Source organism: Coccinella septempunctata, chromosome 2, assembly GCF_907165205.1.
Source record: "Coccinella septempunctata chromosome 2, icCocSept1.1, whole genome shotgun sequence".
Classification (NCBI taxonomy): Eukaryota; Metazoa; Arthropoda; class Insecta; order Coleoptera; family Coccinellidae; genus Coccinella; species Coccinella septempunctata.
In genome coordinates, this window is record NC_058190.1 from 3545972 (window position 1) to 3660522 (window position 114551).

The 114551-nt window shown below is 37.2% G+C and overlaps 6 protein-coding genes and 2 long non-coding RNA genes across 10 annotated transcripts; 1 reads left to right on the top strand and 7 right to left on the bottom strand.

Moving 5' to 3' along the window:
- Positions 1 to 3781: 3781 nt before the first annotated feature.
- Positions 3782 to 14508, bottom strand: LOC123308726 (protein FAM161A-like). The gene is made up of 5 exons (XM_044891516.1): positions 14304 to 14508; positions 11704 to 11983; positions 8453 to 8571; positions 6831 to 7086; positions 3782 to 4018 (listed from the first exon to the last, which is right to left on the bottom strand). The coding sequence occupies exons 1-5, from the start codon at positions 14489 to 14491 to the stop codon at positions 3782 to 3784; spliced, it is 1080 nt and encodes a 359-aa protein (XP_044747451.1). The 5' UTR covers positions 14492 to 14508.
- An 87-nt stretch (positions 14509 to 14595) lies between these two features.
- LOC123308727 lies at positions 14596 to 21864 on the bottom strand. The gene is made up of 3 exons (XM_044891517.1): positions 21468 to 21864; positions 16589 to 16985; positions 14596 to 14749 (listed from the first exon to the last, which is right to left on the bottom strand). The coding sequence occupies exons 1-3, from the start codon at positions 21862 to 21864 to the stop codon at positions 14596 to 14598; spliced, it is 948 nt and encodes a 315-aa protein (XP_044747452.1).
- Positions 21865 to 26952: 5088 nt separating this feature from the next.
- LOC123307189 (ubiquinone biosynthesis monooxygenase COQ6, mitochondrial) lies at positions 26953 to 70214 on the bottom strand. Its single transcript, XM_044889407.1, has 10 exons — positions 69972 to 70214; positions 69725 to 69915; positions 69092 to 69325; positions 32445 to 32552; positions 29255 to 29317; positions 29062 to 29169; positions 28402 to 28604; positions 27784 to 27899; positions 27558 to 27724; positions 26953 to 27415 (listed from the first exon to the last, which is right to left on the bottom strand). Exons 1-10 carry the CDS (start codon positions 70132 to 70134, stop codon positions 27386 to 27388), a joined length of 1383 nt encoding a protein of 460 aa, XP_044745342.1. The 5' UTR covers positions 70135 to 70214; the 3' UTR covers positions 26953 to 27385.
- LOC123307188 (transient receptor potential channel pyrexia-like) lies at positions 33774 to 63161 on the top strand. Its single transcript, XM_044889406.1, has 5 exons — positions 33774 to 34091; positions 42871 to 43132; positions 43648 to 43826; positions 46794 to 47082; positions 61092 to 63161. Exons 2-5 carry the CDS (start codon positions 42941 to 42943, stop codon positions 63153 to 63155), a joined length of 2724 nt encoding a protein of 907 aa, XP_044745341.1. The 5' UTR covers positions 33774 to 34091; positions 42871 to 42940; the 3' UTR covers positions 63156 to 63161.
- Positions 70215 to 71092: 878 nt separating the features above from the next.
- LOC123308481 lies at positions 71093 to 80518 on the bottom strand. Of its 3 annotated transcripts, none has more exons than XR_006537132.1 (7): positions 79254 to 80518; positions 77192 to 79147; positions 74814 to 77091; positions 72557 to 73825; positions 71832 to 72014; positions 71478 to 71773; positions 71093 to 71276 (listed from the first exon to the last, which is right to left on the bottom strand). It is a non-coding gene; the product is annotated as an uncharacterized LOC123308481 (long non-coding RNA). The 3 variants fall into 3 exon arrangements; XR_006537133.1 differs by having other exon boundaries at positions 71828 to 72014; XR_006537134.1 differs by having other exon boundaries at positions 74814 to 77108.
- Positions 80519 to 80787: 269 nt separating this feature from the next.
- Positions 80788 to 84272, bottom strand: LOC123308480. Its single transcript, XM_044891141.1, has 3 exons — positions 83564 to 84272; positions 82341 to 83502; positions 80788 to 82283 (listed from the first exon to the last, which is right to left on the bottom strand). Exon 3 carries the CDS (start codon positions 81738 to 81740, stop codon positions 80937 to 80939), a length of 804 nt encoding a protein of 267 aa, XP_044747076.1. The 5' UTR covers positions 81741 to 82283; positions 82341 to 83502; positions 83564 to 84272; the 3' UTR covers positions 80788 to 80936.
- Positions 84273 to 90129: 5857 nt separating this feature from the next.
- LOC123308209 lies at positions 90130 to 91818 on the bottom strand. The gene is made up of 3 exons (XM_044890785.1): positions 91561 to 91818; positions 91275 to 91502; positions 90130 to 91218 (listed from the first exon to the last, which is right to left on the bottom strand). The coding sequence occupies exon 3, from the start codon at positions 91124 to 91126 to the stop codon at positions 90590 to 90592; it is 537 nt and encodes a 178-aa protein (XP_044746720.1). The 5' UTR covers positions 91127 to 91218; positions 91275 to 91502; positions 91561 to 91818; the 3' UTR covers positions 90130 to 90589.
- Positions 91819 to 103565: 11747 nt separating this feature from the next.
- On the bottom strand, positions 103566 to 109905 carry LOC123308799. Its single transcript, XR_006537167.1, has 5 exons — positions 109735 to 109905; positions 108502 to 109275; positions 107955 to 108230; positions 105669 to 106563; positions 103566 to 105596 (listed from the first exon to the last, which is right to left on the bottom strand). It is a non-coding gene; the product is annotated as an uncharacterized LOC123308799 (long non-coding RNA).
- Between the last annotated feature and the right edge of the window lie 4646 nt (positions 109906 to 114551).

A 114551-nucleotide genomic window follows, 5' to 3' on the forward strand; every position in this document is an offset into this window, starting at 1 on the left:
TGAAATTTCGTGTAATTTAGAGTACTAGCTCGACTCTTTCAACGACTGCGTTCAACAAACGCGGCGCATCTGACTCATGTGAGCTGATCTCAAGGATCATAGGGTATCCCAAATTCAATGTCCAGTGAGGGGATCTCGTAAACTAGAATAGCTAGAGATAAACCGATGACACTTTTCCTAGCTCTTTTTCAGAGGAACAAAGAATGGTGGAAACCGTAGCCTCCTACGATCCTTCGTTTTTGAGATATTGACCAAAAAGTGGGACGATTTCGAAAAGTTCTCATAACTTTGGAGGTCTTTGGAGGTGCAGATCCGAAACTTGAACCTTTTACAGGCACTTTTTTTACGTAGAATCCACTGATGAGCTGTAACATTTTTTCTTCTGTTCTAGATTTCTAAATATCAAGCTTACTTTTGGTTTTTTGTCTTTTTGAATGCGCACTATTATTGAATTTGTTATTTTTGAATTGGAAAAAATCGTTTATCAGTAGATTCTACGAATTGAAGTGCTTGTAGAAGGTTCAAGTTCCAGATCTGTAACTTCAAATATAAAAAAGTTATGACAACTTTTCGAAATCGACAAAAGCTCAATTTTCACTCAAAAACGAAAAATCGAAAGAAACAAAGAATTTTCGCCATTCTTTGAATGATACAATTATAGAATTGATGAATGAAGTGTTGACGACGAGGGTAGATGACAGGTAATCAATCCTTCTCCGTCAGAACCACCCGGTATTGTCGAAATACTCGACAAGGCTTGCCTGTGTGTGCGTCACTGAAGCTATGAGGACGTACCCAACCAGAGCACTTGAGGTTATCACAGATCTTACTACTCTTTATCTAGAATTAGATAAGGTAGCCCCATGAGGCTATGATAAGAATATCTAGAGAATGTACAGGTAATGAGAGAATTAAGTGAGAGAGCCTGGTCCTCTCTGAACAAGTAAGTCTCATCAGATAATCTACCTAGTGATGTTATGATTAAAGAAGTAAGCATTGAGAAGAACTTTAACACGATGGTTTGTAAAAAGGGAGGAATGGGAAAAGGAACAGACTAAAAAGAATTTCACAGTTAATACCATTAGATGGTATACTGCTTGTTTAAAAAACCACCACAGAGGCTGGCGCTGGAATATACGGGGCAAGCACCAAGTAAACAATATCGTTAGGCTCCTGTTCGAGTGTTTTTCAGGCAGAAATACTAGCAATCGAAAGATGCGTGGATATAAACCTGGAAAGAAACTATCTAGAATGTAACATAGTAATCCATTCTGATTGTCAAGCCGCTATGACGCATTGAACTACTATGCCATCGACTCCAGAGACAACAAAGTGACTCTACTATGGGTACCAGGGCACTGTGTGGTGTTGAAGGAAACGAGAAAGCCGATAAACTTGCAAAAAGAGCATCAATGTTAATACAAATATCATTTGCACCGTATGGGTATGTCAGCAGATGAGATTTGTAGGCTCTGTGGATCATAAGCAGAAACAGCTGAACACATGGTACGCAAGTGTCCAGAGCTGGCGGATCTAAGAACCACTCATATGGGGAAACCGGTCCTGGATACTCATGAGGTAACAGCTGAAGCCTCTAAGGATGTTGTCAGTTTTATCAACACCATTGACAACCTCCTTGGGATCCTATGAATGAGTAGGGTAGAGAACAAAAGATCTATATGCTCGCAGTTCCCAAAAGGCAAATAGTGCCGACCCCGGTTAAAATAGTAATAATAATAATAATGAAACATTAAAGGAAGGCAACACATACAGTATCTAGGCATAAAACAGGCAAGAAAAATCAATCAGACCCAGATGAAGAAAGAATTAACGGGGGAGTTCACCCGAAGATTGAGAAGGATAATGAGAACTATTCTTAACAGCACGAATCTGATAAAATCTATTAATACCTACGCTTGCTCGGCGCTGAGCTATTCATTCGGTATCATATCTAGGACCACCACCGATTCAGCAGCCTTACAGAGAAAAATAAGGACGATGCTGACTAAACACAATAAACATCACCCCAAAAGCTCAATAGAACGAACAGAGCTGCCACGATATCTTGGGGTAGAGGAATTGTTGATTTGTCCAACCGCATGCCCAGGAAATTGAAGGACCTTGAAAATATTTCCTGAGCAAGGCTGCTTCGTCAGAACTCCATCGAGTAGTTTGTGTTGCTGATAGTTCTACTCCATTGAAGCTACAACAGGACCACTTGGAAACTGTCAAACAATTGATTGGCAAGCCTTTGGGAGGAAGGCACCAGAACGAGGTCAATCATGATTACGTCGACATGTCTGCGTCAAACTACTGGTTGACTTCCGGAAGGCTGTTTTCGGAGATAGAGGGCTTCATCCCCGCCATCCAGGACCAGGTGATTGCAACAAGAAATTACATGAAATACATCGCCAAGGATGCCTCAGTGCAAAGAACGATAGCTGTCGTTATTGCTGTGCGACACATGAAACATCCAGCACATCACCGGGGGATGTCAGAAGTTCGCGGGCACGGAGTACAAGAGTAGACCTGATGGTGTTGCCAAGACTCTTCACCAAGAATTGGCATTGAAACACCGACTTCTAAGTTCGAAAAAGGTTCCTTATTACAATTACCATACGGATGCTGTATTGGAAAATGAAAATCACAAGCTCTACTGGGATCGCACGGTTCTCACAGACCGGGAAATAACCCACAATAGAACAGACCTCATATTGCTCAATAAGGATGAGGAGAGAGCACTATTCATCGACGTGGCTATTCCAAAAAATAACAGTCTTCTAGATAGAGATCTAGAGGAGCAAACCAGGAGACAGTGGAAGCTGACAGATATAAAGACTGTCATTTCATCTACAGGCCTGTTACTGACCGACAGGAAGTGCGGGTGAGTCAGAAATCCAACCTACAGCAAAAAGCCGAGGAGCGGCCTGGAAAGGGCTCCAACAGAGCTTAATCCTTTTGATATCTGAGATATCTGGGATAAGTGAATGTTCCTCTGGAGAGGAGTGTGAAAGCCGCAAGTCTAAAATTATAATAATACTGTCATCGACTCAAAACTGACATGGGAGTGCCAAAGGAAACTCAATGAAATATGCAAGAACACGTCTGGGTTCCAGGTCACTCTGGAATCAAAAGAAACGAGGAGGCTAACACACTCACCAGAAGAGGTGCACAAACGCTACTTACTGTCTCAGAGCCTTTCTGTCTGTATTATTGGAAAATTCACCTATAAGAGTTTTTGGAGAAGGAAGAAACCAAAAACGAAGCAATCAGAACTGAATAAGTTACTCCTCCTTTAGGACACAGGACATTATCGCCTTAGAGGACAAAATAATATGATAAAAATAGGCTCATCAGAAACTAACGAGTGTAGATTCTGTGGGGAAGAGTGATGTGTGTCAGTTGGGCTGAATATTAACCTAACCCAACACCAAGATTATAGTGATTCTCTATGAAATGAGCATGTTGATATTACTGGTATTGGTGAAATAAGGGCTCTGATGGCATACAGAAATTTCCCACTCATATTCTGAACCAAATCATATGTAGTGTATGCTGTCATCACAAGCTGAAGCGTTCCTATCCGTCGTGTCTTTAGTCAATAACCTCTTCGACCTTGTCATCGTGAAGATTTTGTATACCTACTGCTTAGGTGATTTTGGGTGGAACTGTTTATTTTAACCATTTAATAATTCTGTTAGAAAAAGAGGCTCACCTTAAAAAAACCCCTGTATATAAAGGTGTGTTCGGATAAAAATCTTCAACGTACAATGTGAACATTTTAACCGCGTTCGTCGAATTGTGCTGTCACAGATTTATCTTTGTCATCATCCTGAATATCTCCTTTTCCTGATACGATTTCATTTAGTTCACTTCGATCGACTTTGCTGCCTTCTTCTTTGATTTCGTTGTTGTAATAACAACCGGATAGATCACTTACGCTTCTACGTGGCTTGATGAAACTATTCTCCTTGTAGAATTCTTCCAAAATGTCTTCTTTGGTTTTCGGATATTTTGACTGAAAAAACAGACGAAGATGGATAATCTGAAATATACTAACTGACAAAGAAACTGCAACATCCAGAAGGAGGTGTTTAAATTAAAATTTTTTTTTGGCAAAACAAAGATGGTATACCAATCAGTAAATGATTTATATTTGAAGATAAGAACGAAGGGTTTACAAATTTTTTTTATTAAATTTGTTGAAAATGTGTTTGTCCAGAGCAGTTATATCTATACATTCCCCAACACGTCTTGGCATTGACGCAAGAAGATGGTTTATTTCTTCTTGAGGGATACTATCCCAAGCTACCTGTACTTCAAGTCTCAGAGCCGTCAAAGTCCGTGGGGGCTGGGGTAAATTTCCAAGCCGTCTACCCATGATGTCCCAAACATGCTCTATGGGAGTAAGATCGTGGGATCTGGGCGGTCATGGCAAAAGATTCACATGAGTCGCTTCAAAAAAGCTTAAACTAACTCTGGCAACATGATGTCGAGCATTATCTTGCTGAAATATTGGATTCTCAAGCCGGTTAAGGTAAGGGAGAACATATGGCTCCACAATTTCTTGAAGGTAACGCAGGGCTGTCAAGTTACCTCGAATAAAGACTAAAGGTGACCCACTTCCATATGCAATAGCACCCCATATCATAACGCCTACTGTCCGGTGTACATGACGCTTAACATCAAAATGAGGATCACGTCTTTCTCCTCGAATCGATATTCATCAGAAAAGACCACCTGATGCCATTCCACGTTTCAATGTTGTCGCTCTCTGCATCAGTGTACCTAATCGTTGTCGGCGATGCTCAACCGTAAGAGGTAACACAAGATGGGGTCGATAATGCTGCAGTCCTAAAGACCTTATACGGCGGTAAGCCGTTCAAACAGTAACAGGATGGCCTTGTTCTCCTAACCACTCCTCAGCCAAAGATTGAGTTGTCGCAAATCGGTCTCTAATGGCCATAAGTCTCAGACGCCGATCTTGAACTTCATTTGTGCCCCTTCGACGTCTGGTGCCTACTCTTCTTCGATTTTAGGCATTATCAAACCACGCTTGACAACATCTTATAACAGTAGTTGGATTTCTGTTCGTAGACCAATAATTCGACCTCTTTCAAATTCACTTAGCTGGCGATAAATTCAGCTTACACGTACTCTAGGCATTTCAACAACAACTGAACATCGAAATTGGATCTACCCGAAGAGCTGGTTCGTTGTAAAATTCAAAAAATTTGCAAAAAACGACTACAATATTTAAGTAACAAAAAATGTTTATTTTAAAAAAACCTTCACGATTTTTTTTCCAAATTTTAATCATTTACTCCTTGGCATACTATCTATGACATTATAATGTCAATTATTTTTTTTTGTTCTTTCTTTGAGGTTTAAAAAATATATAGCAATTGTAAATTGGCTTTGTCGTTTATATTCAATAAATAAATAAATAAATTACCAAGTGAAAATATTGTGAGCAATATCTTAATTAATTTTCACGATTGAACAAAAGACTGTCAGAACACAAAAATTTGCATGTTGAATTAATCTTCTTAACCCTTTCATCTATGTTATTACCAAAAGGGTTGACAAGAAACCCATCAATGACCAAATCATCCTGAGTAACAAATTAAAAGGTCTAAGTTTCTGTCACTTGTACAAAAGTTGGCTGGAGGATGGATGTTTTTTTATTTTGGTGAAATTCTCCTATGGACGTACTGTATATAAAAGTTGTCTAACGTGGTAGACAAACTATAAATACTGATAGCAAATTCTTCCGTTAATTGTATCGATTCTTCATTGTTTCCATTAAGTGATGGAAGTTGAGCAGACTCACCCTTCTATCAATTCACACTATATTTTCTGGATAATTGATATTTGTTCAGTGTGAAGAGAAGCAACAATCGGCTGATGGAAAAAAGTGTTGGGAGGTGAGTCGATAATCCTTTGATGTCGTGTGAGTATGAATTTAAATGTTGATTCAGTGATTGTCTTCGAGAAGAGGTGAGTTGAAATTCATTGTTGAATCAATCAAAACAGATAAGAAAATATAAAATTCTATAAAGAGTAATAAGGTAGTCTTTATACAATGACTATATTGTACCAAAAAAAGCAGAGCTGCAAAAAGATAATTACTTGTTGAAAAGTAGGGTGAAATAATAAAAATAAACTTTTTTTTTTGTGCTCCCTGATGAAAATTCTGATTTCATGTTGAAACCTAGAAAATTGATGTGCAAGAAAAGAAATGACATTATATTGGGACATGAAGGCAATCAAAAAACAATTTCGGTGGTGTTCCCTTTTAATATCAGCAGTATCAGCGTGATATCCGCCTATACTTACTAAGTTTCAAGTTAAAGGATAATTCCAGCCTAAAAGCTCTGTAAGTTGATAAACTATTTTTCCTGAAAGATTTCATATGTTCAAAAAAAATCAGACTATCAAAAATCGATTTGCCATGGTACGATATGAATAAGGAAAAAAGTTTCTATAAAAAAAAATTTTAGGGGTGTCTTCTTCTGTTCCAAGTAAACATAACCGTTTTTTTTGGATTCCTTTCTCGCAATCATAGAATTTCTGCTCGATTTCATTTCTGCCAGTTTTCTGGTAAAATGAATTGAACTTCTCAGATGTCACATTTAGGGAGCTGTATATGCAGGCGTGGCTTAAAAGAAATTCAAGCGATAGATCCACACTATTTTGAAGACATGATATCGCTCTCAATTTTCATCGCAACTATTCATTCACAGTACCCCGCTCAAATTTAAAGAAATTGAAATGGTTGCTGCGCTCCAAAGCTATAAAAAATTAAGAATAAATCGATTCGTATATACCTGCGATTGTCTTTCGAAAAGTGTTGGTTGCTGATTAACTCTGCCAAACATCAATTCCATTCGTAATCGATGCTCTTCGTTCCTGAGGCGTTCTTCTTCTTTTCGCATACGTAATCTCATCTGAAGATCTTCTTCATGACTGTAAGCCAAAGATTGCCACACTGGCTTTTTTCTCATTATTTTTTCCCTCCATCTGGCTTCTTCCTTGACTCTAGCTTCTTCCAATTTCTGATCCATGTGATTCTGCAGCCGTTTCCTTTAAAATATTGTACATAGAGTACCTGCTAAGGGTTGAATTATTATTCGATAGATGAAAAGTTCATAACTAGATTAGGTATAGATATCACTTATGACCTATAACTTTTAAGCAAAATCATTTAATTCATGCTACTCATACACTTCTTCGCGGAATGTTATTAGATCAGATATTTGCGGAAAGTTACACAAACAAAGCGTGAAAATATCTGTTATATAGCTTTTATTTATTCCGAAAAAAGTAACGACTGTACCGAAATTTTGCAAGAGACTTATTTTCCCCAGAATTTAATGGGAAACCATTAGAGAATTTTATTTTTCGAAAATCTATCCGACGAAAAAAGTTTTTGAAGGTAGGTCATAAGGCGCTGTTATTTTCAACACCTAATAAGTAATGAAGTTATGGAATCTAAAAAAATTGGGTAAGTAGCATTTACTTAGTGCTTCATATTATGTATATTTTTATGACCCAGTGTTTTTCAGAACCCGTAAAAAAAATTGAAAACTGTCAATTCGTCATCGCCTTCCAAAGGCTGTATCTAGGAAGGGAGGTAGATTTCGAAAAAAATTTATAGGAACTACCCCTGCTTATTTTCATCGAGGAATCATCTCCCTAAGTCCTTCGCATTTGTCTACAGACACCCTGTATAATTTTCACTATCATGAGCTGTTTAAGCACGAGACTTCTTTCGCTATCACAAAAGCATCATATTCAGTTTAGCTTCACTCACCTTACGATGCCATTGTGATAGCGAAACATCTTGGAAACAACTCATGTTAGTGAAAAACTTGAAAAAATATCCTCTATTTATTTTCTGAATAGAACATTTATGTAACCTCCTGTCACTTCTCTGTGCAATGATTTAATTGTTAAAATTCACTTTTAAATGTTTCACTCCGATGTAGCAAAAATAAGAAGATCACAAAGTCGGACAACAAACAATATTGATCGAAATGATCAACATTGTTACATTTTTTGGTGAATTCTTGGACCTATTTTCAGTTCTTTTCAAAGTGGCGTCCCAAGTCTTTTTCTGCTAGTCTGCATCTACTCTTCCTCGGTGGAACGTTCTCAATTTAGTTGTCCTGACGATGGCAAATAGGTTAGTTCAATTTAACACTTGTTGATATTCATATCAGCGGGTGGTATGCATTTGAATTAATTCTTAGTAAATCGTATTATTGCAAGAATTGATAAAATTTGCATTACATAGTGCAAATCGTTCAAATCTTCTCAATGAAAACGATTTTGTTGTACCTTCAGTATTCATTAGTTGATGGAGATGGAATATCGACATGCTGTAATATCCTAATTGCAAACATGAGAGCGAGTACCTATATGTTTTCATTACAACTATAATTCTTACCTGGCCGATTCGATCCTTAAAACCGCAGCTAAATTTGATCTGCTCACCGCCCTCAAACCTGACGCTGAATTGGTTCTACTCGAACTGCTTGAGGATATTGTTTTGTTATCCTTTTTACACTGGAACATCAGCGTTTTCAATTGGATTCACTTCTACAATTCGGGTCAATACACATCAGTATACATATACATAATCATTTTTCATTTCCCTTTATACAAGGTGATTCAATGGTAAATGGGCGAAAGATAAGGGTAAATGAAGGACACAGAGGTGAGTGGGAACAACCAGTATTTTAAGGATCTATTTCTCTTTATAATCAAGACACAGAGTGATTTATTGATTCTCTCAACTTCTTCAATTACCAATAACATTCGAAACACCGTATAGTTCACATAAGTTGTGTTACTAGTGTGACACTAATATATAGTAACTGAATTTTTTTTCAGTACCGGCCTAGAAAAAATTGATAAATAAGGATCAACCCATAAAATATCAAAATTCCTTAAATTTAATAGGATATTCGAAAAGAGCAGAAAAACAGCAGACAACAAGGTATTTCTCGTATTTCCGAATTCGGTTTCAATACTGAATCAATCTAGTCAAATCTGAATATTCAGACAACACAGCGAACAAAATTTTAAAAAAATAAAATTTCATTCCATATTTATTAATTTTACCGATTTTATTGATTTTCTTTGAGTTCATTCATTCATTGCTGTATCCCGTTACCGAGAATAAATCTACAAAAAGACTCAAAAACAAATCTATCGGTGCGATCAAATTTCTTAGGGCTAATTGCGACTGTGTGCCCTCCTGTGACTGAAGAAACCTAACCGTGACCTACAGATCCTTCCACACTCCGGGCATCGATAGACACCAACCAGATCTGTCGATGTATTCTTCTCGAGTCTGCATTATAAATATGGACTTAAGACCTCCACTGTTATCTGTCTAACGCTAGATGTTCCCAGTTATGATTGGCATTAACTGATTTTAGGGATTGATATAAGGCTTCTTCGTAGAGTGGTTCACAACGATTGTGAACTGTACAGAGCAAGCGTAATTGGATTTTCGCTACCATAAAATGGAATTGCACTTGCTCTGTACAGTTCACAACCGTTGCAAACCACTATACGAACAAACCTATAGTGTATCCTTAAACCGCCTATACAGAGCTATTTTGGGGAGTCTTGTGTCTTGCATCCTCAGAATGTGGCCGCTCCATCTGAGTGGGCCCACGTTACTTGAGTCTCAATTGTTGTACAACTCGAGCGCTGCAAGAGTTCTACATTTTAGGCTTTGTGGAACCATCTGATGCGCATTATTTGTCTTAGATGACGTTGTTGTGTTGGTCCAAGCTGTTTAATATTTCGCCTGTAGGGCGCCAACTTTCGCTTCCGTAAAGAAGCGTTGGGAGGATGACTGCTTTGTAAAAAGCTGTCTTGGTCTTCAGATTGAGGTCGTGATTCTGAAACACTTTGTCCTTTAGCTTCCAGAATGCCCGTGATGCCGAATTGATATGATTGTAAATATTTCCGTGTCCAGGTTAGCTCTAGTATTTATGCAGCTTCCCAAGTATTTGAACTGCTCGACCTGTTCTAGAGTTTCATCCTGTAGGCTGATATCTGTTTGAAGGCTTTCTGGCGGACTTACCAGGATTTTGGTTTTGTCGATATTGAGTCTAAGGCCTAAAGCTTCGTTTATATGTTTATAGTCAAATATTATCTGTAGATCATCTGAGCTGCTAGCGATAAGTGCGCTACGAAATCAGAGGTTTGATATCTAATAAATAAATGTTATCGTTTTCAGTGGTAAAATTACTAGCAATTATCCCAGATTAATTCGAATATAAATCTCTTAATTCCTTGAGTTTGAAGTTTGTGACCAAAAAAATTGAGGACCTGATGAGTTCTCAATTCAATTTAATCAGGAAAATTACTGATTACCGAATAAAATTGTGTTTTATAAAATTTTGGTCACTGTCTGAAAATTCAGATTTGACTTGTTTTATTGAGTATTATAATCGCATGCGGAAGTACGAGAAATATCTTGTTTCCTTCAGTTTTTTCTGCTTTTCTAGAATATCAAATATATAGACTTTTTATATAAATCTTTCATATGAATGTTTTTTTTTAGTTCAATCTTATTTATCAGTTTTTCCTATTTCAGACCTGAACAAAAAATCAGTCATTATGTCATTGAAAACTAGTTTTTCCGGAGAATAAAATTAATATCAAGTTAAGGGTAATTGAAGATATTGAAGAAATTGGTAAAACACTCTGTATCTTGATTCTAAAGAGAGATAGACCCTTCAAATATAAGATATTCTGACTCACCGCTGCATTTACCATGCATGATCAGAATAAAAAAATTCATAAGTGAATAGCCACGATGAATAAAACCAACTTCAATTATCAAAATATTCGCACAACCTTCCTGAAAAATAACTCTACAATTCGCTGATACCGATATTCATCTACAGCTTACAGCCTTAATCATATATCGATGGTGTTCTTTTCATAACCTCGCCTCGAATGAGTCGTTACGTGACACTGCGATCCCAGGTAGATTTAATTTCTTGCCTAAATTCGTAATTCTTCAACCTGTCATATCAAGCGAAACATCCATTAAATATTCGTATGAATTGAGAATAATAATTATTGTCTTCGTTTCAAAAGCATTCAAATGATCGTCTATGCAATGAAATGAATTCAATACAAAATAGGGTTACATCCATTTTTATATTTATTCATTATATTATGCCAGTCGAAAGCCTTCTTCAAATGGAACATCGTTTTTGATCGAATTGAAAATGTCGATTAATGACAATTAGTTATCGCGGGTTATCCTCGAAAGTTAGATATATACCATCGCAGAATTTTTTACAGAAGTTATGAGCTCTACATAATTGTTCTTGTTCACATTCCTCTATCTCTTATAGTGTACCCAGCATCGGCCAAAAAAGCCGAAATTCTTTGTCGTCTCATATCATATGATGTAATTATTTCGGATTACATAATATCTTCATGGATTGTATCCTATTATGATGTATAAGCTGTAGTAGTGTAAAGTTTCATTGAAATTCATCAAGTACCTAGTTTCGGCGTGAAATTCTAACAAACATTATTTGCTCAAAAATGATACACTTCAATATTGGAGCAATGTATATTGTATATTAATTAAACTGTTCACTATGACTTGATGACTTCCAATGGGAAAGAATGTGGAAGAAAAACGAGGCAAAAAAGTACCTTAGATTTGGACCTCCTGAATTTGAAAGGTCTAGGACTCGTACTAATGAATTCATTCTTCAATTCTTCCAGTTCCTTCTCATAATGATCATGAAATTTCTTGAAGTCGGGTATCTTCTTACTCCTCATAAATTCTGGGAATTCCTCATCGTATGTCATGGTTTTGTAGGATTTCGGACAAACGTCATAAATTTTTCTATTTTGCTCCCTTTTTGCCATTGATGGTGGAAGTGAAGCAGCTTTCAGCATCTCCGTTGCTCTTATTTTCTTCTGAAGTGACCTGAAAATTAAAAAATAATAAGGGATGAATTTCTGAGAAAATTCACGAAAAATTTCAAAAGATTCGCAACACAATTGTTCCCGAACTGAATACAGAAGAGACCATCACACAATTTTGCAGGACATTCATAATAATAGGTATTAAGGCTTATGAGTCGATGATCCGCTGTGTGTGCTCTGGCCCCATCTTGGTGGAAATAACAATTGAACATATCGTGAAACATTACTTTAGAAAGACTGAACATTTGGAAACTCGATCCTGAAGTCGCTGAGACATTTATCCATAGAATATTTCCACTCGTGTTAAAAATTGCATCCGACCATGATCTTCTCTACGCTACTGACTAGTTTCGTAGAACCACGTAACTCTAATTCTTAGTACTTTGGATAACCTCTAATTGAACCACTTAGAAGCCCAACTCTGGAGCTGTCAGAACTTCCCGTTTCAGCCGAAGAGGAAATCACTTTCGTTGATGTTCACATCACTCTTCATTTGAATATTGTGAATTTTCTATCATTTAAGTAATTCTTTTTAAAGTCTTCTCGTTCAATTCTGATGAATGGTAATGTACTTTCTGTCGTCTCGGAATTATTAATTACTTCATTTTCATGTTCTTTTCATGCTTTCATTATGTATGAAATTTGTCCACGTGGGAGATTATGAAGAATCTTCAAACAGATTTGTAATCCTCACTAGTACTGCTCAATTGATATGTTCACTTGAGTCAACTCATTTATGTGCCTCCTCATTAATTAAATATTTTATTATATTCTACGACTCAAAAAGATTTTCAGACCTCTCTCTATTTTTCACATGGATATGGGTATTTTGCACCAGAATTGAACTTTCTCATGTCTTTCTCTTCGATAATGAATGCTGATTTATGGTCTTCTCATGCTCATCTCATTAATTTGAATCAGTTTTCTTCATTTATCAAGTCAACTTCGTTTTTAACCTCTCAATTTACTGACTAATTACTATTGTTGAGGTTCAGATGAATGAATACTGATGTTCTCCAGGGTGGACACTGGATTTAGTTGATTTCCTTTAGAACACCATGTGAACTTCTCTAATATAGTTCAACGGTCTTAGATTATTAGAGGTGAGCCATGACACTGGTTGACTTTCTCCTCCTGGTTCCACCCTGGAAGGTCTGCTTTGGTAATCGTGTACTCTCTCAGTAGGAATGATTATAGTATAATCTCAGTAGGAAGGATTATAATTTTGTATTCCCATAGATATATTCTCAAATTCATTCATCTTGCTCGATATACAGATTAGATCTCGAGCCTTCTGCTCTTCTCGAAACCAACGATTAGTGGTTTCCTTCATTTAGTACTCTCATTTTGTAACTCTCATCTCCTATTTTTCTGATGGGTGTTCTAATCGTGCTCACTTGTGAGCAGTCTGTTTGTGTAAATGTTGTATCATTTGATGAATCTTGCACTCCTCAAGATTAACGTTGTTTATATTAATTATAATATCATTGCTCTACTCATATTTAATGTAGATACTTATTGATCTCATTGATGACCAGACTAGGACAATTTATCTTTAACCTCCTGGCCTGCATCATTATTATAACTCAACTTGTCATTAAAATTCATTATTCTAACCTTCTGTTTTTCTGGAGAAACAAAGAGGCTCTTGCAATCAATTTTCAGTGATTGCTCTGTCACGGTAAACGTTGTGTTAATATTGAATTTGTTGAACTCTCTCATTGTCTAAGTATGACTTCAAGTGACTTCTTATTTGAACTACTCTTGATTACCTCTGTTTTTAGTTGAATAATGTCACTCTCAATTTATAGATTTGTTGGTATTTGTATTTATTACTGTATTAGCTTAATGCGGGTGACTTATTCATTTTATGATTGTGAACGATATACAAAAATATTTTTACAATTCCATCTTCATCTTCAACTCACATCTCACATGTGGTAACATTCCACTGCATTAATATTACAAAATCTGAACTCGCCTATTCTATTTTTTCTCCCCCATCTCTGAAGTAGTTCTTCATGGAACATGGTTTTGGCACACTTCGGTTAAAGCCATAATTTATAATTTACTGATAATTTTAATTCAACAGAAATCTAGAACGCTAATTTAACTTTTGTTAAGATTATCGTCATACAAAATTCAATATCCTACTTGATGACGAACTTTTTTGAACGCACGTTATCTGTGAGATCTTTCGACTCGTCAATGACAACAGACTCAATTCTCTTTTCGACAAAAAAATGGAAAAAAAGTATAACATTATTATTACCATGGAAAATATAGTGTCTGGGAAAATACAGAAAATTGTCGAAACTCACCTATAAAACTCATCTTCGTACATCTTGTGGTAAATATAGTTGCTGAATAAATGTTTTGGCACTGGTTTCGCCCTAAATTGCTTCACCTCTTCTTTTTCTTCGGGGAATATGCAGGGAGAAGATTTGGATAATCGTTTGGATAAAATTTGTATTTCTTCATCACGCTTCGTGAACGAAAATGGTTTCATTTGTGAGAGGAGATCAGCCTTACGTCTTTCTCGGACTAAATGATTCCTGTAAGATCATTCAATAGATGGAAGGAAGAAAAGGAAATACAATAAAAGTGTTTCACTTACTTATATTCCTGATCCGCCATTATTTTCTCGAAAAGAGGAATTTGGGACTCGATGGGAACTGGATGTGCTCTGAACATTTCTGGTTTTTCTTTGCCCTTATTCGTGTTCATTTCGAGCATACACTTCTCCACAATCTGATTTTCTTCATCTCTAAAATGGAGAAAGTGTCAGAGAACTAAGCTGTGTGTCCTGTCCAGCTAGAGATTAAACATGGCTGTACGAGTAGGAGTCAAAGACTGACCCTGTATACAAAGTGTTCTGTGAGTGAGTGTACAAACTTATAAGACAAGTATAACTCAATAAGGTGAATCCGACTAACAAATATTGGATAAGTGTATTCATTACAGAGATACAGGGTGATTTAATTTTGTGTATTGAAATTTATATTGTTCATTACTTCGATGATTTTCCATATATTTTATTCAAATTTAGTGCACCTATAGATAACACCCTGTATGAATTCATCTGTTACAGTTGATAATTTATCTGAAGCACCATGAAATTATCTATCGAAGGAGCTACTTGGCACTCAGATCCTATATAGTTTTATCATTGAACTCAATAAAGAATTTATTATACACTGCGCAAAAAAATTAACGCACTCCAAAGGTTTGGAGTTTCCCTTGCAAGTGTGTCCAGAATGTTGTAGCGATTCAGGGAGACAGGTATGAATGTCCGAAGACCAGGACAGGGTAGACCACGGGTAACAACAGCCATTCAAGAACGTTACTTTAGAGTTTCTTCGTTGGGACAACGGTTTGCAACCGCTCCCCTCCTTCAAATTCAGCTTGAGCAAACTCATGAGGTGCAAATTAGCACTCAGACAATAAGCAATCGCCTCAGAGAATATGATTTAAGGCCTCGTGTCGCGGCAAGAGGCCCAGCTCTTACCCCAGCCCTTCGAAGGTCACGTTTGGATTTTGCGAGAGAGCATATCCATTGGGAAGAGGCCGATTGGGAAAGAGTTCTCTTCACAGATGAGTCTAGATTCTGCCTCTACCATTGTGATCAACGTTCCCTTGTATACAGACGTCTACATGAAAGATATGCTCAGTGCAATTTCCTGAATACTACTGGTTTCGGGGGAGGATCGATTATGGTATGGGGTGGAATATCTTTGACTCTTCGCACAGACCTAGTGGTCGTTGATAATGGAGCTATGAATGCTGATAAGTATATAAGGAACATTCTTGAAGAGCATGTAGTGCCATTTGCCCCATACATTGGTGAAAATTTCATTTTTATGGAAGATAATGCCAGACCCCATCGTGCGCGCATCGTTCAGGAGTACCTTGAAGAGGTTGAAGTCTCTCGAATGGAATGGCCAGCAAGATGTCCAGATCGCAATCCGATTGAGCAGGTTTGGGCCAACCTCAATAGAAGGCTGAGAAGTTCAGAAAATCATCCAGCTACTCTTAATGACTTAGGAATCCAACTCGGAGAAATCTGGGAAGGATTAGATCAGAACATTTTAAGATCACTCATTTTGAGTATGAACCGTCGTTGCCGAGCTGTAATTAACGCAAGGGGTGGAAATACCAAGTATTAAATCACTTATCAGCATTTCAGTATTTTAAAAATTGTTCATTTCTCTTCTTTCACATAAGATTCGGTGAAATCCTGAATTTTTCTTCCATTTAATGTGTCTTGTTTCGTTCAAAAGCTTCCCGAGAGAACATAAAAAATAAGTTATAAAGTCAATGTAGAGTTAACTTTCATTAAAATTGAGATTTTCAGAATGTGCGTTAATTATTTTGCGCAGTGTATTATATTATATCTTTATTGCGTTTTATAAGACAATTAAGTGCGCACATTCAGGTTTTTTAGGTTAAACAATTTTCCGTTCCGATAATGCACATCTCACACGATGAATGTTTGACTTCAACAACTTCGTCATCTTGAAAGTCTTCTATAAATTTATTTTTACTACAGTTTGTGATAAAAGAAATACTCTGCATTTCACAAGCAATTGAGTGATACACTACTCACCTCACAGTCATCTGGAATGGCTTTGGTATAGTTATTCCACAATTCGGAGATTCGCCAGTTCTCTCTTTTTTATTCGATTCTACCTCGAATTCATCGTCCAATTTTTCTGATTCGGTATGCCCTTTGGTACTACTCATCGGGGACAAAGGAACCGTTGACTTCGGTCTTTTCAGTGATTCAGAACTACTGTTTGATGAAGATTTATCGCTTTTGAAGCTGTAAGGTGTCTCTATTCTTACAGATCTTCTAGACGGTGGTTTCGTTTCTCTGTCCGAAAGTGAAAGTAGTTCTAGATCTTCATAATTTTTCATATTTTTGCATCTCTTGCTCAGAATTGGTGTCATACAGAACGGTTTGGGGTTGGTTGATGTAGGTTTAGCATCGCTTATTTGAGGTCCTGCAAATCACTTTGTCAAGATCGCAGAGGTACCATAGAATGGAAATTTTTGGGAGCTTTCGAACAGTAAATAAACCACCACGGTATTTTGCATTCCTCAAAGAGAACTAAATATTAACCCTTCTTTACACTCCACAAAATTCCATTATTCCCTTGTATTAATGCACATCAAATCAAATTCATTCATCCCGAAAAAAAACGAAACTGGTACACGAAAATAATCATAAGAGCTACCGTCCAAAAGAGTTGATATAAACTACATGAAAGTAAATATATAGTTTTTCAATGGACGGATTCCTTTTCATTTGTTTCATATATGTTTGTTTCGTTTCTGTTCAATCTTCTCTCAACAATAAAAATAAAAGTCTATATGTACCTACAGAGTATTACAAATTGCTTGATTTTGGCCATCTTCATTTGTCATATTGACCTCTACTATTATACCTAATGTACCTATTGAAGTATAATGTCCACTTCATTCATGGAATAATGTATGAGAGACTCGACAGTAGAAAGTTTTTAACGTTTTTAGATATTTCAGATAATAAAGAATATTTTCGAAATCTATAAATATCAAAATTTGGTTATTTCTTCATGAAAAATGAAGATATCGTGAAACGGTTTTCAGTTAAGGACTTTTCACGAAAATCGAAGACAGGACTCCTTTCAACATTTTTACCTATCTAGTATAGAAAGTACCAGAAATTGCCAAAATCAAATAATTTGGTATACCCTGTACAGTCACCATAGTGTCTTGGGAAATTAGTTATCTTGTTCTTTGAATACATGTAAATATCTCATTGTCCCTCATAGAATATTTCATGAAATAAGGATGGTTGAACAATTTAATAAAACAGTAAAAATACACGTCCGTCTACGCGCCAATAGAGATTTATTTTTGTTATTCATTCTAGTATTTTCTCAAGAGGTTCCACTAGTGAGATTCTACTTTTTTATAAACTGAGAAAAAGCAACTCCTCGATTGTCTATAAGAAATTCCATGAATAAAAACAAGTACCTCTATACACAGGGTGTATTCGAAGGTGGGGCTTATTTTTTTAACAGAACGTAGAAACTGGTCAAAATGAAACGTTTCACCAAAAATCACCTATACAAAACTCCCAAAATGACAAAGTTGAAAAAAAAATTGAAAATGATTACTGAAATAGTAGGACCCTAGAACGTTTGTTAGCTGAAGTATCGCAAAGCAGTGAAAGAAAACTTATCTCCTGATCCTGATTCGACCATGTGGTTTCGTTTAGGATATTGGCTCGTTCGATATTTACGTGGTAATGAAAATAGAAACTTAGGATTGCCGAATTGAAGGGTCTGATGCAATAACCGGCTATGTGCAAAATCTTAAATATTCAGTATTCACAAAAAACCTTTCACACGGATATTTCACGGAAAATTGTTGAAAAAAATATGTCAGATCATCTTTGAAAAGCCAATCAACATGTTTAAATTTATTTTTTTTTGGAATACTGAATTCTGAATAGAAATAAGGAAAAATAAATGTTACACATAGCCGGTTATTGTACCCAAAAAAAATTTTATTTTTTTGAAGCTTAAAAAAATCACATCAGATGTAAGGAAAAAATTATTAAATTATAGGGAAAAATTTCATTTTTTTCGAAATTAAGTATTTCTCACCACGTAAACTTTTTTACGATCTACATTCTGAGCATTCAAATACATAAATATTTGAGATAAAAATGCAATATTTTCCACATGGTCGTTTAAAGCTGAGAAAATTATTCGATACGCTGCTTCTAAAGATTGCTGCTTTTGTGCTTTTGACACCAAAGTATTTATTTTTTCTTCAAGACATTGAGATACACAGACACTGCTCTTGCACCAATCGGAAGAGCTGATTTTTTTACATATGATAGCATATAAAATTCATTTTTGACCAATTTGGCGTATAGCCGGTTTTTGCAGCAACCCCTTCAATTGTTCTCATTATTTTTTAGTAAACTTACACTATTTTAAAAAATAGCGTATTTCGATATCAACTAAAAGAAGAGACTTGCGACACAAGTGTTAAATATAGAATAATACTTCTAAAACTCACCGATGAAATTCCGAAATTCGTCTAAATTATTCACGAATTTTTTCACAATGGGCATCACAATCTTCTTGTTCGAACATTCCAACAATCGTCGTGAGATTGGGATAAAATGGAGAAATATATCATAGCATTTTTTCAACATAATTAACATAAGCACTTTCAAGAAACTGCCTCGATTTTCTGCATTTTTTTCCACCCTAAATTTGCACGATACAACAATTATGATTTTCTCAAAAGTGACCTGATGCATTGTAACGTGGTTACCTCGGAGAAAACTTATCTCGAGCGCCAGCTATTCTTTTCACGAGGAAGAATAGCAAACCTACCAGAGTAGCTGCTAGTCGGAGACAGAGTTCGCTATGTAGCGATAACGAAGTAGTCAAAATCGAATTATGTACTAGTTTATTCACACCTTCGGAAACTAATTATATGTACAAGGGAGATATGTGTAGGTATGAAATATGAGCGAATCTATCAGCAAACATACATTCGGGTAATTCTATCCGGTCACGGGCACTTTATAAAGTTTATACCGGGTACAGTGAAAAAAAAATCAAAAGTTGTTCAATAAAATGCGCCAACCAGAACTGACGAAATGAATACTAAGGATGACCTCGCGAAGTGAAATGACTTGCTATACGGTATCGGGATGTAATTGTAAATATTTCTCCAGAATGAAAAGAAACACAACCAGGGCGGATCTATTCGAGACTTTTACTCGCTACCCCAAGGGCTATAACGCTCCATGACTGATAGCGAAGCAAAGGTCTACTTTTAGCGCAACTACGGGATTTCACTGACGACGAGAAGATGATAGAAAAGAATAGATTTCGGATTCAACACGGAACGAGGACAGGGGGGTTGACGGGACTTTCCCTTCAGTACCCCAAGGGCTTACGCGCCATGACTGATAGCAAAGGGAAAAGTCAAACTCGCGAAACAGGGTAAAGATAAAATATAACAGAAAGCGATACAGTACGGCAGTGTCAAAGTCAAAGAAGTAACCGGTGTAGGTCTAACAAAGAAACTGAACGATAAAGACGGGGACCTACCTCCTTTGTTTCAGGCACTCGCGAAAATCCAAGGAAAAAAAAAACCAAAAACTAATTCTTAATATCACTGATGCTATCAACACAAAATTATTCTTAAACGTCGAATCGCAGAAAGTATGGAGCATAAACTAACTGAAGTAAAAGAGCAGTAACAGCGACTGAAGTAAGAGAATCAAAAGTCAAAAGTAGAAGTAGAAGTCACCAAGTGAAAGACTGAAGTAAAAAGAGAGCGTCGCGGGGGAAAAATCTGCTTTTATAGGCAAATCCCCCCACACGTTAAAAATCTGGAAATTCCAGAATGCGACAAGAATGAAAAACGTCGTCAGCTCCGGTTTATCGCATATCAACATCAGAAAAACGTCGAAATCTTCAACGGCATGCAAGAAAAACAACGTTAAACACAGATAAACGGTTTTTCACATTTACCTGCCTATCGGAATGAACGTACTGAATATTTGAGAATTAAATATTTTCAAAGGCGGAAATATGAAAACGAAAGGAATGCACTAAAATGAACTCCAATTTTCCTCAGAAAAGTGGGATTCATTACAGCATCTAATACGATGAACTTGGTACTGTCCAGCCATATGTATATATTTTGTTTCGTTTTTGCGATGCTGAGTCACCTATTCCACAGTCCCGTACTTGAAATTCAATGAAATTTTGTCGAACTTCTAGGGGTTGTACCTCAGCCATCTTGGATATTTTATATACCTAGACAATTTTTGATTAAACGACTTATTTTGATGAGCCCTACATTTCTGTCAAAAAAAAAGGTTCACATTTGAAAAGATCCTGTATAGGTTCTACTACTTTAATGAAAATTGTATGCTTAAACGTGGTTTAAAAATTTAATCTTCGATTGAAAAAACGGTGCATACGGCCAGAAAACTCATGAAATCATGATAATCCTGAAAGATTTCATAGAAGACCTAATCAGCACATTGAAAAAAATACAAAATTGGAATTTCCATTACTTGATTTTTATCAGAAGGGTTTTATGTTTTATTTGTTTTATTGAAATTTCAATTGCATTAATTCTTGTAGGTACATATGAGATATAATTTTATTAATTTTGATATCGAAGCCATTTCAATGAATACGGCAAAAGCATTGAATCGTTCGATTTCTTTGATAGTTAATTGTGTTAACATCCTCTGGTAAAATTACACCAGGAGCTTGATCGTTTAAAAAATATTTAGACATAGAAAATTTTTCCCAACAGTATTGAAAATTTTTGTGTGAATATTTGGTGCTTAGCCAAGAAGCACTTTTTGTGGATGCTTAGTGCTCTGCATGCATTGTAAGGTATTGCAAAATACCCAACCAAGTTTATCTACTGCCTAATGGGTAATTTACCTAATTTGAGCATCTGATAATCATCAACCCAATCTGTGTCCCTATCTGCCAGTTTGAGCTCAGTTCGTAAATATTCATTATACTGCCTCTGTTTCTCCTTCAAATTCTCCAACTTTTTATAGAAATCCCTATTGGATAAATGATTGACGTCGTCGTATTCGGGAATGCTCCCAAAAAAATCCAGGAACGTCTTGGTAACATTTTGTTGCGTGCCAACGTTCTGATTCTGTTTTTTCTTCAATTTGATTTCGTTCGATTCGATGCTCAACTTCCTGGCTTCGTTCTCCAATTCGTTCAAGTATTTCTGCTCGTAGAATCGGGATAGTCTTCGACATTTGGTCTTCGATGATTTTGAGCGTGAGGAAGCATTTGAAGCGGAACTATTCCTTAAGGACATTTCAAACGGACTCTTGGTATGTTACTGATTTTACAGTATAACAGAGGTATTCGATCTCCATGCCAACTGAAATATTGATTCTGAGGTGCCAGTTGATCAATAATTTTCTACCCGAGGCTGTTTTCAAGAATACGAGAGGCAGTTCAAAAGGAATGCTTGTCTTCAATCCACCTCATTTCTCTTATACGAGATTTTCAGATTTTCAGATTTTGAGATAGGCAAAGAAAAACAAATATTCATGTTCGAAAATGGCTTAATAATTGTCTTCGCAAATGTCCTCCATTCAAAATATACTTCCGCTTGTATTTGAACGAATTTTCGAAGCGAAAAGGGTTTTCAAACCACGACACGTGTTTCGCTGTCACAATAGCATCTTCAGGTGGGTGAAGGTAAACTATTGTGATTGCAAAACACGTGTCGTGGTTTAAAAACACATTTGGTGAAAATCGTATACTCTGTTTTAAGCTCAATTATGGATTTTAATAAGTTTTCAAGAATCGGCCAAATCAATTCAAATTTATTTTCATTGATATTCAACAAGAATTTCGAATATTGAACTGATATGGCTCAAACTTGAAGAAAGTCAGACGGAATAACATGTGTCATTAAACTACGACACGAGTTTCGTTGCCACACAGTAGCATCTTCTGGCGGATGCAGGTAAACTGAATTATTCACTACCGAACGAAAAGATATAAAGAATGTCAATTGACGTTCAAAACAATGAAATTGTCACATGTCACAAAATTTTATTTCATTGCATCGAAAATTTAGATTTCAACAATAATGTGTCTTCAACTTCTACAAATATTTTTGATGTCGTCACTCGTCAAAAGAAACACTTTTTTCCTATGCCATTTTTCCGTCTCGGTCCTGTTAAAAAGATATAGCCATTTTAAGATTTTATGATGGGCTGTGCCCTTCAGATTAACTACAGTGACTCTAACGAGTGCCGACAATTGTGGTCTCGTTTTTCATCGTCTTAGCAAGAATATGGCGGATTTGGTCACGTGACGTGACGTGAGCCAATACGCATTACGAATTAGAGTTCATAGCATTGAAATCTGTGCTTCTAAGCCGCCATATTCTTGCTTAATTTCCAATTGTCGCCACTGTCTCGTTAGAGTCACTGTAAGATTAGTTATAGCTGAATCTGTGACATTCAACATCTGTGGATCTTTCGAGAAGAGTTGTGTTCAGCCACAAAGTACCCGATTGTTCAAATTTCACAGATACTTTTTAATTTTCGAACATCTAAATACTCGGAAACAGCGCATTATACGAGAAAGTATGAAGAATAGTTTTATTTTACAAAACGTTCAAATATTCATCAGATAGCGTCCAACTTAGTTTCAAGAGTTGGGTTCTTTGAATTTTTGGTATTTTTATGATATGTAATGGTCATAATGAGAAAACTGAAAGACGGGAGTTGAGTTATATCTTGTGTTCGAAAAAGATCCATTAAATCAGGCATGGGCAAACTTTTTGAGGGCAGGGCCAGATAAAATGAAAAAATACCTAGGCGGGCCAAAAAAAAATGAAAAATACACATTTTTACAAGTGATCAACTTTATTTCGATTTTTACATCAAACATGACTTACATCCTAGAAAAGTAAAAAAAAAATTACGAAAATTAATTATTTTTCGGTAGGATACGAAGGATTATGTGAAAAATAAAACTGTGATTGAGCTTCTAAGAATTCTGGTAGAAATTGGCAGTGATGATGCTAAAAGCTGGTCACTAAAGGTGCCAACAGATTACTCTGACGTGACGTGGGCCCAAGTCATAATGCGCATGATTCAAAAATCTAACATAGGATTTTGGGCGGAAGCGTTAAATTAGTCAGACGTGACGTTGACACGTGTATTTCCACATTCCCACATTGAACGCTTTCGCGCAAAATCCTATGTTAGATTTTTGAATTATGCGCATTATGACATGGGCCCACGTCACGTTACAGTAATCTGTTGGCACCTTTATAGTCGGTTGCTTACGCTGCTATTCATAGTTTCCATAGTGGGAAACACCTGTTCACATAACAATATGCAGTTGTTTCCGAGATATTATGATTATTCATTAAATATGCCTACGATACCAGATTCCGCCCGTCATATTTGGTGCTCCTCCCTCCAGTAGTAATGTTGTAAATATTGGTCAAAGGTACTTTGAAGGACGTGATTGTTTGTTCCTTGAAATTTTTAAAAAATGTGTGATATTTGTATTGCTCTCATCAATGAAAATCAAAAGGTCAAAAATACTTCGAATTACACAGACGTTGACAACCAACCAAACGAAAATTTAAATGCTTGATTCGTTACTAAACACCGCGAGCATAATATCATCATCCGAGTAACCGTGCTGTTGACTGCTATAACTCGAGGTCCCAAGACTCCCAAGCAAATCCAAAATAATTTAGTTTAGAATTGAGAGAACTAGAACACTACACCTATGCTAAGTTGCGCGCAAGTTTTGCTAAACTAAAATTAATGGAAATCCAATAATTAGTTCTTAAAGCTCAATAATTTTCATTTAAAAGGAAACCGTTACTTAATCGATTCAAACTACGAAGAATCGAATAATTGAATAAATTTTCGTGTATTAATCACACTTGAATACTGCCTTCATGTTTGGATCTCAGCAATAAGAGCCGATCGTTGCAACTTTTGGATTCCATGCATCATTACTTGTGTTCTCTGATGCAGTCGTTGGAACATCGAAGGAGATTTGGCGATTTTTGCTTTTTCTGTGGATACTATCAAAGTCGATTATCTGCGCAGTTTCAAGAAATAATGCCAGCCGCCGCCAGATGCACACGCACTACTAAGGCTGAAGTTCGAGCACAACTCTATGCAATTTGAATAACAAATTGGTGGTCGTCTTCGATGTATAATCTTCATTATTTTAAGATGGTTATAAATAGGACGCAACTTACGCTTTGAGACAACTATAGGTATTAGTTGACATTGGTTTCCCTTATCTCAGGCGGTCAAACTTAGAAAACAAAAATACTGGTGATTATTTCAAAATCTTGACGCGGGCCGGATTAGACTCTCACGTGGGCCGGACCTAGCCCGTTCGTGGTTAGTGTGAAGTTATCCACACTTTCACAGCCACGGTTGATGACGTGTAGAGTGTCTAAGTTGGAATACGGACAAATCTAGGTGCGCTGTTGCTAGATCTCCAGTAGTAGTTGTGATATGAATTTCATCGAGCATATTATGTCTGAGCAGAGATGTGCTAGAGAACTGTCCTCTCTAGAAGAACCGATTAACAATCTTTAGCTGATTTCTGAAGCTTCACTGGATACTTGGACCAATTTGTTTCAAAATTTCATGAAAGTTTGCCTCGAACAGTAGAATGCTGGGACCAACCAAGTAGGTACTAACTTTATCGAGACTTAACTGAAGACTAAACATACTCTGGTATCTGATCATCTGATCAAAATACACATCTGGAAGCGAATATTCTTGAAACGAATTGATGGATGGACAGAGTGATCCATATCAACTGTTCAGCAGATTCAGTAATTGAAATTTAGCATCTGACTGGCGGGACGATAAATCCGCCATCTTAATAATAATAATAATACTCTTTATACGTTCAATAACTTATTAATAATAATATTATTAGCATTAAAGGAAGGAGACACATACAAGTATCTAGGCATAAAACAGGCAAGAAAAATCAATTAGAGCCAGACGAAGAAAGAATTAACGGAGGAGTTCACCCGAAGATTGAGAAGGATAATGAGAACTGGCAATCTGATAAAAGCGATTCATACCTACGCTTGCTTTGAGCTGAGCTACTCATACGGTATAATCTCTTGGACCACCACCGATTTAGCAGCCTTACAGAGAAAAATAATGACGATGCTGACTAAACACAATAAACATCACCCCAAAAGCTCAATAGAACGGACCGAGCTGCCACGACATCTTGGGGGTAGAGGAATTGTTGATTTGTCCAACCGTATGACCCAGGAAATTGAAGGACTACATCAAGTAGTTTGTGTTGCTGATAGTTCTACACCGTTAAAGCTACTACAGGACCACTTGGAAACCGTCGAACACTCTGCAGAAAGTAAAATTCAGAAACTGATTGGCAAACCTTTGCATGGAAGGCACCAGAACGAGGTCAACCATGGTTACGTCGACATATCTGCGTCGAACTACTGGTTGACCTCCGGAAGGTTGTTTCCTGAGACAGAGGGCTTCATGCTCGCCATCCAGGATCAGGTGATTCCAACAAGAAATTACATGAAATATATCGCCAAGGATGCCTCAGTGGCGGACGATAGCTGTCGTTATGGCTGTGCAACACATGAAACTATCCAGCACATCACTAGGGGATGTCAGAAGTTCGCGGGCACGGAGTACAAAAATAGACATGATGCTTGTTTCCAAGATTCTTCACCAAGAATTGGCACTAAAACACCAACTTCTAAGCTCGAAAAAGGCTCCTTATTACAATTACCATCGGGATGCTGTGTTGGAAAATGAACATCACAAGCTCTACTGGGATCGCACAGTTCTCACAGACCGGAAAATAACCCACAATAGACCAGACCTCATATTGCTCAATAAGGATGAGGACATCGATGTGGCGATTCCAAATAATAACAATCTTCTAGATAGGCACACTGAAAAAATTTCAAAGTACAGAGATCTCGAGGAGCAAACCAGGAGACAGTGGAAGCTGAAAGATATAAAGACCATCCCTATTGTCATATCATCTACAGGACTAATACCGAAGAAACTACTAGAGAACTTGAGGAAACTTCAGCTGGACGAAAATATCTATAGGGTCATGCAGAAGGCGGTACTGCTGGGAACGGCGAGAACTGTACGCAAGTACATGGGAAATTCAGAGGAACGCCGTCTGCTCCGACAGGAAGTGCGGGTGCAGCAGGAATCCAACCGACGGCAGGGAGCCGAGGAGCGACCCGGACCCGACCACCACCACGAGCCCGAAAACCTGGAAAGGGCTGCAACAGAGCTTAATCCTCTTGATATCTGGGATAAGTGAATTTTCTTCTGGAGAGGAGTGTGAAAGCCGCAAGTCTAAAGTCATAATAATAACAACTATAATAATCAAATTAATAACGAGTTTCACTTTATTTCAAAATCAAGGCACAATATAGAACTTTGAAGTAGTTACATTAAATAATGGAAAAACACACTCTTCCAAGACTGTTCTCATTGGGACTTCACAGATTCAATTCTTGTATCGAATAAACAGCTTCCTGATGGAGAGTTCGAGCACTTAGATGAAACATTGTTTCCCTATCAATTATAAAGTGATAAAATTCTTGTTCCGCAATATTCCACTGAACCACACATAAAATAAAAATAATACTTTGGCTCCTCTTCATACTCAAAACCTCCATTTGTCATTGTGGTTGATGATTTCATATGGATTCAAATAGATAGGTTAACAGAAAAAATAAAAAGAAAGGATCAACATCCATAACCAGTTGGAAACACTTGAGTAACGATTTCATTTTCATTATCCCGGAGACATTATGAAGCAGCATGATTCTTCAATAAACCCTGAAACAAAAAACGCAAATTGATATCAAGATTTGAAAAACAAATACTCGAAATAATTTCAATAAAAGATATTGAAGGTAGTACTTTTTTCAAATTGACACAGTGAAAGCATTCTAATGTAATTCTGATATGAATAAATTACCTTCAGCGGCGACAGGGCGTTTACAGCTTGTAGACCCAAACTTCGCAATAAAACTACAGGTGGAAAATCTGTTCCATAAAGTCGATATAGTCCATCAATGGCCAACATAGTTGGTACATTATGGCGTTGTCGTTCGGTTTCGTATTCTTTCAAATATAATAGGTCTCCTGAAAAAATGTTTTATTTTAGAGCTAGTCGTATAATAAAAATCTATTGGAGAGCTCACCAAGTTCGCTTCCAGCGTAAACTGCCTCACCCAAAACTCCATTCAAACAGGATATATCTCCAAAACCTAGATTCACACCTTGACCAGCCAATGGATGTACCCTATGTGCGGCATCTCTGGAAAATTTCGATATTTTAGAAGATTCTTATGTTTCACGTACAAGTTATTCCATTGGCCACAGAAAATAAGGCCATACAGCCAACTATAGGAAGACGAGTCGTTTTTTAAAATTTTTCCTTGGATATCTTTGGAGACAATAAGACCTAAAAAATTTCTCTGATAGGCCTCAGCGACCTGGATATTCAAATGAAGAAGAATGCAGCGCGAAGGTGGGCAGTGGTAGAACTCTAGATATTGTAGTATTGTAGTTTTGTGTTGCACTGGTTGTGTTTTTGTGTTGTTAAAATTTGCTTTTACAATACAGATTTTTCAGATTTCTACTATCTAGTATATGTTGACACTTTTACCGTGTATCATGTCAATGTAGCCATGCACATTAAAAGTAATACGAAGTAGTAATTTGGATCAATATTCACATAGAAATTGAAGCCGAAATTCACCGAAATTCCTTGTGAACCATCGGTTCACTCAAAAATAAAAAACATATTTTCATCTTACCCCACCAGAGCCACCCCTTTTTGCACATAATTGGTTGCGTGACCAAATCCCAAGGGAAATGAAGCTCTGCTACGTTCCTGACATCTGGCGATTTTTGGTGGTAGTTGACTATCCTTGGTTGAAGGGCAGTTCAAGGCATGAAGTAATTGGTCGAAAACCCTCGAACTCTTTTCTACTATGACATTACTTTTTGGACTATTATACTGGAAGAAAAAATCTTATTCGAATCTAACTTTTCAACATTTGCTACCTGGGGTCAATTGTTCATAATAACAGAAAGTTTCATATTGAAGTCCCTCCAATTTCAAGGCCCAATTAACTGTATTCAGATAATAAAAAATCATCAATAAGCAGCCTGATAATTCAAGAAAATATTTCCGAAGATCCTCATTTCATTGTCTGATGAAGGAATCTGATCAGAGCTACGAAACGCACTATTTCTTAGTCAGAACAGTTTCAAAAGATTCCTTCTGATAGACATTCTATAATATCTGACGCAGGAGAAATTTTTTCTGTTCTTTTTGTCTCAAATGTTGGGAAGAAAAACCAACACATCATCAAAGTGGAAATATTGGACTTGATGGGCTTTTTGGTACGTCCATGATATAACGTATGTTATAAGGATCTTAAAGTTGATTGCAAATCATTTAACTGACTCACCAGGTGATAATTGAGTTCGTCTGTAAAATCTTGATCCGTTAGGGCCAGCAACTTTTTTGCGTGTTGTGGCGTGGTGGTCCAAACTAAAGAGCTAAATTTATCATTGAGCTGAAAACAATAATATTAATCAAATCCATTCACAAAAGGCTTGAATCTGTGTCGAAAAGAAAATATCAATGTTTAAAAATCTTACCGGAAGTAGAGCTAATGGTCCTGTTGGTAGAAATTTTTGCCACGCTGTTGTGTTGTCGCATTGCTGAAATTTTTGTTTTTATAATTCAGTTATGTATTATTGGTATGGAAAACCGAATAAAATTTTTGGCGTATTAGAATCTTTATTGCAATAGAATTGATAAGGCTTCAACACTTTTTCATTATACGTAGTCAAAATTTCTTTTATAATTAATGTTACTTACAGAAAAACAGATTTTCTATGAAAATATTCGCTATGCAAGATGAGAAACGATCAGTTTTTCAAGTCAAGTAAATTTTTTGCCTTGGCGCTCTAGATCACCGGATCATTCAGATACAGAATACGTCTGGGACTTCATGGGAAGAAGAATACTCCGTTTGCCCCATACTCCACAGACTCTAGTGGCACTTCGACATGAATTACAAGTTGCCTGAGATGAGATACCTCAAGAGGAAATCGACCATTTTATTAGGAGTATACCCCGACATGTTTCTGAGTAGATCATCATCATTGATGTATCCCGTTACCGAGAATAAATCTACAAAGACTCGAAAACAAATATCGGTGCGATCAAACTTATAATTTCTTACTGCCAATTCACAATTATGTTAATGGTTATGGTAATGTTAATGGTGAGCTATGATGTAAACGCTTAAATAATAATAAATAATGAAGCTACTACGATACTGTTCACATCAATGCTAATGTCAAGCGTAATGTTAATGATAATATTTCTTGAATTTATTATTATTTAAGCGTGAACATCGTGGCTCACTGTTAATATTACCATCACCATTAACATCATTGTGAATTGGCAGTTAGGGCTACTCGCAACTGTGTGCCTTCCTGTGACGAAGAGTCCCAACCGTGACCTACAGATCCTTTCACACACCGGGCATGGATAGTAACCAACCAGATCTGGCCGCCGCTGCATTCTTCTCGAGTCTCCATTATAACTGTGGACCAAAGACCTCCATTGTGATCTGTCTAACGCTAGTTGTTTCCAATTATGCTTAGCATTAACTGATTTTATGGATTGATGCAGTATATCCTTAACCCACTTATACTGGCCTCCTGGTTTCCGAGATCCCTCCGTGAATTCGCTATAAAGAGCTATTTTGGGGAGTTTTGTGTCTTGCATCCTCAGAATGTGATCGCTCCATTTGAGTCGGGCCTTCGTTACTTGAGCGCGTTGCAAGACTTCTGCATTTGAAACTTTGTAGAGCCGTCTGATATTCCTTATTTATCTTAGATGACGTTGTTGCGTTTGTTCAAGCTGTTTAATATGTCGCCTGTAGGGCGTCCAGCTTTAGCTCCCGTAAAGAAGCGTTGGGAGGACTACTGCTTTGTAAACAGCTGTCTCGGTCTTCAGATTTCAGACGGTTGTGCATTTCAATGTCTAGGGTTAGCTCTAGTATTTATGAAGTTTCCAAAGTATTCGAACTGCTCGACCTGTTCTAGAGTTTCATCCTCCAGGATGATATCTGTTTGAAGGCTTTCTGACTGACTTGCCAGGATTTTAGTTTTATCGATATTTAGTCTAAGTCTTCGTATATATGTTTATAGGTGTCGAACATTATCTGTAGATCCTCTGGGCTGCTAGCGATACGTGTGCAGTCGTCTGCATATTGAAGTTTCGTGATAAACTTTGTACAGGTTTTTGCTCTGAGGCGTTTCAGGTTAAACAGGCCCCCATCAAATCTGAATCTTATTCCAACACCTCTTTCAGGCATACTCATGTCAGCAATTATCGAGACAGCTATGGCGAAAATATCGAACAGTAAAGGCGCTAACACGCAGCCTTGTTTTATTCCAAAGTTGGTTAAGAAAATGTCGGTTGTAGAGCCATTATAGTGTATTCTAGCAGTGTTGTTGGTATGGAGGCTTTTACACACTGCTAAGAATTTTTCGGGTACTCCAAGGCGTCTCATGATTTTCCATAGCCCTCACCGATTCATCGAGTCGAAAGCCTTACTCAAATCGATGTAGGCTGTATAGATCCTCAATTGCTGTTCACGGGTCTGAGTACATAAGACATCGTAGAGTTTCAACAAATCATTAATTCTTTCCCTGTTTTCTAAGGTTGGATTTTCCTCAAATTACTGTTAATGGGGTACAGAATTGGTTCAAAATGGAAAAAACAATTCATATTCAGAAAGTAGTTATGTTCTTTGTTTGAGGCGGACATAAGAACATAGCTGCTCTGTAATGTGGTCACCTGGGTAGCTGCATGATATCTCTCTGGTAAGGGTCTTTGTCTCTATTGGCGAAAAACTCTGGTCATCGATTTTCACAATCTTCACAATCTTCACTTGGTGCCAATTTTTTTTTTCGCAAAGTAAGTTTTGGAATTCAAGTAAAACAAGGTAATCGCTTGTTGCAAGGTCTGGACTATATGGTGGATGCATCAAAACTTTCCATCCAAGTTCCATGAGTTTCTGGGAGTCACTATTAACAAGTGTGGTCTGGAATTGTACTTACAGAAAAAACACTTCCCTTGCTGTCCGTTTCTGGTCAATCGCTAGCTTCAAAAGGTCAAATCGTTGACAGTAGAGATCTGAAGTCAGTGTTTGGCTATATGGAAGCAACTGATAAGGAATAAATTATTCCTTTCCGCCAAATGAGCACCACCACCAGCTGTTTTGGCCATTATTTGAGCTACTTTAACGTGCTTTGACCAAAATGGTTATCGTATACCACCCATGTCTCATCTCCAAGGCACCATCAATTTATGCAATAGCTCATTTTCGGTCCACTTGGACAAGGCTTCGCAAATACAAATTCGTACCATGTGTCATGGCAGCCAAACATCTATCTCCTTTTTGAATTCAGCTTTGTGCAAATTTTACAGTATCGGTACGATAAATACCAATTTCAGACATTTCAGTCGCTTTGCTCTCATTTTCGCCTTTATCGAAGAAAAACTGGATTTTCTATTTGTTAACTTCCCTGTAACTAACCTAAAACTAAACGGACTTAACAAACAGCAAGAGAATTATTCTAGTGGGAAATATTACCCTTCCAACGAGCATAGATTTAAAAAAATTACGGTATTGTACTAATTTACTACAGCTACATATACCTAAAAAATAATGGATTTCTTGTTCCCCAACCTATTACAAGATAAAGATTCAGTATACGTTATGAATGGTCGCATTTATCAGTAAAATGAACAAAAAGCGTAACTCACCTCTTCTAATTCCAAAGTTGCTACAACTCCCATTTGTCCATAGCTATGAGAAACATAATGTACTCCGATCTTTTGACGAACTTGCGAAGAGTACCCATCACAACCCACCTAGAAATAAAATTTAATGATGTGAAATCTCGACTACAAAGTTTTAGAATTGCGTTTCGATGATTCGTGAAAAATTTAGAACACCTTCTGGCGAATATTCCATAGTAAAGTCCGTTTGCAACAGCCGAGAATTCTCTAGAGAATTAACTCGAAAATTCATGCGCCGTGAATTATTTACCGTTGCATACGCACTTTCCGTAGAATTCTCTGTTCACTTGCATACAAAATAATCTCTGCCGTTTTCTTGCGAGAATTCTCGGCTGTTGCAAACGGACTTATAGTTAAGATATAATTGGAATAATTCAAGAAAGAGAATGAGCAAAAAATCAACAAACAACCCTACGAAAATATAAATCGAAAACAAATAATAATCAATAATCACCAACAATAATCAACATAAAAAAATTTATAAGCGTGTAACGAAAACCCTCAATATAAAGTATATTTTATATTTTTAGTATTTTTTTTGTTTTGTTTTTTTTTTGTCTTTTTGTAGATTTATTCCCGGTAACGGGATGCAGCAATGAATGAATGAATTACGTATGCATTAATGCATTTTGTGAAAACTGTATAATCTGTTTCAAGTTATATTATGGATTTTCATCAAGTATCAGCCACATCAACTGAAATAATCAGGTCATTTTCATTCAGTTCCTGAATAAATGGTATATCTTATCTTAGGATAAGGATGTTAAATGATTCTCCTGATTGTTGTGCGTGAAACACCTAGTACTATGATGCATAGGATGCATTGCTACATGACCTAAGACAGCCACATCCCTCCCTTCGTCTCTTTCATACGAATTGGAGTTAGTAAATGGTTGTGGCAACGTCGTTTTGACATTAACGATATTTCATGTGTGCCAACATCACTCCGTTTCAGTTACAAAAAGTGCAATTTTATTCCCTGGCCAAACGACTGTTTTTCTAGACTGAATAGAGTATACTAGTTTTTAACTTGATCGTATTTTCATTTGCGAAAATATCAGGAAAATAAAACCGACTTAAGCATGTTGGGATACTGCTCTGGTTTTGAATTCGAGCAGCAAGTTCCTGAGTTCACGTCAATACGAGCCCCATTTTTCACTGAATTGAACTAAATAATTTAACAGGGAATTCCTTGGAAGATTGATGACACTCACAACATTCAAGATTAACTACTGTTTTATTTTCGAAGACGTATAATCCTCTCTTCCCAGATTCTTCAACAAGTGATGCATCAAGAAGAAGTTCCCGCTAAGCTCCACCGCTTCATCTGAATATTTCCAATCAAATAATAAGCAGCGATTAAAAATGTTGCATCTAGAAACTCCCGCGCTTATGGAAATCTAAAAACAGAAACGGCTGCGGTCTAAACACAATCTTGAAATCGACAGAAACCGTTGAACATTTCGCGAAAGTCAGACATGCCTGAGTGATTTTGTGAATAAGTTGGTGCGGTTTGTTTTCGTGAATCCGAAAGAGTGATTGCTGCTGCTTCTTCGAATTGGATGTTTCGCGTTAATTGAAATTCTATTTTTCGCATCTGATGGTCGTATGGTAGGTGATAACTTTGTGGGAAAAAAGTTTGGCTTTTCGAATGAAAATTTTTCATTTTTTCTCTTTCTTGAAAAGAAATTAGTATAGAGAATACAGGGTGAGTCTTGAGTCGTACGAATATTTCAACAATAGATTCTTGAGGTCAAGAGAAACACTTTTCTCAAATGCATCATATTTTTCGATTCGGCCCTAATAATGAGCTGTGCCACCCCTGGAAAAGAATCTACTGTTAGGATATTTGTACGAATCAAAGACTCACCCTGTATATTCGAGGTTAGGAGAGAAAGAGCTAGCCAACAATAAAAAAATATACAGGTGTCCCATGTGAAAAAACATCATATCATCATATCATGGGATATAAAAAAATATGGGTTTCAATCTCAATTTCTTGATTTTTCGTGTATAAAAAACACGAATATGTAGAAATTGAGTAACTTGTCATGTACCATTGTTTTCAAATACCTATACAGGTTGGGCAAAATTCGTTGTCTACTGAAGGGATCTCGAGCAGCTAGAAGAAAACTGATAACACATTCTATAGCTCATTTTTCTTGACTAATCCAAAACTGAAAACAGATCTAGCCTAACGTTCATAGATTTTGAGTTATGAACGAAAATTGAGAAATTGTGATTTTCAATGAAGCTGAATAACTCGCTTATTTGAACTCGTATTCGAAATCTGTTGTTACATTCTACAGGCACTTTTTTATGAGAACGTTGACAACGTTTTCACATACTTTTTCATAGCATTCTGCATATGGAATGCAGGTTGTCTAAGAAGGAATGGAGGAAATGAGCTTAAGCTGATTTTCTAATAAAGCAGCTTATTGCAAAGGTTAAAATGGTATATTTGATACTTGGAAAATTTCAGTGCTATGTTTCTAGGGTGGCCTAACTCATATCAGGAAAACTCAAAAAGGTTATAAGTACCTTTTTATACAATAGGTCGATCGGAAAAAATTTCAGCATCTACTTTTGAAATATATGGACAAGTCAAAGATTCACTCTGTATTTCTCCAAGATACTTCTAGCTAAATAAACTTTTAAGCTCGTTTCACTTACTAATAACTTCACTTAAACCCGAGTGCACCGACTTATTTAAAACAGGATTAACGTTAATTCGGTGATTGCTATGGTAACTGCTATAAAAATCAGAGAAATAATCGAGTATTAACGTTAATCTCGCCTTAAATAAGTCGGTGCACACGGACCTTACTGAACACAAAACATTGAAATCGAAATTTTATTGAAGATTTGTTTTACTTCTATGGTGTAGATTTATTTCTTCTAGAGCTATGAATAAATATCTTGAAGGAAACATCATAACAAATCCGAACTTAGGACGTTGAATACATAGACATAGAGACAATGTCCACATGAAATTGGCTTTTTTATAGAAAGAGAGAAAAAAATTCCTTGTATAATGATGGCCCAAATTCAATAATTCTATGGCAATTTCATCTTATGGAAGATCTGATTTCAGTTATAATTATGCTAACAATTATGAATTACCTCAAACGTAATTTTTTCCCAAAACTCCCAATAAATCTTATATACATGTACAGGGTGGGCAAATCTCGATGTTTTAGCACTACAGTTTTTAAACCAGAGGAGATACACAAAATCTGATACCCCATTCTCGTTCTCTTTTCCTGAGAAACTAACAATAGTAGTAGTTATTTTTGGCCACTTTCTTTTGTTTTCGAGTTATAAGCAAAAATTGGAAAAGTGGCGATATCGAAATTAATTTATATCTCCGCTAATACTGATGATAGAGCTCTAAAATTGAAACATTATACAGGCACTTTTTTACGTAGAATCCAGTGGCGTACACGCCTTTTTAACAGGATTTTTAATTACGAAGCTATGACCCAAAGTTATGTTTTTTTAAAGGGGAACACTACTTTTCTGTGCAAGTTTTTGAAAGCTTAATTTTTACTGATTTCAAAAATATATAACATCATATGGTTTGTATCCACATAAATAATAGAAAATGGTCAAAAACCTTTTTTCTCAATATTTCTATGGTTTCAACTTTTGATGAGCATAAAAAAATATAGCATCGAACGATGATGATTTTCATTATTATGAAAATTTATGAAATATATCTTGATTCAAATTTTGTGAATATTGGTAACTTTGCACCAATATTCATAGAAAGAATGACATTGCCGGAAGAAGACTGCTTTTGTTATAGGAAACTCTATTTTTCTATGCTCGTCAAAAGTTGAAACCATAGAAATATTGGGAAAAAGTGGATTTGACCATTTTCTATTATTTATATTGATACAAAACATATGATGTCATATATTTTTGAAATCAGTAAAATTTAAGTATTCAAAAAATTGTACAGAAATCTAATGTTCCCATTCAAAAAAACACAACTTTGGGTCATAGCTTCGTAATTAAAAATCCTGCTAAAAAGGCGAGCACGCCACTGGATTCTACGTAAAAAAGTGCCTGTATAATGTTTCAATTTCAGAGCTCTATCATCAGTATTAGCGGAGATATAAATTCATTTCGATATCGCCATTTTTCCAATTTTTGCTTATAAATCGAAAACAAAAGAAAGTGGCCAAAAATCACTACTACTATTGTAAGATTCTCGAAAAAAGAGAACGAGAATGGGGTATCAGATTTTGTCTATCTCCTCTGGTTTAAAAGCTGTAGTGTTAAAACATCGAAATTTGCCCACCCTGTACACATGTGTAGCTTGCCTGAACCCTTTAAGAATAGTTATGATAAAATTGGGATGGAAATTTGAAAAAATTATGATGACGTCATATCATTGAGTTATGACTTAATGCATAACAGTTAGTTCTTACCTTTAGGTAAGAAAATCAATCTTTGATTTGTTCGAGCATATTTGCGAAAAAGATGTGTTCGATTTACTGATTGTACCTTTTCCAAGATAAAGACGCGCACTGTATTGAAACAATAAACCAAGTACATGATGGTTTTTTCATCAGCACCTGAAGATGTTCATCAGCACCTGAAGAAGTTCTGTAATAACGGAACACTTGTAGTTTGTTATGATATTTAGACTTTGTGCCTTGAATAATTGATTTTCAGTCACAGGGTATTCGAGAAGACTATGAAAAATAAGGCATATACTGAATTAAAAGTTTTTGGTTGTGAAGAGTTTCATGAACATGTTTTCTGTTGCTACATTAAACAATTTATAAGGTGATGAAGAAGCTAAAACTCTGATATTTTCACTAAATTAGTCAGATATGAAAAGGTTCCTGCAATTAACTTGGATTAACGGAAATTCAAAATTTCTCGTCATGTGGCTAAGCAGCTATAGAGCAAGTAAAGCATTGCTGGAAGTGCCAAAAAACAGAATTAAAGAGAAGAGAAGAACTTTTCAAAACACGAAATTCTCAAAATATCGTGGTGTTATTGGTTTTCGGCAATAGTCCTGTCATGAAAAATGGACATCAAAGTCCATGCGCCAAAAGAGTGGCGTGTTTTTTGAATTTCACTTATCTTATATTTTCATCACATAATAGATGTACTAAATTTAAACTAATGAACATGTTATAAAGTCTTATAAAATACGAGCATATTTCTAAGATTTGGCACTGAATTCAAATTAGTTTTAAAACATTCATATTATGATAACGCAAATCATCACTTTTCATATCTTCACTTCTTTTATAGTTATTACCTATTATTAATATTTATCAGTAACTTTCCGAGTTCTACCCACTTTCTTATATCTAGTATGGGAAACATCATTGGAATTTTATTAGCTATAACACTCTGGTTTATATGTGGCATCATTTAAGTTATTGATTCCATTAAATCTCAATGAAAGCGGTTGATATTTGGTCAAGATTTTTTTTGACTTTCGGTTTCACCGGAAATTATACTAGCTTTAGTTTTTCAAATGTAACACCAAGATATTTTATTCATAATCAGATTACTCATTGAATTCTACATTGCTTCAATGAATCATTTGCATATTTTCCGCAGAAAATTTGTCTGAAATCTGAAAAATATCTTAATTTTTTTTTCAAATGGGGCTTCCAATAAATTCCAACCTTGAGTTTTCTAGCTTCTATCAGAAGACATACCAATATTCTCCTCCGTTAATTAAATATTCAATTGAACATACAGGATGTTTCGATTTCAATGTCAAAGTCAGCGATGACAAAAAGCTCAAAACTCTTCTAGTAGAATCTACGTGATAAAATAAAATAGTGAATAAGTTAGTACACTTATTGCTCCGTCAAATTTTTTATAGTTTTTTATACGTAGGTTCCACCTGAGCAATGAAAAAATGGGTCTCCTCCGAAAAAAAATTAGTTATAAGGTTTTCGTCATGGCTGACTTTGATATTGAAATATCGAAACACCGTGTATGTTCAAATGATTTTTTTTTCAACGGAGGAAAAGATTCGGTATGTCTTATATAAGCTAGCAAATTAGAAATTTTCATTCAAAAATCTCAAAATTATTATCAGTATCCATTTGAAAGATGAATAATGGCCAAAACCATTTTACGGCTCTTTGAATTGGTGCCTAGACACTTTCTTATGTAGAATGCAATGGTGTATTCAGAGATTTTTCTCACTCCGCCACTTTTTTGTGAATTTAAACTGTTTTTTCCTTACATATTCCAGTCCCATTTTTTCTGATTGAGAATATTTTGCTGTTCTCGTTAGCTACTCAATGTTCGGCATAAAATTCCATTTTGTATACTCCGCATGGTGTAGTCGCTTCAAGAAATACTCACTTTAAAATTTAGAGTAATTTAGAGATCGAAAACGTGCTTTTCCTTCAGCAGAAATGCTGATCATTAGAAATGTCGCCAACTATTACAGTTTTATTCATGTTCCAAGATTTTGTACTGCTCCCTAGACATCATTAGTTGGCAAATTATACCTACATAAAAATTTGTTAGAGAAAATTTCACCGAAAAATAATCATTCCGAACCTGACATTTTCTAAGAATGTTGAACATCAACAACATCAGATGTGCTCACAAATTAGCCACCAAAGTTGAATGTTTACAACGGATCAAAGACTACGAAAGCCCATAATGCATTCAGCGGAATTTTCTCCCAAACAAATTGCGGAAGTTTCCAAATATCCGGTCTTCCAGTTTCACAGTAATGTTTTCTTCTTATAGAATTATTAGAGTATTTTTAGGGAGTACGCTCTTATTTCTTATTTGTTTTGAAATTGAAGGCATATCATCTGGTTGGTTTTCTCATAGAAATCACAAACTATTGTTTTGGCACGATTCCTGACCAAGATTTGTCTTCGAATATTTGGGTCAAGAGTTATAAAATTCCCTTTATATTAATCGAACATTTCTTCATAGCAGGAATTTTCGTTGGAAACCGTTCATCGTGGAAAAAGTCAAGAGTCCTCTTCACTGAAAAAACGAGTCGCTATTGCAAAACTGAATATTATTTAGAAAAATCAGTTTCGTAACATTTCTTTTTTATCGATTCAAACATTGAAAATCATGCCTACGTAAAAAATTGTGCTTATTCAGGAAACAATGCATGCTGGAGATTTATCGAATGTAAAAAAATATTGAGCAGTCTCGATGTAAATGAAGAACAATAAGGGGAACGAATTCAATAACAATTTTAACACGCATGAAAATCGTGAAAATTTCGTGCCAAAATGCCAAATTAGAACGAATGGAGATTTCAATAATAATATTTCAAACATGAACAAAAAAAATCTACGCCAAAAAATGGCAACTTATGAAAAAAGGCGATTTTTTGGTCATCCTGTAGCTGAGAAGTTGAGAGGTTCGGGATATAGGTTTATTTAAACTTTTCTTCTCAATTTCTCATAAGGATTCCAACACTATACATATATTTACTAACTTTGAGGAAAGCCGGTTTGTACAAAGTACTGGTAGATTCGGGTGACTTGGGACAGTCCTGTAAATTGGGACAATTACCCCCTTGCAGATTTCTTTGTTTCTTACCATTTATGAGTGAAGGGACAAACTTATAAGATTGTGTAGCGTCTTTTCGGTTAGTTCAACAATTAATTCCTGTTGAGTTTGCCGTGACCAGAGCGTTTGAATTGACAGGAAAAATTGACGAATTCAGAAGCATGGTATACCTATATCCTAATCAATAATGAGTCATTAAGCATATTCGAATCTCTTTCTCAGATAAAAATAGGTCACTGTTTTGAAAATATGACAAGTTGAATTCAACAATCGTCCCAAGTCACCCGAATCTACATCTACCAAATTGTTTATTTTGGCTGTTTCTGGTACTAGACTAGATAGGTAAAAACGTTGAAAGGAGTCCTGGGCTCGATTTTTGTGAAAAGTCCATTAGCGGTTATATCTTGAAGATATAACCAGAATTTGATATTTTGTTTCTTATTTTTTTCGACAATATAAAAAGCGATAAAAAATTTCTACAGGCACTTTTTCACTGGAAATACTACACCATATTCAACTTTTTTATCTCGTACCAAGGGTGGAAAAAAAAGTAAAATTTATAAAATCAGCTTCATATCAATAAACTATGGTCATAGAAGATAAATTATCCAATAATTCACAAATTACAGATGTGACAATCTTATCTTAAATTTTGTGGTTCTTTTTCTGTATTTTGCGTTTTTTTTTCTCAAATAAATGAATTCGGAGAACGTATATTTCACTTGTGGATTATTGGAAACATTCATCTTTTCTGACCATAAATTATTGATATGAAACAGATTTTATGAATTGTACTCTACGTACGACATGAATTTTCCCAATAATCCACAACTGACGTATCGCTTTTCTGAATTCATTTAATTAAAAAAATGCAAAATACAGAATTTGATGGATTATTGATATGAAACAGATTTTATTTATTTGACTCTATGTAAGACATAATTTCAGAAAATCCTAAATGAATTAGGAATAATTAATTTTAGGAGCATTTACGTGTTAAAACATGCACTATCATTATTTTTCTCCGCAGAATCCAACGCAATCATAAAAATTTCGGTTCTAATTTGATAAACGAAAGTTATGGGCAAATCTTGATCCTAATTTTTGACACAACATTTGGAACACTCTGTGACAAGTTTTTCAAAATTCAGAAAATGTACAGTATTTCCACATTTTTCGATTTCCAAAATGTAAAAACAATTTGTGATTAAGATATTTAGAATAGAAATAACAAACATACGTAATACTGAATACGCATTTCTCCTTTTTTTCAGTTATTTTCGATATTTTGAAAACTATTTGGGATAATACACTGGTTTCAACAGGATTGTATTTAGCATTGAATACTCCATTATATCAGAAACGAAAAAATCAAAAATAAAGTTAGAACGAATTAATTATCATAACCGGAGGTGCTCAAGCTCCAAAAATATTTTAGCTCAGTAGAGAATTTCGAACAATATCATAATACCCATTTTCAGATTTCAAATAAGTCCAGTTCTCCGTATAACGGAGCACTCGAACTTGGGACACCCAGTATATGTAGAGATATTACTTCCTTACTCAAGAAAAAAATCAAAAACTGGTGTTCGGGCGACATCATTAGGGGGCTGTAACTAAGCAGGGGGGGCTCAAAAAGAAAGAGTATATGAAAAACCCTATCATTTGACGAGGAAACGCTCCCTAATTGATGTCGCAACTATTCATATACATCCTGTATAGACATCTAAATTAAAACATCAGTAGATACATATACAAAATAGTTTTTCATTTCCCCTCATATTGCATGTACATAAATTAGGTGTTATCATTGAATTGTCCTATACTGTATTGTCTAACAGGATCAATAAATAAAATTATTATTATTATCCACTTCAATTTATGTGTATTGTATTTGTCAAGCATAGTTCCAAAAATGCCACATGATAAACACCTCCACGGATTTGGCCGGCAATGATTAATAGCAATACATTGCTATTGATTGATATTCAACATGAGTTGAAAAATTAGAAGGCAATTAAATTGTAATTGATGAACTTATTAAGTATCAGTTGATATTGACTTCCTCCAATGAAACAACTTGTACAACCTGTATTATTTTATAAAATGATTCCCATCCTTTCAGAAATCAATTTAAAAGGATTACTATTATTAATCGATGCCACTATGTTCCAACAGGAATTTTATACAAGATCTATTACCGTCAGGAAACCAATTCTGTATCTAAATGAGGTATACTTACAATAAGAGGATTTTAATAAATGGTTTGGCGTCTTTCTAGGAACAATAGATTCAATTATAAGTCAAGCATCTCCGATTTTTCTATTCAAATCTTAACAAAATTATTGGCTAGCGTGTAAATTTTTCCGATCAAGCAGAGCCTATACCATTTTAGCTAGTACGAAGAGATAAATTTGATTCCCATTGTCAATTCCATGAAAATTTCAGTCGTGAAAAGATTTACCGAAAATATCTACCTGTATACCAGTGAAGTTCATCCAATACTTCGTAGTAAAAATTATCTCGCATTGTATGAAATGGAGCTTTTAAAATAGCCTTGTATGTTTATACAATATTGACGAACACCACTCATGTGATCAATAAAGGAATTTATTTATTAAATCCAACCTAATGATTTGTATTTTCAACTTATTTACTTCTTGATCGCTTCGAATTAGACTGACTTCATAGGCACTTTCCAGTTTTTCACAAAAACACTCATAGTTGAAATTTTGTGCTCGCAAGAAATTAAGGCATACCGTTAACAAAAAATCGAATTGAAGAAATAAGTTCCCATTGGACACTTTTAATGTCACTGAATATATGTCTAATGATGAACTGTTTTTTTTTTCAGATATCATGACGACGATCTGAAAATCGAGAAAAGAAAAAAGAAGATATCCCACTCATGTTTTTCCTGCAGAATGATACGCCTCGATAAAGTACGTAAAAAATCCCATGCAGGTCAGAGGAAGAAATGGCAAGACGAAGAAATTGGAGGAACGTCTGATACCATTTCTAGCGAGGATGCATCTGATTATGAAATAAGCGAACCAGGAAGGGAAAGGCCAACGCAAGAGATATGGAATGATGAGCAGATTTGGAATGATTTACAAGTATATTTCATTTATTTTTTAGTCCCATCCACCGTTGCGTTAACATTATTATTATTGTCACATTCTTACATAACTACTGGATACCTTTGAAATGTGTCAGATACGAATAATATTCTCGAATTCTCGAGATAAATTCCACATTGCGTCTTTCATTATTTTCGCTGTTATTTCATTATCAATGGATATTTTGAAGCGAAATTTTATGTTCAGTTAGTTCTCGATAAGATCTTCAAAATTAGTTATCGCAACACCACTTCCTTTTCAAGTCGGAAAATCGAGGTGTTGAGTTTTCGTTGGACCATCCTGTATATTATATTATTCCACAAGAAACTGTTACCTGCGTTAATTTCAATCAAGATACCATCTATTGCGATGTACGAGTTGAGAGTACATGCTGTATGCCAGCATTTCTGCATACAGGATCATGTAGATGAAATTCTGGGAATATCGATATTCCAACAAGTGCTGGATCTGGACAAAATACCATAAAAATCATGGAAGAAAATTGTTTTCAGAACCTTGACGAGGCGGAACGGTGCATTCAGCTATTGAACTACGAAGACAATGATGTCCTTCTAGAAGATGTTAATAATGAAACGGTACTATTGCTGGCCTTATGGCTGGAAAAGAATGATGTAGTTGAAAAGGTGCTGAACAAGTACAAGAATATCGAAGCGAAAGATACATGCGGAAGGTAGGTGCAAGAGGGTGAGACATTCACTTGATATAACAAAATGAGAACAAAAATATGATATTTGATTTATTCACCGAAATATTTTAGACGTAAATTTTAAACTTCTTCCTCTTTTTTTTTTTTTTTTTTCTTAATGGGACCCCCTACATGAAATAACAGCTTCAGGAAGCAAGTGGTTGATACACATATATCATAGGCATAAATCCAGGTTTTCGTTTATTTGGAGATATTTGAAAAATGTCCAGTTTTATTCATTTAAAATTTTATTTTTCTTTAATTTAAAATTTTGAATTCAGTTTTCAGATTTTTCTATTTCATCGTAAAAAGAAGTATAATCATAAACAAAATCCGCAAATGAAACCTGTATTTGGATTGAATAAGGCTGAATAGTCTGGAAACTTTCTATAAAATCATCAAAGATCATCGAATCATCGAAGAAAGCCATATTTATGTCCTTGATCGTATACAGGCTGTCTCGAAACTATGGAGGGTAGAGACTACCCTAGACACTACCTAGACTCTACCCTCCATACCCGAAACTAAGCGTCAAGCGGGTACGAGGTTATAGGTTCTACCAGTTCTAGGAAAAATAAGAAAAAAACAAGTAATACTTGTGAGAATATTGAAAATTTACATCCTAGACAACATCTTTAGGTACTGCAATTACAAATTTCCCCATTTTGAAGTGATCATTTTTGAATGCAACCTTGAATAACAATTTTATCAATTGTACACACAAATCCAATAACTAACAGAGTTGGTTTCTTGAAAAAATGTTTTATTGGGTCATGGGTAGAAAACCTTTCATCAGATAACTTCGAATAACAATCTTTCAAAAAAATATATATGTATAAGGGCAAGTTATAAAAATGGCCATTTAGGTAATGAAGATTTCAAAATAGTTGTATACTTGCTACTTATAATTTCATAAGGAAATATTATCAACAATCAAAACTTTTGCAGATTTATAACTCGAATAATAAGTTCCAATGTATGATAATATGATACCCATTAGCTTGTAGTCATGTTGTATTAGGTATTGAAAAAGTAAATAAAAACCAAACAAATGTAAACATAGGTATAAATTTATTTTTTATTTGCAACTATAGTAAATCTTCAAATTGTTTGCCTTCGCAGGAGTAGAAATACTTTTGAAAATGTTGGAAATTTATAGCCCAGATTATATCTTTAGGTACAGGGTGGGCAAAATTGGTGATATCTGAACTACAACTTTTTAAACCGACGAGATACAGGAAAATGCATGCCACATTACGGTCGCCTTTTTTCGAGAAACTAATAATGCCATCAACTGCATTCCTCTATCTTTTTTTGTTTTTAAGTTATAGGTCACAAAATTAAAATTTCAACTTTGGTCGTTATATCTGTTTCTGTTTGTGCTAGGATGTTGAAATGAAAACATTAAACAAATGCTTTTTTATAGCAATCCAGTGGAGTACTATGGTTTTTTCCAATAGGTATATTTGCGGAGCTATTAGATAAATATGTGCTTTTTCTTATGAAAACAGAAGTTTAAAATGACTTAGAAAGACTGACTGCAATGTATGATATATTTCTGAAACGGTAAAATAATGGCGATTCTTCCGAAGTCATTTCAAATTACTGTTTTCATAAAAGAAAACACAACTTTATGTTATAGCTGAGCAAATGAACCTGTAGGAAAAATCATAGTACGCCACTGGATTGCTAGGAAAATAGTGTCTGTATGATGTCTTCATTTCAACAACCTAGCACAAACAGAAAAGGAAATAATGACCAGAATTGAAATCGCCCAAATTTGAATTTTGGCTTATAACTCAAAAACAAAAGAAGATAGAGGAATGCAGTTGATGGCATTATTAGTTTCTCGAAAAAAGAGGACATAAATGGCACATTCATTCTCCTCTATCTTGTTGGGTTAAAAAGTTGTAGTTCAGGTATTACCAATTTTGCCCAGCCTGTACAGTGATCACAAATTTCCCAATTTTGTAGTGAGACTTCTCTATTCTAATTTTGACACTGCATCTTCCAAGAAAAAAAAATACACAATACTACCGCATGGCCAATTGAATGAAGATTTCAAAATAATAAAACACTTGTCACTTACCCTTTCATAAAGAAATATTTTCAAAAACTGAGGCCCAGTTGTACAGTTGAGTTTGAGTTGGAACCCAGCTCAACATTGAACTCTGCCCGAATTCGAACTGTACTTTTACAGGGTTTGGGTACAACTGACATGGATGTTTTTCCTTAATATTCACAGAACTGGTATAACCTAACCCATCGCCAAGTACCCGCATGACGTTAAGTTTCGGGACATCCTGTATATGGTCGGATTCGGCATTCGAAGGGCCATAACTCACTAGTGAGTTATGAGTGGATTATAACACACTAGTGGCTTATTTGATAGTTTACTTGTCTAAAATGACATTAATAATGACAGTCATAACTATCATGTGTTGGATAAAAATCATTTCTCTAATAACATAGAAGCCGTCTCAAAAACTAAACAGTCGGTGAAGGGTCAGTATATGAGTCAGAGTCACAGGCTGACTGGGATAGTTATTTATGAGCAGAATGCGGCATCTTTGATTGTTTTCCATCTGGCGGTATTTCCCTTGTTCCTGACTGAATTGAATTTTTATTCGGTACTTTATTAAGTAGCTACCTACACACACGAATTGTTTGACCAAGCTAAACAAGCCGCCCCAAAATAGTTGCTTCTTTTCGATACCACTTCAATAACAGGCATCTGTTGTATTTTGAAAAAAAAATTTTAGTGTCAACAAGTTTGTATTGGGTTGAACCGATTTGCCTCTCCGGCAGGGTGTCCGGTTTGCCGGCCCTGTATACAAATGAGTAAGCCATAGTGTATTATTAAATGATTGATGTATTTTTTAGGAAAATCCCCTTTTGGGATTAATCAACTGTGTTTATTTCACACAGACCATAAACGGCAAGAAATTTCAGATATGCTGTACACCTGGCAGCCTACATCGGAAACGCAGAAGGATTGAAGCTCCTCATACACCATGGTGCCAAAGTTGATACATGGGACACCAAATACAAAGTAACCCCCTTACATTGCGCGGCTAGCAAGGGAAATCTCGAGTGTATTAAAATACTGATAAGGCATGGTGCAGATGTCAATTCAGGCATAAAAACAAGCAAAAGCCCTCTGCATTTCGCCGTATACTCTATGGCAACGGAAGCTGTTGCAGAATTATTGGATAACGGAGCCACTCCAAACACCACACAGGTAATATATACTCAGTATTAAAATTGAGTATGGATAAAATCACCTCAAATCATTAATATCCAGTGAAAAAGACATATTCGGAAACTCAGCAGTATCTGAGATAGTGAGTACTCAAAACATCAAAAGATTATGTACAGGATATTCACTTATCTTGGTAACTGTAATATACTCAATATAAACTAATTTGATTAACAAGATCTTTATTTAATCGCTCGAAAATTACAACTAATGAGATTTGCACATGTTACCCCCTTTCAGACTGTTTAACGGTAGTGGGGCAGTCATATTGCGCACATCTAAGAATCATTACACATAATTCAATACATTACAGTAACAAAACGGGCAAATATTTTTTCATACTGTGAACGGCGTTTTGTACAAGTTAATGTAAAAATCTGCAAAACACACCTTTTCCATTAGGCTTTTTTTGTATTGTGACAGTGTGCCTTGATTTGGAGACATAGATATGATTTTGTTTCTTAAAATCAAGGAGGCTTTTTTCGTAGTGGGAACCACGAACACTCGGCAGTTTCTGATGAGCCCATTCTCATCATATGCTTCCTAAGGGAAGTCCTGTGAGGAAGCCAGTGAAGAGATATAACTTATTCTTACTGAGATCTAAATACTTGCATCTTGCTTCTTACAATTTCAAAATTCCGTAGGAACTTTTTGGAAGAGTCAACGTGTAGCATCTGCCGCGGACGGTTGTTCTTGCGACGCTCTGCATAATCGGTATTTTATATCAATAAAGTGCTCCAACAATTAACAGTCGTCACCATGGATTCGACAAGCGACGGCGATTACACGGAAATGGAGATAGACGACAATGGTACATGGAAGAAGGTACGCCATAAAAGGAGAAAAAACAGGAATCCTAACTCTCCAACATTGCGTAGCCCTAAGAAAAAAACAATTCCATCTGCACCTGAGTCAGCATCGGCGACACCAGCGACAGTTTATCGCATAGACTATCAAAAAACACCCGATGGGAATTCCGAAGATGGCACATGTGTGCGTACGAATCTCCCACATACACAACAAACAGAAAAAACAAATAAACAAAACAGGCAAGCTCGAAACATGAACACTGACAATGATATAAGAGGCAATCAAACCTAATACAATGCACAAAACATTCAAAAATTTATTCCATATGAATACACTACCCAACACAACTAGAATACAAATTGCGAACGCTTGGATAAAAATACTACCCGACAACACAGATATAATAACACCAACAAGGCAAGGATTCCTAATCAAATCTGACAATACAAGAGTCAATTTAATTAAAGCTCTGGAACACCTCAAAAAGGATGGAATCATAACGAATTTTACAGAAACAATGGGAAATACAACACATAATCCAATAAGATCCTCTGAATCGTACTCTGCTGTAATTTCACATGTAGAGATAGAAATTGAAGAACAAGAAATTGCTACGTTATTGACCAAAAACCAAATAAAATATCGTTACTGCAAGAGGATCATCTCAAAAAAAACAAACCGGCCCTCACTGTTCATTAGAATGATAACAGGAGATATTGCATCTTACGAGAGACTCATTAATGAAGGGATTTATTACAAATGCAGGCACTATGTAGTAAAACCCAGTTATCCACCAGACCCTATTCCCATACCCTGCACTAGATGCTCACAGTTCACACATAGAACCGAGGACTGTAAGGAACCAATTAAATGCAACAAATGTGGAGGGAATCATAGAGACAACCAATGCGAAACGAACTTACCACGAAAATGTAATGCTTGCAATTCAACAGACCACGTTCCATGGTCAACAAAATGTCCCAAACGACCAATAAAACCTATAGATGGGATACCTAACGTGAAAATAAGGTCAATCAACGAAAAAAGCTCAGAAATGGACAAAGACAAAACCGAAACGAGTAGAATTCACAAAAGCATCACAATACACGATTACATAATTGAAACATACATAAACAAAATTAACAAACCTAAGAATTCCGATAGACAAGCACTCATTCAGAAACTGCAGAAGCGATTCATGGAAACATATAGAATAAATACTATCCCAACCTTCGTGGGGAACCGTCTCTATGTGCTTATGTTCGACATGAATAAAGAGCCCAGATCAATTGACACTGAACCCTCAGAAGGGGTACAACTCCATCAAGCTATCAATGATTAAGGCAGTCTATTGTAATATAAACAGTATCAATAACAAAAAAGAGTTGATACGCCATTATATAGAAAACAACAACATAAACTGTGCAATGTTTGTAGAAACCAAGACAAGAGAAAACAGCAACTTTCACTACAGAGATTGGAGAACGATATTTAAACACGGAAGTGTTTTGAATCAAAACATCCGGGGAGGAGCACTAGTAATGGCTGAAAAAATGGTTCAAATAGGAAAAAGCAACCCACCACATCTGAATAATGCTTGGAACGATGTTTTACATTTCACCATCCCCTTCAAAGACGATAAAATTCACATATTCTTGATTTACATGCACCACTCTAGTCGGCTGATCGAAGAGAACCTGCTCATTAAAGCATCTCAGTACAAACATTGCATCATTTTGGGAGACTTCAATATAAATACTCGAAGAAAGGTACAGCTAAACAACTTTCTCAGAAACTCTGACTTCACCATACTGGAGACCCCTCCAACATTCTTAATGCAAAACAACCCAGACTCTACACCTGACATGATATTGTGCACAAGAAATATTAAGCATAACATCCTAAGAATTAAGCTCACTCCTGACTTAGGCTCGAATCATCTGGCGATTGAGTTCACAATAGATACTAAAAAAAATCCCTTGAAATACCCTCAAGAAACCAAATTTTTATTTGAAAAATGCAACACAGAGGAAGTCAACAAACAAGTAATGGAAGAAATAAACCTAGAAGCAGAAGTCACACCAGCATATATTACACTGTTTCATAGTACACTGGCAAGAATAATAAAACACCAAACCCCAATTTTGAAGAAGAAGTATTATAGTCAAACACTTCCTCCATACATTATTAAACTAATCAGGGTTAAAAAACAACTATATCGGGAGTACAGTATCAATAAGGATTCAAACCTGAAAACAAAGTTCAACAATCTCAATAAAGACATCCAAAAGCTAATCAACAACTACAGATCCCACAAATACCTACAAGCATGTAAGGAAATTGAAGATCAGAAAGGACGAACATACTGGAGAACAATTAAGCAATTATCTAAATACACAACCCACAACTTAAGTAACCCTATACAAGCTAACGGAAAAACTACGACAAACGACAGAGAGATTACAGAAGCCTTTGCAAAACACTTCCAAAATATCTACAGGAAAACTATTAACAGAGATTTCGATGAAGACCACAAAAAACAGTAGAGTACTGGTACCAACCCAGCTTTCCTTGCACAGAAACAGAAGCTAACATAGAACCTATAACAGAAGAAGAATATTATAAAGCTCTAAACCACGGAAAAAACACAGCCCCCGGTTACGATAACTTGCCCAGGAGAATATTGAGGAAATTGGACCCTAGTATTCACAATACAATAATAAAAATATACAACTTCTGCATCCAAAACTCTTACTTTCCCAACGAATGGAAGAAAGGCATTATAAATACCATTCCAAAGGCTAAAACGGACCACTCTAAGCTAGAGAATTATCGACCCATCACATTGCTATCTGTACTGGGAAAAACGTTTGAGAAAATTCTATCAGAGAGGATTCGTACTAAGCTAGGAGAAGCTGTTCCACCATACCAGTTTGGATTCAAAACCAAAAATTCAACCACTCACCCTTTACTAATCCTAACATCAAACATACAGGGTAACAAGAAAAGAACTATTCAGGTTCGTGTAAAAAACGAAATTTCAGAGCAGTTCACACCACAACAAGGTCTCCCATAAGGCTCAACTCTCTCTCCATTGCTATACAACTTATACTGTCATGACATGTACAATCACAACAACCTAAGAGAACATCGAATCAACGAACAAGCTTACATATTACAATTTGCCGATGATACAGCTTCAATTACTCATGATAAAACAATTGACAAATGCATGGATAAATTACAAGAACTCACAGACGTCACTGTAGCATGGATGAGGCGTTGTAGAATACAGCCAAATCCAAATCAAAATTAATAATTTTCAACCATAAAATCAATGCAAACTCCAAAAATATCCAACTCGGAAATCACATGGTCATACCCACAAACCTGTGCAAGTACCTTGGCATTCAAATAGATAGCAAACTGAGATTCAAAACACATATTAAAACACAAAAAAAAGCAGCCATCACCAGAGCCGGACACTTTAGATCGCTTACCTACAAAAACTCAGGAATCAGCATCAAAACAACAATTTATAAGATGATCTGCAGGCCTTTATTGGAGTATGGCTCTTCGACATTACTGAATACCCCGAAAACAACACTTAAAAACATCGAAGTAGCAGAAAGAACTTGCCTAAGAAAAATAACTAAACTGAGAAACCCTAACAATCCAATGCATAATCCGTCAAACCAACTCTTATATGACACAACGAATATAGAACCTATACTGGATAGAATAAACCAACTTGGCAAAAAGTTCATCTCAAATCATACGAACAGATATATTGTGGACCCATTGATACATCATTACCATGGAGAAACTAAAGCTAAATTACCTCTGCTACCAGCTTTCGAATATTTGAAATCGTTATAATAACTTTTTTAATATAATATACTATTTTTGTTTAATATAAGCAAATGTAACTGGCTGGAAGACCTAGGTCGATAGCCGTTTGACTGACTGGTCAATAAAGTTTTTTTCCCTCTCTCTCTTTTTGGAAGATTCCTCCAGAGTGTTTATCTTTTTGTTTCTCAGTTCCACAAAAACGCCTTATTATACGTGCATTTTCCTATACTACAGAAAACCTCTGAGCAAGTAAGTGGCATTCATGCTCCCTTACTGGAGAGTGTGTTAGCTTCCTCGTTTCCTTTGATTCCTGAGTTACCTGGAACCCAGACAAAAGAAATCTTTTTGTTCTTGCCTATTTCATTGAATTTTCTTCGGCTCTCAGACTTTTAATTCCCTCATTAACTGTACCTTCCCTAGATTGATTGCTACACGCATTCAAAGCGCAGCAAAGCTACACGCAGGTTAGTGAGGTGACGCAGCGTGAGTTTTTGTAAAACATAGACCGCGCAAATAAGGCCCGGCGCAAATAGAAACGCAGGTTAGTGAGGTGACGCAGATTGAGTTTTTGTAAAACATAGAAAAGATCAAGACTGCGCAAATAAAGCGTGACAGTGACTTGTCAGATAGTACGTGCATCGCAGGAAAAAACTGCGTCACCTCACCAACCTGCGATTCTATTTGCGCCGGGCCTAAAGCGTGACAGTGACTTGTCAGATAGTACGTGCAGCGCAGGAAAAAGCTGCGTCACCCTGCGTCACCTCACCAACCTGCTCTTCTATTTGTGCCTGGACTTAAGACTATATCATCGGCATAGCCTAAACATTCGAAGCCTTCTCCGTTAGATAGATAGATAGATAGATAGATAGATAGATAGATAGATAGATAGATAGATAGATAGATACTTTATTGTGTCAAATACATTTAGAAAAAATGTTTACACTCGTCACAAAATCATTAAAAATGGTAAAAAAATATCACAATGCATTAAAAACATACTAAGCTAACTAGAGGGCCAAACTCCCGCGAAATCGAAACTTAAATACTCATCCATGTTATAAAAGGCACACTTCAATAACAGCGCCTTTACGGCATTTTTGAAAACGTTTGGATTAAAGGCCCTCACGGTGGGTGGAAGTTTGTTATAAAGCTTCATTGACATATAAAATGGCCCATTTTGCGTTTTAGTGAGACGACAGAAATCACTGCGGAGTAGATGCCTGCCTCTCGTAGGGTAATCGTGAAAATCTGCATTCAACGCAAAATGGCCAACATTGTTGTGCGCAAAAATTAAGGCTTCCAGAATAAACAAACAGGGGAAGGTGAGAAAACCACCCTGAACATACGAAAGTCTGCAATCAGCTCGATAATTAAGGCCAGAGACGACTCTTACGGCTCTCCTCTGAAGACCAAATATTCTATCGCGTGAAGAAGAATTCCCCCAGGCAAGAATTCCATACCTGAGAAGAGATTCTATTAAAGCGAAATAAGCTGTTCTAAGAATACTAGGAGATAGGCGGTTTGACAGACTCTTGAGAAGAAATATATTCCTACACAATCTCCCTTCGAGCAGGTCAGCATGGACACCCCACTTGAGAGTACTATCCAGTGTTAGGCCCAGAAACTTCGTACTACCATTTAGGTCAGGAGAATCAATCTCTCTCAAAGAAAAAATTAGCCTGATGGTCTTCTGCTCATTTATCACCAACCTGTTGGAGGTAAACCAGTCGAGAGCCCTCGACTGAGCAGCCACAACTCGCTCGAGCAAGGCAGCCAGAGAATCAGATGCCAGGGAGACAGTTGTGTCATCAGCAAAAAGAATTGTTAAATAGTTGCCCATAAACAATGGCAGATCGTTGATAAAAATCAAAAAATAATAGAGGTCCAAGAATAGAACCCTGGGGCACCCCGTAGTTAATTTTTTCTCGATTTGACCAAGTATTATCGCTGAATACATATTGGAATCTGTTTATCAAGTAAGAGCCGATAAGCTCACAACCGCTCTCCGAGCATCCATAAGCCCTCAACTTACCAAGCAGAACACGGTGATCCACACAGTCGAAGGCTCTCGCTACGTCCAAAAATAAGGAGATGGAGTACTTACCCTCCTCAAAACAATGAAATACGTTCTCAATAAATTTCAGTATTGCATCAAGAGTATTTCTACCCTTTCTGAAACCAAACTGATGACCGCTGAACAAGTCATTAACCTCAAAATAAGCAAGTAACTGAGAGCATAGGAGCTTTTCAAAGATTTTTGAGAAAACTGGGACTAATGAAATTGGTCTATAGTTTTTGATATCACCAACTTCACCCTTCTTAAACAAGGGTATGACCTTCGATATCTTGAGGCAGTCGGGATAAGTACCTTCCTTAATACATAAGTTGAATAGTTTGGTAAGGGGTTCCACAAAACCATTGATATTTCTTTCAATCAACGTTGGAGAAAGTCCATAGAAATCTCTGCTCCTACTAGGTTTCAAGGAATTAATCGCATCCTTGACATCATTAAATGTAACCTCCGAGAAGGAAAAAGCAGTATTCTCCACCACAGGAATTATACCTACAGGGTCGAAAACCTGATCACCCAGATCTTTCAAAGTTTCATGGGCAGCGGATGCGAAAAAGTTATTGAACTCACCTGAAGAAAAGTTCAGACCGTTTCCATTTCGCGAATCATTTCTACTCCCTATCAGCGACCACATAGTCCTAGCAACATTATTAGAATTTTTGATAATATTATCATTAGCCTCAATCCTGACCTGTTTCACTCTTCGCTTATATTTTAACCTAAAATTATTACGAGCTCTTTTTAACTCATCAGTTCGAAAGTGGGAATACATATCATTTAGCAAATGAAGGTCATCGCGCATACTCTTTAGTTCACGTGTGAACCAGCGTACACCCCCATCCTTGCCCCTAGATTTCATCATCCTGAAAGGAAAACACAATTGGAATGCATCGGTAATGACATCAACGAACACACCAAAACGGTCATTAACGGTACCACCGCCATCATACAAAAAACTCCACGAGAGAGAAGACAACACATTATGGAAAGAAAACATACCCTGTTCAGTCAAAGGCCGAAAAGACTTTACCAAAGTATCATCCACCATCCCCGCCGGAATGTTCACCTCCAGCAACTGGGCACGATGATCGGAAAACTCGAACTCCACCACCCTGGAAAAATGACCACCAGAGTCCCCACCAAAATTTATAAATATGTTATCAATACAGTTCGGCCCCCTAGTTGGCTCAAAAATAGTACGAACAAAACCGTTACAATTCATGATATCACAAAAAGAGTTACAATTCTTGTCAGGAGAGTTAAAAAGTAGATTGAAATCCCCAAGGAATGCAACTCTGCACTGAGTAGTACTAAGTATTCTAAAAATCTTTTCAAAGTTATCAAAAAACATATGAAAATCACTCTTAGGTGCTCTATAAATTGAAATCAATATCAAATCATACTGTAATAGCTTTATTGCAGAAATTTCACAATGTGAATCTAGAGATAAATTATTTACCTCATCTAGACAAACAAAAGGTGAATGGGAACGACACAACGTTAAAACACCACCCCTCTTAAAATGTTTACGGTTGTAGCTGTGAGCCAGCTGCCATCCTTCCAGCGAAAAAACTTCAGCTTCTTCCTGACTTAGCCAGTGCTTGGTTATTGACATAACTTGAGTATTTTCGTAAATATGAAGTAGCATTTCAAAAAAAGGATTCTTTTCCAGCAACACCCCTAGCATTTAAATGACACAGAGTTATTTTCTCGTTCTTGAGTAGTGATTGAGTTTTCTCTCGTGCTTTTGGGTCGAAAAAATTGCTTAAGTAAAACTCCACTAGGCCATTTAGTCTCATCCAACACGCTCTGTCTATGTGATAAGTCAAAACTTATTCTGAAGCTACTGTTTTTACCCTTATTGGCTAATTTGGAACACTTTATAATGATATCAGGCCAAGTAGACATGAGAAATTCCTCCATATCCTCCTCACTAACATCTCCAAGAATTCTACCAACGTAGATATTGATAAACTTTGGAGCTCCTTTTATTTTAGAGTTTGAAACTGAGGCTTTACCAGTAAAAAGTTTATTATTGTTTACTTTTGTTCTTGTTTTTAACCCTGAAATGTCAGAGTGTGTCATATCAGGTTCCACCCTGACATAAGTCGTATTCGGGTTCGGCTTTCGGACAGTCCGAGAATGGTTCTAGAACTGCGCAGAGGATTTAATACTAGGGCGCAAGAGTTTTGCGCAGTCCTAGAACAATTCTCGGACTGTCAGAAAGCCGAACCCGAATACGACTATACTTGTCAGAATTTGACATCAGTTTAATCGGTACATCAGGACTACGCCGATTAGATCCCCTAGATTCAAATTTGTTTATATTCATGCGAATGGCCACATTTCCAGATAAACTACTCATCTCAGGGTCAAGGCCATCACGGATATTTATTACTTGAGGAGGAATATCCACAGTAGGAATGTTGTTTATGTTTTTTGTAGGAGGTGGACCAACATTGTTATCAGAATTTGGACTTAGGTTAGAATTACCTTTCAAATCACTGTTTTGTAAGAGTTTAATTATAAGCTCTTGATCCTTGATTCTTTTATTCAACTCATGATTTAGTTGCTGGCACAATACAAATTGTTTCGTCAGATGCTCATTTTCCATAATCATCCGCCACTTATTTGTTAGAACAGGCACGTCACCAACCGGGCGAGAGGAGGTTTCGTGTTTGCTCGTTTCCTCGAAGAACTTTTCGAAAAATTTTTTAACTACTTTATTGGTAACACTATCCGGCACTGATCGCTGCACCAAAATGTCGATCAATATACTTTTATTAATTTTATTCAGCTCCGTTGTGAGAGCTTCACTTTTGTCAACCGTACTAGTCGGCGCCATTATCATTATGTAGCTTATATAGCTTCAGCACTAGTTCATCCACTACCAAGCTTTATAGGAGGGGAGATATTACTCCTCCTTGCAATCAACTGCACTCAAACGTCTTGGCAAAACCGTGGGAAGTTATGCCAATCATCTTAAATTTCGAAAAGCCTTTGAAACGGTCATAGCTGACCGTCCTAGTGCAATAAGTTTCGTAAATCGTTTGGACAAAAAGTCCTCCACGTGGTTTTCTGACGGATCAAAATCAAAAAGGGACACCGGCATTGGCGCATATGGATCTAAACCATAGAGAAAGAAGGAAAAGAGTGCCGACTCAGTGGTAAAATAAATTACGCGTGATTGAAGCGCCCTTATCGGCAGTAGACGCGAACTAACATGTTCCGAAAATTGGCACCAGGTTGCGCATTGATCGTTTTGAATTCGCATTTTGGCGCCTCAAATCATACAATCAAACAATTTGAATTAATACTCCACTGAAAATTGATAATAAACTGTAACTTCCAGTTTATTATCAATCTTCAGTGAGGTTGTCTTCTTGTAATACTTGTTTTTAGAAATGATAATCGACAAATATCAAAATACTTTTTATTAAACATTATATTAATTAATACACATTGAGTTTTCTCAAACAAAAAGTAATGAAATAATTTAGTAATGTCAGATTATATATTATTTTGTATAACCAAATTATTGAAGAAAAGAACATCCAGATTGAAGACTACACATAATTAATTGAATTCTTCTGACTTTCTAAAATTGCAACGATTACATCATGCATATGAGCAACGTATATACAAAATTGCTCACAAACATAACGTAAACACCTCTTGTCATCACCATATTCCTTAAAACATTGTAAACATATGAAACTCTCAAACTTGAGTTCTTAAAAGACATTCTTTGCATTGATGACACAATATACCAAAAGTTTTTTTTATAAAATACCCACTTACATAAACAAGAGCTTCGTCATCAATTTCAGCAATATTATTGGGAGGTTTTATATTTTGAAATTTTGAAAAGTCAACTGAATTGGTGGGATAATTTCGATTTTCGTCACATTTAAAATCCAAAAATTTTTTCAAATCTTCAAGAATATCTATGCCATCGTCTTCACAATTTTTCCATGGCTCCTAGGTGTAACAAGGCGATTCAAAAAGCAGGTCTCAAGTGCTGATATAAATTGATATGGAGTGGGATTTGTATTTACATGGCCATGTTGCCTGATCACAATGAAGAGATTCTCAACAGGATCTTGGTTCATCAATCTAGTTAGCAAGTATTTGAAACCAGCTTTACGACATTCATCCCACACCATAATTATACTTTCAAGTGTGGTAATCCAACCTTCCTTACATCTGGGAGGTCCTCAAATTTGATATTATAAGACTTTAAGGCATTACATGTGTTTTTCAATAAATGTGGAGGATCATGTAACACAACAACTTTTTGATCATTTACAATGAAGTGAGGTCCTGGAGAATTAGTATGGCATTCATCGATGAACTGTTTAATAGCAGCTGCGTTGGTAGTGCCTTGATCACAAACTGTACAAATCACCCGAAGACTTATTTCCTGCAGAGCAACTATGACTTCTTCAATAAGAATTTTGAGATGAGTTGTCTTTATCTGATCTTCAGTAGAATAGTAGGATATTGGCTGTTTCCAAGTAGAATCGTAGTCGTTGATATTCTTGAGGTCCTGGAGAATTAGTATGGCATTCATCGATCAACTGTTTAATAGCAGCTGCGTTGGTAGTGCCTTGATCACAAACTGTACAAATCACCCGAAGACTTATTTCCTGCAGAGCAACTATGACTTCTCCAATAAAAATTTTGAGATGAGTTGTCTTTATCTGATCTTCAGTAGAGAATAGTAGGATATTGGCTGTTTTCAAGTAGAATCGTAGTCGTTGATATACTTGAGGTCCCGAGGAGGTGCAGGAATCTTAGGGGAACCGATCCCCAAGAATAGTACAAGTAAATCGTAACAATCGTACAGGAACAAAACACTTTTACTACACTGACAGTAATATAAATCTTCGTCGTTAATTATTCAATAATATTTTCATATTATATTCAATTTTGGGACGCGTGGAAAAGTACACATGACGCCGTAACAATCATTTTGGAACTTCAAATTTAGGTTATGTTATTCCGAAACGAAAACATATTTCATCCTTTTCTACTATACAGCTATTTCAAACAATTAGTTCCATCTACTGCCCAACGGGGCGCCACCAGCAACGTTTTAAACGGCCAATGAGAGTTGTCTGTCTTTCCTTCCTTTGTCTATGATCTAAACTGAATGTTTCTAAGTGGGAAGTGAACCCTCTATTTCACAGACCGAGACACTGGCTGTTTGCGTATGCGCTCAGGAATGTATTAAAATGAGCCTCAAAGGTGCTCATATCTATATCACCACGGACAGCTACGCCACGCTGAGGTCCCTGGAATCATACTGCCAGGGATCTCTGCTGACATGGGAGTGCCGTAATACCATAAATCAACTAGCCTTAGGCAATAAAGTGCCTCTACTATGGGTACCAGGGCATTGTGGTGTTGAAGGAAATGAAAAAGTCGATGAACTTCCAAAAAGAGCATCAAGGTTAACCCCTTCTGGACCTGAGCGCATCTGTGCTCAGTGGGCTTGGAAAATAGCAATATATGGCAGCGGTCCAACAATGGGAGTTGATCAACAGAATAACCCTCTGGAGAAACACTTCTGGACCTACAACAGAAAACTGCTAAAGCTGCCACGAGTTGAGATTTGGGTGATGGTGGGACTACTGACAGGCTATGGGGGAGTCAGCAGATGAGATTTGTAGGCTCTGTGGATCAGAAGCAGAAACAGCTGAACAAAAAGTATGAAGGTGTGCAGAGCTGGCTGGCTTAAGAAACATCAGTATGGGAAAACCGGTCCTGGATACTCACGAGGTAACGGCCAAGGCCCCTGAGCATGTTGTCGGTTTTATCAACACCATTGCCGGTCTCCTTGGGTTTCTATGAATGAATAGCATAGAGAACAAAAGATCTACATGGTCGCACTTCCCGAAAGGCTAATCGAGCCACAACGACCCCGGTTCAGATACGAGGATGTATTGATATCTAGTTAGCTTAGACCAGTTCCATGCATAAAAAAAAATATTGCGTTACCGTAGCAACGAACAATAACTCATTAGAAGCGTCAGTGTGAAGTTTGAGATCAAAAAACGAAACCAGAGTAACGCAATAAATTGAAAGATGTCTAACGAAATTGCAAAAATTGAAAAATTGGAGTATCGAGCCTTTATCAAGTACCTCTATTTGAAAGAATTAAGAGGTAAGCAGATTTACAAAGATATGCTTGATACCCTTGGTGATCAATCTCCTTCGTGAAAAATTGGACTGCAAGCTTCAAAAGAGGTAAATGTTCCATTGAAGATGATGACTGATCGGAAAGTCCAGTTTCTGTGTTAGTCCCCGAAAATATCGATGCAGTTCATGACATGACTTTATCAGACCGTCGAATTGGGCTAAAACGGATCTGGAGCACTGAATATTTCATACGAACAAGTTCATCATATAGTTCACATCAATTTGGACATGAAAAAATTGCTGCAAAATGGATCCCCAAATGTTAGAATGTTAACCAAAAACGTGCAAGGGTAGAAGCTTCGCGTTCGATCTGTGCTCGATTTAAAAAAGATGTAGACTTCTTAAACCGAATTGTTACTATGGATGAGAGTTGGGTACATTTATACGATCCAGAAACAAAGCAACAATCGATGCAATGGCGGCACTCTGGTTCTCCAAGACCTAAGAAGTTTCGTGTCCAAAAATCTGCTGGAAAAATTCTTGCTTCAGTTTTTTTGCACAATTTGTCGGGATTTAGGTTTTGATTCACTAGAACACCCCCCTTATGCAACAGATTTGGCTCCATCCGACTATCATCTCTTTACTCACTGAAAAAAAGTTTAAAAGGTCGTAAATTTTCTTCCAACGAGGAGGTAATAAAAGCTGTGGAGGTCTGGTTTGCAGAGCAAGAAGAAACATTTTTTTGAAAGGTCTAGAGACGCTGCAGGTTCGATTTAATAAAGGTATCCAATTAAGAGGAGAATATGTTGAGTATTAAAATATTTTGACAAATTTTGTTTGGTTCTACAGTAGGCTAAGAATTTTTCAATATACCCTCGTAATAATAATAATAATAATTATACTCTTCTTTGTGATGTTCCGCGAATGGTTTTGACAGAGATAGTTTGATTACCCACCAATATCGTCAACACTACATACACACATTTTATAATGTTATCATCATTCCTCGCCTTACAAGATTCCCTTACTTTCTCGCCTGGAGTTTTGAATCCCCCTGTATATAAGTCACATAACCTACATATTTTATACTTAAAGATTAAAATTCACATTTCAGGTGTTCAGCGAAACGCCCCTACACGTAGCAGCAGCCCTGGGATCCTCGGAGATCATCAACCTCCTGCTCAAACACGGAGCCGCCGTGGACATACAGTGCGGCTTCGACAAAGTGACCCCCCTACACCTGGCAGCCAGCGAGGGCGACCCAGAATGCTGCCGCCTCCTGCTCAGGGCCAAGGCGCCCACCAACGCCCGGAACCACAAACTCCAAACGCCGCTCCACCTAGCCGCCCTATCGCAATGCGCGGAAACCCTGGAGGTCCTGCTGAGGGCGGGCGCCGATCCCAACGCCACTGACATCGACGGCCGCACCCCCCTGCACAGCTCCATCGTCAAGGTGACCAGATCCTGCGAGTGCGTCCGGTTGCTGCTGAAACACGGTACGGAGATCAACAAACCGGACGCCTTCGGTTACACCGCGCTCCATCTAGCGGCCTTGAACGAATTCTCGCACTGCGTCATGTTCCTGATAAACAACGGAGGCGACGTGACTGCCAGGACCAACGGAGGGATATCGGTCTTGAATTTCATAACCAGGAAAACGCCCGACGTCATCCCCAAGTATCTGCTGAAATTCGACGAGTCGATCAGGTTGAACGACCACGAGATCGGAGACGTGGACTGCGAATTGAAACTGGATTTCAGGGCGTTGGTGCCCAGTATGGGTCACAAGGAAACCGAGCTGTTGCTCAATTTCATCGAGGTCGGACACAAGGACATCCTGAAACATCCCTTATGCGAAACCTTCTTATTCTTAAAATGGCGAAGGATAAGGAAATTCTTCCTATTCAGCTTATTCTACCATTCACTCTTCGTTTCCTTATTCTCATTTTACATCCTCGGTGTCTTCCTGAAAGACTGCACCCCCTCCAATTCACTGGGTAGCACATTTTGCGATGTGAACGAAATCACGAAGATCATCGGCTACACGCTGATCTCCCTCAACGTCCTGATGTTGGGGAAGGAGTTGTTCCAGATAGCGCACAGTTGGCGCACCTACATCAAGCAGTGGGAGAACTGGTTGCAATGGATGATCATAATTTGCGTTTTCGCTTGCGTGAACCCGCACAGCTCCAGGATGAACATACGGACCAACATCCAGATGTGGCAACACCACGTCGCGGCCGTCGGTATATTCCTCACGTGGTTGGAACTCATGATGATCGTTGGTCGTTTTCCGACCTTCGGTCTGTACATCCAGATGTTCACGACGGTTTCGGTAAATTTCGTTAAATTCATGGCGGCTTATTTCTGCCTCCTGCTGGCGTTCGCCCTGTGTTTCGGAGTCATCTTCGCCAACTACAATTCGTTCAAGAGACTCCCCCTAGTGCTGATCAAAGTTATAGTGATGATGTCTGGCGAGCTGGAATACGAGGATATATTTTTCGATGAGACCCAACCGATCAAGTTCCCCTGGACCGCCCAAGTGATGTTCCTGGCGTTTGTCGTGTTGGTGACGATAATCCTGACGAATCTTATGGTCGGATTGGCTGTCAGCGACATACAAGGCTTACAACAGAGCGCCGGTTTGGATCGTTTGGTGCGCCAAGCGGAGCTGGTCGCGCATCTGGAGAGCATGCTATTCTCCAAACTCCTCATATGTATCCCGAACAAATTGATGAAATTCCTCCATCGGCAATCGTTGCTGCTGAAATCCGAGTACCACTGGGCGTTGTATATACGTCCTAACGATCCGAGGGAGACCAGAATCCCAAAATATATAATAACCAACATTTACAATTTGGTGGTGGAAAAAAGGGAGAAGTTGAGAAAGAGATTCAAGAAAAGGATAACGGAGCAATATAGTGGTAATACGAATTCTTTCGTGTCGCCCGGTCTATCCAGAATCAATTCTTACATGAGTTACGTAGCTGCGGAAAATCCCAAGGGCAAATCGGTCAGATCGCAGGTGGATGACCTTGGCAACGAATTTATTGAATTTACGCGTAGTTTTAAGACTCGATTAGAAAAGATGTATCGACAATTATCATCGGATAAAAACGAGAAGGGGGCTAAAGTTAACAAACAATCTTCCTTGGAGAAAGACTATCAAATTATTTGAAAAGTATAAAGAATTTTTTTTGAAATTATTATTCCACAATAGGTTATAAAATGTATATCCTGAGTAAATGAATAAAAAAACAAATGCAATTACAACCTAACCTGCCTTCATTGATTGTAAACATATGAAGTCATTCTTTCTCAACCTCTCCAAAATACAGATATTTAACGAGAAAAGCTTTTATCGCGAGAATTATTTTCGGTGTGTGTGCGTTTGGAAAAAATGTCGTCTTCTCAATAGAGGCAAAACAGAAAACGGTATATTCGAAATCAAAGAAGGTGGAGAAATCGAAGCATTAAGAGAAGGAGATGCGGGTAAGTATATAGGAATAAAACATGCTAGACAGAATAATCAGAGCCAGATGAAAAAAGAATTGACGGAGGAGTTTGCTGGAAGATTAAGAAGATTGATGAAAACTAGTCCAAATAGCAAGAACCTACGCTTGCTCAGAACTGAGCTACTCGTTCGGTATCATATCTTGGATCAGCACCGATTTAGCAGCCTTACAGAGAAAAATAATGACTATGCAGACAAAACATCATGAACATCACCACAAAAACAGACAGAGCTGCCACTACACCTTGGGGTAGAGGAATTGTTGATTTGTCCAACCGGTGGTCTCGGGAGATTGAAGGTCGTCGAGAATATTTCCTGAACAAGGCTGCTTCATCAGAACTTCATCGAGTTGTCTGTGATACTGATAGTTCTACTCCGTTAAGACTGCAGCAATATCACACAGAAATCGTCGAACACTCTGCAGAAAGCAAAATGCAGAAACTGATTAGAAAAGCTTTGCATGGGAGACACCAAAACGACTACGTTGACATTTCTGAGTCTAACTAGTGAATGACTTCCGGAATATTGTTTCGCGATACAGGGGGCTTCATCATTGCCATCCAGAATCAAATGATTCCAACAAGGAACTATATGAAATAATATATAGGATGGTCCAACGAAAATTTTACACCAATTTTCCAACTTTAAAATGAAAATGTGGAAAATCGCTCGTAACCTTCAATAACTGATTCGAGGGATAACAACTTTTCCATTTTTTTCATCCCTGTAACATCAACCCATTAGCGGGAGTGAGCACAACCCCTTGATTTCGAATAGGGATAAGGGGTATTGAGATTACTAATTTTGAAGATCCTATCATTCAGTCATTGCTGAATCTCGTTAACGAGAATAAATCTACAAAAAGACTCGAAAACGAAACTACCGGTGCGATCAACTTAATAATTTCTTAGGACTACTTGCGACTGTGTGCCTTCCTGTGACTAAAAAGACCCAACCGTGACCTACAAATCCTTCATCCACACTCTGGGCATGGATAGTCACCAACCAGATCTGGCCGCCGCTGTATCCTTCTCGAGTCTCCATTATAACTATGGACCAAAGACCTCCACTGTGTTCTTTCTAAAGCTAGTTGTTCCCAGTTATGATTGACATTAACTGATTTCAAAGATTGATGCAGTATATCCTTAAACCGCTTATACCGGCCTTTCCTGGTTTCCGGGCTCCCTCTGTATACATGCAGACCTACTTTTCGAAATCTTGTGTGTTGCATCCTCAGAATGTGGCCGCTCCATCTGAGTCGGGCCCTCGTTACTTGAGTCTCAATTGTTGTACAACTCGCGCGTTGCAAGACTTCTGCATTCGAAACTTTGTGGAACCATATGATGTGCATTATCTGTCTTAGATGACGTTGTTGCGTTGGTTCAAGCTGTTTAATATGTCGCCTGTAGGGCGTCCAGCTTTCGCTTCCGTAAAGAAGCGTTGGGAGGACCACTGCTTTGTAAACAGCTGTCTTGGTCTTCAGATTGAGGTCGTGATTTTGAAACACTCTGTCCTTTAGCGTCCAGAGTGCCCGTGATGCCGAATTGATACGGTTGTGTATTTCCATGTCAAGGTTAGCCCTAGTATTTATTTATTTATTTATTTATCTTAACGGACATGCCAATTTACGAATTATTATCATTATTATTATTAATTACAAACAGCAAAGCCAATTTTCCAATAAGATATACAATATTCCAAAAATTAACAAGAAAACAAACAAAAATGTTGAAATCTACAAAAAAAAAAGAAACATCATAGGAAAAACAACAAGAACAGTTGACAAGTTCAAATAGCTTCAAAATATCTTTTAAGACTAAAAATAGATATCTGAAAAAGATCAATCTCCGATGCATTTGCCCCTTTTATCGCTCGTGCAATCGGATTATTCATGGCATAATTAGTGGGGTTATATTCGATGTATAAGAGATCTCTATGTCTAAGGAATACATTTTTCGCATTAAGTTTTATCTTAGATACTAAGTATTCACAATCAATGTAATTATTGATTAGTTTATATACAAACATTACATCAAAATTATTCCTTCTTATAGATAGTGGTTTCATTGATAAAGACACGTGTAGGTGGTCGTAGTTTATTGAGGCCTTGGGAATACTCATTTTGTAAGCAACTCAATATTATTTTTGTGTACTTCATAATAAGGAGACCAAACTACAGTTGAATATTCCAATATACTTCGGACATTCGCAAAATAAACACTTTTTAAGGCAGAGATATTATTAAAATCTTTGAGTTTTCTCTTAATAAATCCAAGCATCCTCATAGCTTTCTGAGTTATGATGAAAATATGCTGAATCAAATTCAGTTGGTGGTCGAGGTGTATTCCTAGATCTTTAACAATTAGGCTTGAGCTCAGTTTGACATTGTTCAACTTATAATCGTACTGGATAGGTGATTTAATTTTGTAAAATCTCATTACACTACATTTACCGATATTGAATTGCATTTCATTGTCAACACACCACCTTTCAACATTGATAAGATCTTCTTGTAGTTAAAGACAATCTTGAATACTCCGTATGACCCTAAACAATTTAAGATCGTCAGCGAACAGTAGAAATAGACTTCCTCTAATATATTTTCCTATATCATTTATGAAACATAGGAAGAGTAGCGTAGAAAGGGGTGAACCCTGACCAACCCCAGAAAGAACGAGAAACTGCTCGGAGATAATATTATCTCTAAGCTTAACCCATCACGCAGACGATCAGACAACCAGTCCAATAACGGAGGGCCGACACCGATCCCTTCAAGTTTTTCAACAAGTAACGAATGTGGAACCGTGTCAAAAGCTTTTTGAAAGTCGGTGTAAATGCTATCAACCTGAAATTTTTCTTTCATTGCATTTGAAATGATGTCTATGTACGAAACAAGATTAGTTGTTACCGATCTCTTGCTAATGAATCCGTGTTGTTCTGATAGAAAAACATGTGAAAGGCATGAAGCTTTCCAAGTATTTGAACTGCTCGACCTGTTCTAGAGTTCCATCCTCCAGGCTGATATAGTTTCGAGTACTATCTGACTTTAAAATTACCCTTCAAAATAACAATCGATAATGGAATAACATCGAGAATAGTGAAAGAGACAATGTGGAATTTATGTCGAGAATATTATTCGTATCCGACACATTTCAAAGGTATTCAGTAGTTATGTTGTTAATTTTTTGTCCAAAAAAAAATTATTAATTTTTTGTCCAATAAAGTGGTCTATCGTAAATTTTTGAGAAAGTTACAAGTGTGTCAAAGCGATTGTAAATTTGTAGTAGAATTAAATGGTGTATTCCGTAGAAGAAAGGGCGGAAATGAATTATTTTTAAGAAATAACGACTATGCGCGAACAAAAGCGGCTTTATTCAACGAATGATATCCTAGAAAAAATGTATCAGCTGCTTATGTTGTGCAACTGCGATTTGACGATTCTAGTTCAATAGAAAACATAAAAAAGGGTGCATGAAAGAGAAGAAGCACGGGACTGCCACTGTCTTAGGTCATGTAGCAATGAATCCGACCTTTAGTACTAGGAAATTGTCCGATGTATCCGGTGCTTCGCGCAAAACAATCATGAGAATCCTCTAAAGCATAAAACCCATGCTTATAATATACGATTGGTCCAGAAACTGAATGGGGATGACTCCGGTTCTGTGAAATGGTCATTGAAATGATTAAGAGTAATCAAAACTACATGTTCGATATCTGTTTTTCCGACGAGTGTTCTTTTTACCTTAACGGCATTGTATGTAAAGCGGCATAACTATTGGTATTGGTCAGATGAAAATCCAAGATTATTTCGTGAGGTGCATACTCAGGTTCTTCAAAAATTGAATGTTTGGGAGTTCTTAGATGAAAATTTTATTCACGCCGAGATTGGAAGAAGGGTGAGTGGCCACCCAGATCTCCTGATCTGGCTCCACTGGACTTCTTTCTATGGGGTCACCTGAAATCCAAGATTCACGCTACCCAGTCGGAGTCACTGGTTGATAGTGAACTCGGATCATTAATGAAATTACACCAGAAATCTTGAGTGATGTAACTATATGAACATATAATCATATGTCTGGATTTCCCATCAAATTTTGATGTCATTTCGATCGATATTGATATTGCGAAGCTTTTCAGAGATTTCAGAGCTCCAGGTCAATTTAATTTCTTGCCTAAATTATCCTTTCATCAACTTTTCAATTTCTCACGAAATATTAATTGAAAAACTATGCCGTAAAGAGCATTTCATCAGGAATGAATGGCGAAGAAACGAAACATATTAATTTTCATATTAATTCCTTCCTTTTTCAAATGGAATATTGGATTGAATTGGAAAAAGTCAGAATTGGTTATTGTTGGTCAAATGTAGTTATGCCAGTTCGTCCAACAGAAAGTACTTCTTCTAGAAGAAACAAGGTAGGTGCTTGAAAAAAGTTGGGAGAGGTTTGAGGTCTTTATAAGCCAAGTGATTTAATTGATGAGCAAAATCCGCTCCATGATTTGTTGAGTAGAAGAATTTTTTTTCTGTATTGAAACAGTAGGTAACCAGCCAACTATAGTTGAGGTAGCTAGCATAGAATATAAAATACTCAAAAGTAGTTAGGCAGGAGGCCTACATTGCTTATAATCGTTTCTCATTCAATTACATAGAGATCATAGAGAAAGGGAAACTTTTCTCTTGTCTCTGCTGATAGAGATAGAGTTCACAACAATAAATAATTCATTTAATTTTTTATTGATTGATGTAGTAATAAATATAAAATGCGCCAGATTTCAAAAAGTTGCTATAGACTAGGCAGTTTAGAGCGAAATACTAGTTTTCAACTTGACCAGATCTGTATACTTACAAGTTTGTAGTGGTAAAATAGTTTTTTTTTAGGACCAATATGGCAATTTCACGAAAGTAAAGTGCCCTTCGTTTATTTTAGACAGTATTTGTGTATTTATTATATGTTTGTCCAGTTCAAAGTCTTATATTATTCCACTTCAATCTACCAATTCGGGTGAAAATATTTGTTGTTGAAATCCTGTAGCATACCTAAGCTTTCTAAGCATTACATTATTATCATCTTTCATGTAATACTAAATGTACAGCACGCTTTGCGTGACGAATTATTAAATATTTTGGTTCAGAAAAAAATATGGGTCTGAAATATGTAAAAATAACTAAGGCTTTATATTTAAAAAAATGAAAGTTACCACTATATCACTGAAGTGGCGGACTGAAAAAACCTTCGCGTAAGCCACTGCATTCTACATGAAAAAGGGTCTGTAGTCTGTAACGTTTGTTTTTCAATATCACTGAAACTTTATGAAATAGAGGCACCAATTCAAAGAGCTGAATAATGAGTTTTTCACGTAAAAACAAAAGAAGATAGAAAAATGCGGTTTTGGTCATTATCCATATTTTGAATCTCGAGGTCGGAAATGTGCCATCTATTTTTCCCTAGGCAACTTTCTTTTATTTAATAAGATATGCATCCATTAACTCTCTCAACCCTCAATGAAATATTCTAAATAATTATGATAGAAGTATTCAAATACTAGTACAACGGTTACAGTGAAAATATCCAAACTCCTCTGTTCATAGAAAAACTTACCAATAATTTAGCACCGAACACAGAACCATCTTTCAATGTTAACTGATGACTTTCAGTACCCTTTGATAATTTCAAATCTTGGAGAGAAGCTTCATTGAGTACACTAACATTCGAATTCTCAAGTTCTTTATATACGCTGTGCAGTGTGAGATCATTCTCTACTATGTAGGCCAGATTCTCATCTGAATAGTCCCCTTTGAAATTAATGACAGCTTCGGAATTCGCTTCCCAAATCTAGAAATGATATCGATATCACTTTCTGATGAATATTTTTCATTTCAAGACTTTGTAAACATTAAACTCATTGATGTACTCTTTAACGAGTGATTAATAATGGTATAAGATGGCATTAATATGTTCTAAGGAAATTGAACAACGGAAGTGAAACAATCTAACTTCTTTGAACACACAGAAGAATAGTAGATCATTCTTCTCATTAACCAAATGATGTGTGAATTATCAATAATAAATCATATTCCCTGTATTATTATTGAATCAATTGTGTAGTTCACAGTTAGCTCTAACGATTAGCTTAGGCTACAGTGTTATGTGGACAAAATCTCACCCTCCTAGTAACTGTCAATATATCTAGCTGTAACGATTCAAGCCCAAGATTTCGATTAAAAAATCTACCTGCATTCTTTTTACTGTGCCATATCTTGAAGACTGTATGTGCCTCCAAACTCCTATTTCATTTAATAGATTATAAGTAGCTTGATTCAATGATGAGACACGGTTACTATATAGTTCTGGCAGCTTCCAGTCCCTTTTTTTCGAACCTTCTAATAACAATATACTTTTATCAGACAAGCGACTGTTCTTTCCTAGAGAAAACTTTCATTGAAATTACTTTAGTGATTTTAAATATATCGTTTTTCACCTAAGACACATGCAAGAGTTGCTCCAACTAGTCCCCCACCAACAATAACAATATCATAATTTGTTTGAGAAGAAATGAATCGACTACAGTTTTTCATAGAATTTTTCATCAGCATCTTTCGAGGGAACGCCACACAGCTCATTGTTGTTGGTAAGCGTATCATACTTTGAAAAAATGAAGATATTACAGGCTCTTCAGTCCTTTTCTTGCCGAAATTGAGTGTTAAAGTGAGGTTATGTCTATGTCAGTGTGACACTTTGGTTATGTTATGACAGTGGACAGATCAGAGACAACATAATTAGTTCATTGCGGTTGAGCAAGATCTCAACTTTATGGCCCTTATGCCTCTAGTAGGCTATGCTTTTCCAGAGACAGTGAAGAAAGATCTAAGGCTGAAGTGATACCTTACCTTTTATTATTGAGAAATATTTATTTTTGAAAATTATATTCAATAGAAAAAAAATTTCTTCATTTAATTCACTGACCATCATAGGTGGTGCAGATGTCCACGGTGCCCCCCTGTGTTTGGCAAACTAACTACCTTTGAAGCAAGGTTAGGTTAGTAGATTCCAATGGGGAATTCTCCTCAATTTGAGTTATCAAAGCATATGCAAGTAGAAACTGAATAATTATGAGTATCATACATGAATTCTTCAAATGCACCGCGAAAACTATTCAAAATCAATCTTCAAATATGAGGTTTTAAAATTTAAATCGCTTCGTTTCTACTTTACGATTTGGCAACAGCGCCTGCTAGAAAACAAAAGGAACAATGGTTCCCATAAAATTTTACGACCTTACTGGTTCGTCGCAGATTTCATAGACAGCCATGTTTGTCTATCTCATCAAGATAGGGTATTTGTTGTCCTTTATTATCAACGCATATTTCAGTCGATGTTGCCAACTTGTGCAATAGAAAGGCAACACGATTTAAATTTTGAATACCCATTTTTATTGTTTAATTTTTTTGGGAAACGGTTAAAATGGTCATTTCAAAATGTGACGTTTCCCAGATATTTCATAAAAATACATCCTTTTCGTCAGAAGGAGTATTCCCTATTCACTCTGAACTAAATTTTCTGGATAGGATTGGTGGAAGATAATCGGAAATAAAACTCGAATTTCCTGAAACCATTTATTAATATATTCCTTATTATTTCAACTGAGAAATTATCTACTTATTATGACAATGCGCACTGACAATTATTATGAAAGATTTAATTCAAGTGCAACTTCAAAACTGCAGAGACTTATTGCAAGTGGGTTCCAGATTTATGATCTTTGTTCGAATAATCTGGTCAATTCCTGGAAAAAAAACAAAGCTATTACTTTCATTGAAATTAATGACAGAAAGTAAGGAATTGATTGGAAGAGGAAGAAAATACAATAAATTTTTACCGAATATCATATAAAGAAATGATAACAAACAGTTATAGTAATTATTTGCACTGAAAGTTATCTGTAAGATATGTGAAATATAATCTATGTTTAATAAAGCTAACTCACCTCTGACTTGTTCTCCAAATGTAGGTTTCTTCAAATTAAATGAAATAATTTCTCAGTTTGTGAATATTTATCCAATTAAACTCCTAACTTCTCTTGAAGGGATTGAAAGGCAGTAAATTCAGTAGAGAAAATTTTGAAAAGCGTATCACTATCGAAAAGCAATGCAAATCTCAAGAATCAATGTTAACCCCTCTCATGAACGCGTTATCTCCCCATTTTATAAATCTCTCAAAATTGTTGAAGCATTGCATTTGATCAAGTATGTATGAATTAAGTTCTCCAAAGCAGCTAACAACCTAAAAAATATGTATAAAATAATAATGTATTCATTCTGACCGAAATGATCAAACTTACACATTTAAAGACTGATGTTATTCTTCTACTTCCTATGTTTCGCAAAATCATTCAAGAATAATTCGTTAGTATCTACTACAACTTCAAATATAAGACTAGACTCTTATGGTCGTTGCTTTAACATGATTCGTCCTTTCAATTCCTGTCACCAAATGATTTAATAAAAGAAATAAATTTCATACCCTGAAATAAGATAAATATAATTAAAAACTTCAAAGAGACATAAAAAACACTAGGAAAAACTGGGAAAATTTTGTCGGTTGCAAATAAGTGGCCATCAAAATGAAAATTAAATAATGAAAATTATTTCTCGCGGTCAATTTCAAATCGATTAGTCGTCGACTAAAACTGAGGTTGCCATACCCGAGATCTCTCGAATGGGCAACATTAAAGATCTGTCAAAGATAAAAAAAAGGTTTTGGCTTTCAATGACTCCTTGAGTTTAGTTCATGTGATATCTGATGATTAAAATCATAGACTGGTTTTGGTATTATTGTACCTTCTTCAGTGATTCGTAGGGATAATGGTATTATTGCATCAACTTAAATTAAAAATTGCTTTTCAGTTACCATTTTTAAGAAGCTGTACCTAAACAGGAGCCGATCAAAAAAGTGAATTATATGAAGGACCTAAATTATTAAGACAAGGAATCATCCCTTAACTCTCAGATTGCTGACAAAATATGCCCAGTTTAAATTCATCATTTTCAAAAAAATTTTACTCACTGCTGAACCGAGATGCTCCTGGAAATTCACATGATTTGGTCGGATTCTGGAATCACTGTTTTGAATACTGATGAAATATTATTTGTACAAGTACCCTTTTAGGTTCAGTGGATAATAACTCGTTCAGGATTGGACCATCTATAGCCCAACTCTCAAAGATCATTCTTCAAGAATAATGTCCCAACTCCAAAATTTTTCAAAAGATCGTCAATTTAAGATGCGACTGTTAATCAAGTTTTCTGCTTGCTGCCTTGTTATCGATGGCTCAACTTTCAAAAGACCATTCTTCAAGAAGAATCTCTCAACTCCAGAATTTTTCGAAAAGAGCTCAAATTTCTTTCAAGGTGCTAGTAGTTCATCACTAATTAAAGATTTCTGTTTGCCGCCTTGTTATGGCGCCAACGAATGGAGTGTTGATATTAATCATTTCGTTTTTCAAAAGATCATCAGTTTAAGGTGCGACTGTTCATCAAGTTTTCTGCTTGTTGCCTTGTTATCGATGGCTCAACTCCAGAATTTTTCGAAAACTGGTCAATTTCTAGCTAGTAGTAGTTCATCACTAACTAAAGATTTGTTTGCCGCCGACCGAATGGAGTGTTGATATTAATCTTTCATGAATATCTAAAGAAGTTCCATTCCGTCACACGTTGTTAGAATGCGTAATTCGGTATCAGAGTATTTCCAATCTTGACGTGAAGCCGAGGGTAAAGATTCTCTCACTTTTATTCTATATCCATTAGGAAAAACGAAACTGATGAAGTGTGACTCGTGTTGATCTCAGTTTTGGCCGAATTTTATTCCAACCTTTAACCTCTAGTTATTCTTAGTTATTTCTTTGATACTGTCCTACAAACTGGGAGATGTCTCGATTCATTTCTTTCACGTCCGTCAAAATTTAGAAAAATGTAGTGGCATTAATATCAAAATGGTGCGGAGGTCCATAAGAATGTCGTTGAATGTAATCCGCAAAATCCCCCCTTTTGGATGTTGAAATACGTCCATTAGAATGTTAGATTATTAGTTGAAAAACTCATCCACTTTCATATGGCATTCATCCAAATCGGTCGTTTACAAATTGCCGGTACCGTTTACCATGACGACTCCCAAACAGAATTGAAAATTACGTACATACTTCGAATTTTGAAAGTTCTTCATCGTTCCATATTCCGTCTCGTCTGCATCTACATACCTGAAAAAGAGATTAATACCTGTTTTTCATCAATCCACTGCATTGATTCGTATCCTTCCTGAACCGTAATTCCTCCATGTCTGAAATAGAAAAAAAAATCATTACAATATCCACTATACTTGATTGATTATACAGGGCGAATGTTCAACTCGTACATATATTTTCACAGTATATCAGAAGAAACACTTTTTTCAGCTATCATTGCAGGAAAGTCCATTAATTTAATGCCCCATCAAAGTATGTGAGATATAACTGTAAATTATATTCTTTCATGGACTTTCAACAGAATTTTTTCAACCGAGCCGAATTGGATAAAATGGTAAAGGAAAAGTGTTCCTTTTGACCTCCGGAATCTTCTGTCAAAGAGTCACCCTGTATATGAAAGTAAGTGTTTTAGGCCCGTTTGTACCAATCCCCCTTAAAATGAGTACTTAACTAAGCGTAGCTTACAGTTAATGGACGCTTAATTTTATTTCCAGTTGCACGACTGCGGCTTAACAGAATCTTAAGTAAGGGACCCTTAAGTTTTAATACCTAGTGGTATTTCAGATTTTTATTTTGGTGCAACTTCATTCTAGTCCAATCAAGCCTTTTCATTGGTTGGCCGGTTCAAGATGATCCTTGTCATTTCATTAACCCAACTTTATTGTCCTGTCAGTCAGTCAAGTAAATTATTATATTATTATTGAAGAGTGACAACTTTTTGTTTCTGATTTAGCATTATTATTGATGATGAAATGGATTGTCAAATAAAAGGTACTTGACTTTATTAGAAAAACCACAGCAGTTCTGCAGCCAGTTTATAAGTTCAACAAATTATCTTAGGTTAGAATCTCGCCCTTAAATACCTAAGTGGTCATTACAGGAGCGCTTAAATTTAAGGCTAGCTTTTGCCATTTGAATGTCACTTAACAGTTGGTGCAACGTAATTTAAGTCAAGGGTTCATTTTAAGCGACACTTAACACTAAGTGCGTTTGGTGCAAACGGGTCTAACTGTAATAATGGCGAAATTGATATATTCTTATATCTGAAACTGCTCCAAATCTTCGCTAAAAAATTTCAATTACCTGCATCTTCAAGGTGATTTTTCCGACCTATTGTCCCAAGTGCTTCGTCGCTAATCTGATGAAAAATTCCATTCTCTTCCTGAAAACACTGAGCCTTCACCATTCGTTATACGGCAGTCCTCCGCTCTAGAAAAACTTCCACTGGAAACTGCAACTCTTGGCAACCACCTCCTGTGGGAAATCTGCGGCGTTCCTCTTCTGGAAAATTGCCGTCTTCGCATCCTGGAATGCTGCTATCCCTTGTCCTAGAAAGCTGCGACTCTCTCCTCCAAGAAGTAGTCTTCTGGATAATTGTCGTCCACTCCTCCTAAAGATGGAAGCAACCGATTCCCTAGAGAAACCGGAAAACCACAGCAGTCCTCCCCTACTGGCAGTCGTGATCCTCTTCTCCTGGTAGTCGTGGTCCTTTCCTACTGGAAAATCTTGGCCTCTTCGCCTGGAAAGTAGCAAAGCTCCTCTCCTGGGCAGCTACCGATCTCTCCTCCTAGAAAGCTGCTGTTCTCTCCTCCTTGACGACGTGGTCCCTCTCCTTCTGGGAGTCGTGGTCCTCTCCTTCTGGCAGTCGTGGTCCCTCTACTTTTGGTAGTCCTGGTCCTCTCCTTCTGTAAGCCGTAGTCCCTCTCCTGAGAATTGTGGTCCCCATACTTCTAGCAGTTGTGGTCTCTCTTCTTCTGGCAGTCGTGGTCCTCTACTTCTTGGAGTCGTGGTCCTCTCCTTCTGGTAGTCCTGGTTCTCGCCTTCTGTAAGCCGTAGTCCCTCTCCTTCTGGGAATTGTTGTCCCCATACTTCTAGCAGTTGTGGTCTCTCTTCTTCTGGCAGTCGTGGTCCCTTTACTTCTGGCAGTCGTGGTCCTCTACTTCTGGGAGTCGTGGTCCTCTCCTTCTGGTAGTCCTGGTTCTCGCCTTCTGTAAGCCGTAGTCCCTCTCCTTCTGGGAATTGTGGTCCCCCTACTTCTAGCAGTCGTGGTCCTCTACTTCTGGGAATCGTGGTCCTCTACTTCTGGGAGTCGTGGTCCCTCTCCTTCTGGGAGTCGTGGTCCTCTTCTCCTGGTAAATCGTGGTTCCTCTTCATCTTGGTAATCATACTCATCTTCGCCGGAAAAAGTACCGTCAACTTCTTCTGGAAAGCCGCCAATCTCTCCTAAGAAGCTGCCGTTCTCTTCCGCTTGTCAATTTTTCATCCTTGAAAGTTGCCTTCATTTCCTCTGGCTTCGTGGATAGCTAGCGACATCCTCTGTTGAAAAACTGCCGTCCTCTCTTCGTAGAGTCGTTGTTCATTGCTTCTAGGAAGCTGCTACTACACTGGCTCTGGAAATCTTCCACCTCCTCTCGTCACGCAGACCAATGTGTAAGATCTCATTTCGTGATAATGATGCCTTCTCAGATAACTGAAAACTAACAGATTACTTTTGACCTCAACACCTCAAAAGTACCATTGTTCGTTTACTTGTTAAACTTCTGCATTCTCATTTTATTCACTGGATGCCATCTTTCCCGAACTGAAACTCAATCACGCACATGCACCAATTTTTCTGTAGTTCAACACATCAGCCTAGATTTTTATTAATCATGAACTTGTTGTACACATGCAGAAAAAATAATTCCAAAGAGTAACAGCTAGCTTGTCATAAATTATAAATGAGTGCGAGGAATCATTGATATATAAAAACTCTGTTTAGATTACTCTGAATTATTTGCAACTTCATGCTGTTTAGCATCATATGAAGATTCTGTTAGTGTTAAATATCAAAAATATGCAAAGGGGGTCATCATTTCCAGCAAAGCCCAGAATATTAATTTTCATTAATCCACAATGCACGAGTACCATGAACTAAAAAACATGTATCTACTTTAGGTGCTCTGAATCATAAGAAACTATTGAAAAAAAGCTGCCCGAAAAAATATTTAAGGCTAGACATAAACTCTTCACCGTCTTGGTTGGAGGAATCTTCATTCTTGTTGATCTCCCATCTTTTTCCTGAAAAATGATTTGTATCTGTTGTCATCACAATTTGGAAGAAGTTGAGTTCCATTCTGTCTTGTCTGTCTTTTCTCGCCCCTTTTTCATGTCAATCTTAGAAGATGTGGCAATCCTCTTCTATCTTGACGACATTTTTTTCTTTTATACCGAGCCGCATACTCAGCGATACTTTTCTTCAGATGTCTGGAAAATGATTCGTTATTCCTGACCTCACCAGTGGGAAATCTGCCCAAAAATTTCAGCATTCGCACTGAGGGCTTCATAGGATAGTTGGGAATTCTTATTGGACCATCAGCATCTGGAATGAAACGTAAACTTGTAGACCGATATGTAATTTCGGTGATAATTGACAAAATAGATATTGTGACAACAAAATTTTCTCTTTGATTAATATTTACCTTTTTCTTTACAATTTCGAAAGATTCTATCATATCGTGTTCTTTCTCTTCTTGATCTACATTTATGACCATCTACTCAACCATTCGAAATATTTCATTACTTGTCCTTGTGTTCAGCTTATGAATTGCTCCTCTCGAAATTAGTATTTTCCTTTCACAGGAACTGTGATCATCTGGAAAGCTGCTTTTTATGCTCAGAAGACTACCATCCCCTAAAGGTCTTCAGGAATACCATTTCCTATTGGGAAACAATCTCTTCAATCTAGAAATCTGATATTGTTCTCTCTTCTTCTGAATCTTTCTACTATACTAGAAAATAGTGCACTTCTCATCTTCTTCAAAATCTTGATCATAATCTTCTGTGTCATATTCTCCTGGCAGTCGTGGTCCTTTCCTACTGGAACATCTTGGTAAAGCTCCTCTCCTGGGCAGCTACCGATCTCTCCTCCTAGGAAGCTGCTGTTCTCCTCTCCTTGACTACGTGGCCCCTCTCCTTCTGTGAGTCGTTGTCTTCCTCTTCTGGCAGTCTTGGTCCCTCTTCTTCTGGTAGGCCTGGTCCTCTCCTTCTGTAAGCCGTAGTCCCTCTCCTTCTGGGAATCGTTGTCCGCCTACTTCTAGCAATCGTGGTCCCTTTACTTCTGGCAGTCGTGATCCTCCACTTCTGTTAGTCGACGTCCTCTACTTCTGGGAGTCGTGGTCCCTCTTCTTCTAGGAGTCGTGGTCCCTCTCCTTCTGGGAGTCGTGGTCCTCTTCCACTGGTAAATCGTGGTTCCTCTTCATCTTGAAAGTCATACTCCTCTTCGCCGGGAAAAGTACCGTCAACTTCTTCTGGAAAGCCGCCAATCTCTCCTAAGAAGCTGCCGTTCTCTTCTGCTTGTCAATTTTTCATCCTTGAAAGTTGCCTTCATTTCCTCTGGCTTCGGGGACAGCTAGCGACATCTTCTGTTGGAAAACTGCCGTCCTCTCTTAGTAGAGTTGTTCATTGCTTCTAGGAAGCTGCTACTACACTGCCTCTGGAAATCTTCCACCTCCGCTTCTCTCGTCTCACAGACCAATGTGTAAGATTTCTTTCGTGATAACGATGCCTTCTCAGATAACTGAAAACTAACAGATTACTTTTGACCTCAATACTTCAAAAGTACCATTGTTCTTATACTTGTTGAACTTCTGCATTCTCATTTTATTCACTGGATGCCATCTTTCCCGAACTAAAACTCAATCACGCACATGCACCAATTTTTCTGCAGTTCAACACATCAGCCTAGATTATTAGTAATCATGAACTTGTTGTACACATGCAGAAACAATAATTCCAAAGAGTAACAGCTAGCTTGTCATAAATTATAAATAAGTGCGCGGTTCATCGATACAAACAAACTCTATGTAGATTACTCTGAATTATTTGCAACTTCATGCTGTTTAGCATCATATGAAGATTGTGTTAGTGTTAAATATCAGAAATATGCAAAGGGGACATCATTTCCAGCAAAGCCCAGAATATTAATTTTCATTATTCCACAATGCACGAGTACCATGAACTTTGCATTAACTATACAACACGTATCTACTTCAAGTGCTCTGAATCATAAGAAACTATTGAAAAAAAGCTGCCCGAAAAGTATTTAAGGCTTGACTCTTCACCGTCTAGGTTGGAGGAATCTTCATTCTTGTTGATCTACTATCTTTTTCCTGAAAAATAATTTGTATTCTTCTGTCTTGTAGCTCTTTTCTTGCCCCTTTTTTCATGTCAATCTTCGAAGACGTGGCAATCCTCTTCTATCTTGAAGACATCTTTTTCATTTATGTCGAGCCCCATACTCAGCGATACTTTTCTTCAGATGTCTGGAAAATAATTCGTTATTCCTGACCTCACCAGTGGGGAATCTGCCCAAAATCTTCTGGAGTCGCACTCAGGCTTCATTGGATAGTTGGGAATTCTTAGTGGACCATCATCATCTGAAATAAAATGTATATTTTTTTAAACTTGTATATCGATATGTAATTTATGTGATAATTAACATAATCGATATTGCGAAAAACAAAATTTTGGATTCGTATTTACCTTTTCCTTTACAATTTTGCAAGATTCTCTCATATAGTCTTCTTTCTCTTCTTCATCTACATCTATAACCTTTTGCTCAACCATTCGAAATATTTCATTATTTGTTCTTGTGTTCAGCTTATAAATTACTCTCTCAAAATTGGTGCAAGTGCCAGTATATACTCTAACCCTTTAATTTATTTCCTTTCACACGAGCTCTTCTGGAAAGCCGTTTTCTATGCTCAGAAAGCTACCATTATCTAAAAGTCTTCAGGAATTCCATTTCTCATTGAGAAACCATCTCTTCAATCTAGAAAGCACCCATCCTCACGTCGTAAAAAGCCGTTTTCATCTCTTTCGATCAAATCTGATATTCGTCTTTCTTAGAAATCTGAATTTTTCTACCATACTGGAAAATCTTGCTCTTCATCTTCTTCAAAATCTTGATCATAATCTTCTGTCATATTCTTCAGGAAAGCCGGAAAGTCATCTTCTTAAAAGTCATTGTCGTCTTCCTTCTCTTCTGAAGAGTCTTGATCATAATCTTCTGTGTTATCTTCTTCTGGAGAGCCGTGGTCATCTTCTGAAAAAAATTGTCATCGTCTTCTTCTGGAAACTCTTGATCATCATCTTCTGTTAACCCTTTCAGGCCCAAATTAAAAAATTTCATTGAAAATAAACTCATATTTTGAGGTCGAGAATACATGGAATTCAATATATTTCATTGAATATCTATTTGCAATTTTTTTTTAAGGGTGGTTTCTACATGTAACCACCAAGACTGATAATACCAGTAATATTATTATTTCTTGTGGAAGGCAAGTGAAAGGCATAGTGAAACCACTAGGTTTGAAAGGGTTAAGTCGTAGTCTTGTTCTTCTAGACAGCCGAGATCATATGACTCTTATTCTGGAAAGTCTGAATCATCATATTCACCGTGGTAATTTTTGTTTTGGATAGAAGTGGTCACATTGTTCTAAAAACCGCAGTAGTTTCCTCTTCGAAAGCCGTAGTTCACTTAATTCTGGAAACCTGTAGTTAAATTTCTTTTGGAAAGCAGTTTCTTCCCCTGAAAAGACGCGGTGCTCTACTCCTGGAACTACGCGGTCTTCTACTCCTGTAAAGTCGTTGTTCTCTTCTCCTGGATAGACGTGGTCCTCTTCTCATGGCATTCGTAGTCCTCCTCTCCAGAAGAGTGTGGTACTTTTATCCTGGAAAGTTGTAGAACTTTAACCAAGCTGTGGCTCTTTTCTCCTGGAAAAGCGTGACCTGTCCTGGAAAGTTATGGTACTCTTCTCCTGGAAAGGTGGGCCTCTACTCCTGGAAAGCCGTGGGCCTCTTCTCCTTCAAAGTCATCATACTCCTCTCCTGGAAAGCGGTCGTCCTCTTCTCCTGGATAGCCGTGGTCCTCTTCTCCTGGAAAGCCGTAGTCCTCTTCTCCTAGAATGCCGTGGTCCTCTTCTCCTGGAATGTCGTGGTCCTCTTCTCCTGGAATGCCGTGGTCCTCTTCTCCTGGAAAGCCGTGGTCCTCTTCTCCTGGAAAGCCGTGGTCCTCTTCTCCTGGAAAGCCGTGGTCCTCTTCTCCTGGAAAGCCGTAGTCCTCTTCTCCTGGAATGCTGTGGTCCTCTTCTCCTGGAAAACCGTGGTCCTCTTCTCCTGGAAAGCCGTGGTCCTCTTCTTCTGGAAAGTCATGGTAGTCTTCTTCTAGAAATCGGTGAGCCTCTTCTCCTGGAATGCCGTGGTCCTCTTCTCCTGGAATGGCGTAGTCCTCTTCTCCTGCAAAGCCGCGGTACTCTTCTCCTGGAAAGCCGTGGTCGTCTTCCCCTGGAAAGCCATGGTACTCTTCTTCTGGAAAGCGGTGGGCCTCCTCTCCTGGAATGCCGTGGTCCTCTTCTCCTGGAAAGCCATAGACCTCTTCTCCTGGAAAGCCGTAGACCTCTTCTCCTGGAAAGCCGTAGACCTCTTCTCCTGAAAAGCCGTAGACCCCTTCTCCTGGAAAGCCGTAGACCTCTTCTCCTGGAAAGCCGTAGACCTCTTCTCGTGGAAAGCCGTAGACATTTTCTCCTGGAATGCCGTAGACCACTTCTCCTGGAAAGCCGTAGACCTATTCTCCTGGAAAGCCGTTGTCCTCTTCTCCTGGAAAGCTGTCGTTCTCTTCTCCTGGAAAGCTGTCGTTCTCTTCTCCTGGAAAGCTATGGTCCTCTTGTCCTGGAAAGTCATGGTACTCTTCTTCAGGAAAGCGGTGGGCCTCTTCTCCTGGAAAGCGGTTGGCATCTTCTCCTGGAAAGGCTTTGTTCTCTTCTCCTGGAAAGCCATGATCCTCTTCTCCTGGAAAGCCGTGGTCCTCTTCTCCTGAACAGTCTTGGTACACTTCTCCTGGAAAGACGTGGTACTCTTTCCCTTGAAAGCGGTGGGACTCTTCTCCTGGAAAGCCGTGGTCCTCTTCTCCTGGAAAGGCGTGGTACTCTTCCCCTTTAAAGCGGTAGTCCTCTTCTCTTGTGAAGTCATGATCCTATTCTCCCGGAAAGCCGTGGGCCTCTTCTCCTGGAAAGCCGTGGTACTCTTCCTCTGGAAAGTCACGGTCCTCTAACTCTGGAAAGTGATGGTACTCAAGAGAAGCGATGGGCCTCTTCTCGTGGAAAATCGTAGTACCCTTCTCCTGGAAAATCGTCGTCCTTTCCTCCTGGAAAGTCGTGGTACTTTTCCTCTGGAAAGTCATGGTCCTTTTCCTCTGGAAAGTGATGGTACTCAAGAAAAGCGATGGGCCTCTTCTCGTGGAAAGTCGTGGTACCCTTCTCCTGAAAAATCGTCGTCCTTTCCTCCTGGAATGTCGTGGTACTCTTCCTCTGGAAAGTGATGGTACTCAAGAAAAGCGATGGGCCTCTTCTCGAGGAAGGTCGTGGACCTCTTCTCCTGGAAATATGTGGCCCTCCTCTCCTGGCATGCCGTGATCCTCTTTCTTCGGAAAGTTGACAGCCCTCTTTTGCTGAAAAGTTGCAGTCCTCCCTTGGACAGTCTTGATCCCTTTTTCCTGTATACCCACCTGAAACGCTATTGAAAAAAAAATGAATAAAAGGAGTGTATTTTAAATATTCAACTGTTCATTACCCTTCTCATCGAAACGTTTCCTCTGGATTCTTCATGTTCTGGTACATATTGAATTCACTAGTAGGGTCGCTGTACTCTTCTCCCAGATCGCTGCGGTACTCTCTTAATAGCCTCGCTACTTTTCTCCTCTTGAGCTTTCGTCCTGGAACTGTTCTGTTTTTTTGTGTAGATTTTGATGTTCTATCTTCCTGAATAAATGGGCTCTTCTGTTTGAGTAGTGTAGTTATCTTCGTTCCGTACTCTTCTGGAATCCTACTCCACTTCTGGAAATTTCGCATCACGTCACAGATAATTCCTGGAAAGCTGGAGCGTGTTCTCCTGGAAAGCATTGCCCTTTTTTCCTGACCGTGTTGTGTCCTGGATAGCCTTCTCCTCCCCTCATAGAAAGCCGTAATATTCTTTCATATAGTTCCCCTGGAAAATTTCCGTTTCGTCATCTGGGTAGCTGCGTTCTGCTGGGAATATGTTCTGACACGTTTCTGCTGAACCCCTTTTGAACAGGTTTTCTGCTAAAAGGCACCTCTACCTCTGTAAAACATCTTCGGAATCCGCTATATGGCGATCGATTCGTCAATGTCTTCCTTATATCCATCAATTTTTCTTGAGTGGGCGGAAAGGACCAGAGTGCCAACAGGTCCTTCTTGGTAAACTAAATGGTTATGTCCTTGAGGAATTTCTTTTTGGAGGCATACCGGTGAAAACGGATAAATTCAACAACCCATGCCTAAAACATTTGGCGTCTACGATTCAACAGACGCCTCCTTCCTAGAAGATTTTTCTATTCGTCTCCAATGCGCTTGCGCTTTTGATATTCAGTGAAGACTTCATTGACGGTTTTGAAGCAAGTTCAGAAAATCATTAATCGATTTCAATCATCTTCGGAAACTGAAACAGGGCCAATCAGATACATTCAGGATTCATTGAACAGGTGTGTATAACGACGTTGATGGCTACAACGGAATATGCGATTCTTGGTGTTATGTCTTCGGAGACTGGGATAGTTGTTATCTTCTTCTCTGCTACGCTACTCTTCTCTGTAAATTCACAGCACAACATCGAAATCCATTCTCTACATCCTCATTTGCCTAGCCAATATTAATGTTCGGTCTTATAATTTTTGGTTATATTCAGCTCGGTTCAATCAAGTCAACACTCTTGGTGCCTAAAACAGAATTTTTCATTAATTAATCACATCATTTCACGTTTCAAATTTTCAAACGTACCGTTAATCTTTGGTGGCCAAGAAAAAAATTCCTTTCTTCTCAGAAAATCTTCTTTATGACGAAGAAGCGAGCAATGAACTTCTACTTTGTTTATCGGGTGTCACTGAAAAGCCACTACAATATTTCAACCCTTTCTTCTTGTATAACACAATCCACTCTTTTCTGGATAGGAGTTTTTATCCTTTCCCGGAACGTAGCTGGGCCCTTCCTCAAAAAACTTCTTACTCCTCTTCAGCTTTTTCTAGAATACTTTCAATCTGCTGGATGGAAGTGCTTCTTAGAAGCATCGATTTTTCTCAGTTTGCTTCTCTTCTTGTGATTTGGTATAAATATTCAGTTCTATGCGCAGAAGGTATCTTTCATTAACTGTCATTCTTCTTCTAGAAAACTTTGTTCTCCTGCAAGGCTGTGATTCACGAAAGCTTCCCTTCTCTTCCGCTTGGTTCATTGGAAACTGCTTTGTCTCTTTCTGTAGATTTCACGCTTATCCTAACTTTAAATTCGCGTCTTCCTGAGAACCTCCATCCCAGATGTGATTCAGAGATAAAAAATAATTTGTAGATGAGGAATCAATTTCCTACGATAATAGGGAGAAAAGTTGTCTTAGGTAACTATAGAGCGACTTTTTTAGAACACTTGGAAATAGCTTTTTCTTCTCCAGGAATAAACGGATCAGTTAGATAACTTCGTGGTTCTCAGCAAATTTCGTGACTGTTTCCAGATAGTCTAAGGTTCCGAGATGGAAAGAACATCTGCATGCTGCATCCGACCTTTAAATGAAAAACATAAATAGGTAAGGAAATTGAAACTGTCTCAAAAATTTGAAAATAACTCCAATAGTACACTAACCAGAATTGAATTCATTCTATGATGTAATAAAAAAAGGAAGATATACAAAAATATTGAATTTAACGTATAGTTCATACCTCTTTTTCCATAAATTGCTTCTTGGAACACAGCGTATTTATGGGAACCCGTGCGGTATACTTCCTGGGTCTCTCTCCTCCCAAAAAATCGCAGTCACTTCTCTTAGAATCTCTTTTTCTCGGAACCCTTGCAGTAATTCACTCTTAAGCATTTGTTCTTTTCTTTCGAGGAAATTCCGGACTTCTTCTAGAAACCTGTCTTTGAATATGCCATTTTATCCTGAATAGCTGTTGTTCTTTTCTTCATCAAGAGAGCCTATGCTCTCTTGGTTATCTTCAGGGGAGTCGATTCTTTTTGCTGGGAAACTGCGCACTTCTTCTAGTAAACTATTTTCGTCATCGTCAAAATCTGTCATATTATGCTGTAAAACTGTACTTCTCTTCTCCTGGAAGGCTCTCGTGGTTGCCTTTTGTTTTCTTTCCCTTCTGGGAAACTGCGCTTGGAGTTCTGTTGGCGTCTTTGTGGTAACCTGATATTTTCTGTAACGTTCGACCACTTTGGAAATCAGTTGCCTTTTCCTTCTGGAAACTGCGTCGTTCCCCTGGACTAGGGCATCTTTGTGCAAATGTGCTATACTTTCTTCAGAAGCGGCAGTTCACTTCTCTTGTGACTTCTCTTGTGACGACTACTATCGTAGTCGTCTCCTGCAGAGCAATTTTTTCTGGGAAACTGCAGGGAGTCATTGCTGTGCTCGTGGTGAAGATTTGACATCTCTTCCTTTACCGGTGTGGTTCCCTTCTCCTGAAAGGCAGTTATAGTTCTCTTGTCCTGGAAGGCTTTTGTAGTCCTCTTCTGGAAAGCGTACTCATCCTAGAAAGCCGTTGACGTCTTCGTGAGAATCTTCCCGTTTCTGCTGGAATTCTATCTCGTTCGTTTTCTGGAAAGCAGTCGCCTTTTCTTTCTGAGAAATTGCCTGACATACTATTGGAGTCGTCGTGGAAATATGCCTTCTTTTCCCGGAAAGTCCAAGAAAGCTCTCTAGTATTCTGGAAAGCAGTTATCATATCTGGTAAAACATCGCAATCTTTCTGGAAAGCCATTAGCGTCTCCTTGAAAATCAGCCAGCTTTTCTTGTTTTCGTTTTCTGGAATGCAGTTGCCTTTTCTTTCTAGGAAACTGCCAACTTCGCCTGGAATGGTCGTCGAAATGTGCAGCTTTTTCCTGAAAAGTTGTATTCTAGTACCAGAAAACTTTCGTTTTCATATTATGGAAAGCGGTTGTCTTGTTTCGGAAAAACGGCTCATTCCAGCGCAGCCCTTTCGGAAAGTCATTTGTATCACCGTGAAAATCCGACTTCTATTCCCAGAAAGCTCTCGTCATATTCAAATGCGTTTTTCTAGATAACAGTGCACTCTTTCTGGAAAGCCAATAGCCGTGGAAAACTTTCGTTGCCATGTTCTGGAAAACATTAGTTCTCTTCTCTTGGAGGGCTGTTTTAATCGTCTTCTGGAAGAAAGTGGCCTTTAGTTTCTGACAAACTGCATATTTCTCCAAGAAAGCCGTTGGCGTGAAAATCTGATATTCTGAAAAGCTGTAGTTCTTCTCTTCTTCTGGAAAGCAGTCTTCTTCTTCTTTCTGGTAAACTGTGGTGTTCGAATAGAAAGCTATTGAAGTCTTCGCAGAAATATGTTATATTTCCCTGAAATGCTGTTCTGTACTCCTAGAAAGCTTTCGTTCGCATATTCTGGGAACCAGTTGTTGTTTTCTGGAAACAGCGCACTTCTTCTGGAAAGCCATTGACGTCTTCATAAAACTCTACCACCCTTTCTTGGAAAGCTGTAGTTATTTCCGGTAGAAGACAGTCAAAGTCGTCTTTTTATAGGCAGTTGTCCTTTTCTTCCGAAAAAACTGTAGTTCTCTTCTATTGGAGTTCTGTTACAGTATTCTTCTCCTTTCGGAAGACTGTCGTCTCTCTTCTGGAAAGCAGTTGCCTTTTCTACCTGGGGAACTGCGCACTTCGAATGGAAATCTATTGTAGTCTTCGTCGAAATATTCAATCTCCTAGAAAGCTTTCGTTGTCATATTTTAAAAAGTATTTTTTTTCTGGTCAACACTTCTTGACAAGCCCCAATTTAGTTCTATATTCTTCTGGAATGCTGTCATGGGCGGAGTGGTCGTCTTCAGAAAGATTGTTGTCTTTTCCTTCTGAAGAGCTGTAGTGTTCTCCGCCAGGAAGGCTCCTGTAGTATTCTTCTGGGGGGCACTTATCTTTTGAGTCTGGGAATCGCGTACACTTCTTGGAACGCCGTTAGACACTGCTTGAAAATCAGTCATCTTCTGAAACGCTGTAGTTCTTCTTTACTCTAAGGCTATCTTAGTCGTCTTTTGGAAATCAATTGCCTTCTTCTTCTGGGAAACTTGTCTAGGTAAGCCATTGGCGTCTTCGTGAAACTCTGCCATCTTCTCTTGGAAAGCTGTTGTTCTTTTCTCTTGAAGCTGTCGTGGTCTTAGAGGTTCTCCTGGAAGGAGCTTGTAGTCGTCCCCTAGAAGGCAGATGTGTTTCGATTTTGGGAAACTGCGCATTTGTCCTGGAAAGCCATTGGCGTCTTCGTGAAACTCTGCCATCTTCTCTTGGAAAGCTGTTCTTTTCTCTTGAGTGTAAAGTGAAGTGATTGTCTTTTGAAAGGGAGTTGTTCTTTGCATCAGGGAAGCTGTAGTTCTTCTTTACTCTAAAGCTATCTTAGTCGTCTTTTGGAAATCAGTTGCCTTCTTCTTCTGGTAAACTTGTCTAGGTAAGCCACTGGCGTCTTCGTGAAACTCTGCCATCTTCACTTGGAAAGCTGTTGTTCTTTTCTCTTGAAGCTGTCGTGGTCTTAGAGGTTCTCCTGGAAGGAGCTTGTAGTCGTCCCCTAGAAGGCAGATGTGTTTCGATTTTGGGAAACTGCGCATTTGTCCTGGAAAGCCATTGGCGTCTTCGTGAAACTCTGCCATCTTCTCTTGGAAAGCTGTTCTTTTCTCTTGAGTGTAAAGTGAAGTGATTGTCTTTTGAAAGGGAGTTGTTCTTTGCATCAGGGAAGCTGTAGTTCTTCTTTACTCTAAGGCTATCTTAGTCGTCTTTTGGAAATCAGTTGCCTTCTTCTTCTGGGAAACTTGTCTAGGTAAGCCACTGGCGTCTTCGTGAAACTCTGCCATCTTCACTTGGAAAGCTGTTGTTCTTTTCTCTTGAAGCTGTCGTGGTCTTAGAGGTTCTCCTGGAAGGAGCTTGTAGTCGTCCCCTAGAAGGCAGATGTGTTTCGATTTTGGGAAACTGCGCATTTGTCCTGGAAAGCCATTGGCGTCTTCGTGAAACTCTGCCATCTTTTCTTGGAAAGCTGTTCTTTTCTCTTGAGTGTAAAGTGAAGTGATTGTCTTTTGAAAGGGAGTTGTTCTTCGCTTCAGGGAAGCTGTAGTTCTTCTTTACTCTAAGGCTATCTTAGTCGTCTTTTGGAAATCAGTTGCCTTCTTCTTCTGGGAAACTTGTCTAGGTAAGCCATTGGCGTCTTCGTGAAACTCTGCCATCTTCTCTTGGAAAGCTGTTGTTCTTTTCTCTTGAAGCTGTCGTGGTCTTAGAGGTTCTCCTGGAAGGAGCTTGTAGTCGTCCCCTAGAAGGCAGATGTGTTTCGATTTTGGGAAACTGCGCATTTGTCCTGGAAAGCCATTGGCGTCTTCGTGAAACTCTGCCATCTTCTCTTGGAAAGCTGTTCTTTTCTCTTGAGTGTAAAGTGAAGTGATTGTCTTTTGAAAGGGAGTTGTTCTTTGCATCAGGGAAGCTGTAGTTCTTCTTTACTCTAAAGCTATCTTAGTCGTCTTTTGGAAATCAGTTGCCTTCTTCTTCTGGTAAACTTGTCTAGGTAAGCCACTGGCGTCTTCGTGAAACTCTGCCATCTTCACTTGGAAAGCTGTTGTTCTTTTCTCTTGAAGCTGTCGTGGTCTTAGAGGTTCTCCTGGAAGGAGCTTGTAGTCGTCCCCTAGAAGGCAGATGTGTTTCGATTTTGGGAAACTGCGCATTTGTCCTGGAAAGCCATTGGCGTCTTCGTGAAACTCTGCCATCTTCTCTTGGAAAGCTGTTCTTTTCTCTTGAGTGTAAAGTGAAGTGATTGTCTTTTGAAAGGGAGTTGTTCTTTGCATCAGGGAAGCTGTAGTTCTTTACTCTAAGGCTATCTTAGTCGTCTTTTGGAAATCAGTTGCCTTCTTCTTCTGGGAAACTTGTCTAGGTAAGCCACTGGCGTCTTCGTGAAACTCTGCCATCTTCACTTGGAAAGCTGTTGTTCTTTTCTCTTGAAGCTGTCGTGGTCTTAGAGGTTCTCCTGGAAGGAGCTTGTAGTCGTCCCCTAGAAGGCAGATGTGTTTCGATTTTGGGAAACTGCGCATTTGTCCTGGAAAGCCATTGGCGTCTTCGTGAAACTCTGCCATCTTTTCTTGGAAAGCTGTTCTTTTCTCTTGAGTGTAAAGTGAAGTGATTGTCTTTTGAAAGGGAGTTGTTCTTCGCTTCAGGGAAGCTGTAGTTCTTCTTTACTCTAAGGCTATCTTAGTCGTCTTTTGGAAATCAGTTGCCTTCTTCTTCTGGGAAACTTGTCTAGGTAAGCCATTGGCGTCTTCGTGAAACTCTGCCATCTTCACTTGGAAAGCTGTTGTTCTTATCTCTTGAAGCTGTCGTGGTCTTAGAGGTTCTCCTGGAAGGAGCTTGTTGTCGTCCCCTAGAAGGCAGATGTGTTTCGATTTTGGGAAACTGCGCATTTGTCCTGGAAAGCCATTGGCGTCTTCGTGAAACTCTGCCATCTTCTCTTGGAAAGCTGTTCTTTTCTCTTGAGTGTAAAGTGAAGTGATTGTCTTTTGAAAGGGAGTTGTTCTTTGCATCAGGGAAGCTGTAGTTCTTCTTTACTCTAAGGCTATCTTAGTCGTCTTTTGGAAATCAGTTGCCTTCTTCTTCTGGGAAACTTGTCTAGGTAAGCCATTGGCGTCTTCGTGAAACTCTGCCATCTTCTCTTGGAAAGCTGTTCTTTTCTTTTGAGTGTAAAGTGAAATGATTGTCTTTTGAAAGGGAGTTGTTCTTCGCTTCAGGGAAGCTGTAGTTCTTCTTTACTCTAAGGCTATCTTAGTCGTCTTTTGGAAATCGGTTGCCTTCTTCTTCTGGGAAACTTGTCTAGGTAAGCCATTGGCGTCTTCGTTAAACTCTGCCATCTTCACTTGGAAAGCTGTTGTTCTTTTCTCTTGAAGCTGTCGTGTTCTTAGATGTTCTCCTGGAAGGAGCTTGTAGTCGTCCCCTAGAAGGCAGATGTGTTTCGATTCTGGGAAACTGCGCAATGTTCCGAAAAGCCATTGGCGTCTGCGTGAAACTCTGCCATCTTCTCTTGAAAAGCTGTTCTTTTCTTTTGAGTGTAAAGTGAAGTGATTGTCTTTTGAAAGGGAGTTGTTCTCTGCTTCAGGGAAGCTGTAGTTCTTCTTTACTCTAAGGCTATCTTAGTCCTCTTTTGGAAATCAGTTGCCTTCTTCTTCTGGGAAACTTGTCTAGGAAAGCCATTGGTGTCTTCGTGAAACTCTGCCATCTTCACTCGGAAAGCTATTGTTCTTTTCTCTTGAAGCTGGCGTGGTCTTAGAGGTTCTCCTGGAAGGAGCTCGTAGTCGTCTCCTAGAAGGCAGATGTGTTTCGATTTTGGGAAACTGCACATTTGTCCTGGAAAGCCATTGGCGTCTTCGTGAAACTCTGCCATCTTCTCTTGGAAAGCTGTTCTTTTCTCATGACAGTCAAGTGAAGTGATTGTCTTTTGAAAGGGAGTTGTTCTTTGCTTCAGGGAAGCTGTAGTTCTCTTCTCTTGGAAGGGTCTATTTTCGTCTTCTTGAAGGCAGTTATAGTCGTCTTCTGGAAGGCAGCTCTGTTTTGCTTCTGAGAGACTGCACACGCCAACTGGAAAACCGTTGGGGTATACTTGAATCGCTGTCATCTATTGGAATTCTGTCGTAGTCGTCTATTCGTTTTGGGAAGCTGGGCACTTCGAATGGAAAACTATTTGTAGTCCTCGCTGAAATCGGTCATCTACTTCTAGAAAGTTCTCATTGTCTCTTTCTGCTCTTGTAGTCTATTTCTGCAAAGCAGTTGTCTGGAAATAAGCGTTCGTCTTCTTAAAAGTCTTTAGCGTCTACATGAAATTCGTCAGTCTTCTGAAGTTCTTTTCTCCTGGAATGCTGGTCATGATCGTAGTGGTTGTCTAATGAAAGGGAGTTGTTCTTTCCTTCTGGGGAACTAGTAGTCTCTTCTCCTACAAGGCTGTTGTAACCGTCTTCTGGAAGGCTCTTCTTGAGCCTGGTTCTACCGTAACTCTCCTGGAAAGCTCTTGGAGTCTCAGGGAAATTCTGCGATCTTGTTCTCCTCTCCTCGTCTACCTTGGTCGTCCTCGTGTTGTAGTCGTCTTCTGGAAGTCTTCTGGAAGTTGCTCTTCTGCGAACTTTGCTTGGAAAGCTTTCGTTCTCATATTCTGGAGAACAGTTCTCTTCTTCTTCATCCTCTTCTCCTGGAAAGCCGACATCTTCTCCTGGATAGCTGTCATCCTCTTCTCCTAGAAAGCCGTGATCCTCGTCGCCTGGAAAGTTTTTGTTCTCTTCTTCTGGTAATCTGATGAACTCGTCTCCTGACAAACTGTTTTTCCTCATCTCCATCATCCGTTTTTTCTTAGGGGAAACAAAATGTTACTCATTCTTGTATATCAGTCCCAGAAGAGCAACACAGTCGTGGGACGGAATGTGACGTTTGCCTAGAACAGAATATGTCAGATAGGTATTTTCAACATTTTTTAATCCTAGAAATTACCATTTTGATGATCGTCCCCATTATAGAACCTACAAATTGTCCAGCTGTTCTGTCGGAAGGAGTAACTCATCTGGATTATTATAATTCTGATGCTTGCCATTACACATCTCTTAATTCCCTTTAACATCGAACTAGGTAATTTTGAAGCAAATATATAAATTGATTAATTTCATATGTTCTCCTCAGAGAATCCACGATCGATAACCATGGTTGATTGAATATCGATTCCTGAAAAATATATGGTTAGGTCGGTCCTCGCTTTACACGGTGCATTTGTTTTACTCACCATAAGAATGTAGTGGGCTTTCTCTGCCATCATTCTGGATTATCCACTGAATGTGAAGTACAATGAATTTGCTTACAAACGCAGAGGTATGGATGATCTTGAAGTTCCTTCCGAAGTCGTTTGTCAACCAAAGTTGTCTTGGGGTCTTGCGAATCCGAAAGATGGATGTGATTTATTCCATTTGTAATACTTCAACTTTGATGCCTATAAAAGAATAAACTACGCCTTCTTCTTACTCGCTGCTGCAACCCTCCTGTATGTCTTATGATTTCCATAGCAATTTTTATTGAAGGTGGTTATTGTTGATTGCACTGGTGATTCTTTGATGCCTATAAAAGAAATTGTTATGCTTGTCTCATCTTACTCGCTGCTGTCTCATTTCTGTTCATCTTCTTGAAGATCTTTCTGGCTGCATAAGTCACGAAAATATGTTTTGTGGCCTCCATAGTTATTTTTTTCTTGAAGCTGGTTATGGTTGATTGCATTTGTGATTCTTTGATGCCTACAAAAGAAGTTGTTATGCTTGTCTCATCTTACTCGCTGCTGTCTCATTTCTGTTCATCTTCTTGAAGATCTTTCTGGCGGCATAAGTCACGAAAAGATGTCTTGTGGCCTCCATAGTTATTTTTTTTTTGAAGCTGGTTATGGTTGATTGCATTTGTGATTCTTTGATGCCTACAAAAGAAGTTGTTATGCTTATCTCATCTTACTCGCTGCTGTCTCATTTCTGTTCATCTTCTTGAAGATTTTTCTGGCGGCATAAGTCACGAAAAGATGTCTTGTTGTCTCCCATAGTTATTTTTTTTTCTTGAAGCTGGTTATGGTTGATTGCATTTGTGATTCTTTGATGCCTACAAAAGGAGTTCTTATGCTTATCTCATCTTACTCGCTGCTGCTTCATTTCTGTTCATCTTCTTGAAGATCTATCTGGCTGCATAAGTCACGAAAATATGTCTTGTGGTCCCCATAGTTATTTTTTTCTTGAAGCTGGTTATGGTTGATTGCATTTGTGATTCTTTGATGCCTAAAAAAGAAGTTGTTATGCTTGTCTCATCTTACTCGCTGCTGTTTCATTTCTGTTCATCTTCTTGAAGATCTATCTGGCTGCATAAGTCACGAAAATATGTCTTGTGGTCCCCATAGTTATTTTTTTCTTGAAGCTGGTTATGGTTGATTGCATTTGTGATTCTTTGATGCCTACAAAAGGAGTTCTTATGCTTATCTCATCTTACTCGCTGCTGTTTCATTTCTGTTAATCTTCTTGAAGATCTTTCTGGCGGCATAAGTCACGAAAAGATGTCTTGTGGCCCCCATAGTTATTTTTTTCTTGAAGCTGGTTATGGTTGATTGCATTTTTGATTCTTTGATGCCTACAAAAGAAGTTGTTATGCTTGTCTCATCTTACTCGCTGCTGTCTCATTTCTGTTCATCTTCTTGAAGATCTTTCTGGCTGCATAAGTCACGAAAAGATGTTTTGTGGCCTCCATAGTTATTTTTTTCTTGAAGCTGGTTATGGTTGATTGCATTTGTGATTCTTTGATGCCTACAAAAGAAGTTGTTATGCTCGTCTCATCTTACTCGCTGCTGTCTCATTTCTGTTCATCTTCTTGAAGATCTTTCTGGCGGCATAAGTCACGAAAAGATGTCTTGTGGCCCCCATAGTTATTTTTTTCTTGAAGCTGGTTATGGTTGATTGCATTTGTGATTCTTTGATGCCTACAAAAGAAGTTGTTATGCTTGTCTCATCTTACTCGCTGCTGTTTCATTTCTGTTTATCTTCTTGAAGATCTTTCTGGCTGCATAAGTCACGAAAATATGTCTTGTGGCCTCCATAGTTATTTTTTTCTTGAAGCTGGTTATGGTTGATTGCATTTGTGATTCTTTGATGCCTACAAAAGAAGTTGTTATGCTCGTCTCATCTTACTCGCTGCTGTCTCATTTCTGTTCATCTTCTTGAAGATCTTTCTGGCGGCATAAGTCACGAAAAGATGTCTTGTAGCCTCCATAGTTATTCTTTTCTTGAAGCTGGTTATGGTTGATTGCATTTGTGATTCTTTGATGCCTACAAAAGAAGTTGTTATGCTTATCTCATCTTACTCGCTGCTGTTTCATTTCTGTTCATCTTCTTGAAGATCTTTCTGGCTGCATAAGTCACGAAAATATGTCTTGTGGCCTCCATAGTTATTTTTTTCTTGAAGCTGGTTATAGTTGATTGCATTTGTGATTCTTTGATGCCTACAAAAGAAGTTGTTATGCTTGTCTCATCTTACTCGCTGCTGTCTCATTTCTGTTCATCTTCTTGAAGATCTTTCTGGCGGCATAAGTCACAAAAAGATGTCTTGTGGCCTCCATAGTTATTTTTTTCTTGAAGCTGGTTATGGTTGATTGCATTTGTGATTCTTTGATGCCTACAAAAGAAGTTCTTATGCTTATCTCATCTTACTCGCTGCTGTTTCATTTCTGTTCATCTTCTTGAAGATCTTTCTGGCGGCATAAGTCACGAAAAGATGTCTTGTTGTCTCCCATAGTTATTTTTTTCTTGAAGCTGGTTATAGTTGATTGCATTTGTGATTCTTTGATGCCTACAAAAGAAGTTGTCATGCTTATCTCATCTTACTCGCTGCTGTCTCTTTCTGTTCATCTTCTTGAAGATCTTTCTGGCGGCATAAGTCACGAAAAGATGTCTTGTTGTCTCCCATAGTTATTTTTTTCTTGAAGCTGGTTATGGTTGATTGCATTTGTGATTCTTTGATGCCTTCAAAAGAAGTTGTTATGCTTATTTCATCTTACTCGCTGCTGTCTCTTTCTGTTCATCTTCTTGAAGATCTTTCTGGCGGCATAAGTCACGAAAAGATGTCTTGTTGTCTCCCATAGTTATTTTTTTCTTGAAGCTGGTTATAGTTGATTGCATTTGTGATTCTTTGATGCCTACAAAAGAAGTTGTTATGCTTATTTCATCTTACTTGCTGCTGTCTCATTTCTGTTCATCTTCTTGAAGATCTTTCTGGCTGCATAAGTCACGAAAAGATGTCTTGTTGTCTCCCACAGTTATTTTTTTCTTGAAGCTGGTTATGGTTGATTGCATTTGTGATTCTTTGATGCCTACAAAAGAAGTTGTTATGCTTATTTCATCTTACTTGCTGCTGTCTCATTTCTGTTCATCTTCTTGAAGATCTTTCTGGCGGCATAAGTCACGAAAAGATGTCTTGTGGCCTCCATAGTTATTTTTTTCTTGAAGCTGGTTATGGTTGATTGCATTTGTGATTCTTTGATGCCTTCAAAAGAAGTTGTTATGCTTATTTCATCTTACTCGCTGCTGTCTCTTTCTGTTCATCTTCTTGAAGATCTTTCTGGCGGCATAAGTCACGAAAATATGTCTTGTTGTCTCCCATAGTTATTTTTTTCTTGAAGCTGGTTATAGTTGATTGCATTTGTGATTCTTTGATGCCTACAAAAGAAGTTGTTATGCTTATTTCATCTTACTTGCTGCTGTCTCATTTCTGTTCATCTTCTTGAAGATCTTTCTGGCTGCATAAGTCACGAAAAGATGTCTTGTTGTCTCCCATAGTTATTTTTTTCTTGAAGCTGGTTATGGTTGATTGCATTTGTGATTCTTTGATGCCTACAAAAGAAGTTGTTATGCTTATTTCATCTTACTTGCTGCTGTCTCATTTCTGTTCATCTTCTTGAAGATCTTTCTGGCGGCATAAGTCACGAAAAGATGTCTTGTTGTCTCCCATAGTTATTTTTTTCTTGAAGCTGGTTATAGTTGATTGCATTTGTGATTCTTTGATGCCTACAAAAGAAGTTGTTATGCTTATTTCATCTTACTTGCTGCTGTCTCATTTCTGTTCATCTTCTTGAAGATCTTTCTGGCTGCATAAGTCACGAAAAGATGTCTTGTTGTCTCCCATAGTTATTTTTTTCTTGAAGCTGGTTATGGTTGATTGCATTTGTGATTCTTTGATGCCTACAAAAGAAGTTGTTATGCTTATTTCATCTTACTTGCTGCTGTCTCATTTCTGTTCATCTTCTTGAAGATCTTTCTGGCGGCATAAGTCACGAAAAGATGTCTTGTTGTCTCCCATAGTTATTTTTTTCTTGAAGCTGGTTATAGTTGATTGCATTTGTGATTCTTTGATGCCTACAAAAGAAGTTGTCATGCTTATCTCATCTTACTCGCTGCTGTCTCTTTCTGTTCATCTTCTTGAAGATCTTTCTGGCGGCATAAGTCACGAAAAGATGTCTTGTGGCCTCCATAGTTATTTTTTTCTTGAAGCTGGTTATGGTTGATTGCATTTGTGATTCTTTGATGCCTACAAAAGAAGTTGTTATGCTTATTTCATCTTACTCGCTGCTGTCTCTTTCTGTTCATCTTCTTGAAGATCTTTCTGGCGGCATAAGTCACGAAAAGATGTCTTGTTGTCTCCCATAGTTATTTTTTTTCTTGAAGCTGGTTATGGTTGATTGCATTTGTGATTCTTTGATGCCTACAAAAGAAGTTGTTATGCTTATCTCATCTTACTCGCTGCTGTCTCATTTCTGTTCATCTTCTTGAAGATCTTTCTGGCGGCATAAGTCACGAAAAGATGTCTTGTGGCCTCCATAGTTATTTTTTTCTTGAAGCTGGTTATGGTTGATTGCATTTGTGATTCTTTGATGCCTACAAAAGAAGTTGTTATGCTTATCTCATCTTACTCGCTGCTGTCCCATTTCTGTTCATCTTCTTGAAGATCTTTCTGGCGGCATAAGTCACGAAAAGATGTCTTGTGGCCTCCATAGTTATTTTTTTCTTGAAGCTGGTTATGGTTGATTGCATTTGTGATTCTTTGATGCCTACAAAAGAAGTTGTTATGCTCGTCTCATCTTACTCGCTGCTGTCCCATTTCTGTTAATCTTCTTGAAGATCTTTCTGGCGGCATAAGTCACGAAAAGATGTCTTGTGGCCTCCATAGTTATTTTTTTCTTGAAGCTGGTTATAGTTGATTGCATTTGTGATTCTTTGATGCCTACAAAAGAAGTTGTTATGCTTATCTCATCTTACTCGCTGCTGTCTCATTTCTGTTCATCTTCTTGAAGATCTTTCTGGCGGCATAAGTCACGAAAAGATGTCTTGTTGTCTCCCATAGTTATTTTTTTTCTTGAAGCTGGTTATGGTTGATTGCATTTGTGATTCTTTGATGCCTACAAAAGAAGTTGTTATGCTCGTCTCATCTTACTCGCTGCTGTCTCATTTCTGTTCATCTTCTTGAAGATCTTTCTGGCGGCATAAGTCACGAAAAGATGTCTTGTGGCCCCCATAGTTATTTTTTTCTTGAAGCTGGTTATGGTTGATTGCATTTGTGATTCTTTGATGCCTACAAAAGAAGTTGTTATGCTTGTCTCATCTTACTCGCTGCTGTTTCATTTCTGTTTATCTTCTTGAAGATCTTTCTGGCTGCATAAGTCACGAAAATATGTCTTGTGGCCTCCATAGTTATTTTTTTCTTGAAGCTGGTTATGGTTGATTGCATTTGTGATTCTTTGATGCCTACAAAAGAAGTTGTTATGCTCGTCTCATCTTACTCGCTGCTGTCCCATTTCTGTTAATCTTCTTGAAGATCTTTCTGGCGGCATAAGTCACGAAAAGATGTCTTGTGGCCTCCATAGTTATTTTTTTCTTGAAGCTGGTTATAGTTGATTGCATTTGTGATTCTTTGATGCCTACAAAAGAAGTTGTTATGCTTATCTCATCTTACTCGCTGCTGTCTCATTTCTGTTCATCTTCTTGAAGATTTTTCTGGCGGCATAAGTCACGAAAAGATGTCTTGTTGTCTCCCATAGTTATTTTTTTTCTTGAAGCTGGTTATGGTTGATTGCATTTGTGATTCTTTGATGCCTACAAAAGAAGTTGTTATGCTTATCTCATCTTACTCGCTGCTGTCTCATTTCTGTTCATCTTTTTGAGGATCATTTTGATGTCATATGTCACGAAAAGATGTCTCGGGGCCTCCATAGTATTTTTCCTGAAGTTGGTTATGGTTGATTGCATTTGTGATTCTTTGATGCCTACAAAAGAAGTCGTTATGCTTGTCACATCTCACTTGGTGCTCTCTCGTTGCTCCCCATCTTTTTGAAGACTTTTCGAATCATTTGTCTTGTTTCTTTTGAGCTGTTCTTCACGGAGAATCCCTTTTAGACCAGAAGGAAGGCGTTGCTTGATTGAATTTCGTTATTAAAGCTTTTATGCCTGCAATAGAATTCGTTATGCTATCACGTCTTACTTGGTTCTCTTTCGTTGTTGCCCATCTTTTTGAAACCATTCGTCCCAAAACAATGGCATGTTTCCTTTGAGCTGCTCTTTACGAAGAGTTCCTTGTAGACCAGAAGGATTGCGTTGCTTGATTGACTTTTGTTATTATAGCTTTTATGCCTGCACAAGAAGTCGTTATGCCTGTCACGTCTTACTTTGTTCGGTCCAGTTGTTGCCCATCTTTTTGACTTTTCAAACCATTCGTCACAAAACAATCTTGGTTCTTTCGAACTGGTCTTCACGAAGTATTCCTTGTAGACCAGAAGGACGGCTATGCTTGATTTGAATTCGTTTCATTATAGATTTGATGCCTGCAAAAGAATTCGTTATGCTGGTCACGTCTTACGTGGTTCTCTCTTGTTTCTGCCGATCTTTCCGAAGACTTCTCGTCTTGTTTCTTTTGAGCTGTTCTTCACGAAGAATCCTTTGTAGACCAGATGGATGGCGTTGCTTGATTGAATTTTGTTATGATAGCTTTAATGCCTGCAAAAGAAGTCGTTATGCTGGTTACATCTTACTTGGTGCTGTCCCGTTGTTGTCCGTCTTTTTGAAGACTTTTCGTCTTGTTTCTTTTGAGCTGTTCTGCACGAAGAATTCCTTGTGGACCAGAAGGATGTCGTTGCTCGATTGAATTTTTTAATTATAGCTTTTATGCCTGCAAAAGAAGTCGTTATGCTGGTTACGTCTTACTTGGTGCTGTCCCGTTGTTATCCGTCTTTTTGAAGACTTTTTTCTTGTTTCTTTTGAGCTGTTCTGCACGAAGAATTCCTTGTGGACCAGAAGGATGTCGTTGCTCGATTGAATTTTGTAATTATAGCTTTTATGTCTGCAATAGAAGTCGTTATGCTGGTTATGTCTTACTTGGTGCTGTCCCGTTGTTGTCAGTCTTTTTGAAGACTTTTCGTCTTGTTTCTTTTGAGCTGTTCTGCACGAAGAATTCCTTGTGGACCAGAAGAATGTCGTTGCTCGATTGAATTTTGTAATTATAGCTTTTATGCCTGCAAAAGAAGTCGTTATGCTGGTTACATCTTACTTGGTGCTGTCCCGTTGTTGTCTTGTTGACTTTTCGAACCATTCGTCACAAAACAATGTTATGTTTCTCTTGAGGTGCTCTTTACGAAGAATTCTTTGTAGACCAGAAGTACAGCTGTGCTTGATTGAATGCGTTTCATTATAGCTTTGATGCCTGCAAAAGGAGTTGTTATGCGGTCACGTCTTACTTGGTACTTTCTCGTGGGTGCCCATCTATTTGAAGACTTTTTAACCATTCGTCACAAAACAATATCTTGTTTCATTTGAGTTGCTTGACTGGTTTTTTTATGGCTTTTATGTCTGCAAAAGAAGTCGTTATGCTTGTCACGTCTTACTTGGTAATGTCTCGTTGTTGCCCATTTTTTTTGAAGACTTTTCCAACAGTTCATCACAAATCAATATATTGTTTCTTTTGAGCTGTTCTGCGCGAAGAATCCCTTGTAGACCAGAAGGATGGCGTTGCCCGATTGAATATGATTTACTATAGCTTCGATACCTGCAAAATGGGTCGTTATGACGGTCAGGTCTTACTTGGTACTGTTGCCGTTGTTGCCCATCTTTTTGAAGACTTTTTATGCCATTCATCGCAAAACAATGCCTTATTTCTTTTGAGCTGTTCTTTTCGGAGAATCCCTTGTAGACCAGAAGGACGGTTGTGCTTGATTGAATTCGTTTCATTATAGCTTTGATGCCTGCAAAAGAAGTCGTTATGCTTGTCACGTCTTACTTGGTGCTCTCTCGTTGTTGCTCATCTTTTTGAAGACTTTTCGAACCATTCGTGCACAAAAAATGTCTTTTTTCTTTTGAGCTGCTCTTCACAAAGAATTTCTTGTAGACCAGGAGGATGGCGTTGCTTGGTTGAATTTTGTTATTATAGTTTTCATGCCTGCAAAAGAAGTCGTTATGCGGTCACGTCTTACTTGGTACTTTCTCGTTGGTGCCCATCTTTTTGAAGACTTTTTAACCATTCGTCACAAAACAATATCTTGTTTCTTTAGAGCTGCTCTTTACGAAGAATCCCTCGTAGATCGGAGGATGGCGTTGCTTGACTGGGTTTTTTATGGCTTTTATGTCTGCAAAAGAAGTCGTTATGCTTGTCACGTCTTACTTGGTAATTTCTTGTTGTTGCCCATATTTTTGAAGACTTTTCCAACCGTTCATCACAAATCAATGTCTTATTTCTTTTGAGCTGTTCTTTCCGGAGAATCCCTTGTAGACCAGAAGGACGGTTGTGCTTGATTGAATTCGTTTCATTATAGCTTTGATGCCTGCAAAAGAAGTCGTTATGCGGACACGTCTTACTTGGTACTTTCTCGTTGTTGCCATCTTTTTGAAGACTTTTCAAACCATCAATCACAAAATATTGTCGTGTGTATTTTGAGCTCTTCTTTTCAGAGAATCCCTTGTAGATCAGAGGGATGGCATTGTTGATTGAATTTGTTTTACTCTATCTCCGATACCTGCAAAATGGGTCGTTATGCTGGTCAGCTCTTACTTGGTACCACCTCGTTGTTGTCCATCTTTTTGAAGACTTCTCAAACCATTCGTCACAAAACAATGTCTTGGTTTTTTGGAGCTGTTCTTTACGACGAATCCTTGGCCTTTCTTGAGTGAATTTTTATTACTATAACTCTACTAATGTGTGCCTTCATCAGATCCCTAATACCACATCAAAACCATAAGCGCAGAGAGAGACTTGAATGTGAAATTGCCATGAAACTGTCTAATCAGCTGAACGATGCGATTTTCTAAAAAAGATTTAGTCCAGACAAAAGAAGGGTGAATTTGTTGCTATTACAACAAATTCTATTCAGGTCATTATCAATTCTCAAAAATACTTTTCTATTTATGAACGAGTTTTTGCAACATGTTAGTGATTCGATTACCTGGATATAATGAACAAACTGCATTATCATTCATTAAGAATATAACTTTGTTATCACTTTGAAATCCTGGTTTTTTTTATTTTTCCAATGAACATTTTCAGACATGAGTTGGACCAAATGCCTTTTTACCTATTGAAGGCTTGACTGATATAACTATTTCTTGTCTCCGAGCGGCGAATTCTTAAAAGTTCTTATTAGAGAAAACAAAATCAAGGTACTTACAGTTGTCCCCAAGCATTCAACTCTATTAGTCATTATTACTTTTTGACTTACGGAAAATCGGCCAAATTTCTTACAATTTGAATAAAATATGGAATTTATACTTTTAATTTCTGTTACATTCATGTGAATAATAGTTATGCTCCCTTAGATTTATTTCAGTCTTTCATTTCCAAATATGAATATCAAATAGGATTTTAAATATGCTGAATAAAATCTGAAAAAGATATTAGATGGTTCCCGCTTTCCTTCCACTTTCATCTTTCCAAATGAGGAACATTTCATTTTTACTGGTTTAATTATAGTTATTATGAAGCCGCAACCAAATTTCCAACAATATACGATGCGATTAGATTCATTCTATTATGAAGTAATAGTTAAGGAAAGTGATGCCTAGAAAAATCTGATTACCATTCTAAACTACTCAAAATAGCAAGAAAATCATCATTAGAATACAGAATACCACATTAAGAAGAACGCATAAAATAATTCTGCAACTTTTCATGCAATCGAAAGAAGAATATGTCTTCCTAGATCTCAAATATTAATTTCTTTTACCTTCGAATCTCTTCGTTTACCTTTGGCGTCCTCTTTCATTTTATCTTTATTGTGTCTACTGGATCTGTTTATGTTCATTGGAACTCCAACATACTAAAAGAATCCGATTATGGAGAACAAAAAGGAAGTACTCACAGTCGTTATTTTCAAGTTTTTTTCATTCCACTATGATTAGAGATGTATCCGTCAGTTCCCCTCCGTTGAAATATATACTGTACTGAGTATCCAATCATGAAGAACTTAAGTACCTTACGTTCAATTTTCAATAAAATCTACAATATTTGTGTTCAGAGATGTTTCAATTTCGTCTGAACTATAAGACTTTATTATTTGTAAAAAAATCAAAAGGCAATGCAACAATAACCTTAGTGTCCTAAGCCAACTATCAGGTTTTTACCCATTCAAGAATAATTTCAATTACTCACTGATCCTGGACGTTTCCTATTCACTCCTAAAAATTCCACAGCGGCAAAAAATGGTCTACACCAAGAATAAATCATAGGGCGTCGACATAAACTCAAAAATGTTGTAATAACGAAATTGTACTACCAACCATAGGTGTTTTCAGGAACAGAATTACGTTCTCTTGTTTTCAATAAATCGATTCAAAGACTGAAAAAGATTTAATGCAAAGAAAAAAAATACCTTTATATAAATTTTTTGTTCCGAGCAAGTCTGAATCATTTTCTTCCAAAACCGTTTTCAATTATGGAAAAGTTCGATGAAATTCTCTCGGTGCGTTACTAACTGGACATGTCGCCAAGTATGACAAGTGGCCATCTTATATCCTTTCAAATTCTTCCATACATTTCTCGAGTTAAATCAGGTCAGGTTCCAAGTGTTTATGGTTATCTGTATCACACAAACTAGGCATAAAGGTTCCCAGAGAACCTCAAGAGTTCAAAAACAAGGTACTCACGATTCTCGAGTTTCTGTATGAATCGTCTCAAAAATAGGTACTGATCTAGTAATGGCACAAAAAATAACTACAATCTGAACCCTACTCACCCTATTCAAACTAATCTATAGGTTGCCTTGAAATTGTTTCCATCAGAGAAAAGGTCTCGAGGAGTAGCCGGCGTAAAATTCAAAATTTCGTAATTTCCAAACTGGACTACCAACCACCATAAGTGATTTCAGGAATTCGCCATTAAGAATGTGTTCTCTTGTTCTCAATAAATCGACTGAAAAAGATTTAGTCCAAGGAAAAAATTTACCTATAGAGATTTCTTGTTCTGGATAACTCTGAATCATTAGCTCCCAACGTTTACAGTTGTGGAGGAAATGTTCGATACAATTCTTCGGGTGCGTTACTTCCTGGACACGTCGCCAAGTTTGACAAATTGCCGTCTCATATCCGTCCCAATTCTTCCATACATTTCTTGTAGTGTTGTCTCAATTGAAATCAGGTCAAGTTCCAAGAGTTTATGGTTATCTGTATCAGACAATAACGAGGCATATTTGAAGCGACAAGGTTCCCAGAGAACCTCAAGAGTTCAAAAACAAAGTACTCACGATTCTCGAGTTTCTGTATGAATCACCTCAGAAATACTGATCTAGTAATGGCACAAAAAAGAACTAAAATCTGAACCCCACTCACCCTATTCACAACTAATCTAAAGGTTGTCTTGAATTTGTTTCCATCAGAGAAAAGCTATTGAGGCGTAGTAGGCGTAAATTCGAAATTTTATAATTTCCAAACTGGACTACCAACCACCATAAGTGATTTCAGAAACTCGTCATTAAGAATGTGTTCTCTTGTTCTCAATAAATCGACTGAAAAAGATTTAGTCCAAGGAAAAATATTACCTATATAAACTTCTTGGTCCGGATGAATCTGAATCATTAGCTCCCAAAAGCGTTTTCAGTTGTGGAACTTTCCGCAAAAATTCTCTGGGTGCGTTCCTTCCTGGACATGTCGCCAAGTATGGCAAATCTCTATCCTTTTCAATTCTTCCGTATATTTCTTATCGTGATGTGCAGCGTGAAATCAGGTCAGGTCACAAGATTTTATGGCGATCTGTATCAGACAAACTAGGCGTATTTGAAGTTGAGGTTCCTAGAGAACCTCAGGAGCGAAAAAAACAAGGTACTCACGATCTTACAGTTTCTTTATGAAGGTCTCCGAAAAGATAGATCAATTGATGGCAGAAGAAAAGATCTAAAATCTGGATTCCAATCACCCTATAAGATATCTTGAATTTGTTCCTATGGAATTTGTGATACGAATAAAATGTTATTGAGGAAGCTACAAAATCGTCTACAATATTCGTATTCTAGGACTTTTAAATTACAAGAATAATCTAATAACCAATCCATTATGTTTTTACTGATCAATCATAATTTCAAGTACTCACTCAACCAGGTGGATTGCGTTCTCTACATACTCTTAAAAATCCCAAAAAAGGTCAGGAAATGTTTTCATGCGTTGTCGGTATAAAATTAAAACTTTGTAGTTACGAAATGATACTAACAACCATAAGCGAGTTCAGGACCTCCTCATCAAGAATTATGTTCTCTTGTTCTCAATAAATCGATTTAAATTCTGAAAAAGATTTAATCCAAAGGAAAAAAATTACCTACATAGATTTGTTGCTCTGAACAAGTCATTTTCTCCCAAAAACGTTTTCAATTATGGAAATGTTCGATGAAATTCTTTGAATGTGTTACTTCCTGGACATGTCGCCAAATAGGACAAATCTTCTATCCTTTCCAATTCTATACATTTCACGTCATATTGTCTCGATGAAAAACAGGTCAGGTTCAAAGGGTTTATGCTTATCTGAATCAGATTAACTAGGCATATTTGAAGCGAAAAGGTTCCCAGGGAACCTCAGAAATTTAAAAATTGAAAAAGATTCAATCCGAAGAGAAAAAAAATTACCTATATAGATTTCTTGTTCCGGATAAATCTGTATCATTAGCTCCAAAACCGTTTTCAATTATGGAAATGTTCGATGAAATTCTTTGGGTGCGTTACTTCCTGGACTTGTCGCCAAACATAACAAATCGCCATCCTATATCCTTCCAATTCTTCTGTACATATCAAGTCATATTGTCTCGATCAGGTCAGGTTTGAAGGGTTTATGGTTATCTGTATCAGATTTACTAGGCATGTTTGAAGCGACAAGGTTCCCACGGAACCTCAAGAGTTCAAAAACAAGGTACTCACGATTCTCTAGTTTCTGTATGAATCATCTCAGACAATAACGATCAAGAGACGACATCAAAAAGAACTAAAATCTGGATTCCATTCACTCTATTCACAACTAGCCTGTAGGTTATCTCGAATTATTTAACTAATATTATTATGGAGCTACAAAAAAGCATTAGGGGAACCCTCACTCAATTCTTTGTACTCGTTAGGATACTGGATAACACGGGATGTTCCATTCTAATGCATTCACCACGTGCAGTAAGTTAGTTTCACCAAGTTTTTCCTATTCATCCACTCTGTGCAAGTTCCAAATGAAATGTTCATAGCAAATTGATTCTTGTGCTAATAACATCAACAGTGACAGGCATTTCGTTCCACAAAAGAAACGACAACGATTCTAGAACATAGCTGAAAACAATTGCAGCAGGCAAAAATGCTCATCCGCATTAGACTTCTGAAATTCACCTTATCAATGAAGTACTGTTAATCACTCACTCATGCTTGATTGAAAATATCCAAAATAATTTCCAGGCAATGTTACATAATTTCAGAGTTATTTCTACCAAAATTACAAGCCTTTAGATAATGAATCCAGAGTACCCTAACATTAAATGCAACTTAAGCACAACTTTCTGCCAGATTGGAATAGAACCTAAAAGAATTTTTTTTTAACTACCTCACATCACCGAGATGATACAGACTTTTGATTCTTTCTTCGTGATATTTCAAGGAAATAGGCCAGTTCAAAGATATGAGGGATTATTGTGCTCTCCGCTTACTTCTCAATTTATCTGCAATAAGACTTGCGTAATAATACTAACCTTTCGGAATGGGTAGTTATTTCACGTCAAATTCTTCTCCAGGTAGTTCAACCCAGAAGGTTTCGAGTGTCCTGATGATGAATATGATATTCAATACATGTTAAAACTTGTAGATTCTCGAAATCTTTGGAAATAATAAATACCTCGTCTCCACAAACTTATAGATTTCTTGTCCAAGATAAGGTAGCCGAATTGAATTCCTTTTTTCTCACAGAGGAGTCTCTGCGTCAACTGCTGTTTCCATACGGAAAAATATCTAAAACTGAAGCCAACTTCTACGTGTTTTTGTTACCTAGTTCACGATCAATGGCACCCATAAAAATTTTCATTTCTTCATTCTTCAGTTCGAGTAGGATTTTCATACGTTAGGAATGTGCTCGATAATCCAGGCTCATTGCGGCATAAAAATATCACTTGGTAGACGATTTTCAAAGGAACGAGACCAGAGAGATTTTCGAAGTACTAGTAGTAGATAGCCTTGAAAATAATGGTAATCCTCTAATTTCAAGGATGAATATGTTACCTGCGAGTAATGAGAGTGCTGGATTTTTGTCCGGATTCGTCCACATTGCTTATACATGGGTTTAGGTCGATAAGTTACAGTTTAGACCAGTTGGAATTAATGGGATATTTCTCGTGACGTGATGAGAGGATCAGTGCTATTAGTGCTGTAGAAAAATCCTGTTTCTTTAGGGGATTATGGAAATGGTTAAATGCATATCCAAGTGTAAGGCGATTACTTTTTGGTATGTTCTTGCAAGCATCTTTATAACTATTCTTCCTTATGTGTTATTTCATTGCTTTTATTCTAAAAAATCAGCTGTGTGTGTTGTATTGGAATAAGCTTCGTCTATAACTATTTCTGAAAAAAATAGCAATCCATATGTTCATAGCCATGCATTTTTGCATCACAAAAAGGCGTGTTCCATTTCATCAAAATGTGCAACTGGTCTCTTTGTGGATTTATAGATGAAGCATTCTCAAAACAACATCGAGTGCGTTTCATCAGAGATGTTTTTCATGATGAATCCAAGATACCTAAAACGAATCGGGCTTATCTACATCTCATCAGAGGATGAACGAATATCGAATTTTTTTAGTTGAAATATCCCACAGTAAAAAAAATTACTGAACGGTTTATTCAACGTAGGCAGGTTAACCGATTTTGTGACTCAATTCATGTGGCAAAATTGAAAAGTGAACCATCACGGTGTTTCTCAAATGCTATTCAAATATTCCCCGAGAAAAACTATCGGACAAGGGCATGACAAATTATAACGGAAAACAGCTTTCAGAAAAAAAATTCTGCCGATTCGACTGGTTTTCAGAATCAAGTACCCAGACAATTACAATTTTTTTCGCTTCAACTTAAAGCAATATTCTTTCACAATTTATTAATATTTTTTCCATATCTGAATCAGTTTTGGATTTGAATATATGTATATAAAGGTTGTTTTCCATTTTTTCTAGCTAATTCATTCCAAATCGTCCTGCAAAATTTAAAATCGATATTCGGGAAAAGTCGCTCAAGATTCAATGAATAGTTGATTTAAATATTGATAAAACTCAAAATTTTACATCAAGTATTCATTGAACCATACACAAAATGGATCAATTTTTCCTAAATTTGATTTCAAACTTCTTTGGGGTAATTTTGAATGAAATATTCAGGCTCTTACCTACAGTATATTCTTGAGGTCGAAAGAAAACTGTTTATGCGAGAAAACATGGTAAAAATAGTAATTGTAAAAGAAATATTTTTACAACTTCAGAAGAAATCGAAGTTGAAATGAAAAAAATTCTTTTTCGGAAAGATATTTAATTTTGAAAACCAGTCGAATTTGTCTTATCTGTTTTTTTTTGAGAAATCTTTTTTCCTTTATAACTTTTTATGCCAATGTTCGATTATTTTTCTCTTGAAACATCGAATAAGCTCGTGAAAATTACAATCCAATTGATGGTTTATTTTTCAATTTTGATCAACGAGTAAGTTACAAAATCAACTGACCCGCCTACGTACGTGAAACACTACAAGATGGTCATATTTAAAGGTTCAGGATCTTCGAAAATTGAGGAAACAAACATTTTTCATGCAGATACAGACACTGAAAAAAGTTGATTCCAACAATTTTTGAAGTGTATATTGAGTTTTATATTTTTATGCATCATAAATTATTCAGACCCTAAGAATAAAATCCAAGGGTTGAAAAATTAAGAAATATCTACTTGTGTAACAATCACAAATAAGCACTCAAGCCCGATCAATTTTCTGGCAGAAATTTACTTTTTCCAGAACTGAAAAATAAATTACTGCCCCAAAAAAAAATCAGAACTTTTCATTGAATGCTCAAATGAATCGTTTCCTCACACTTCCTAACATCAATCAATCTGTTTCCTACAGAAATTATTAATATATACTCGTAGCTTACCGAGACTTGAAAGTTTGAGTAAAAAGAGCGTAAACGTGGTTACATTGAGGAAGAAGTAGATTCCCCTCCTGCTAACGGAATGAATGGTTTCAGCTATATTTCTCGTTCAGCGGGTGTATGACGCCTCAACGATTAGAGTATGTCACCAGTGGCGGACTCCCCAAAGGATTTTCAGTAGTGGCTAACTCCTCTGCTATCTCGTGACTAAGTTAAGGTAAAATCGATTATCTATCTATGTGCTCTGCTTTTCAGTCGGCAATTGAACATTCTGCCAACCTAAGGGGTAACATTTTCCATCAGTAGAGAATATTACAAATGGACAAATAATCAAGTCACCAAAGTGTGGACTTCTTTCTGCTCAGAAAGATCGTGACAGCTGCAATGAATTTTCATCAATAATCAACATAGATTTCACAACACGAGCTCATTATGTATGAAAACACGGTTGATCATCAAAAAAATTTAAAGCAGCTGAAATAAGAGAATACATCTCAATTCATAAAATATAGATTTCAATTTCAGAGTCTCATAGAACAGTAAAATGTACCTTATTACATTACTGTTCCTGGCGGATACCAAGGGATTTCCAAAATAAGTTTGAAACCTGTTTTTCCTAAGTTCTCCAAGCGGTCAAACACATCTTCAACAATTCAACGTTGCAAGTTCTTCACACGCAACCTCTCACCCTGAACGACAACCTCAACACAGCAGTCAGCTCTAGATTGCTCCTCATGCGCATTAGTTGTATCGGGGGAATAAAGATCGATGAAATAGGAAAAAGTTGCTCCAACTTCCATTGCAACCACACCAACATGTAAAATCAAAAAATATTAAGTATTGGATAGGACTTCAAATACACAATGATTCAGAAGTGATTTCAAACATTATTTTTATTAGGTATTTACAAAATTTTTATCACAATATTTACATTCAAACTATCACAGATAAAACAATTGATTGATCAAAATTCATATTTTTTTTATTATCACATATTTCGATCTAGATCAAATACCAATTTACGGTAAAAATGTGAATGTGGCCATAAATTTTCAGAAATTTAGAACATAATTGAGTTAATAATTTAAGATACAGCCAACTACTAAACTACAACATTTGTTAAGAACGTAGATCAGTATACTCTAGTAAGTACGTGGTAGATATAATGCTCATTACCTTAAAAAGTTCGTGCGATTCGGCATCAACCTGCGCATCGATGAGATCCAACGCGACCTATGTACCTATTTCTGAAAACTTATGGCCTACCGTATAAATCAAACCTGAATGAAGCAGTCCTTCATGGCTGGGATCTGGCGTCATCATACTGGAAGGAAAAAACTATGTTGAATATCACAATATAGACTTCCATTTCGAGCATTTTCAGACTACCTAGACATGGTATTTTTTACACTTTTGAGTTTATTCATAAAATCACTTATTTCCTTCTCCAATTCACATAAAATAGGATCGTTTTTTAATCGACTTTCAATATTATGGAACTCCTCGGCCTTCGTGGAACCTTCGTCGACAGGTCTTCTAACAGATTGTACCCGTTTCAAGTATTTCAAACGGTCGAGTGAATTTGACAAAAGTGCAATAGCTAACAAATTCGGTTTGTTACGCCTGGCAAAATGAGATTTTTTCATCTTTAATTTACGTATCCAAACACCCAAATTCTCTTTACTTGAAACGGAATGTTCAGCATTTAGAGTCGACGCCATGTTGGGTTCAAGAATTTCGTTTGTTAATGCAATAAACGATGACAGTATTCAAAGAAACGCACCTCAACAGAGTTTTTCTTCTGGCAGAGTCTGGAACAAGTGGAACAACAGGAACACACATTCGAAATAACCCAATTTCGAAAATCTCACTTCACAATTGTTTCAACTAGCAAAGCTCGCCTAAACACCTCACCCCAAAGCTGCAGAATTTAAAATGGCCGAAATGAAAGCGGACGTCAATTTATATGAGAACTGCCAGTTGAAAATGTATTCCTACGCCAACTTAGGCAAGTAGATCCTACTGTTACTAGCTATTGTAGAAATTCCCATGGTAAATTCATAGTAATTATATTTCGAAGACATTATTTAATGCTTTTTCAACAGATATTTCTAAAAAATTCTGTAGTTGCTTCGCGATATATGGATATTATATGATTTCTATATTGAATTGTGGCGGAGGAATCCTTCTCTGGCAATTACTCGCCTGGGTATAGTTCGTTTGGTCCGAAAGTGTTTGGCTTGGATGTATAGTGCGATCAATGTAAACATTGTAAATTATGTACTTGTTTACAAGAGAATATTTTAGAATTGAATTGAAAAATTTATTTTTTGCACGAAATCTTCCTGAACATAATGAGGAATATCTCAAAAATGTGATTTATTGGAAGGAAACTGTATTCAAAAGCAACAATAGAAATTTACAGATTTACGCAATTCGCTTTTCAATTTCATTACATGTCATATTTTAATATTGAATGTTATACTTCATCCTGTGAAACTGCGCTGAAACCATATAGATGGCAATTACAATCATTATTATGATTATTCAATCAATGGCCATTTCAGGCCAGGGTCATTCTGCAATTCACTGTACAGCGTCTGTAGGAATGATTGTAACATCGCAGAGGTTTTTGATTTGGATTGCTCTTCCAATAAAAAACTCAAAACTCTGAAACTAGTTTGGTCGAGTTGTTAGGTTTTTTTCATTCATAATAGGATAAAATTTTTAGAACTTTATGCTTCTCTGTTTTGTCAGGTTATGAGAGACTCTGAAGATCACTTTCATTCTGCATTTTTTCTTGGAACATGTTCAGTATTTGAATACAAAATCTGTATCCGTAGGATGCACTGTTTTGGAGGAAAATTAATTCTCACAATGTACTGTAGTATATTTTTGAAAAATATTTTGACGATAAAACATGAGCAACTTGAACTCATTCAATAAAAAAGCGATCTTAAAAACTGAAGAATGTGTCGAAGCAGGTGTGTTAGTTTATTCGAGCAATTTAGGATTGAATTTTTTCATTTTATTCATTTTTCAATTCTTATAATTTGTTTTGTTTCTATTTATAAGATCCTAATTTCGTTTTGTATCGTTCGTTCATATAATTCATGTTTCATCATGATTTATCGTCAAAACTTTTTTTCATCTTAAGCCCGTTTGCAACAGCCGAGAATTCTCTGGAGAATTCTGTACAAAATTCTCGCAAGAAAAGGGCGGAGCCTATTTAGTACGCAACTGAACAGAGAATTCTACCGAAAGTGTGTATGCAACGGTACATAATTCACGGCGCATGAAATCTCGAGTAAATTTTCTAGAGAATTCTCGGCTGTTGCAAACGGGCTTTATACGTTACGACAAAATGCTTCCTAATCATATAAACTAAAATACCTTTTTTGTTTAGAGATGAACTCTAACAAGATTTCATATTCGAAATACCGAAAATGTTCTAAGAAAAAATATATGAGGCATATTTTACCTACGTCTCACTTGGTACTGCCCGTCACTGACTTGATCTGGATTTTGGGTCATTTATTGTATTTCATTCCGTAGATGCTGAAAAATTTTAAGATTGTGCAAATTTTATTTCACTTTCCTTGAATACTTCAGGCGAAAATTAAAAATAACTGAAAATACCATTGAATTTCTTCAACCTTATTTTGAAAGAAATAGCACAAAGCCATTCAGAGGCAACTGCGCTATTACTATCCCTTATTATAAAAACCCTGTGTATCAGGCAGACATTCTCTATGCAAAGTTTTCATATCCCTTTTTGTGGTTTCTCAAAGGTGGAAACAGGAAACAGTCGGATTAAGCATTTATGGTTCAAATGGCAGTGATCGGTTGTTCCATTCTGAGAGCTATCGATCGTGAATCACTGCATTGACGTCATTCGTTGGGGAATATGAGTAGGAAATGTGTAAATAAACATTGGCCCATGCCTGGTTCCAATTCAATGTCTCCGGACTTCTTATTTTGATAATTATGTAGAGATAGTTTGCTTTATTATGTGTTTTCTTTCACTATTTCTGAAGGATTTACCGTTTTGAATGAGAGTCATAAGCAGGGTTGCCAGATTGATGACCTAAAATTATCCCATTTTCGGGCGAAATACAGAGACTTTAAAGAATCATTGTAAACGTTTTCGTGAGAAAAAAAGTGACTTTAAATTTGATTATGAAACTGGACGTTAGATGTTATAATCATTTATAAAAACCATGTAGAATAAAATGAATAAATTTTTATTTTTTGTTTTGTTTATGAAGCAAAAATGTAGGTATAACCTCTTTGGTATAACAAGAGCAGTTTATTAGTTCTAAAATATTTAGAATCATACAGGTACCATCATGGTACCTTACTAACTAACTACCTAACCAACATGAAAAAGTTACTTATATAATTTCCGGAAACATGAGGTTTTTCTATAGGAGCATCATTAGTTATGGTTTTCTCTGAAAATGTCACATGGAAAGTAGGGTGTTCCATTGGGAGAATCAACTTTTTGCCATTTTCGTATCGAGTGACAAAACGAAGAATTTTGGAACGACCTCTATTTCACAAACCAAGTTTGTTCTACACTAGACTCATCCTCAGAATTTCAGTGCCTCTATTCAAAATTTCAGCTTCCTAAAATCTAAAATATGAATTGTCTTTTCTATGCCTATTTCATTGGGATCCATGTTTTTGGCATGTTTTTGTAGAAAACCTTATCTCCGAAATTATAAGGAATAGGGATAGGTAAGTACTAGACAAAAATACTCAGATGGGGATAGAGAAACAAAAAAGTTATAATAAATAGGGTGTCCCATTTGGAATAACGAAGTTTGTAGTATTTATTTGCATAAACGGCAACGTCGCAAAATTGTAAATATTTTAGTCGGATAAATCAGAATTTTAAATTCTCTTTCTCTAGTACCCAAACTTTCAGAACAGTCCTATGATCTGTTCTCTGGATCTCTGGCAACCATCGTATATTGTAATCAGATGATGAAATACATATATACTTTGCATCTGAAGGGTGAATATGAATATACAACCGAACCAACCGTCCTGTACTGTCCTGTAAGTTTAAGGAACCCCTTCGTGGCCTTTGTTATATGAAAGACCGTTAGGTTCATGAACACATTGTTGTCGTTTCCTTCGAAGTGGTTTGAGTACCTACAGCCAGACTTTCTCTATGCCTACAGCCTACAGGAGACAAAGACAGAGGGTACCTCGAATCTGGTTAGGGACAGGTACAAAATACATTTTTACTGCTCGTGAAGGTAAGTTTCTTTACCTCCATGGAAGTGCTGGTTTTAAAATGATGGGAGACTGGTTAGAAAATAGAAATACCAAGAAAAGTAACGTACTATTTACATAATAGTGAAGCGCCGTATATTTTATGCATCGGAACACCTGGAAACATAAGTGAAAAAAAAATTAATTTCTTCGGGAAATTATTTTTTATACTTTATTTAACGAATTTATCCAAAAAAAAAAACCCGAAAACTAGTTGGGGGGACTGAATTTGAGCACAAATGTAGTTCAAAGTTTTTTGCGAAATCAATAAATAAATAATATTTTAAAAATAAGTCTTTGCGAATGAAATCTTAGATTTTTCACCCGACAAAAGCACGTTTTTGAACGGGTTCTCATTAATAATTCAATAACAATAGGCTTAATCGAAAAACTTCTCCATTCACATTTATTTTAGCAGTCGATTAGTCATGAAATAATTTTCTCAAGTTTTTATAACTAGAACTGAGTGAGGTTGGCACTCATGAAATGTCGTTAATGTCATAACGCCGTTGCCACAACTAATATCAATTTTTATTACAAAAATGCCGAAAGTGATTGAAAAAGAGAGAAGACAGGCTTTCAGGAAGTTAAATTCAGAATTCAGGTCCGCTCATTGAAACAGTAGGTAACCCTGATATTCTAATATCTACAATATATCGGACGGTAGCGAACATATTCAATGAAACTGAATTTATATAATGTTTCATCTGAATCTAAACGACTGATATTTTAGCTGAATGTTTTCATAATCTGGAAGATTATGAATGGAGAGGATTACAAAAAATTTGCTTCTCTTGGAAGACCCAAAAAAAGGGTGTCATTTGAAAATTTCATTTAAGGGAGAACGAATGCGAAAAGTTACTACAGGATTATCGATTAATGTCATCGTAGAATAAGTTCCAGAAAATTAATTTTTGTATTTTTCATTTGACTTGTCCAATACATTGTATGTCTTAAGGTACCAATAAATACCTAGTTATTATAATTATATCAATGTATAAAGATGAACAGCCACAAATATGCGCCAGTTGTCCTGTTAATTGTTTATTCATGTGAAAGTTTTTTTCGAAGGTGAAGTTGCCTCTTGCCTTGAAACTTCCTTTAATGATTTTGACTTGATGCAAGATGATTTTTGTTGAAGAATTTAACATTCTTGTAATTATCCGTTAATTCCTTCGAGAGATACCCATTACCTATACCTCTATCACTGCATCAGATGCATTTCTTTACGGGTTGATTTATTTTTAATTCTACAACTGCTGCAGGGCCGCCGTCAGGACCGGCAAACCGTGCACCCTGCCGGGGCGTCACATTTTG

Excerpts from the sequence above, each read along its gene's own strand:
- LOC123308726 (XM_044891516.1), bottom strand. The coding sequence starts at position 14,491 with ATGAAACCATTTTCGTTCACGAAGCGTGATGAAGAAATACAAATTTTA. Across the intron at positions 8,572-11,703 it reads TCAGGAGGTCCAAATCTAAG|TGTAAAAAGGATAACAAAAC; the intron begins GTACTTTTTTGC and ends CTGATGTTCCAG. Across the intron at positions 7,087-8,452 it reads TTAAGGATCGAATCGGCCAG|GAAACGGCTGCAGAATCACA; the intron begins GTAAGAATTATA and ends AATATTTTAAAG.
- LOC123308727 (XM_044891517.1), bottom strand. The coding sequence starts at position 21,864 with ATGTCCTTAAGGAATAGTTCCGCTTCAAATGCTTCCTCACGCTCAAAA. Across the intron at positions 16,986-21,467 it reads TTATCAGATGCTCAAATTAG|GACCTCAAATAAGCGATGCT; the intron begins GTAAATTACCCA and ends AGTGATTTGCAG. Across the intron at positions 14,750-16,588 it reads CCATTCCAGATGACTGTGAG|AGATGAAGAAAATCAGATTG; the intron begins GTGAGTAGTGTA and ends TCTCCATTTTAG.
- LOC123307188 (XM_044889406.1), top strand. The coding sequence starts at position 42,941 with ATGATACGCCTCGATAAAGTACGTAAAAAATCCCATGCAGGTCAGAGG. Across the intron at positions 43,827-46,793 it reads GCGAAAGATACATGCGGAAG|ATATGCTGTACACCTGGCAG; the intron begins GTAGGTGCAAGA and ends AAGAAATTTCAG. Across the intron at positions 47,083-61,091 it reads CCACTCCAAACACCACACAG|GTGTTCAGCGAAACGCCCCT; the intron begins GTAATATATACT and ends TTCACATTTCAG.
- LOC123307189 (XM_044889407.1), bottom strand. The coding sequence starts at position 70,134 with ATGATACGCTTACCAACAACAATGAGCTGTGTGGCGTTCCCTCGAAAG. Across the intron at positions 69,916-69,971 it reads AACTCTTGCATGTGTCTTAG|GAAAGAACAGTCGCTTGTCT; the intron begins GTGAAAAACGAT and ends AGTTTTCTCTAG. Across the intron at positions 69,326-69,724 it reads GCACAGTAAAAAGAATGCAG|ATTTGGGAAGCGAATTCCGA; the intron begins GTAGATTTTTTA and ends TATCATTTCTAG.
- LOC123308480 (XM_044891141.1), bottom strand. The coding sequence starts at position 81,740 with ATGACTTCACAAGAGAAGAGGACTACCGCTTTAAAGGGGAAGAGTACC.
- LOC123308209 (XM_044890785.1), bottom strand. The coding sequence starts at position 91,126 with ATGATGGAGATGAGGAAAAACAGTTTGTCAGGAGACGAGTTCATCAGA.